This window comes from Poromitra crassiceps, assembly GCF_964638095.1.
Source record: "Poromitra crassiceps genome assembly, chromosome: 17".
NCBI classification, from domain to species: Eukaryota; Metazoa; Chordata; class Actinopteri; order Beryciformes; family Melamphaidae; genus Poromitra; species Poromitra crassiceps.
This window is the reverse complement of record NC_139635.1, coordinates 658,662-802,840: the sequence shown is the minus strand read 5'-3', so window position 1 is coordinate 802,840 and position 144,179 is coordinate 658,662. Positions and strand designations below refer to the sequence as shown.

Genomic DNA, 144,179 nt, shown 5'->3' with positions numbered 1-144,179 from the left:
CAGGGCTAGAAGAAAAGCCCTTATCAGGGCTAAGAAGAAACACTGCGGCAACAAGAAGCAGAAAAACTCGGTAGAGTAGCTGCGTTCATATATGCGTTTACACCCTGTGACCCAGAGCAAGTGGGCCAGGTGAGACGCCATTTTGTGCTTCAAGATAGAAGTAGCTAGCAGCCAGGGAGGCCCAACTTGGCAAAAAATCTGCACAGTTAAACTCAACTCGAGAGCTGTAAAAAACAAATAGCCAGCGTCTACATTCAAGACGCCTGACTGTCTGAAAAAAAGTAGCAGTCATTTCCGCAGCATCAAATCGCCTGGGCAGGCATGTCTAAGAAAAGGGGCAGATCTGTCGCACGCCTGGGGTCTAGGGTAGCTACACACCCGCCCAGGGTGCACCATAGAAGCCCTACTATACGCCCAGAGCCAAATCCACTGCAACAGAGGCCTCCCAACAGCCAGGCTTCAAATATGGAGCCTTGGCAACAACAACTCAGTGCCTACAAGGCATTAGAATATAGGGACGAGTCCCTGTCAGGACAGGAATCAGAACAAAACCTGACATTGAGAGGTAGAGCACCAACGGCACCTAGGCTGGAGGCTGCGTGTGACGGCAGTGGCTGTTTCTCAGCTATCTGCACTAATTGTAGGCCACCATACACAGGTGATATAGTCAAGGATGACCCCCAGTCGCACAATCCAGACTGGGGGGACGAGACCTATTACCCGTGGCAGCCACCACAGCAAGACACTGTGGTTCCAGCCGATGACACTCAAAGACACCTTAGTGTGGAGGAGGGCAACTACAAAGGCCCTTGGGACTGGCAAAACACAGATCCCTGTCATCCCCCCACAGACCAGCACCAGGCGCCCGAGCGGCAAGATAGGCCTGGGAGCGTAGGCAACAGTGGGGATAACATAGAGGAGGGGTCCGACCCTGAGCATGGGAATAGAGCTAAGGTCATGCTAAGTATTATTAAGGCCTCTCACCATTTAGCCTATGTAACCCAGGACACTCCTCCACCAGGGATTAGCAAAATCACTAGAACACTCATTGGCGCAGTCCGACCATTTGGTCCCACCCCAGAGTTGGACCAGATCTTAGAGGGACATGCGAGACAATGGGAAATGGCCACTTTAAGGAGCCTGCGGAGTCACTATTTGACTAGGATGCAGACTGAAATTAACACCATGCCTCATATGACAGATTCAGAGTGGCATGGGCCTTTTGAAACAGCAACGAAATGGGCAAACAAATCTATGGCCTCGCTGCAGTCACATACTGTCAAGACAGCAGAGGCCATGATAGAGGCAAAGGTCAAAGGTGCAACAGCTTTAGTGTCATCTGTGGGTTACGCTATGCCCCCACAACAAGCAGCAGTAGTACGTAAGCCTGCAGCAGCATTAATGCTTAATGTCAGGGATGGTACTCCAGGAGACATCCAGACTGACTATGACACACCCTCGTCTGAATATGACAGCTCTGCAACACATAGTCAGAGACTGGGAGTAGGACCAGGGCCCTCGGCCTCGCTCGTACACAGAGCAGAGGTCAAACACACCTGCTCGGTCAGGTGGCGCACGGCCCCAAGCAACAACCAAAAGCCCACCAGGCATGCCTCCACAAATAATAAACACAGGGATTGGGTTTTGACCACTAATACACAGTGGTTACTCCTAGGGGATTCTAACCTTAAAAATATCCATAGGTTTAGATGCCCCCAACTGCAGATAGACAGTTATCCTGGTGCCCACTTTGGCCATGTTCCAGCACTTATGACCCACACAACTGTCTGTGCAGAGGTCACAAAGGTCATCCTGGCTATGGGGATCAATTGCCATGCCTGGATAGACAGATCCACCCTGCACAGACAGATGATTGAAGCGGTCACAGCTCTACAAGAGCGCTTCCCCCTGGCAAGAATATGGGTCCCGTTGGTAAACTATTCACAGCATCTGCCATACCAATCGGCTGAGATGCTGGAATACTTGAACCACATCATAAGAGAGAGACTGAGAGCCATACCCCTGTTGCCATCTCAGCAATTTATGACACAGGAGGATAACATTCATTGGACAAAAGATACAGCTCACAGAATGTTAGAGCATTGGCTGAGGCACATCCAATAAGAAGGATATACATCCACTTATCAAAAGGACATACATCCACAAAAAGCCAATGTTCTCATTCTATCTCTACCTCTCTGGCACAACACACACAATCAGTGTGTTGGAGTCACTCACAGGCCTCTAATTGAGAAACAGCCCAACACTAGGCAGAAGTAAAACTTGTTTCTTAGAGGGCATGACTTTTTGGTATACACCACAGTCACAAGCCGCAGTATGCGTGATCTATCAATGGTATTAGGGGGAGCCATTTTTCACTTCATCTCAGTAACAAGTAGCCGTCCTAAGGGATATGTATAGGGAGCAGGGACCTGGTGATGGGACGCTCAGGGCAGTGTTGTCGTGAGTGTGCAGAGTAGTCTGGCAACAGGCTACACGCGGCCGAAGCGTTTAGTTTCGGTTGCAAAACCCCTCCCCCAAACCTAACCCCTGCCAGGTCCTAACATTGTGCCGAGTGGCCAGGCCCCTGCTTCCTATCTCCCAGGGCCCATCCTTAAATACCTCTGAGTGAAGATTTGCAGTGGATGTAACTATAAAACCAACCTGGTGTACAAAAAGTTAGAAAACTACTTAAAAACATAAAAGACCCTCACTTATAGGTCATAACAAGACCTTTGATGCCAACTAACTGCATAGCACAGTCATGTCTGGCAAAGGTCACAGTATGACCTTGCTGTGGAGGCCATAACCAGGACCCCACAACTTGATGCCTATTTAATAACTGCATTACATTGGACATGTCTGGCATGCAGAATATAAGCCCTGCCTGGTTCCCACTTACACACCTAAAAGCCATGTTAGGCCTTTTCTCAACCACTAGATGGAACTCTAACCTCTTCTACGACCTAAGTTATTTTGCCCCCTTAAATTATACTCTATTTAATACCCTGTTACAAGGCCTAACACCTAGTTTAAAAGCCCAGAAATGTAACTAGGATGAATCACTACTCTTGTTTACTATGCTTGTTGTAAAGCACATAGTGTAAACAGAGCAGCCACAGCAGTGCTTAAGCCTAATCGAGCACTTTGAAGGCCATACCTAAGCCTAATTTAGCACTGTTTATGCATGTCAGACAGGTGCCTGAACCTAACCTAGCACCCTGTATTGACATAACCATTGCCTATCCCTTAACCCACAACCTAACCATGCCCATTAGTGCCTAAATTTAACCAAACCACCTTAGTGCTAAATTTAATCAAGGACCATTCAGTTAACTAACCCCATCCTACTACAAATACACACCCTAACCCCTCCAACTCACGTTTAAATTCGATCTTGGCCCTAAACTTAATAAAGTTTATCCCTAAAGAAAAGTGTCACCCTGGCCTAACCCTAATTAATTGGAACCCTGAACATAGAACATAGATCAATTAGACTGGAGGAGATTAAATTGTAATAGCATGCCTCAATTTGAAGGCCCAAATTAGGTGTCAATGTGTTGACCCTGCGATTACAGGATATACGAGGAGTCCCCTTCAAGTAGTATTGGGGGCTTCATAGCTGCAGTGATGGAACACATCTGAGCTTTTATTATAAAGACTCTTTGAACCCCTGTAGTGGTTTGATGTGCCCGGCCTGATGTTGTGTAAGTGTACCTGAGTGCTTGTGGGGACACACTTACGGATTCTGTGATTCAAAGGTGTTCAAACATTGATTCAAGGAAGCAGTACATGCTGAGGGCTAATAAATGCCAGGATGTGGAATATTGGGAAATGTGATTTTGATTGTTCACCTGATGCAGGGGGACTGAGCCACACAGTGGATTTGTCCCATGGCACAGGCCCACAGTCAAACACACAGGGATATGCAAGGACTTGTATATTTGGGAGAGGCGGTATGGCAGGCGACCGACCTTGCAAAATGACACCCCAAAATGGAAACGGCCACAAAAGGCCGAAGGAATGGAATTTTCAAACCATTCCTTTTTGTTTCTTATTTACTTTTATTTAAAGTAATTTAATTTCTATTCAGAAATTTTTATAAGAGGTTAATAGTATGAGAAAGTGCTTTGCACAGGTGTGAGAGTAAAATACTTTCTCTAGAGTGGGAGCGTAGCCACGCCCCTCCAGCCAGTGAAGCTGCTCGCTCTGCGATGAGCTCATTGTGCTGGAGAAATTCAATCAGACCGCATCGCTGCCAAAGCTCTTTTTTCACTCAAGCTTCATTGAAGACTTACTGAATCACATTTTTTGATCACAGTCAACTTGATAACACCTGATGAGATCTAGGATGATCGAAACGCGTCGTGTTGCAAATTAAGTTGACGATTTCTACGACCTAAGTTTATTACTACGCGTTCAAGAAAGACACGCGGACCAAGACAAAGAGCATAGCAGAAGAAAAGCCCTTGTCAGGGCTAGAAGAAAAGCCCTTATCAGGGCTAAGAAGAAACACTGCGGCAACAAGAAGCAGAAAAACTCGGTAGAGTAGCTGCGTTCATATATGCGTTTACACCCTGTGACCCAGAGCAAGTGGGCCAGGTGAGACGCCATTTTGTGCTTCAAGATAGAAGTAGCTAGCAGCCAGGGAGGCCCAACTCGGCAAAAAATCTGCACAGTTAAACTCAACTCGAGAGCTGTAAAAAACAAATAGCCAGCGTCTACATTCAAGACGCCTGACTGTCTGAAAAAAAGTAGCAGTCATTTCCGCAGCATCAAATCGCCTGGGCAGGCATGTCTAAGAAAAGGGGCAGATCTGTCGCACGCCTGGGGTCTAGGGTAGCTACACACCCGCCCAGGGTGCACCATAGAAGCCCTAATATACGCCCAGAGCCAAATCCACTGCAACAGAGGCCTCCCAACAGCCAGGCTTCAAATATGGAGCCTTGGCAACAACAACTCAGTGCCTACAAGGCATTAGAATATAGGGACGAGTCCCTGTCAGGACAGGAATCAGAACAAAACCTGACATTGAGAGGTAGAGCACCAACGGCACCTAGGCTGGAGGCTGCGTGTGACGGCAGTGGCTGTTTCTCAGCTATCTGCACTAATTGTAGGCCACCATACACAGGTGATATAGTCAAGGATGACCCCCAGTCACACAATCCAGACTGGGGGGACGAGACCTATTACCCGTGGCAGCCACCACAGCAAGACACTGTGGTTCCAGCCGATGACACTCAAAGACACCTTAGTGTGGAGGAGGGCAACTACAAAGGCCCTTGGGACTGGCAAAACACAGATCCCTGTCATCCCCCCACAGACCAGCACCAGGCGCCCGAGCGGCAAGATAGGCCTGGGAGCGTAGGCAACAGTGGGGATAACATAGAGGAGGGGTCCGACCCTGAGCATGGGAATAGAGCTAAGGTCATGCTAAGTATTATTAAGGCCTCTCACCATTTAGCCTATGTAACCCAGGACACTCCTCCACCAGGGATTAGCAAAATCACTAGAACACTCATTGGCGCAGTCCGACCATTTGGTCCCACCCCAGAGTTGGACCAGATCTTAGAGGGACATGCGAGACAATGGGAAATGGCCACTTTAAGGAGCCTGCGGAGTCACTATTTGACTAGGATGCAGACTGAAATTAACACCATGCCTCATATGACAGATTCAGAGTGGCATGGGCCTTTTAAAACAGCAACGAAATGGGCAAACAAATCTATGGCCTCGCTGCAGTCACATACTGTCAAGACAGCAGAGGCCATGATAGAGGCAAAGGTCAAAGGTGCAACAGCTTTAGTGTCATCTGTGGGTTACGCTATGCCCCCACAACAAGCAGCAGTAGTACGTAAGCCTGCAGCAGCATTAATGCTTAATGTCAGGGATGGTACTCCAGGAGACATCCAGACTGACTATGACACACCCTCGTCTGAATATGACAGCTCTGCAACACATAGTCAGAGACTGGGAGTAGGACCAGGGCCCTCGGCCTCGCTCGTACACAGAGCAGAGGTCAAACACACCTGCTCGGTCAGGTGGCGCACGGCCCCAAGCAACAACCAAAAGCCCACCAGGCATGCCTCCACACCTAATAAACACAGGGATTGGGTTTTGACCACTAATACACAGTGGTTACTCCTAGGGGATTCTAACCTTAAAAATATCCATAGGTTTAGATGCCCCCAACTGCAGATAGACAGTTATCCTGGTGCCCACTTTGGCCATGTTCCAGCACTTATGACCCACACAACTGTCTGTGCAGAGGTCACAAAGGTCATCCTGGCTATGGGGATCAATTGCCATGCCTGGATAGACAGATCCACCCTGCACAGACAGATGATTGAAGCGGTCACAGCTCTACAAGAGCGCTTCCCCCTGGCAAGAATATGGGTCCCGTTGGTAAACTATTCACAGCATCTGCCATACCAATCGGCTGAGATGCTGGAATACTTGAACCACATCATAAGAGAGAGACTGAGAGCCATACCCCTGTTGCCATCTCAGCAATTTATGACACAGGAGGATAACATTCATTGGACAAAAGATACAGCTCACAGAATGTTAGAGCATTGGCTGAGGCACATCCAATAAGAAGGATATACATCCACTTATCAAAAGGACATACATCCACAAAAAGCCAATGTTCTCATTCTATCTCTACCTCTCTGGCACAACACACACAATCAGTGTGTTGGAGTCACTCACAGGCCTCTAATTGAGAAACAGCCCAACACTAGGCAGAAGTAAAACTTGTTTCTTAGAGGGCATGACTTTTTGGTATACACCACAGTCACAAGCCGCAGTATGCGTGATCTATCAATGGTATTAGGGGGAGCCATTTTTCACTTCATCTCAGTAACAAGTAGCCGTCCTAAGGGATATGTATAGGGAGCAGGGACCTGGTGATGGGACGCTCAGGGCAGTGTTGTCGTGAGTGTGCAGAGTAGTCTGGCAACAGGCTACACGCGGCCGAAGCGTTTAGTTTCGGTTGCAAAACCCCTCCCCCAAACCTAACCCTAACCCTAACCCTAACCCTAACCCTAACCCTAACCATACACATTTCTTCTCTATTCAATAATGGGAATATCAGAGTCAGATCCACACTTAAGGGGTCAAATGAGAGATATAAATCCTACTCACCCCCTGGGCTTAAACCAAATTAAACTAAATATTTTCCATCCCATGAAACTTCCAAACCCTTAAAGTCCAACATAACCTAATTGTAGGACTCCAGGACAAGTACCAATTAAGGTTTTGGAGTAGGATGAATGAATTGAAAAACATCTAATAGCCTAATATGAGAAAAGGGGAAAAGTGTGAATATAGCAGTGATGGAATTGTCACTATGGCTTATCACACAGAGATACCCATATTGGATCATAAAAATATGAAAATATCAAAATCATATTCACAACAAAGTGTTAAATGGGATACTAGATCCACCGACTCCCTTACTCTAAACCAAATCCCTTCAAAAATCCCAGGAGAGTTTCAAGGCCTCTAAGTATATGGTTACCCAATTTAGAGGTTTAAAATGATGGACACTGGTTGAGATTTTTTGAAATAAGATGAATAAAATCTGAGAAATAAATAATATAATAGCCTAATGAAGGCAAAGAGGGAAAGAGAGGGGACATGCTTATGCAACAGTGAAGGAGGACTGCTATGGCAAACTGTCGCACTTGGACACCCATAGTGTATCACCATATAGGAGAGAACACAAGAAGGTAAAAAATAATTATTTACCATAAAACAACAAAGCTTGATATACCAAAAAGGTATAACTATAAAATGAGTCATGAAAGGATACAAACACAATTAAAAACGAATAGTTTTACTATACAAGTACAGAAAAGTCCTTAAAGAGAGTTAATGAACACTTTAACATGGGACTAAAAATAAAAAAATTACACAAGAATACCAATGGAAGTACATTAACAAATGGAGGACAAAAAGTAAATTCAACAGTCACAAGGAAACAACTTAATAAGAATAAAAACACTAAAAGTGAGTATACCAGAGTGACTGTGCTGGAAATAGACCACGCCTACAGTTGTAAGGGGAGCTGCTCGTCTGGCTTCCCTGTCATTCTCTCCCAGACCTTCGAGGAGAGCGCATCTCTGTCTTACATTGCTCAAGCAGAATTACATCGCTCAAGCAGAATTTTCATTGCTTAAGAAAGAGATTGATACATCTTGTCAACAATTCTTAGCCTGAAGAAGACTTAGTCAAGAGTCGAAACGTCGCGATAAGAACAGTTGACATTGTTTAATTTAGTGAAGGCTTGTTTTAGCGCACTGTTTAGAAATTGAATTTAGTGAAGGCTTGTTTTAGCGCACTACTTAGAAATTGACAGAATGAATAGAAACATGGACAATGAGGGTTGGACACGTGTGTCTTACAGTAAGGGCCGAAATACATCAGGCCGTGGACCCCGTGTTACCAACCAATTCATGGAAGAATATGACCAGGAAGAGGACACTCGTCCCACCTATGCTTCAGTGACCAAAAAAGGCATAGCTAGGGGCAAAGCATATTCACAACGCCAATATTATGAGCAGGACCATGAGTCAGAATTTTTTGAAACACCGGGGCACATTGTGTCACGGTTTAAACCACAACAGAAAGAACGGCAGACAGGCTGGGTTCAGCATGCCGGACGAGAGGTGCATAGCACACCACGCCGTACTGGGGATATGCCCAGGCCTGTACCACGTCCTGGCTTTGTGCAGAAGCGTCCGGGAGGCCGCGCACAGGGTATACTATACCAGGGCAACCGCAATGATGGGTCCATAAATAAGCGTAAAGCAACATACAATGATGGTGATGGTGCACCCACACGTGGGCGAAAAATGCTGCGCTTTGAAAGTGATGGTGCACCCACACATGGGCGTGGGGCATCGCGCTTTGGCGATAATGGCAGGCCCAAACAGGGACCACGTTCTAAATCAAGGGAACGTGCGAATGGACGCACAGAGAGTGCACCATACCTGAATGATGGACAACAGTCCCATCAACGCTTTATGAAGAAAGAGCGACAGCCATACCAACCCAATTACAATAATGGAAACAAAGGATGGCGTGAGCACTTTGGTGCCCAAAGACAAAAACAATTTCAGCCATACCAACCAAACAATAATAATGAAAATAAAAAAGGATGGCGGGGGTACTTTGGACCTCAAAAACAAAGTCGCTACAAAAAAGAGGACCCAAAGGCATGGGATACTGGCAAATGGTGGCGCCCAAAGGACGAACCTAGACAAGTATATCAAGGTCCCAGGAGACATGAGGAACGTGTACATTTTGACATGCAGGATGAAGCAACAGAGGAGAGTCCAGAATTCACAATCAGAGTGAAAGCATTGAATAAAATTATCAGAATGACACATCACCACAATAATGTCTCAGAGGACAGACCCCCACCAGGAATTGCCAAATTGACTGATACACTAATCAAATCGATTAGACCAGCCAATCCTAGTGACAAGGTCATGGAGATCATTCAGGGCAATGCAAAAAATTGGGAGTGTACAACCCTAATGCTCTTACGTCAACACTACGTAGAGGAGCTACAAAAAGAACTAGATGCATTGCCTGAAATGACAATAGAAGAATTGGAAGAACCTTTTGAGGTGGCAGTCAAATGGGCTTCACGAGGCACACACCGCCTACAATTTGAGACAATAGAACAGGCAGAAGCACTTGTCATAGCCCAAATTGAAGATGAGGAAGAGAAAGTACTGGAGGAGGAGAATGAGGAAGATGAGGAGGAAGATGTATTGGAGGGACTTCAGAGCCCAATCATACCACTAACATTAGTGAGTAGACCAATAGGAAAACCACAACGACCCAAGCAAAACACAAGGACCCACCAAGTGAGTGTCCATACAGAGTTGCATAATAAAGAGGTCAAGGAACTTATTCCTCCCAAACGCTCATCTACTCTAACTGAATTGATAACAGAACAGAACATAGAAAGTGAGCAGGATCCTGAGGGTAGCCCACACACCACACGGGTGCTGAGATGGGAGCCAACAGAGAAGGAAATTATCCCTGACACCCCTCCAAATGAAAATGAAAAAGATTTGGAGAATGAAGAAGCATCACCATCTCTAGAAAAAGAGGATGAGGAAGATGAAGAGCGGTTACCCAGTGCCCAAACTACAGCTGATCTGATATCCATACATTCAGATGTAGAAGCCCTAGAACAAGAGGAACATGCTAAGACACTGGGCTCAAAACTTAAGATGCTTCGTATGACAGGACGGCTCAGAAGACCACAGGGGTCAAAGGTCAATACAATGGAGGCCCAAAATAGAAGACTTGTACAACAATCCTTCACACAGGAACAGACAGTCGGCCCACATAAGCCTACCAATCATATGCACACAAGTAGGAAACTCAAAGACTGGACCCTTACGGTGACTAAAAAGTGGATCATATTGGGGGACTCCAATTTGGGGAGAATCCTCTCATATGACTGTTCTGACCTACAGGTCGAAAGTTATCCAGGAGCTACGTTTGCACATGTAAATAACCTTGTTCAGAATGCCATACTTCAAGCTGAACCAGAGAAGGTTATATTATCATTTGGCATCAACAACAGGTCTCAAAAAGTCCACAGGACCCTACTAAGACAAGTGACACAAGCTGTTACAGCAACCAAAACGTACTTCCCTAGTGCTATGATCTGGATCCCCTTAATAAATTATTCAAGAAACCTACCAGATGCAGAGCAGATAGCTCTAAATGACTTGAATGATATTATCAGGGAGAACTTCAGATTAATACCTCCACTCCCGTTGGCCTATTTCCTAACTGAGTCTGACGACATACATTGGACCACTAACACAGCAAAATCCATGCTAGATCACTGGTCACAACAGATAAACTAGTAGACCCCAAAAGCCTACGTCCACAGGAGGGGTCTAAGAATGTAATAAATCTATCCAAGCACTTTAAACCCACTGCTGCTCAATTAGCTGTACTCAATAAAGGCCTAACTTTCATCCCTACCCATGGATCCAACAAAGACATAAAGGAACACACCAGGTGGGATTTACAACAATACCACAGAAAAATCAAATTGGCCATATATTTCCAGGATGAGGGAGACACAGAGATCCCCTTGTTCACACCCAAATCTGATTGGTCTCCAAAATTAGACCAACTACCTCGGGAAGTGAACAAGCTCATCACACTGGATGAAAAGTACTTCAATTATAGATTTGGAGTTAAAGTACCAGTGTCTAATCTGAGCAAACAAGAAGTACAAGCTATAAAACAATTAAGAAGCAACAAAGATATTATTATCAAACCAGCAGATAAGGGCAGTGCCATTGTCATCCTAGATAGAGATCAATATCTATGGAAAGGACTCAGACAACTGGAGGATACAAAATATTATACCAAGTTGGATAAACCCATTTACCCACAAACAATAAATTCAGTACAAGCCATCACAAACAAATTAGTTGAAAAAAAGTTCATAAACAAAAAACAACAGGCTTATCTGAATGGTACAGGGAATCCGAGAGCAAGAATATTTGATATGCTACCCAAAATCCACAAAGAACCCATAAAATGGAGCAAACCATATGAAATTCCTCCAGGAAGGCCGATCGTTTCAGATTGCAGTAGTGAAACTTACTACACAGCTGAATATATAGATCACTTTCTAAATCCTCTATCCAATAAACACCCTAGCTACATCAAGGACACATACCACTTTGTCAATACAGTGAAACAACTGCACATTCCCACAGGAGCTATGCTATTCACATTGGATGTGGACAGTCTATACAATAACATTGACACCAGCGAAGGCATTCAAGCCGTTAAAGAAATATTCAGGAAATATCCGGATAAAAGGAGACCGGAAAAAGAACTTCTTCAGCTCCTGGATATTAACCTTAGGAAAAATGATTTTGAATTTGATGAAAAATTCTATTTACAGGTGAAAGGCACAGCTATGGGAAAGAAGTTTGCCCCTGCCTATGCAGACATCTTTATGGCAGACTGGGAGACCTCAGCTCTGACCTTCTGCAAAAAAACACCATTGTATTACTTCAGATACCTTGATGATATATGGGGTGTATGGTCACACTCAGAGACAGAATTCAAAGACTTCATGAATACTTTGAACAACCACAATTCCTCTATAACACTGAAATCAACCACCAGCTATACATCAGTGGATTTCTTGGACACAACCACATTTGTGGGAGAGGATTTTGACAAGACAAACAAATTGGAAGTAAAAGTATTCTTTAAAGAAACAGATACCCACGCCCTTCTATATAAGAGTAGCCACCATCCGAGGCATACATATGCAGGTTTGTTGAAATCTCAACTCTTGAGATTCCATAGAATATGTAGTCTCAAGACAGACTTTTGGAAGGCCACAGCAATACTCTTCTTGGCACTAAGGAAAAGAGGATACAACCGTTCCTTTGTGAGGAAATCTCTAAAGAAATTTCTAGAGATTAAACCCATAAGCACAGACACCATACTGCCATTTGTGACGACATACTCATTAGCCACAGTCAGACTGGTTAAAAGAGTAAAAGATAACTTTGAAACAGTATTCAAATCAACTAACCTCTTACAAAACCATACAGTTATAGCAGCATATAGGAAAAACAAGAATCTGCAAGATCGCCTAATTAAAGCCAAACTCAAACCTTTAAAGGCCCCTACACAGAAAGGTCAAAGGTTATGCTATAAAAACATGGCTTGGATTTGGTGTAAAACCAATAACCAAGTATACAAAACTATGGTTGGAGGATGTGCAAAGACCAAAAATTGTATTTACCTCATTACATGTAAAACATGTAGTAAACAATATGTGGGAGAAACAGGAAATACTCTGCTCCAACGGTTTGCACAACACAGACATAATGTACTGCACAACAAAGAGAGTCAAACACCTTTGGTGAGTCACTTCATACAACATGGATGGCCTGCAGTACAAGTTACAGTTATCCAATACAATTCCAAATGGACTCCCTACCAGAGAAAAAGACTAGAAAAGATCTGGATTAGGTTATTGGATACTATGTACCCCAAAGGCCTCAATAGAGGATGTAATATTCCATAAAAACCTTAACAGAGGGTGGGGTCCTGGTCTCTCAGGTGGTAGCCGATGGCCCACGCACAAGTGTCCTGGTTTGAACCAGGATGCACAACTTTCCCCCGCACCTAACCGGCTCGTGCCTCGAGCCACCTGGGAGATCAGATCCTCATCTTCGACCTGTCTGGAATATAAAAACAAAACAGTTTAATAAGGGGCATATGATAGAGGCGGAATGCAATGCCTTGAAACACAGGAGATCAGCACAGGAAAAACAGACGATTAACAAGGAATATATTCCATATTACAAAGCCAAGGAGTCTATATAAAAGAGGATTAAATCCTGAAAACCTCTAAATTTAACTCTACTACATGACTTCATTAAGACACCATTTGTATTCAGAGCTAGGATGGAGGAAAAGGAGAAAGGTACCCATGTAAACAAGGGAAAAGTGATTTCAGTCACAAACATGACAATTCACCTATACCTAACCTTAAAGATTCATACCCTAGCATAGGGGAACCACACAATACCTGAACCTAACCAATGGTGTCTTATATTTATGATTAATCTCTCCTATTCACAACCTAAGAAAGTCACTACAGTACCTAAACCTAATTAGCACTACTTTCTTTCATAATCCCAACCCACCTCTTATCCACAACCTAACCCCTCCACTTCACGTTTGACTTAAACCTGACCTAAACTTAAAAGGATTGAAGTATACAAATACTTCCTCCTCTGACCTAAACCTAAAGATCCAGACCTTGGATGGGTCAGTATTAATATTGATGGAGGACAGAACAGATGTGGATCCACCTTAACTCAAAGGACATATATTATAAGAGTGGGATGTCCCATTTTAAGCACTCATCTCAATTATAAAGGGGATGAGTGCATTAGCCATCCTGTTACTCGGCTTAAAACCAGTTTAGAAAGCCCAGAGAGATAACAGTGGTAGTCACTGATCCTGTTACTGTGCTCAAAACTTAATTTATGAAGCCCAGAGAGTAACAAGGACAGCCACTACAAGGCGTAAACCTAACCAAGGTAATGAAGTTACTGATTGTGTAAAAACCAAATTCAGTATTCTTCAGAGTATTCATCTCAATCATAAATGGGACAAGGGCACTAGCCATCCTGTTACTTGGCTTAAAACCAATTTTGAAAGCCCAGATATGTAACAGTGGTAGTCACTGATCTTGTTACTGTGCTTAAAACCTAGTTGGAAGGCCAAGAGAGTAACAATGACAGACACTACGGTTACATGCTGCCACTCCGACGTGCTGCCACTCCGACGTTCTGCCACTCCGAAATATCGGCACTCAGAAAGGGGGTCTATATTCCCCGTTTTTCACTAACCTCTCCCAGCCCCCACGCCAAACCTAACCTCCCCCCATGCCTAAACCTAACCTCCCCCAGACCCTAACCCAAAACCTAACCTCTCCCACCCCCACGCCTAAACCTAAGGTCGGCATTGCGGCTTCTAAGGTGAACGACCGCCAGTCCGAATAATGGAAGTTAACGTTCGGAGTGGCAGCATGTCGGAAAGGCAGAGGAACCCCAGACACTACAAGGCTTAGACCTAATCAAGGTAATGAAGTTACTAAGTCACTGATCCTATTGCTGTGCTTAAAACCAGTTTGTAAGGCCAATAATGTATATGGGACAGTCACTATAGTAAATATTAAGGGTTGAATGTGTTAGGGACAAACACATTTCTTCTCTATTCAATAATGGGAATATCAGAGTCAGATCCACACTTAAGGGGTCAAATGACAGATATAAATCCTACTCACCCCCTGGGCTTAAACCAAATTAAACTAAATATTTTCCATCCCATGAAACTTCCAAACCCTTAAAGTCCAACATAACCTAATTGTAGGACTCCAGGACAAGTACCAATTAAGGTTTTGGAGTAGGATGAATGAATTGAAAAACATCTAATAGCCTAATATGAGAAAAGGGGAAAAGTGTGAATATAGCAGTGATGGAATTGTCACTATGGCTTATCACACAGAGATACCCATATTGGATCATAAAAATATCAAAATATCAAAATCATATTCACAACAAAGTGTTAAATGGGATACTAGCTCCACCGACTCCCTTACTCTAAACCAAATCCCTTCAAAAATCCCAGGAGAGTTTCAAGGCCTCTAAGTATATGGTTACCCAATTTAGAGGTTTAAAATGATGGACACTGGTTGAGATTTTTTGAAATAAGATGAATAAAATCTGAGAAATAAATAATATAATAGCCTAATGAAGGCAAAGAGGGAAAGAGAGGGGACATGCTTATGCAACAGTGAAGGAGGACTGCTATGGCAAACTGTCGCACTTGGACACCCATAGTGTATCACCATATAGGAGAGAACACAAGAAGGTAAAAAATAATTATTTACCATAAAACAACAAAGCTTGATATACCAAAAAGGTATAACTATAAAATGAGTCATGAAAGGATACAAACACAATTAAAAACGAATAGTTTTACTATACAAGTACAGAAAAGTCCTTAAAGAGAGTTAATGAACACTTTAACATGGGACTAAAAATAAAAAAATTACACAAGAATACCAATGGAAGTACATTAACAAATGGAGGACAAAAAGTAAATTCAACAGTCACAAGGAAACAACTTAATAAGAATAAAAACACTAAAAGTGAGTATACCAGAGTGACTGTGCTGGAAATAGACCACGCCTACAGTTGTAAGGGGAGCTGCTCGTCTGGCTTCCCTGTCATTCTCTCCCAGACCTTCGAGGAGAGCGCATCTCTGTCTTACATTGCTCACGCAGAATTACATCGCTCAAGCAGAATTTTCATTGCTTAAGAAAGAGATTGATACATCTTGTCAACAATTCTTAGCCTGAAGAAGACTTAGTCAAGAGTCGAAACGTCGCGATAAGAACAGTTGACATTGTTTAATTTAGTGAAGGCTTGTTTTAGCGCACTGTTTAGAAATTGAATTTAGTGAAGGCTTGTTTTAGCGCACTACTTAGAAATTGACAGAATGAATAGAAACATGGACAATGAGGGTTGGACACGTGTGTCTTACAGTAAGGGCCGAAATACATCAGGCCGTGGACCCCGTGTTACCAACCAATTCATGGAAGAATATGACCAGGAAGAGGACACTCGTCCCACCTATGCTTCAGTGACCAAAAAAGGCATAGCTAGGGGCAAAGCATATTCACAACGCCAATATTATGAGCAGGACCATGAGTCAGAATTTTTTGAAACACCGGGGCACATTGTGTCACGGTTTAAACCACAACAGAAAGAACGGCAGACAGGCTGGGTTCAGCATGCCGGACGAGAGGTGCATAGCACACCACGCCGTACTGGGGATATGCCCAGGCCTGTACCACGTCCTGGCTTTGTGCAGAAGCGTCCGGGAGGCCGCGCACAGGGTATACTATACCACGGCAACCGCAATGATGGGTCCATAAATAAGCGTAAAGCAACATACAATGATGGTGATGGTGCACCCACACGTGGGCGAAAAATGCTGCGCTTTGAAAGTGATGGTGCACCCACACATGGGCGTGGGGCATCGCGCTTTGGCGATAATGGCAGGCCCAAACAGGGACCACGTTCTAAATCAAGGGAACGTGCGAATGGACGCACAGAGAGTGCACCATACCTGAATGATGGACAACAGTCCCATCAACGCTTTATGAAGAAAGAGCGACAGCCATACCAACCCAATTACAATAATGGAAACAAAGGATGGCGTGAGCACTTTGGTGCCCAAAGACAAAAACAATTTCAGCCATACCAACCAAACAATAATAATGAAAATAAAAAAGGATGGCGGGGGTACTTTGGACCTCAAAAACAAAGTCGCTACAAAAAAGAGGACCCACAGGCATGGGATACTGGCAAATGGTGGCCCCCAAAGGACAAACCTAGACAAGTATATCAAGGTCCCAGGAGACATGAGGAACGTGTACATTTTGACATGCAGGATGAAGCAACAGAGGAGAGTCCAGAATTCACAATCAGAGTGAAAGCATTGAATAAAATTATCAGAATGACACATCACCACAATAATGTCTCAGAGGACAGACCCCCACCAGGAATTGCCAAATTGACTGATACACTAATCAAATCGATTAGACCAGCCAATCCTAGTGACAAGGTCATGGAGATCATTCAGGGCAATGCAAAAAATTGGGAGTGTACAACCCTAATGCTCTTACGTCAACACTACGTAGAGGAGCTACAAAAAGAACTAGATGCATTGCCTGAAATGACAATAGAAGAATTGGAAGAACCTTTTGAGGTGGCAGTCAAATGGGCTTCACGAGGCACACACCGCCTACAATTTGAGACAATAGAACAGGCAGAAGCACTCGTCATAGCCCAAATTGAAGATGAGGAAGAGAAAGTACTGGAGGAGGAGAATGAGGAAGATGAGGATGAAGATGTATTGGAGGGACTTCAGAGCCCAATCATACCACTAACATTAGTGAGTAGACCAATAGGAAAACCACAACGACCCAAGCAAAACACAAGGACCCACCAAGTGAGTGTCCATACAGAGTTGCATAATAAAGAGGTCAAGGAACTTATTCCTCCCAAACGCTCATCTACTCTAACTGAATTGATAACAGAACAGAACATAGAAAGTGAGCAGGATCCTGAGGGTAGCCCACACACCACACGGGTGCTGAGATGGGAGCCAACAGAGAAGGAAATTATCCCTGACACCCCTCCAAATGAAAATGAAAAAGATTTGGAGAATGAAGAAGCATCACCATCTCTAGAAAAAGAGGATGAGGAAGATGAAGAGCGGTTACCCAGTGCCCAAACTACAGCTGATCTGATATCCATACATTCAGATGTAGAAGCCCTAGAACAAGAGGAACATGCTAAGACACTGGGCTCAAAACTTAAGATGCTTCGTATGACAGGACGGCTCAGAAGACCACAGGGGTCAAAGGTCAATACAATGGAGGCCCAAAATAGAAGACTTGTACAACAATCCTTCACACAGGAACAGACAGTCGGCCCACATAAGCCTACCAATCATATGCACACAAGTAGGAAACTCAAAGACTGGACCCTTACGGTGACTAAAAAGTGGATCATATTGGGGGACTCCAATTTGGGGAGAATCCTCTCATATGACTGTTCTGACCTACAGGTCGAAAGTTATCCAGGAGCTACGTTTGCACATGTAAATAACCTTGTTCAGAATGCCATACTTCAAGCTGAACCAGAGAAGGTTATATTATCATTTGGCATCAACAACAGGTCTCAAAAAGTCCACAGGACCCTACTAAGACAAGTGACACAAGCTGTTACAGCAACCAAAACGTACTTCCCTAGTGCTATGATCTGGATCCCCTTAATAAATTATTCAAGAAACCTACCAGATGCAGAGCAGATAGCTCTAAATGACTTGAATGATATTATCAGGGAGAACTTCAGATTAATACCTCCACTCCCGTTGGCCTATTTCCTAACTGAGTCTGACGACATACATTGGACCACTAACACAGCAAAATCCATGCTAGATCACTGGTCACAACAGATAAACTAGTAGACCCCAAAAGCCTACGTCCACAGGAGGGGTCTAAGAATGTAATAAATCTATCCAAGCACTTTAAACCCACTGCTGCTCAATTAGCTGTACTCAATAAAGGCCTAACTTTCATCCCTACCCATGGATCCAACAAAGACATAAAGGAACACACCAGGTGGGATTTACAACAATACCACAGAAAAATCAAATTGGCCATATATTTCCAGGATGAGGGAGACACAGAGATCCCCTTGTTCACACCCAAATCTGATTGGTCTCCAAAATTAGACCAACTACCTCGGGAAGTGAACAAGCTCATCACACTGGATGAAAAGTACTTCAATTATAGATTTGGAGTTAAAGTACCAGTGTCTAATCTGAGCAAACAAGAAGTACAAGCTATAAAACAATTAAGAAGCAACAAAGATATTATTATCAAACCAGCAGATAAGGGCAGTGCCATTGTCATCCTAGATAGAGATCAATATCTATGGGAAGGACTCAGACAACTGGAGGATACAAAATATTATACCAAGTTGGATAAACCCATTTACCCACAAACAATAAATTCAGTACAAGCCATCACAAACAAATTAGTTGAAAAAAAGTTCATAAACAAAAAACAACAGGCTTATCTGAATGGTACAGGGAATCCGAGAGCAAGAATATTTTATATGCTACCCAAAATCCACAAAGAACCCATAAAATGGAGCAAACCATATGAAATTCCTCCAGGAAGGCCGATCGTTTCAGATTGCAGTAGTGAAACTTACTACACAGCTGAATATATAGATCACTTTCTAAATCCTCTATCCAATAAACACCCTACATCAAGGACACATACCACTTTGTCAATACAGTGAAACAACTGCACATTCCCACAGGAGCTATGCTATTCACATTGGATGTGGACAGTCTATACACTAACATTGACACCAGCGAAGGCATTCAAGCCGTTAAAGAAATATTCAGGAAATATCCGGATAAAAGGAGACCGGAAAAAGAACTTCTTCAGCTCCTGGATATTAACCTTAGGAAAAATGATTTTGAATTTGATGAAAAATTCTATTTACAGGTGAAAGGCACAGCTATGGGAAAGAAGTTTGCCCCTGCCTATGCAGACATCTTTATGGCAGACTGGGAGACCTCAGCTCTGACCTTCTGCAAAAAAACACCATTGTATTACTTCAGATACCTTGATGATATATGGGGTGTATGGCCACACTCAGAGACAGAATTCAAAGACTTCATGAATACTTTGAACAACCACAATTCCTCTATAACACTGAAATCAACCACCAGCTATACATCAGTGGATTTCTTGGACACAACCACATTTGTGGGAGAGGATTTTGACAAGACAAACAAATTGGAAGTAAAAGTATTCTTTAAAGAAACAGATACCCACGCCCTTCTATATAAGAGTAGCCACCATCCGAGGCATACATATGCAGGTTTGTTGAAATCTCAACTCTTGAGATTCCATAGAATATGTAGTCTCAAGACAGACTTTTGGAAGGCCACAGCAATACTCTTCTTGGCACTAAGGAAAAGAGGATACAACCGTTCCTTTGTGAGGAAATCTCTAAAGAAATTTCTAGAGATTAAACCCATAAGCACAGACACCATACTGCCATTTGTGACGACATACTCATTAGCCACAGTCAGACTGGTTAAAAGAGTAAAAGATAACTTTGAAACAGTATTCAAATCAACTAACCTCTTACAAAACCATACAGTTATAGCAGCATATAGGAAAAACAAGAATCTGCAAGATCGCCTAATTAAAGCCAAACTCAAACCTTTAAAGGCCCCTACACAGAAAGGTCAAAGGTTATGCTATAAAAACATGGCTTGGATTTGGTGTAAAACCAATAACCAAGTATACAAAACTATGGTTGGAGGATGTGCAAAGACCAAAAATTGTATTTACCTCATTACATGTAAAACATGTAGTAAACAATATGTGGGAGAAACAGGAAATACTCTGCTCCAACGGTTTGCACAACACAGACATAATGTACTGCACAACAAAGAGAGTCAAACACCTTTGGTGAGTCACTTCATACAACATGGATGGCCTGCAGTACAAGTTACAGTTATCCAATACAATTCCAAATGGACTCCCTACCAGAGAAAAAGACTAGAAAAGATCTGGATTAGGTTATTGGATACTATGTACCCCAAAGGCCTCAATAGAGGATGTAATATTCCATAAAAACCTTAACAGAGGGTGGGGTCCTGGTCTCTCAGGTGGTAGCCGATGGCCCACGCACAAGTGTCCTGGTTTGAACCAGGATGCACACCTTTCCCCCGCACCTAACCCTAACCCTAACCCTAACCCTAACCCTAACCCTAACTCTAACCCTAACCCTAACCCTAACCCTAACCCTAACCCTAACCCTAACCCTTTGCTGTGAAGCTTTTGTACAGAGGCATGTTTTTGTTTTTACGTCTTCATATTATACTTGCAGTTATCTAGGCAATGTTAAATTCTATTAGTGAACAAATAGGTAACATGTAACATCACGTTAGCATTATATTCACCAAATCTTCCTTCAAACGGCCCAAATTTTTGTTTGAAGCCACCTTCTCAGAAGGAGGAATGACTGATGAGTCTCGCGTTGAGAGGCTATGATGGCTCAGATCTGTGTGAGCACCACAACTTTCCTCTGCAGGAAGTACAGACAGGTAGGCGGGAGCATTTGCAAATTGTGGGAGTCAACACATCTAGACTAGGAGTGGGATCTAAATGATCTGTCTCTGGCTTCACAATCCCCCTCATATTTCACGATTCCTGGGGAAATTACATCTCAGTGCCAGGCAGGCCCGCCCCCTAGCCAGGCCAGCCAATCACAACCAAAACACATGACACGTGCCAATATCCCCAGTTTGTTCACACAAATTGGCACCCATGATTGACAGTGAAACTAACCAATGACTGCTCATGACTAACCAATGACGGATCTGCACCGTAACACTATCTCACTATTCATTAAGTTGAGATTTAGTCGGGGTTCTGAATATGTGGAATCTCATGAAATGTTGACAGGTTTTATTCAGACAGGAAGTCACTCGTCAAGTCTGGAGCTGAGTCACTAATTGGTCAGTTTCCACAAAAGCAGCAGAATGTATCTCCCAACCTGATTTCTTCACATTACATTCAGACTGAAAACCAGTCTGATGAATATCATCACAGCTGCTTTGTCTGTTCTGCTGTCAGACTCAGAACCAGAGGCCCAGGCAGAACCTGCAGTGGAAGCAGAAGCACAGCCCGGGTCACCTGGGGAGACTGAGCTGGGCCCCGAGGCCGAGGGTGAGAACTCACACAAAGGCCCAATCCCAAACCAGCCTCTCTCCCCTCCTCGCCCCATCCACCCCCCCTCCGCTCACATGGAGGCTTCACCATATTAAGGCTCATCCCAAACCAATTAGCCGGAGTGCAAGTGGACTATTAAACGAGGGTTCCCATGGGTTCTTGAAATCCTTGAAAGCTTGTGAATTTGAGAAAAATTATAGGCCGTTTTCACAGCAGCCATTTTGTGTCTAAAAGACAGGAAGTAACACAGGTGCACCAAAACATTAATTAGGGTTTCCAACTTCCAGTCCATTTAGGGGTTCCAGTGCTGGTGCCCTAATTAATGAGTTGGTTGCACTTGTGTTTACCCTGCCCTTTAGACACAAAATGGCGGTTGTGAAAAAGGCCCATAGAGGCCTTGAAAGTAAAAAAAAAAATAGACATAAATCGACATGGGTCATTGAAAGTGCTTGGATTTATATATTTAAAAATGAACATGTCCCCAAAGGAAAAAATCTCTAATGAGATCAAGTTTCCAGTCTGTTCATCTCACTTCAATCATTTTTATTGCAGTAAAATGGGATTGTCAAGCAGACAGACTGACCAACACTGTCATAAAAACCTGTCATAAATGTTGCATGATGCACTTTACATTTTGTATAATAAAATATCGCGATACTTGGCATTCAATACGATACGATATATTGCCCACAAAATATCACGATACTATGCTGTATCGATTCCCCCCCACCCCTAATATTTAGGCCTGTTTTTTTTTTTTACAAATTCTGCCAAAATGGCAATCCATGTTCAGTTGCTGCTTCCAATTGTTCCAGTAGAGTTGCGAGGCCATCAATTAATTTTAATGTCTACCCTTCCCCTGCATCCAAGGACACGTCTTCATCCTCTACATTACATATTCTATACATTCCCCTTATCCAGGGACACCTCCACAGCTGAGTGTGTCACTTGAGTTGGAGTGACCCAGAGTGCTTCGCGCCCCCGAAGAAAGCCGAGCAGCGAGTCGGGGCGGGGGATGGTGGCTCGCTTGCTCTCATGGAGCGTTGGCTGCCGGCACCGCTGCACTGTTAATTATCTTAAGTCCCCCCCCCCCCCCCCACTCTCTCATTTTGCAGGGACAAATTGTCCCCTTGTCCCCCCATTTTCAGCGCCTATGTATAGATGGGGAGATAACAGGTGAGAGTGAAAGGGCTAACTTCTACTCATTGAAATCCTAGTGAAATCACACAATTGACTCATTTTGCTCGGGACTCCCCTGCGACCCCTCGTCATGCTGACATTCCAGTATACAGGACCAGCTGCAGCCGGCAAGGCTCCAAGTTGAGGTGGACGCAGAAGTATATTTCAGCCTTTAAGTGAATATCTAGTAAAATGTCCCCTCTGGTGGCCAGCATTGAAAAAACAGTTGTTTTTAGCACATTGGTCTAGTGGCCACACATTCACTTATTATGATATATTGATTGCCAGTAAGTCATTGTTATTGGTCATACTTATTATAAGATATTATGAAATGTTGAGATTTATTACATTGCCATACATTTAGAGGACATTTTTTACTGCTTGGTTTTGACTCATTTGACCTTAATGTTACATTACAAACTCCTTTACATTTCTGTACTTGGTTAATATTAAATGTTGTGTGTGTGTGCATGTGCGCACACGCGTGTGTGTGTGTGTGTGTGTGTGTATGTATGTGTGCATGTGTGCGTGTGCGTGTGTGTGCGTGTGTGATCGCGCGGCGCCCGCTTCGGCGTCCTGTGTCTTAACCACTAGGCTATGGATTTTGTTAGAAAGAGTGCGGATTTGGTGATATATAGAATCCTTAACATTGAGAACTTACCATTTTGACGTGACGGTCCCTACTGGAACTTGCAGTGCTAGGCTGCCTTGCTAATTCTGTTTCATGATTCCAACCAGCGATGAGATAGCGGAACGCATTTGAACTTGGGGGGGCCGGGGGGCGTGTCACACACACACACACACACACACACGTCTGTGAACCACCATCATTGATTATTATTATTATCATCATATAAAGATTTTGGTCGTTTGAAGCCAGATTCATATAGGAATATCTCATTTTAAATTAACATTAGGATTAGACGGTTGTGATGTCAGTATTCAGTCTTAACAATCATATATTTGCTCCTTTTCTCACTCACTCCTATGTCACCACCTGCTCTCCCTGCAGGGTTTGAGATTAAACTTTTTTTTTTATCACCAGCCAATATGGCTGCTAGATTTTAAAGTTACGAGCCAATTAATTTCAAGTAGCCAAAATGTTTTTCTTGAAATAAACCAGAATATGAATGCGACTGGGTTTTACAGCAGGGCTATTCAACTAAATTGTTCAGGGGGCCACATTGTCAGAAACCTAAGGGACCGGGGGCCGGACCGTTCCCCGAGCCAGTACACTTGACACAATGCGGCACCACATTTTCGCAGCCGCGCTGGAACTATTATTAAGTAGGGGGTGCTGTAAGGAATGGAATCTCGGCAGCGTCAAAGAATTTTGTTTTTTTTGGGACTTTTATCCATATTTAGAAGAATATTTAATTTTAAATTAACATTAGGATTATACTGTTGTGATGTCATTATTCAGTATCTTCTCCTTTTCTATTATTAGTATTAGTATTAGTATTAAATACTGAGTATCTCATGAAAAACTATTAATATTGCATCTTTTGTGTTTAGCTCCGTCTCACAGCAGGCCCGGCTCCAGAACCAAATTACAGAGGGGGCCTGCCCCTAGCTTGGGGGGGCCAAGCTACGCAAGAGGGGTCCGGGGGGATTCTCCCCCGGAAGAAGATTTTGTACATTTTAACACGTTGAGTGCCATAGCCGAGATATCTCGTCTTACATAATCCAACGGTTAAGTGCCATAGACGAGCTATCTCGTCTTACATAAACATTTTTTTTTTTGACGGTGGGACATCAATCAACTCCTTTTACGTCTTCTATATCACTATTGGGAGGAAGAGAATGTGTATAATCTATTTTACCGACCACTAAGTGGCGACAGTTCTCTCCCAAGACAGAGAGAAGCCACAGCCAGCCACAGCCAGAGCAGCCAGCCAGCGCGCTGGAGAAAGCCACAGTGTAATTTTCAAGGAAGCAGCTCGGCGAAAACTCCCTCGATCCCACACACACACACACACACACACACACACACACACACACACACACACACACGCGCGCGCGCGCGCGCGCACACACACACACTCGAGCACCCCCGCGCATAAATAAGACCAGAATCGCAAAAGCTTACTCAAACCTCAAGAAACTGTTTTACAGACCAGACGGCCGCGGAGAATCCTTCCCCCGCAGCACAGACGGAGGGAGGAGCCCGGAGACACACACACACTCTCTCCCTCTCTCTCCCCCTCCCCCCAGTCCCTAGAGAGAGAGAGAGAGAGGAGAGAGAGAGAGAGAGAGAGAGAGAGCACACACAGAGCGGGAGACAGACACGCCGCAGGGGCAAAGAATGGACAGAGATCCCCTCCCCCCAGAGCCGCGGAGCAACGCGCGAACACACACACACACACACACACACACACACACACACACACACACACACACACACAATACAGTATACAGTCTCGCCCAAGGGCACCCACAATCACAGGCAGGTGACTGTTCTGCTGTTTGATTGAATTTCACAAAACTGCGATTATCTCAGCTTGCTGTCTCATACGCTAAAACCATGCTGTACTCAACGGCTAATATCTACATAACTACTAACTCTGCAAACTAACTCTTTTAGACAGAGAAAGCACACATTCTATTAGTTATTTTTAGATGATTGGTGTTCACGAAGTCTTAACAGAAAAGAATCCTCGGCTGTTGTAAAATTAGCCAGAATCCTCAAAAAAAAAACTGGCACAACTTACCTACAGGATTGAAAAAATGGCTGGCACTCAATGTGTTAAAGTAAAATTCGTCAACCTGGTGCATTTGAGAGCAAAATGAAGAGGCTAAATCTATGAAGAACTACACACATCTCTAATGTGTTGTGACTTTACAAATAATTAGGCCTAAACAATATGAAATGTATTTACACATTGTGCACAAATTGCATTCATTGTGACAAATTTACAATAGTTAATATCCAGCCAGAATCATTGCAAATGGATGTTCAAAGTAAGTTAGCAATAGCATTCAGTTAATCAATGCCTAATGACAGCCAGATTCCATTTTAAACTTTAAAACAGAAAAACTGAAAAACGTTTTTAGCACCAAAAAAAAAATTGAATGGGGGGGCCAGTTTAGGGAATGGGGGGGCCCGGCCCGGTCAGGCCCCCCTCCAACGCCGGGCCTGTCTCACAGCATTGTAACATTGTAGTGCAGCAAGAAAGGAAAACTACTGTAAACATTTGAACCATATTTCTTGCTTAGAACCTATAGCTAGCAACATCGCCATCTCCTGAAAAACATTAATATTGCACCTTTCTTGTGGCTACATCACAGCATCTACTGAAAAACATTTATAGTGGATCTGACTTGTTAAGTTCACTTAAGATTCACATCACATCTGAAAAACAACCAGTCGAGTGTAATAAGTAAATGAGGTTTAATTGTTAATTGTAAAATCTAAAAAAATCTAAAAAATAAAAAAAAATGGGGGGGGGGGGGAACTGAAATGTACCCGGGCCCGGGCCCGGGCCCGTGTGGCCCGGGCGGTTCCGCGATCCTGTATATTTATATAATTTACGATAATGTAACCAACGTGACTTGACCATTTATTTAGCAGACATCACCATACAGCAACATCCAAGACCCAGAACATTGCATTCAGTTAATACGGTAAGAGTAATGGGACAATACACCACAGGATTCACAAAGTTTGTGATAAATACAATAAGAGACACTTGCTATGGGCACTTATATGACATAAACGTGTTTTCATATTAAAAAAAGAAAAGGGCGTTCAATAAAAGTCGTCATTGCACGTGGACTATCTGATCACACAACAGGTAGTGTACCTGGCTCCAATCCTATAATCAAAAACACAAAGGGAGGGGGAAGAGACACTAGGAGGCAGAGGAAGTTGAGGGCCTGACACACTGTATTAGTCATGTAAACAAACGATCAGAGTAAAAAGAAATAGAACCATTCATATAGAGTGCACTATACATAACAGCCACATGTGACAAGACTGTACAGTGACTGAGCTGGACAACAGGTGTTTTGATACTTTTATCTGGCTATACTAGGATGAGAAAAAATTAACATTTTGTAATTTCATCCAGAGGAATTATTTAAAGAGATTAAAATGCTTATTACAGAATTTGATTTGATGACTAATTCAGAGCCACCTTTAATAATAACCACTCATTGTTTATTTAAACTTGAGGATCTCCTCCTTGGAAGCAAATGCAATTTCTGTTAATTGAATTTCGTTTTTTAATGCTATCAGATCAATTAGTAAAGTGGAGATGCCTATATAGTCAAAGTGCCTGTGTGCATTCATTCTCCAACATCACATTATCTTCCAATCCTTTACTAGAAAATCGAGGGTCTCATTACCATCGATAGCACACAAAAGGGGCCTGAAAGTCGCGCATATGCCACTTCGCCATGCATAAGTTGTGATCTAAAAAAACTTTAATGGGAGAATGTGGGTGGCGTGCGCACCTGTGCGTTAACTTTGATCCGTGCACATTTTGGAGACAGTGGGAAACGGCGACTGGGAGGGCAATAGGCTAAAATAAAGCAAACAATAACTTTACATTCAGTTCATTTCCAGGCCGACTCCAGATCAAGTTAGCCTACCTCTCTAATAATAGCTATAGTTTTGTCGGGAGAACGTCTAAAATAGCGTCTTCGTTGCTTTCGTTCCCATCAGCTGTCCAAAAAGCATCTACAAACATGTAATTAGCTGACGTGGTGTGAATTAGTCTTAACATAGCCTACATTACCGTCTTTTAGGCAGAGACCCAGTTTGTCACAATTAAATCCGACAGATTCAAAAGTCGGAGTGTTAATAGGCTATTTGACTGGATGCCGGCTGATGCATTATGACGCACGCGGCGCACATAAACCTTGGAGATACGGTGCGAAAAGCAGCCGTCCTCCTCTTCCCCGCAGTCACACATTGTCTGATCCCGTGTCAGAAAACAAAAAATAATGTCTGTGTGTCTTTTATTCATATCAAATGCAATGTTGAGTGTGTGGTTCATTCACTCTTTGCAAAAACAAAAGCACATTTACCTGCATGGGTCAGGTCAGATGCAGCTCTCATCTTCCTCTGTGCCATGTGCTGTTTTTCTGGCAGTGTCACTAAATACGGTTTCCTTGTTATCAAAGTGTAACGTTCATCAAGAGGCAAACAATAATAATAAACGTGTAGCCTACATTTTCATATAGAATAGCCTGTTATATTCAGGTATCATACGTTTTCATAAGTTTCTTCTCCAAAGAAAATTACAGGGGGCGCTTAAGGGGGGGGGGCTAGGCAAATTATTGGGGGAGCTCAAGCGCCCCCTAGCGCCCCCTTGCTGCTGTACCTACTCTCAACCAGTACAGGGGCCCCCCAGGGGTGCATGAGCCCATCCTTTCTGTTCACCTTATATACAAATGACTGTTAGCTCTCGACCCAATCAGTCTGTAGTTACATTCTCAGACCATACGGTCATTCTTAGTCTGCTAACCAGCGACTCCGACATTAGCAGCCATTCTGCTGGAGTAAATACATTTGTAGACTGGTGTGGTGAGCACCACCTGAGCATCAATGTGAGGAAAACTGAAGAAATGGTGTTTGACTCTAGATCAATAGGAGACCACAGTCCTATTTGTATCAATGGCCAGAACATCAAACAGGTCTCCTCTTATAAATATCTACAGTAGGGGTCTACTTCGATAATTCAAGATTCAAGATTCAAGATTCAAGATTTTTATTGTCACTCCATGGTACAAGTATCACGTGTGAAATTCTTGTGCTGTGGACTCCGTTTACAACATAGTGCAAATAGTACAAATATAACAAATATAACAGGGCATATGGGTGCAAAAACAACAAGAGACACAACAAGCATAAGGCAGTATAGTGATAAGACAAGTCAGAGACAGTGGCATATTCACTGCACATAGGTGCACGTGTCGGGTGCATACTTTAGACGTGCTTAAACATTTTAAATTCTGCGTATTTGACATACAGGTGCAAATAACATATTCCTTATTAAACATACAATTAAACTCGGCATTTTAAATTCGGCGTATTTGACATACAGGTGCAGATAGCATATTCCTTATTAAACATACAATTAAACGTTAGACATACGTAGTGGTAGCAGCTACAGTACGGTACAGTGAGGCTACTACACTATTTGTGTATGTTAAGGAGTCTTGTGGCCTGCGGGAAGAAACTGTTCCTCAAGCGATTTGTGCGTGCTTTCGGAACCCTGTATCTTCTCCCTGAGGGTAGCAGGGAGAACAGGCTGTTGTGGGGATGGTTTGTGTCTTTGATGATCTTCAGGGACCTCCTGAGGCACCGCTGTTTATACAGTTCATGCAGATCTGGCAACTCACATTCTGTTACGTGCTGTGCCGCGCGTCTCACTCTCCGTAGCGCCCTGCGGTCCATGGTGGTACAGTTCCCGTACCAGGTGGTGAAGCCGCCAGTCAGCAGGCTTTCAATGGTGCCTCTGTAGAAGTCCCTGAGGATTTCTTTCCTTAGCCCAAATTTCTTCAGGCGCTTGAGTCCGTGTATTCGCTGTTGGGCCTTTTTGACGACAGTGGCGGTGTGGCCGGCCCATGTCAGGTCCTGGTGGATATTGACTCCCAGGTACTTGAAGCTGTCCACCCTTTCCACCACTGTGCCGTTGATGGTGATTGGGGGGTGTGCGCCCCCCCCCCCTCCTGTAGTCTACAATGATCTCCTTGGTCTTGGAGATGTTCAGAGAGAGGTGGTTGTCCTGGCACCATTGTTCCAGGGCGGGGGGGAGAGGTGGCGGGGAGAGGAGGGCAGTGGGGGGGGGGGAGAGGAGGGGTGGTGGGGGGGCAGAGGGGTGGAGGGGGGGAGTGGTGGTGGTGGGGGGAGAGAGGTGGCAGGGGGGGAGGAGAGGAGGTGGCAGGGGGGGGAGAAGAGGAGGGGAGGGGTGGTGTGGGGAGAGAGGTGGCAGGGGGGGGAGGAGAGGAGGTGGCAGGGGGGGAGGAGAGTAGGGGGGGAGGGTTGGGAGGAGAGGAGGAGAGGGGTGGGAGAGGAGGAGAGGGGTGGGAGAGGAGGGGGGGAGGAGGGGAGGCGCTCTGGCAGAGGGGTCGAACCTGGCGTAGAACGCGTTGAGTTCGTCTGGCAGGGTGGGTGACTCGTTGTTGTTTTGCTGTTTTGCCCCTTTGAAGTCAGTGGCAGCGTGGAGTCCTCTCCACAGGTGTTTGGGGTTGTTTGAGTCCAGTTTTGCTTCCAGCTGCCTGCCATATTCTCTCCGTGCTCTTTTTAAAGTGCTTCGGAGGGCATATCTTGTCTGTTTGTATTCCTCTGGTGTTCCGGAGTTGAAGGCGGTGGTCCTGGCGTGGAGGGCTGCCCGGACGTCACTATTGATCCAGGGCTTCTGGTTTGGCATTATTTTGATTATTTTTTGGGGGATTATGTCCTCTGTGCATTTTTGAATGAAGCCTGTTACTGTGTCTGCATACTCGTCCACGTCTCCTGCAGCCTTGAACTCTTCCCATGCTGTTTGGTCGAAGCAGTCTCTCAGAATGTCCTCTGATTGGTCTGACCAGCAGTGGGTGGTTCGGAAGGCCGGGGGGTGTCGCTTGAGCTGTTGTTGATACTTGGGAACGAGCAGGATGGAGGCGTGGTCCGATCTGCCCAAGGGGGGGCGGATGGTCGCCTTGTAGCAGTGTTTGATGTTCGTGTAACACTGGTCTAGTGTGCGTTCTCCCCTTGTGTGGAAGTTGATGTGCTGATGGAGTGAAGGCATGCGCTTCCTCAGGTTGACTCTGTTGAAGTCGCCTGCCAGGATCATTGCTGTTTCCGGTTGTTTCAGCTCCTGTGCGCTGATCGCGCGGTGGAGTTCTTTGGCTGCGTTTATCGCGCTGGCCTGCGGGGGAATATATACTGCAGCAAGAGTGACTGACGTGAATTCATGGGGACTATAATGCGGTACACATTGGAGCATAATGTATTCCAGGTCCGCTGTGCAGTGCGTTTCGATGTTAGTGGTATTCGTGCACCAGTTATTGTTTACCATCAGACAGACGCCGCCGCCTCTCGCTTTCCCGGAGCGCTCTTGGTCTCTATCCGCTCTGTGTATACTGAAGCCTGGGATAGCGATGGCCTGATCCGTAGTGTCAGCTGAAAGCCAGGTCTCAGTCAAACATATAACGTTGCATCTCGCTATGTCCTTTTGAAACTGTGCCCGTGCTCTCAGTTCACATAACTTATTTTCCAGTGATTGAACATTAGCCAGCAGAATGCTGGGCAGAGGTGGCTTATGCGCTCTCCTTCTCTGTCGTGCAAGAAGACCCCCTCTATTTCCTCTCTTTTGCCGTTTAAGTTCAGGGTGTTCAGAGAGGTCGGGAGCCGTCCAGTTTTGTTTGGCGTGTTTTTGCGCATTTCTGATGTCTAGCAGCGCTCCCCTGTTGTACCTACGTACGGTGGTACTGCTGGTGCCGTCGTTGTTGTTGAAGCTGCTGTTGTCGCTGTTGTCGTTGTCCTCCATTGCTGGTGGTCCCTTTGGACCACCAGCTGGTGGATTACCGCCCGGCGGTAATCCACGCTGTAATCCAAGCTGTTGTTGTTTTCCCTTTGCTAAAAAAGTGCACTTACGCTACTATGTACACTGTATAAGACCCTGATATATACACTAGATATTTACAAAGCGAATAGAAGTAACGAAATTATAAACAAAACGAAATTACTCTAAAAAAAGACCTATTTCTCTACGAAGTTCACGGAGCTCCACAGCCGGTCGCCTCTCTCTCTAGGTGCCCCTCCTTCAAGTTAATCTGCTTAACTGCAGACGCATGTGTCAAACATCTGCTCAAGGATTCATCAGTGCCTTCATTTTCTGCTGCGTCTGAGAGTCTTTGGAGTTGGTAGAAATATTATGATGATCTTTTATAGAGGGGCCATTGAGTCGGTACTGCGCTATGGGCTAACTAGTTGGTTCAGGAACCTAACGGTTAAATCAAAAACCCAAATATTTAACTTGGTCAAGACAGCAGGGAAGGTAATGGGGCAGCCCCCACCCCCTGCCCCCCAGGACTTATATGTCTAGTCTACTATTCGGCAGGCCAACAACATCTTAGATGACCCCTCGCATGTGCTGAATTCCCAATTTGAGCTTCTAAACTCAGGAAGGAGGTACAGGGTCCCTCTCTGTTTCAGCTTCTAAACTCAGGAAGGAGGTACAGGGTCCCTCTCTGTTTGAGCTTCTACACTCAGGAAGGAGGTACAGTGTCCCTCTCTGTTTCAGCTTCTAAACTCAGGAAGGAGGTACAGGGTCCCTCTCTGAAGGAGGTACAGGGTCCCTCTCTGTTTGAGCTTCTAAACTCAGGAAGGAGGTACAGGGTCCCTCTCTGTTTCAGCTTCTAAACTCAGGAAGGAGGTACAGGGTCCCTCTCTGTTTCAGCTTCTAAACTCAGGAAGGAGGTACAGGGTCCCTCTCTGTTTGAGCTTCTAAACTCAGGAAGGAGGTACAGGGTCCCTCTCTGTTTCAGCTTCTAAACTCAGGAAGGAGGTACAGGGTCCCTCTCTGTTTCAGCTTCTAAACTCAGGAAGGAGGTACAGGGTCCCTCTCTGAAGGAGGTACAGTACAGGGTCCCTCTCTGTTTGAGCTTCTAAACTCAGGAAGGAGGTACAGGGTCCCTCTCCGTTTGAGCTTCTAAACTCAGGAAGGAGGTACAGGGTCCCTCTCTGTTTCAGCTTCTAAACTCAGGAAGGAGGTACAGGGTCCCTCTCTGTTTGAGCTTGAATGAATGAATGAGTGAATGAGTATTTATTTGTCCATTAGGAAAATTGTTTTGTACATCATGGTCATTGGCAAAAAGGACATCAAAAACAACAGACAAGACAACAGCACAAGACAACAACACAATTTATTGGCAACATCAACACATCACAAGATTGGGCTAGGGGAGGGGTTGGATGGGTGGTGCTGGGGGGGGATATCAGAGTCCGTTTACTAGTCCAATGGATCTGGGGACCAATGTGCACACATCGCCGCAGACCAGCGCCGGAAGTCGTAAACTCAGTCGTAAACAGTCCCTCTCTGTAAACACAATCTCTATAAAAAACTTGTTTATCCCTCAATCGAACAAGCTCATTAATGAGAAGCTAGGGGAGGGCAGACGGACACGTAGGACCTGAGAGCTCCTTGAATAGCGTGATATGGGCATAGCCTACGAGATACACATTCATGTATCTATAATGTGTGTGTGTGTGTGTGTGTGTGTGTGTGTGTGTGTGTGTGTAAGAGGAGGAGAGGGGCAGAGAGAGCGGCGGCGACTGTCTTTAATCAGAGCCTCCGCAGTGTGCATGTTAAGTCTGCATCACACGCAGCACAGAGAGAGAGAGAGAGATGGGTCATCATTATGGTGATATTAACTTCAGACCTCGGACAGGCTCAGGCTCACTTAACCCCTCGTGCCGGGGTAGGGCCTGGCCTGAATGCCACAGACCTGGGTCGGGCTGGGGCCAAAATGTCAGGCCTGTGCAGCTCTCTACACTGTTTAATATTGATTTGCTTGCTGTCCTTTGAAGAACATAGGCTCAATACCATAACTGACCCCTGCGGATTGTCTCAATTAATTTCCCAACCAACAAGAATTTCTGTGAATAACATCGGTGTTAAAACTTCTAAATGTATTGATCACATTCTCACAAACACTCCTGATTTGTGCTTTTCACCCGTTTCAGTCCCAGCTGGCTTCAGTGACCATAATGTAGTTGCTGTCACCAGGAGAACAAAGCTACCAAGCCTGTCCCAAAATTGTAGTCTCAAGATAATTTAAGAAATGTTATGAGGATGATTTTCTTGACGATGTTAAGAATATTAAATGAGCGGATGTATGCGCCATTGATGATCCTGAGATCTCTTTGAATTTATTTATGAAGTATTTCATGAAAATTGTGAACATTCATGCACCATTAAGGAAATTCACTGCTAAAGCAAAATGTGCACCTTGGATAGAGATCTCATTGAAGAACTTGATGGCTCAAAGAGATGAGGCCAACAAGTTTGCTGCTCTTTCTGGTTCTCTTGTTGATAGAAAACATTGTAACACTTTATAATAACGTTCAGTCGTAAGTCATTTATAAGCCTTTATAATGATGAACTAACCATTTACAAAACATTGTCGATGATTAATCAATCTTATGTTAACATACAAATGTGTTGTAACTAGTTATCTATAAACCTTTAGGAAATTAAGTGTTCCTCACCTGTTGTAAATGACGTGTAAATAATTTACAATTCATTGACAAGGCTTTCTGCATCCCGTAATCTAAAGTGTACACCATTCATGACACATAAATGTGTCAAGCTGGGAATATGCTTGAGGTTTGGCCCGGCCACACGGAATGAGAGACACGGAATCCTGATGAGAAAACGTGTGGAGCTTTTATACTTTGTGCAGGTTTCTGTGAGCGGAACTGAGCGGGAGTCTTGAAAACTCCACTTTGTCTGCCCGGTCGCGTCCGTAGTTACAAAATTCGGGGTGTGCACGGCCAGGCGAAAACGGTCCGCACAGGAGCCTTGTGGATTTGACGTCTTTTTTTGACTTTTCTGCACGGACACTCGCGGTCCTCGCTGATGTGGGAAGCATAATTCCAGCTTTAAGGGGGTAGCTCTGTTTGTCAAAATTTAAGCCAATGCGGAAGTGTCCTCTTTGCCTGCAGGGGGCGCACCCATTTTTGTGGACTTCTGTTTTGAAGCCTCAAGTATGGCCTCGGTAAACACTTTCCTAATGTGTTTATGGTCTCAATCACTAGTATAGTTTCAGACTATGTTGTAGTTGCAGACTATAGTTTGGGGTGTGATTGACAGGTCGCTTGTCCACTGATCACACAGCTCACCGATCACAGACCAATAGCAGGCCGTGCTCTGTGGGAAACCCGTGGTGGCCTTGTGTCGAGATCCAAGATGGCAATGGCCAAAATGCCATATGTGAGGCGTCAAAAAACAGAAGTCCACAGACCAATGGGTCGCCCCCTGCAGGTCATTCGAAATAATGCAGGTTTAAGTGCACTTCCACATTGGCTTCAATTTTGACAGAGCTACCCCCTTGTATGTAACACATTGATGTGTGATGAATGGTTTACACTTTAGATTAGGGGATGCAGAAAGCCTTGTCAATTAATTGTAATTCATAAGAGGTATGGAACACTTCATTTACTAAAGGTTTATACGACTTGCAAGACATTTTGTGATATGTTAAAATAGCATTTATTAATCATCTACAAATGTATATTCATGTTTTGTAAGTGATTAGTTCATTAACTAAAGTCTTATAAATGACTTACGACTGAACGTTATTATAAAGTGTTACCCCTATCATGCAAGCTGCTGCTATATAGCTGTAGATGCAGTTAGCAGGTGTAATTTGGTCGAAATAAAATAGTTTGTACTCAAACTGCTTACTGGTCTGTGGATTATCTTGACTGAGTAATCGGGTCATGATCTCTGGAAAGAGACATTGCTGTTGAGGTGTTCAAATGTTTCTTGCACCATTTTTTGGCAATTTGAGCACCACCACCGCCAAGTGCCAACCAGTTCCATTGGACTTGAGGATTTTTGGGTGGCGTATCCTTTAAGTCTCTGTTATAGAATATACATTTCCATCCAAAAGGTAAACAGCAAACCACACAAAAATCATTTGTAATCGAAAAGATGGAGCCAGAACTCAGAAGTCATCTTAAATGATAAATGACTCCATCCATTCAACTGCATCATCTAATAACTGGACAGCGCACTGTACTGTCTCTTAATTTGTGTTTGCATATAAATGTATTATGAATGAGTATTCTGGTGTGGGTGTTTACTGATTTATTATGTGAAATACGGTCAGGTGTTATGCATTGTTGTTAAGTACGATGCTGAACGATGTCGTCTTTTTTGTAGATTCAAATTGCGCATTTTACATTGCTGTAATTCACAGCAATGCCTGGAGAATGCACTTTCCAAGCTCCTGGAGGGTTTTTAGGCAATTATCCTTCACATTCACTTGCTAATTATATATTGTATCCCTTTCTTTTAGATTGTTACAGCATAATGTGTAAGTAAAATAACTAAATGAAGCAGTCTGAGCCCAGGCAGTGGCCTCTGTGACTCACCTTCCCCCTCGACCGCCTCACAGGCCAGATGGTTACACTGCAGGAAGTCTGGCTCTGTGCTCTGACAAACAGCTTTCCTTTCTGCCATGTTTCTGTTTCAGCTCAGTCTGCTTGTGCTTCTGCTGGTGCAGTGAGGTCCTCCTCAGCGGCAGCGGCTGAATGAAGGCTGTGGTGCTCACACGCTCCTGCGGGTTCAAAGGTCAGCGGCTGCTCAGTCAGTGACTCAGTGACAGCGGCCTGTTTGTTTGGTTCAAGTGGGCGGAAGCATTGACTTTCTGCTCAGGTCACACAAGTTCAAGTTTAATTTCATTTCAAATTGTATTAAGATTATAGATTAAGCCCTTGATATATATTATCTCATTTTCGAGGGCGTACCAAGATATATCACAATCAATATACAACAGAGGAGTGTCAAAATAAATCAAAAAAGATGGACATACAATAATTAATACAGATCGACACACAATAATCAAGATGACAACGTAAGGCAAAACAAAAGAAAACAAGACTTAGTCGAAACCTATATGGCCAGGCCTTGACAAATATTGTTTCCAAACTGTCCATTCCTACTGCATAAAGTGATCCGGTGACGTGACGGGTCTGTTTGTATGCCTGTATTCTGCAGACATAGCCCCCCGCCCCCCCCCCCCCCCCCCGAAAAAAAAAAAAACAATAAAAAAACGTAACAGCATCTTAATAACCTTTTCTTTTTTCAGTGAAGGGAGTGTCAGTCACAATCCATATCAGTGTGGAGTGAGACAGAGAAGAAGTGTAGCAAACTACATAACTCTGATATTGTAAACTAATTCAGTAATGATGAAAAGTATGAGCTACATTAATTTAGTAGAACAGTTTAAATTTAAAACAGGCTTTTCCTGTCGAGAAAGCCACAGCAGATCCAACAGTGGGCTGGTGCCGCTACCTGTGGGCCAGAATACAGTGATAGAACTATACTGAAATACTGAAATAATGTACTGTGTTGTACGTACTGTATTTATGTGATGTAATGTGATGTTTTACTGATGCCTGCAGGGAATCTGCAGCAGAAGCTTCATGCCCAGAACAAACTGGTTGTAGAGAGGGAGGGGTTGGAGCTCAGAGCTGAGGCCAGAGAGAAGCACTGCCTTCCTACACACGTTTTTGGTCTTCTGAGAAGGATCTACGAAGGATGTAGCAACTGCTCTCTGTTTACTTTCTTAGATTTATTAGCTACCTCAATTCATTTCTCATATCCTCTTGGATGAACTGTTCTTACATTTAATTGGCATTAAGTTTTAAACATTAATAATTAATAATACTTTCAGTGTTTGAAAACACACCTACACATGTAAAACAAACAATGTTTGAAAAGATTGTCAATAGCTTCAGGCCTCATATCAACAGGTCAGTAAATCACTTTCGGAGGGAAATTCCACTGACCTAACATGCTTTAAAGGCAAATCTTCTTTTTATGATTAGAACTTTTTATTATTTTCGTTAGACAAGCAAAACAGACATCCATCACAGGTAACAGCTTCCTGTTAACACTAGACAACAAAATAAAATAAAAAGACAGCAAGACACAACAAATAACAAAACACAACATATTGGTGATGTACAGAAAAGTAAAAGATCAAAAATACAGCCTGACCGTCATAAATTGGCAATTTATGTTCATCTGAGCTAGAGATGCCACTATTTTTCAATATATGCGTGATAATGCCCCCATTTCAAATTATATTCGTCCACCTTATTAAGCAGCCTGTATGATAGTTGTTCAAGGGCAGCCAGCTGCCCAAGAGAAATGTGCCATAAAGACGGTGCAGGAGCCGAAGAGGACTTCCACTCCTTAACCAATAATCTTCGTCCTAACATTAAAGCCGTCTGGATCCAATTAGCGAGTGGTGGAGTCAAATCACTCAATGTTGCGGGATCACCCAAAATAAATAGACTGGGGGTAAACGGAATATCGAGGCCAACAAAAAGACCATGAATGGCTAACCAAAACTCCTGGACTTTTGGACATTCCCAAAGCATGTGCACCAGAGTGCCCCCTTCTTCTTTACACCTCCAACACTCCGAGCTGTCCACCAGACCCACCCTATGCAGCCTGGATGGTGTCCAGTAGATTCTGTTTATAATTTTGAATTGGATCAATCTCGTTCTCAATTCCCTTGACATTTTCTTTCCATTTTCGAGAATTCTTCCCCATTCAACCTCTGTAAATGATACCTTTAAATCAGTTTCCCAAGTCAGTTTAAGGGACATTGTGCTTGAATCTGAGACAGCCAAGATCATAGAATAGTAAGCAGAGGCTTCATGACCCAGCCCAAAAATTTTCAGAAACATCTCAAGTGTGTTGCTAAATTACATTATTACATTATTACATTATTATTAATTGCTAGGTGGAGCAGTTGAGGGGGATAAAGGCAAATCTTCTTAAAGTGTAACTAACCCCCAAAACACTTTTTTTCAGCTTTTAACCAATATATATGACTTTGGGGGTGATGTGTGAAGAATGCTGGTCAAAATTTCCACATTTGACAGCAAACTGTTGCCATTCTGCCATTTGTATAATTTTTCAGCAGCATACCTGGCATAAGCGCCCTCTATGGGTGGAACACTGCTTTTTTTTTGCCCTCAAATGAATGGGAGATTTGGTACAACCTGACGTCACGTTGTCCCCAAAGACTATGGGATTTCAAGATAGTTACTCCACTACTCCCCCTGTACCCTTTCGGCTCCTCACAACTCCAAGCCTATTCCCATGATGTCACAAGCATTTTCCTACCAATATGGTGCTACAATACACACAGCTCATTGGATGTTTGTATCACTTGACCTGTTAACACTAGAACCGCCACTGTGGTCAGTGGGACCGTTTTGATATTTTCAATGCATGTTACTATTTCAATAAAAGATATGACCCTGCCTGTCCATGACTTTTCCTAAATATGTGTTTTTTACTATCTATCTACGTTTTAAAGTTGTGTCATGAAAGGCAAGAGAGTAATAATCATTTAATCCTTGGAGCACCATCCTGGTCACAGAGACCAGTACAGTTTGTGAATGGAGAGTGTAGCCTATAGCGCAGCCAGTGCACTTGTCGCGGCATGTCAGAGCAGCAGCATCATGTCTCTCTCTCTCCCACTTTCCCCGTGCAGATCCCTCTCTCTCTCTCTCTCTCTCACTCACTCTGCTGCTTGTACGGACTGATCCGATCTCTCTCTCTCTCTCTCTCTCTCCCCCTCTGCCTGCAGCGCACAGAACCTTTCCCCTCTCTCTCGTCCTTTCTCTGTCGTTGCAAGTAATCAAGCGTCTGACATTATTTGGTCTCTCAGATGCAAATCTGATGTAGCCTAGATATGATTTTGTCCAGAATTCCATATATATTAGGTTGAGAGACAACAGAGAATGCCTAACAGCCTAAAATGTATTTTCCTGCTTCACTTTCGACGGGGAGGACTGGGAGAAGGCATGGTGAAGTGACACTCACCTCGCTCCGCTCCTGCAGCCTCACTGACGCTGTGCCCCTGTCTGTGAAAAGCATCCTGTCCAGTCCCACCTTCACAAACAGATGGGGGATTCCCGCAATCCTGTACCCAATCTCAGACACTGATTTAGCAGAAAAATCGCACACCAGCTATTTCTGTCTGTGTTTGTTTGTTGTTGCTCCGTGAGGGTTACAGAGCGCCCCATGCAGGAGGCTGTTTCGCCAGCCGGGGTCTGGGAGGAGGGAGGGGGCGAATGCAGCCTGCAGCTCTGCGCTGAGAGGAAAACTTGCACAACTTTTACCAAGAATCACGAAAAGCCCCCAAACGAAAATAAAAAATGGATTTCATGGCACGGCATATGCAAGTTGGACGAGGGACAGTGGCGCTTCTTGAACCAGGCACAAGAGGCAGTCGCCTGGGGCCTCGCAGACCAGAGCATTTCAGGGTTGGACATGGTTGTTTGTCTGTTGCACTCTAGGGGAGAGCAGAGCAAGGAACTAACCATTCTACACTAAAATGGATATTAGTGTGAGGGGTATATATACCACTCTGATAACATGTGTGTATCACTTAGGGTGTCGAGTCATAGTCCAAAAAAAATATTTGTCTTTATTGAATGTTCCAAAACTGCATGTTTAACTAAGAATAGGCTAATGCTTATTTCCACTTACCACTTATTTAATGTGGTTACTTTACTTTGTGGTCAAAAGTTTGGAAGGAACAATGCATGCTGGGAGATATGCAAATGTGTTTGTCCAATGGGTCCAATAGACTACTTGCACAACTCCACTACTTCCTGAAATGAGTAGGGCAGTTTGGTTTCCTGTGGAGTTGACGGAGGAGGAGCAGCGAGCAGCTGCAACCTTAATTGAAGCAGCACCAGGTGAGCGTTAAATAAGAACGCAGTTCTATTTGCAAGCTGTTTATTGCATAACAGAAGCAATAATCAGACACGCTGTTGACAGGACTCAAACAGGAACTGAATCATGTAGTGTAACAGCTAAACAGTCCGTGGTGCAACTGTACCCGGGTACAATATTCCCTATCTCCCCCCGAGTCTTTATCAGGATAAGGGTAAAGGCTGTTAATAAAAAAACAGAACAGTGGAAAACAATACCAGTGCCATAAATAACTAAACATCAACACCGACGAATCCCCAGAAAAAGTAATCCACAGGAAACAGTCCACAGAAAAATTAATCCACCGAAAAATAGTCCACAGGAAAAGTAATCCACAGGAAACAGTCCACAGAAAAATTAATCCACAGAAAAAGGAAGGCGTGAAGCGTGGAGTGTGGAGCGTGGAGTGTGGAGTGTGCACAGGGCTAACCCATAGCATAATCCTCGTGCCAGGCAGGCACGCTGGCCGCCCTGGTGGAACGCCGCACCGGCAGGGGAGAGGCCACCGGGGCCCCGGGGATGGCGGGCCCGGCAGGGGGGTGGTCAACGGGGCGGTGGGCCTGACAGGCGATGACGCCGGCGGCGTAGCGGGAGCGGGCAGAGGCCCATGCCGGGGAGGGCTCGTCGACGCCAGCGTCTGGGGCGGGAGGTCAAGGTCCAGTGGCTGCGTCATCACGGCAGGTGCCGGCATGGTGACGCGCAGTGCCAGGTCGTCACAGATCGACCGGGGCAGCGGCTGGTCGTTGCGAACTGGGCTGAACTTGCGCAGGAACCTTCTGTTCTGGAGCGTGACTCTGCCCGAGCCGTCGACCTTGACCACGTACTGGTCGTGTTGGCGCACCTCCACGACACTACCAGTTCTGTCCCATTTCTTGGGGTGGTGCCCCGTCTGGTTCTGAACGCGGACCAAATCCCCCACCACGAGCGGCGGGAGGCGCCGAGTGTGCTCCGCCCAGACTTCAGCTGTGCGGATGTGGCGCTTACGGAGGGCATCCTCCCTCGCCGTCAGCGTCTCACGCCAAGTCTCGTGTGGCCTGTACTTCCCGGGGACGATCGGGACGAAGTCGCGTATCGGGTGCCCAAAGACGCACATCGCCGGGGATATCTTCGTGTCAGGGTCGGGCGTGTTACGGTACTGCAGTACCGCCCTCTGTACAGCATCAGTTTCCAGCTCACCCTTCGGGCCAGTGTTGTCGGCAATGAGCTGCTTCATCGTCTTCACCCCAATCTCCGCGCGGCAGTTGCTGTGAGGGAATGCCACCGATGAGAGGCGGTGGTGCACCCCCCATCTGCGCAGGAAAGATCTTGTCTCGGTGGAGGTGAACTCCGGCCCCCCGTCCGTACGTCGCGAAGGCATGATGCAGGTGATCCACGAGGCTAGTGGCGCCTCCTGTCGTCTTCGAGATGATCGGCCAGTTCGAGTATCAGTCCACCGTCACGAGGTAGTGGACACCTCTGTGCATGAAAAAGTCAGAGCACACCGCCTGGAAGGGATAAACGGCCGGGATGGGGGGGGGGGGGTCGGCGGTGCACCGGGCTGAGAGGGCGCCATCCGGTGGCAGTGCTCGCAGTTATTCCGAGCGGCGGAGATGTCGGCTGACATGCCGGGCCAGAACACAGAGGACTCAGCACGAGCGGTCATCATCGAAACGCCCTGGTGGGCGGCGTGTAGGGCGCCCAACACCTCGCCGCGGAGCGAGGGCGGAATGACGATCCTGTCCTTGTAGAGGACCACTCCGTCCGTCGATGTGATGTACTCGCGGTACTGGTGAAAGTCACGAATGGCCCCTGGCATCCCCATCCTAGAGTCGGGGAAGCCGTCCGCCGCCATCTCCTCCAGTGTGCGCATATCGTCGTCGCTGCTGGTGGCATCCCTGACGCGATCCCAGGTCACAGACCGCAACGACTCGAGGACCGCAGCGCACCAGGCCAGGTCATCCTCTTCGACGTCGTCGTCAACCTCAGGGTCACCCTGCCGGATGAGGGCTAGGATATCGGCGTGTGTGCTGGGCGGGAGGTGAGTCACCGCAGTGGCCTTGTCATCGGGGAGGTCCATGAGTGACGGCCGTGTGGTGCCTACTGGCCTGCGTGACATGGCATCCGCGGCCTTGTTTCTCATGCCCGTGATGTGCACGATGCGGAAACGGTAGCGCAGGGTCTTCTCCTTGAGGTTCCTGAGGCGGGGGTTGGGGATGTCGTCGAGTGCTCTGTCCGCCAGGAGTTTCAGCAGCGGCTTGTAGTCAACTGCGACGATTAGGTCTTCACAGCCCAACACGAAATAGCGCGCCTTGTCCAAGGCGTCTGCGATGGCGAGGGCCTCGCCCTCCACGGGTGCATATCTGGATTCCGCCGCATGTGTGAACCTGCTGCCGACCAGGGTCACCTTCCATCCATCGGTGCAGCAGAAGGGCTTTACAGGCGTGCATCGGGCGTGCTTCTGGAACAGCCAGAAACCAATGCCCTCTTTCGACCAGTCCGCGGCGAGGCATGTTGGCTTGGACTTATCGAAGATGCGAACGCCGCGCTTGATCTCCTGGACGATCACACTCTTCGACTCGCAGAAGATGTCCTCCAGCTCCATGGACCACTCGAAGCGTGCCCCGCTCCTCAGGAGCCCCCGGAATGGTTGCATTCGTTCGGCCATGCTGAAAGTGTAGGCGACTTGGTTGACGAGCCCGAACCACAACCTGACGTCGGTCACGTTGCGCGGCTGCGGGAAGCTGTGAATCGCCTCCAGGAAGCGGCTGCACGGTTGCACGTCGGTCATGGTGATCGTGAAGCCCGCGAAGTCCACCGTGGACGCGCTGAAGACGAATTTCTCCGGGTTGAGGATGATCCCGTTCCGGCCGCAGATGTCCAGCCATTGGGCCGCCTGGAAGTAGCTCTCCTCGATCGTGTCAGACCACAGCAGAGTGTCGTCCACGCACTTGGTCTTGTTGCAGACACGCCGTGTATCCTTGCGGGGCCGCGAGATACCGGTAGCGCCCCCATGGGGTGATGAAGGTTGTCTTGTGGCGGTCGTCCTCGTGCAGTGGGACGCTGTGGTAACCGTTCCATGCGTCGAACACAGTCTTGCGTTTCCCGTGGGGTACGCGCCTCGCCTGGTGGAACGGGGACTGCGTGTGGTGGGTCTCACGGGATGCATGTTTGTTCAGGGCTTGAAAGTCGATGGGGCGCCGTGGCTTGCCGTTCTTCTTCACGCAGATCACCATGCGGTGGCACCACGTCACCGGCGTGCCGATGGGTACCTCCTCCAAAACGCCAAGGCCGACGTCCTGGTCGAGGCCCGCCTTCACTTCATCTTGCCAGTGCACGGCCACGGGGATGGGGGTGTGATAGGCGACGGGTGTCGCATCCTCGTTGAGCATGAGGTGGAGCGGCGGGCCAGTAATTTTCGGCAGGAGCTGGTGAGGGCACGTGTTCAATGTGCTCTGAGCGTACATCTCGAGCAAGTGCTTCCATAGCGCCTCCACGTTGGCCTCAGTCGCCGGCATGGGAAGTGTGGTTGGCATGGCCGCGGCCTCCGCGCGCTGTGGGCAGTCGCATGACTCTGAGGTCGCCAGGTTCACCTCCCCGAGTGTAGGGAATTTGCTCGAGATCACGCCCAGGTCCACGCAGGCTGTGCGGGAGAGGAATATGCGGTCTGAGGCGTCTGTCACGTACGCGATTTGGCGTGTCTCCAATCTCTGGGCGTTGTCGCTGATGCCGGTGAACCTGACCACCGCGGCCCCGAGGATCCGGATCCCCTTGTTGTTTGCGGCCCTCATGGTCATGGATACTGGTTTGAGGTCCTCTGTACGCAGGCCCATCTGTTGGGCGACCTTGACACCGATCAGGCAGCTCTGGCACCCTGTGTCGGCCATGGCGGGCAGAGTCACTGCGCGGGTGCACTTCAGGAGGTCGAAACCCAGCGCCTCGTAGTCCTCGCGCACATTGATGAGTGTGAGGTTGATGTACGGCTGAGGGCTGGATGCGCGTTTCATCCATTTGTCGCACATGTCATCGTACAGGTGGTGAGCGAGGGGGAGTGTGCATAGTTCGTTGCCTGCGCTGGACACGGTGAGTGTGCATAGCTCGACGGAGGCCGTCGCCTGTTCATCACGCGCCTCATCAGCGTCCGCGGACAGGGGCTTGACCGGCCGCCCGCCCAGGCAGACCCTGTCGAGATGATTTTGACGGCCACACTTATGACATCTCTTACCGTATCCGGGCCATTCGGAGCGTCTGGTGTGCCACTGGGGAGCCTTACCGTGGCCTGCCTCGCCGCAGTAGATGCATATCTCACCGGGCTTGGTCTTCGGTCTTTCCGGTCTGGCTCCTCCTCTGATGTGGACGTCCTGCTGTCTTCCCCGTCGGTATGAACTGCTGATTGCGCCTGTGCTCTGTGGATTGAGCAGGCGTGACGCTGAGCGCTTGCCGGACTCTTTGGCCTCAATGTACTCTATCATGTACTCTTCAGTGGTCCTGATTATTTTCTCCGAGCAGGTCGAGCTGTATCTCCTGGTCTGCAATCCTGCGCGCAATCACATCCCGTAGTATCTCCTCAGTGAAGTCATTGATTTGGTCACATCCCGTTCTGGTACATTCCATACTGTATTTGCAAATACCTGCCTGTCCCTTGATGCGGGCATGGAATGATCGGATGGGCTCCTCGTGTCCTTGGCACATGTTGGCCAGAGCCACATGAGGCACCATGGTGTTTTCCGCGCGGACAGCGAGCGCTTTCATGGCAGCGAGGATGTTCTTTTCATCACTGTCTATCAGGCTCTTGCCCGCCGCGCAGGTGAGGTCCTTCCTCAAATCTTCCTCGCAGCACTGGGTAGCCACGCTGTGTCCGGTGAGCTTGGTGTCTACCTTATACTCGCTCCAGCGGGTCACGAAGTACGACCAGGCTTCGGCAGTCCCGGCCAGTCCTATGGAAGGGCGCCTGAGTTTTTCCGACGCTCCCCGGGCTGCTTTGTGCGTGGTAGCATGCGCGATGAGCATGGCTGCTGTTATTGCAGCCTCCTTGTGTGCGGCCACATACCCCTCGACGGGACATTCCACACGTATGCTCGTCATTGAAGAAGAGGAGAGGCTGTCTGATTATAAATAAGAACGCAGTTCTATTTGCAAGCTGTTTATTGCATAGCAGAAGCAGTAATCAGACACGCTGTTGACAGGACTCAAACAGGAACTGAATCATGTAGTGTAACAGCTAAACAGTCCGTGGTGCAACTGTATTAATATTAATATTCCCTAAGCGTGATCTAGCTAACAACGCTAGCACTAGCAGCCATTAGCAGCCATGTAGCATGGCTGCTCTCCCTGTGATCTACTGCACTGCTGCCTGACTGTGAAGCTGTAACCTGCTCTCCCTGTGATCTACTGTACTGCTGCCTGGCTGTGAAGCTGTAACCTGCTCTCCCTGTGATCTACTACTTCTGCCTGGCTGTGAAGCTGTAACCTGCTCTCCCTCTGATCTACTGCACTGCTGCCTGGCTGTGAGGCTGTAACCTGCTCAGATCTCCTACTGCCTGTGAGGATGTGACCTGCTCTCCCTGTGCCTGTGATCTACTGTACTGCTGCCTGGCTGTGTTAACAGCTAAATTCCAGCACACACAGTAAGTTAAGTATACAGTTGTACACTAATCTTTCCACCTTATAGACGAGACAAGGGTTTACATTGCAAATGTTTCTAGTTATTCAATGAGATATTTTTCAGTGGAAGTCATCTCTCTCCTCCTTAAGTTATTTACTTGTCCCCTTCTCTTCTTCTCTCTCTTCCAATGTCTCTCTCCAGGTTGTTCCAACATCTCAACATCATCATGATGACCTGACTGCCTGTGGCTGTGATGTGGTGATCATCTGAGTGTGTGGTGTGATCTGTGAGCATTTGATATTAATTAAAGGCTATATACTTATTTTACTACTATTGCCACATTGTCTTCTTCTAACTGACTGGTTATTCTGGTGACTATTCTGGTCAAGTTCTTCAGGTAGAACAGTAAGAGTTCTTATTTATGTGTCCTCTAGTTCTGGGGCTTTAACTGAAAAGAGCTGCCCCCAAATAGTTTTTGTTCACGAGCTTTAAGCAACAAACAAAAATAGGGGGGGGGGGGGGCGTTACACATTGATCTTCACCTGGAGCCTCCAGATGCCTAGAACCGCGACTGGGAATGACGTGGAGAAATCTCGCATTGTGTTACCACAGAGCGGGGGGTTTGTCCTATTGTGCGGTGTGCTGCGGTAACGAGCCTCGCGTCACTATGCTCTGCGATAGATACACATACATGCAGAAAAATAATTAAATTTCTAGTTCGCCACTGAATTACCAAATTGATATAACTTTCAACCATTTTGAGCAACGCTGTTTCCATACAGGCCACCAGCATTGGCTAGTTGTTGATATTTATAAAGATATTGCAGCTCTCATATAAATTATTTTCGAGGCGGTGGGCAAACTGTAATGGCGTCGATTTCCGAAAAAAATTCCTGAGCTGAGCACAGCCAAAGAGTATAGTATAGACAAGAGTATGTGTCATTTCTTGGTTTTTCCCATAGGTTTTTCAAATCACTGTTTTGATACATATCTGGGGGGTTAGTCCCCCTTTAAAGACTTAATGTTGATAGACAACTGTTTATGTTACCACGTTTCAACATCCACCTCAGTGCAGTTCAGTTCTCATTGCTGTTTGAGGTCAAGTTCAGCTCTTTGGAAAGGCAAGGGTCCTGCTCAGAGAAGACGGTGATCATAATTAAACTGGCTTCTTCTCCTTTCCTTTGCACCATGTCGATCAATTCTTGTGCTTTGTCTCGTCTGGGTTTTGTTCTGGCCAACTCCATTTCTTCATGATTTAATACCCTCTGCCACAGAAGTTCATCCAGCATGTTGTCTAGAACAGGTCCAGTCACTCGCTTGATAAACTCTGGTCGAGCTGAGCGTAGCCTCTCTACTGATATCCTATCGAGGGAGTTGCTCCGTATGAAAAACAGCCTCTCACTTGAAGGGAGACTTCGACTGCTTGAAGGGAGACTTTGACTGCTTTGAACCTGGGACCTTACAGCAGCTGACGAAGGATAAACTCGCCTTTCCCATACACACTGGGAATTCGTACTGTCTTTTAGAAACAGCGCAATCTTTTTAATGATTTGCTCTAAAATCACTTGATAAGTGGGGAGGTAGTAGTCGTATTCCCTGGTGAAATCCGCCTTAAGTGGCTGTATTACTATTGAGTCATCTTCAGGAGATGTGGACAGTGTGTACTCCTGCTCTGGGTGTAGTTTACAGTATGAGGGCATCTCTATGAACCTCTCATCTGGATTTCGTTCCATCCTTTTTTTCTGCACGTCATCGAGCACAGTGTTTCCAGGTAGCATCAAAACATTAAGGAAGGATGTCGCTTCAGGTTCAACTGGAGGCTGGTAAAATAGCAAAACCACCGCCCGGATCGGGTCAGGAGGTGAGTTTTCATCCTTGGCACTACCTAGAGGAGAAAATCCGGTGGGGATTATAATAACATGAGTTTCTGTTATTTTATGGGGACGGATGAACTCTGTGACCCCGCCTGTCACATGGGCGACTGACAAGAAGTCACATGCGCCTGTAGAGCGGATCTCACAGTGTGGGAGATAAAGTTGACTGACACACTGCTCGGGGCATTTTATGTCAAACAGCGGTCCTGCAGGCTTCTTGTTATGCTGGGCTAGCGTCTGGTTCCATGGGATAATCCTATACTCTACAACCCCTTCTCGCTCCATGTTAAAAACTAGACCTGTCACACTGCACTGGTACAGGCCTGGTGAGGTGCACTGGAAGCTGTAGGTTTCCTCATTTTCATCAGGCAGAAACCTCTCATAGCCATCTTGTAACGGGATATCAGATAAGCTACACCGCCGTGTATATTTCTTGTTCTTTATGACGGGATATTGGCTCAGTGAGGGCATGCTGGGATATTCATCCTTGGTGGGGCCATCGTACCTGAAGGATGAGCAATAGGAAAATAATGAAAAGGATTAAGTAAGATGACTCTGCAAGAAAGAGTCTCTAACATAGTCAGCCAAGTAAAGCTATTCATTTCTTTACCAGTAGGTGACTCTGCACGAAACATCTACTCTGGATCAAAGAGTCTCTTGTAGCACATAATTGAGAGAATCACCTGTGACTTCACCGTGGCTAAACAACAGGATACTGGATGGATACATGTTCAACTGCAGTGAACTACTGAATTCTCTCACCCCTTCTTAGAACTTTAGTTTTGAAAATCATTGTCTCTACCGCCAGAAAAATCAATCTGAGATGGAACCAAGAATATAGTTATAGCTGTCGTTTTGGATGTATAGTTATATGTGAACACAGATATTCTATTTACGTATAACCAGTGTTGGGCAGTCAGTGTAAACCATCCAAAATTCTAAATGTTCTCCTTTTCCTTTGTTATTGTCTACTAGGGCTGCACGATATTGGAAAAAACTGACATTGCGATATTCCCCGCCCCTGCGATATATATTGCGATATGAAAAAATACAGATTTTCACCAGATTACCAGAATAGCTCTATTTTAAAGAAAATAATACTTCTAGAATGATTGGGATGATTTTGTAGAGGAGTCCATCTGATTTTGGAGGGGAAATTAGGTATTTTAATGTTTCTCAACCACTGGGCTGTCGCCTATACTGTAGGCCTCAGAGCGTCATCTATCAGGGTGCATACACATTTTGACCAATGGATTTCCATGACTTAGGCTACATACATGAAAAAGTGAGTGAGTTATGACATTCTACTTTAAAATGTCACTAGCCTACACTTCACTTAGTGTAATGCAGCCTTTAAAACCAGGGAAAGACAACATGTATGCTGTATCACCATATATCCAACATCTAAGACCATATAGTCTCATATCACAATATTGATATACAATTGATATATTGCCCACCCCTAATATTGAGTGCCAGAATCTACCTCCCAATGATGCTATTTGCAGAAAAATATTAGATTTCATTGATTATAATCACTGCTTTCAACTTCTTTCGTTCTTCTAACGTTTCAATAAATCAACAATGAAACACCCCTGCCACTTTACACACTTGGTCTGACCCCCCGGAAACCCCCTCCAGAAACGACCAAGTGGTACACTCCGCATCTGCGGAGTTCCGGTTTTTGAGCGCAAGGCTGGCAGTACAGAGAGACGAGGATTCACATGCAGCCGACCGGTGACAAACAATTCATTCGTGAAAAGTAATAAATATACATTAATTGCCCAGATATGTCTCTTCTCTTTTCATTTTCACTTACATGTTTTGTGTAAATAAGTCGCTATGTATGATTAACTCTACCGTAACGTTACTGCTATCATGTGATGCAACATCAGAGACTTGAAGGGGAGAGACAGCCACAGTGATAACACGGACAACTTCTCAGTAATCACTTTAGCCTTCGTGTCATAAGTTGCGGTCTTGCTTTTTGGTGTTTCAAGAGTAAATATCTCCACTCCACGGACATGTTGAGTTACAGCAGCCAGCCTGCTGTATGCGAGTGCGCTGCAAACTGTGGACAAGTCCGCCTCCGCAATCACATCGTTTACAGACGGGCTACTGTCAGCAACGCAACATAAGCAACATAAGCAAAAGATAATTCAATTTAGGTCTCTGTGCATGTTTGTTGTGTTGAAGCTAAGCACTACAAGATACAAGATACAAGATACAAGATACTTTTATTGCCACACAACCAGGTTGGTGGTATTTAGTTTCAGTACAGTTTACTGTGAAGCTCTGCGAGAGACAGGACATACAAGAATACATTTAACATTTAACCCCTCTTCCCAACAATAAATACATAAGTACAGCACACAAACAAGTCAAACAGTCCAACAGGTGTTTAGAGGGTGTGAGGCCTAAGGGGGGAGAGGAAGTGGGGGACCGATAGAGTTCAGGGTTCGTATGGCTGTTGGGAAAAAGCTGTCCTTGAAGCGGGTGGTTTTGGAGTGGATGGACCTGTAGCGTCTGCCTGAAGGTAGAGGCTGAAACAGATGGTGTGCTGGGTGGGAGGGGTCCTTGGCAATTTTGCCTGCACGGGTGACGGTACGGGAGGTGAAGATGGAGTCCAGGGAGGGGAGGTCACAACCGATGATTTTGGAGGCCTTTTTGATGATGCGTTGAAGTTTGTTTATGAGGGATTTGTCGGCTGTGCCGAACCAGACTGTGATGGATGAGGTGAGGATGCTCTGGATTATTGCAGTATAGAAGCGGACCAGCAGGTGGCGTTTGACCCTGTACTTCCTCAGTTGTCTGAGGAAGTACAGTCGCTGTTGAGCCTTTTTCGTGATGGAGGTGATGTTGGTGTCCCATTTTAGGTTATTGTTTATGTGTGTGCCGAGAAATTTAAATGAGTCAGTTGGGGTTATGGGTTGGTCAGAGATTATTAGTGGGAGTTTGAGTGTCTTTTTTGCAGTCCTGAAGTCAATTGTTATTTCTGTGGTTTTGGAGGTGTTGAGCAGGAGGTTGTTGTTTGAGCACCACTCCACTGCCCTGTCCACCTCACGCCGGTAAGAAGATTCATCGTTGTCAGAGATGAGACCTAGGATGGTGGTGTCGTCTGCGTATTTGAACAGCATGACTGAACTGACCAGGGAAGTGAGTAGGTTTGTGTAGAGGGAGAAGAACCAGGAGGATAGGACACAACCTTGAGGGGCGCCAATGCTGAGGGATAGGGAGCGGGATGAGTGGTTGTTTACTTTGACTGTTTGGGTTCTGTTGCTTAGGAAGTCATGGATCCAATAGTTTATGGCTGGGTTGATGTTCATGTCCTGTAATTTGGAGAATAGTTTGTTGGGGGAGATGGTGTTGAAGGCTGAACTGAAGTCAATGAACAAGATGCGTGCATATGTGTTAGGGGTTTCTAAGTGCAGGAGTGTGTGATGGAGTGCCAAACTGATGGCATCCTCTACTGACCTGTTGGCACGGTAGGCAAATTGATAAGGGTCCAATTGGGATGATGTGGTGGATTTGAGGTAGTCCAGGACCAGGTGCTCGAATGCCTTCATGGCTACTGATGTGAGGGCTATGGGCCTGTAGTCATTGAGGCAGGTTATTTTGGTGGATTTGGGGACTGGGATAATAGTGGACTGCTTAAAGCACTGTGGGACTGAGCATTGAGTTAGGGATGAGTTGTATATGTCAGTGAATACGGGGGCGAGCTGGTCAGCACAGTAGTTGAGCACTGCGGGGGATAGATGGTCGGGTCCTGCTGCTTTCCTTTTATTGCTTTTTTTGAAGATGGCCCTCACTTTGTCCTCCTGGATGATGAAGGGGGGAGAGAGGAGGGGGGGCTGAGGAGGGGGGCAGGGGGAAGTGTCGGGTTCAAACCTTGCATAGAATTTATTTAGTTTATCGGGGAGGTCGGGGTCCTCATCTGTAGCTGGGGGGGCCCGTGTTTTGTAATTTGTTATCTGTTGGAGGTTTTTCCAGACTGCTCTAGAGTCGTTGTGTTTGAATTGTTCTTCCAGTTTTATTGAGTGATTTGATTTGGCCTTCCTGATAGCAGACCGTAGTTCATATTTTGCAGATTTGTATGTTTCCTTATCGCCACTGAGAAATGCTGAGTTCTTCTTCTTGCGTAGTGCTGCTAAATCCTTGTTAAACCATGGTTTACTGTTGCCGAATGACCTAATGGTTTTAGTGGGGATGCACATCTCCACGCAGAACCGGATGTATGACGTCACTGTTGTTGTGTACTCGTTGAGGGAGCTACACGTGGATTTGAAAGTGAGTGAGTGAGTACAGTAGCGTGGCGTCTCTCTCCTTTGAGAGAGCCTGCATTTCACTCAGTAGGCTACCCCTAAAGTGAGAGTTTATCAAGCAACATGACGAGTTAATTTGCTTTTGACATCGCACGTCCTGCGATGTGACTATCGCGCATGCGCACATTGCGATGACGATGTGTAAACGATATATCGTGCAGCCCTATTGTCTACAGTGGTTATTTGCATAAAAACACTCAATTTGATTGAGAAATGATTATATCTTTATATGTGCTTTGATAAAAAGAAAGAAAGGATGTAACTCAATTTGTAACTTGTGACTGGTATAATATTACTGAAATCCTATCGGTAATAAGTTATATTACTGAGTTACTGCAAAAAGTAATATATTTAGGGATCGGTACATTGTTAGGATTTTATCGATTCACCATTGTGAATATGGTCCTATAGTATATGGTAAGAGAAAACTGAGAAAATGGATGTAGTTCACGCTAAGGGGGAATCCTACTACAACAACCAGAATGCATTGCGCTGGCCAGACTCTAAAATTTCAGTTTCACACATAATACACAGTCAATGGTTTCACTTCAGGGACAGAGCAGCAAACCAGCATACTATCTCTACTGAGGGCTATTTTCATTTATAGCATGGTCTGGCTGAGCTGTTTAATCAAACAGCACAGCTAATGTTGTTCAACTCGCTACGTCAGCTTCACCGGCTCATATCCAAGGTTCGTCCTATACTGGAACAGCAAACGTTTCCATTGGATGAGAAGCTGACAGGATGGTAACGCTTGTTCCAGGTATTAGTCAGTTACCCAAGTGTTGCTAGGTAAACAGAGTCATTTGGTGGTTATTTGCCTCCAAGTCGTGAATTAAAATCGTATACTGAACATTTTCATCATCTAGTGTGGATAAATCACAGCTGTTTTCAAAGGATTATAAAACAAACGGCAACTTACCCTGTGCTGACTGTGACCAGCTGGCTGGATATCTTTAGCTGCAAACTAACGCTAACGTTACGGGTAGGTTAAAGTTAACAACACTGTTGCTGTTTGTTGTTGTTCTGTATTCAGAGTTGACAAAGTCGACATAATATTCTTTCAGAAAACAAGTCAGGTTCACCAAAGCACAGCAAAGTTTGCTGCAGCGCAATGCAGATAGTTTTCTGTCTCTCTTGAGTAAAACACTAGTCCGGTGCTAGGTTTCTTCCAAATATACTACTGATATTTTAAAGTATTTAGTAGAATTATATTTTAGGGTCTGCTGTTTCCTGTCGCAAGCATACTGTAGCATGGGACAGGAGTGTAAACATCAGTGGGGAACCGTCAGGGCCCATAGGCCCTCTGTGAGGGCCTAACATGTTCTTAAAAAATAAAATTTAAAAAGTAATTTTATTATATTAATTCATAAATTGACAATCATCATCTAAACAAACATGTTTCTGAGTAAATAAGCACTTAAACTGCCTGTTCAGTTTGATTTGGACTGTGAAGGGTTAACTGAATGAAGCCCTTTGTGTGACCATATTAGAATTTTGCACCTCTGTGTTGTTGGGAAGAATAGCAGCGCAGTGCAGCTCTCTGCCGTGGCCTCTACTACATTCACAGAGGGTTGATGTAATGCATTCACCGTGAGGATATTTCTCGAGTGACAGTAAAATTGACCAATCATATCATCCCTGTGAATGGATTGGCATGCTCAGAATTGATTATATGACAGATTCCGCCCTCTGTGTGGTCAAGCCCATGTCAGACATGACAGAAGACACTGCCGGCCGGCGCAGAATTCAATTCCCCCGCCACAACTAGGCACGCGCCCGCAGTCTGTTTATTTTTCGGGGGGAAGTCACTCAGCGTCATGGCAGCCGCCGCAAGCAATGCAGAGCCAGAGGAGGACATCATATCAGCTTTATTACTGACACCATTTGCCAGATTAACTTTGAATGAAAAGTTGGAGTTAGTTGGGAAGGCCCACACCAGCTCTTGATGTAGTTCAGCAAACGAAAAAATACGAGAGGCATTTTAACACCAGCAATTATGCACGGTACTCCTGGATGACTGGATCAAGGGAAAAACGGAAGCTTTTTTGCTGGGACTGTCTGCTTTTCGACGCGGAGAGCAGCTCTTGGGCTAAAGACAGCTTTTGTGACTTGGGAAGTTGATCCAAGTCTGCCCATCGTCATGAAAACACGTCAAGTCATCTGAATGCTACTATTCGCCTTAAAACATTTGGAAGTACCAGGATAGAACTGCAGTTAGATGAGAAACAACGCCGAGAAGTCAATGCTCATAATGAGAAGGTGAGGAAAAACAGGGACATTTTGAAACATCTCATTAACTGTGTCATATTCTTGGCCAAGCAAGAGTTGGAATTCCGTGGTCACAATGAAGGAGAAGACTCGGCGAACAGGGGGAATTACCTGGAGGTGCTTGATTTAGTGGGAGAGCATGACCCCGTACTGAGCAGCACCCACCTTGCCACAGCAATGGTGTTTATTGGGACGTCATCAAAGATACAAAATGACCTGATCAGCGCTGTTGCCAGTGTCATAACAGACAGCATGAAAGGAAGAGGTGAGGAAAACACCTTGTGTGGCTATAATGCTGGATGAAACAACAGACATTAGCAACCTGGCTCAGATGTCATATGTGCTCCGCTACGTCACTGAAGATGGGGTGAAGGAGCGTTTTTTCCAGTATGAAGATGTGACCGAGGTCAAAAGAGGAGAGGCCATAGCTACACGCCTGCTGGATTTCTTGCGGGGTTTGGGCTGTGTTGGCAAAGTGGTCGCACAGTGCTATGATAGAGCGGCCGTGGGTTATACCCTGCCTTTTCGAAACCCCCCCACTCCGAAGATCGACCTCCAGTCTTCGTAATGGAGGGGTTTCCCATTTTTTTTAAAGGCACCGCTATTCCGGGGGACCGCCTTCCATTCCGAAACACCACCGTTCCGACACCCCCCCACTCAGAAAACCCCCCATTCCGAAACCCCCCCACTCCGAAATTGAAATGTACTTAACCCCCCCACTTCGAAATTGATTTTCAAGTCCATATTTCTCAGAGTTTCCTGCATTCCTGCAGCTTGAAATAAACGTTTCAACTCATTGATTTTTTTTATTATATGTCACTGTCTTCATATAATTTTGCTATAGCAGTAAACACGAGCCATGCTGCATTCAGATAGATACAGGAATGTGAATGTTGGATAGCCTACATCCTAAAATCAGCTGTGGATCACAGACATGTTTGCACTCTGTGTTGTTCAGATTCGCGCGAGCCGCTGCTCAGGGACTGGGCACAGCTGTCCCGCTTGCTTTCTCCCCCACTCCGCAAAGAAATAGGCTACAGTACACCTTCCCAGCAAACATTGTCTTGACCGTGACGTCACCAGACGATATAATTGTGGTTTGGCATCTACCCAGAAAGTCTGACGTTCTCTCCACGTTCCTCCAAAGTAACGTTTAGACTGTCACTTCAAAACAAAAAATATTGAACTCATATTGCTTTGAAAACACCACATGTAGGTGTCTTTTGTGTTTTTGTTGAATAAAATGACATTTGATTGACAATTTACCTGTTGTGTGATCAGATAGTCACAGTGTGACATGCACTCCACGTGCAATGACGACTTTTATTGAACGCCCTTTTCTTTTTTTAATATGAAAACACGTTTATGTCATATAAGTGCCCATAGCAAGTGTCTCTATTGTATTTATCACAAACTTCCTGAATCCTGTGGTGTTGTCCCAATTCTCTTGCCGTAACTGAACGCAGTGTTGTGGGTATTGGGTGTGCTGTATGCTGTCTGCTAAAATGGTCAAGTCAGGTTGGTTACATTATGGTAAATGATATAAATACCTGTCTCATCGCTGGTTGGAATTATGAAACAGAATTAGCGAGGCAGCTAGCCTAGCAATGCAAATTCCAGTAGGGACCGTAACGTCAAAATGCTAACCCAGCAAACATTTTCACGTAGCCTATACCGACCGTGTGCTGTACGTCAAACCACTACATCTAGTCAGGGTCTAATTATATATCCGGAATGGAAATCGTAGCGACGTAATTCCTCTACTTCCCCACAACGTGTCCAGATTCAACGATGTATTGAAAGAAGAAAACCTGACCTCATGGGGGATTCGATCCTGCGGCGCCCGCTTCACAGTCCTGTGTCTTAACCATAGACTGTACATATAAATCTGGACTACATGAGCGTGACGTCACCCATTGGGTTTTGATGGAATGAAATGAGGCTTGAATCCCCGCTTCCTGCTCATCGTTGATTGGTTGAATGGATTAATTCTACACGGAAGTACGGGGAGAGAGGGCTGTTAAAACACTAGTAGAAGAAGAAGAAGAAGGAGGAGGGGGCGGCTGCCCCTAGCGGCTGCCGGGGGAGTTTCCGAATTTGTCTCACAGGCTTGAACGACTGCCATCTTGTTCGCTTCTGGTTGCTAGCTTGCTCGCTGGCTGGCTGGTTGCAGTGGTGAAATGGTCCAGGACAACAAATATAATAACTTTTAGTCCGAAGGTATGGGCGAGTAGGAGTCCAGCCAGCCGACCACCGTCTTGTCCGGGGCCTGGCCAAGAGACCATGGTGTGGTGTGAGCCTGGTGCATTGTGCCTGGTGTGAGCATCCAGCCTGCTAGCTGCTGCTAACCCTCCACAAGGTAAACTGTTATTATACTTATTATATCTCTGGGCAAACTCTAAACTTGATAACTGAGGTGGATTTGATCGCGCAGTTGATGCTCTGCTATGTTGGACTGTTTGAGTAATGCTCATGTTTGTAAGCTAACGCTAGCTCGATTAGCATCGTATGCTAACGTGTGAGCAAGGGGATGAGCACCGTTGCTATAGCCTACTTTAACTGAAATTTGGTGGCGTTATGTTATAGTAATTAATATAACACGGTGTCGTTTGTTTCTTCAAGGGATGGCCTCCGGAGTACCATGGTGGAGCAGGAACAGCACAACACAACAGAGGCACATTGTCCCCTGGTCAAATTATTTGTGAAAATTAATGCTACGTTTTGATTACCATGTGCATATTACTGTGAGAATATTGCTGGTCATCAGTTGTTCAACCTAAGATATTGCAATAACATAAGCCAAATGCTGACAGATTTGAGACTTTTGATGGATTTACTTTGAACCATTTGGTATGTATCTGCCACTGTGCTTTTGTCAATAAACATTGCCAACAAAGAACCTTGTGTGTAGGCTATATACTAAAGTAAATCATGTACCCGAATGTACCGCAAATATCATAGAACGAGCCCATTATAGTTGTCTGGTCAGAGCAGGCAGGTTGTTAATAAGATGTGATATAAAGATATTTGATGTCGAGTGAACCAGCTTGGACCAGATGACCAGGAAGAAGAATGAAGATGGAGAACCAACCGACTGCTTCAAATCAACAAATCATTTATATTTATTGAAATATGGTTATCTGTAACAATTCGACATACACAAAGGCTACACCATCCAACATATTTTGATATAATTCAAACTTAAAGAATGGTTAATTTTCCACCATGGTAGGCTGCACTGCTGTGAAAGCGTTACCTATATTTGTATCAAGTGTTGCTTGGTAGATTATCTATATATGCATAATTTACCAGAAGACATATTCGTGCAAGACCTTAGGCTATGTTGAGTTCTATCGATCTGATAAAGTATGTTTTAAAATAAGGATGACAAATTGCTGAGCTTGGTGGATGCCTCAAGACAAGTGTGTATAATTTTTAAATGTCCAATACCATACAGAAAAGCAAATTGAACAAACGACCAACAGCATTCAAGTCTGCAAAAACTTGTGATGTTATGTCACGTTAACATATAACCTTATGACGCTTTGTATAACATGGGCAAACCATTAACGTTAGGCTACGTTAGATAACGTTAAATGGTCCGCCATGTTATGAGCGTCACGTTACATGTATGCCATCTATACAGTTACGTGTCTACTAACACTATTAAAATATCATAAAGTAACGCTATTTTCTGATAATTTGCTAAAGTATGACTTGCTATCTGGTAGCATCGTTTGCTAGGTTTACTTATTCGTGTACTTTCCGCAGACTAGATGCCTTGCGGCACATTGCTGCCTCTAACGGGCGGAAGTATTACTGTTCCACATTATCCGAAGTATATTGCCTATTTTCCTCGAAATGGGGCTATAATTAAAAAAACTGAGGCCTTGAGAGCATGAAAAATACTTTAAATTGTTTTTTCAGACCATAAACTCATTTGTAGTGTTAATTAAGACATAGACCGAGAGATAAGTTGCCTCGTTTCCCATAGAGTTGAATGGATGTTCCCGCGGGAGTGCTACACAGGCTGCGCCCCCCACTGGCCATTTGAGAGTATGCAACTTCCGCATCGGCCTCAAAAAGAGAGGGTCTGTGATGGGGACTGGTCTTAACCATTACGCTATGGATCTTGTTATAAATAATGCGGATTTAGTCATATATAGAGATCCTTAATATTGACAACTTAGCATTTTGACGTTACGGTCCCTACTGGAATTTGCATTGCTAGGCTTCTGTTTCATAATTCCAACCAGCGATGAGACAGGTATTTAGCCTATATAATTTATCATAATGTAACCAACGTGACTTGACCATTTTAGCAGACAGCATACAGCACACCCAATACCCACAACACTGCGTTCAGTTACGGCAAGAGAAATGGGACAACACCACAGGATTCAGGAAGTTTGTGATAAAAACAATAGAGACACTTGCTATGGGCACTTATATGACATAAACGTGTTTTCATATTAACACATTCACTGCCAGCCGTTTTTTTTTTACTGTAGGTAGCTTCTGCCAGAGGTTTTTTTTGAGGATTCTGGCTCATTTTACAAGAGCCGAGGATTATTTTCTGCTTGGACTTTGTGAACACAAAGTTCACAAAAGTACTAATAGAATGTGTGCTTTCTCTGTCTAAAAGAGTTAGTTTGTAGAGTTAGTAGTTATGTAGATATTAGCCGTTGAGTACAGCATGGTTTCAGCGTCTGAGACTGAAAGCTGAGATAATGGCAGTTTTGTGAAATTCAATCAAACAGGCAGAACAGTCACTTTAACCATTTATTTTTGGCATCAGTGAGAGATCAGACATCTAAACAATATAGTTCTGAACGCCCTCTCCTTCAAACTCCTCCCTCCGTGGGCGTGTCTGGTGGCTTTCAGCAGCGTTTGTCACAAGCGAGTTTCTACTGCCTGTCTGAGCAGTGAGCAGCCTCCCTCCCTGGCGGCCCCCTCGTTGGCGAGTGTGGATGGGGCTCACTCGTTTCTTGGGTTTGAGAGCTTTGATGAAGCTTTGTGCGATTCTAGGCTTTATGCTGCGTGTTTCAAAGTGTGTTTTCCACCCAGTCTATTTTTGGAACCCCCCACCGTTGTGCGCCCGTGTGCACCAGCGTGAAAGCGTTTTCGCCTACAGTATGAGAATGAGGCTCGTTCGTTTCTGGGTTTTCGGTTGAGCTCAGCTGGAATGAAGCTGCATGCGATTCTGCGCTTTCTGCTGGTGTTTCAAAGTGTGTTTCACCCATAATCTATTATGCAAATTTGCAATCCCCCACCGCCAGCTCCCAGCGCGATAATGCGCGAAAGCGAAAGCGTTTTCGCCAATCCATTTTACAGTATGAGAATGGTTTCCTCGCGCGTTCCCCTGCAGTTTTGGCTCGGCTTTTTCTAGTCTGGAGAGCACTGTTGCCACTTAGTGGGTCGGTGGAATGGGTTGTACACGTTCGGTGGCTCCAATATTTTTATAGGAGACGTGGGGGGCGTTGATCCACGTCCCACCGTCCAATTTTTTTTTTTTTTTTTTTTGACGACTCAACTCGTCATTGGCAGTCAACCGTTGGATTTTTTTTGACGACTCAACTCGTCATTGGCAGTGAACGTGTTAAAAAAAGAAAAGGGCGTTCAATAAAAGTCGTCATTGCCGTGGAGTGCATGTCACACTGTGACTATCTGATCACACAACAGGTAAATTGTCAATCAAATGTCATTTTATTCAACAAAAACACAAAAGACACCTACATGTGGTGTTTTCAAAGCAATATGAGTTCAATATTTTTTGTTTTGAAGTGACAGTCTAAACGTTACTTTGGAGGAACGTGGAGAGAACGTCAGACTTTCTGGGTAGATGCCAAACCACAATTATATCGTCTGGTGACGTCGCGGTCAAGACGATGTTTGCTGGGAAGTTGTCAATGTTAAGGATCTCTATATATGACCAAATCCGCATTGTTTGAAACAAGATCCGTAGCGTAATGGTTAAGACACAGGACTGCAAAGCGGGTGCCGCTAGATCGAATCCCCCATGAGGTCATCTTTTTTTTCTTTCGATGTAGCAAAAATCGTTGAATCTGGACACGTTGTGGGGAAGTAGAGGAATTACGTCGCTACGATTTCCATTCCGGATATATAATTAGACCCTGACTAGATGTAGTGGTTTGACATACAGCACACGGTCGTTATACGTGAAAATGTTTGCTGGGTTGACAACGCACACTCTAGTTAAGCGCGTATCGGGCCCGGAGCAGTGTTTTTATTTTTATTTTTTGGCACACAGACTTTCCACTCTGCTGGTCTAAATGGGGACACCTCGGCATTCCGAAATGTCGGCACTCCGAAATACCGGCATTCCGACAAAATTGAGATCTGTCTCGCCATTGCGAAAGAACCCTCCCCCAGACCCTAACCCTAAACCTAACCTCTCCCACCCCCCACGCCTAAGCCTAACCTCCCCCAGAACCTAACCTCTCGGCGAAACATTTTTTGGAGATAAAAAGGGCCGCCTCTCCGAAAGCATAGAAGTCAATGATCGGAATGCCGACACTTCGGAATGGCGAGCTGACCCCGGTCCAAATACCAGGTGTGGTCTTGCGCATTTCTGGCTTGCAGTTTTCTGCAGGTGCACAGAGATATCTCTACAATCACTAAACATTGTTAATTTATGTTGTCTTGCCATACAGTTTGTTAAGTTTGTCAAATGCGTAATCCGAGAGCGCAAGGATCTGTTCCACAGCAGCATATTCAACTGATTATTTATATCTCCTGACACGCCGACAGGATCTAATCATAAATGATGTTTTCTACACATCTAAAGGTGAGCTGTTACACACGCCCACATTCATACCGTGAAAAGTGTTTGAAAAAAATTAATTGTAACTTTGAGTCAAATGCTCACAGTTGAATAAGGTTCATTGAGTCATATATTAGCAAGATGAGGACGTTCTTATTTGTGAATGCCAGTCAGGTTGAACTGATTTTGTTTAATGAAAATCTGATAAAATTTAGCTTCCCCATTCCCTATGGTCTAGCGCTGCCTATGCATATTTTCAATAAAAAACATATTCCCCGGGTCCTATGTTCCCCGTTTTTGTGGGACCGGGGAACATAGAACCCTTTCTATGAAAAAGGGTCCTATGTTCCCCGCTTTTCCCAAATAGGGTCCTATATTCCCCGCTATGTTCCTTGGTCCGATGTTTCTCCCGAAATGCCAAAGACAGCCTACCTCATATGATCGCGTGATTCAATCAATGCATATGGGCGCAGACAACACTCTCCGTAACATTTGGAAAGGGCCTGCCGACTAGCTAATTTTTTTTCCCACCATCATTTCTGAGTTCTGTCTCGGGGATTACCAGGCCTTTTTATGCCTCCGCCGGCGAAGCCAGGCCGAAGGCATTATGGATCCGGGTTGTCCGTCCGTACGTATGGCCGGCCGGCCGTCCGTACGGATGTCCGTCCGTACGGATGTTTGTTAACGCCATATCTGAGGAACGCCTTGACGGAATTTCATCAGATTCGCCTTAAACATTCACTTAGGCTCAAGGATGATCTGATTAGATTTTGGTGGTCAAAGGTCAAAGGTCAAGGTCACTGTGACCTCTCGAACGCCATTTTCAAGCTTGTTAACGCGATATCTGAGGAACGCCTGGACGGAATTTCATCAGATTCGCCTTAAACATTCACTTAGGCTCAAGGATGATCTGATTAGATTTTGGTGGTCAAAGGTCAAAGGTCAAGGTCACTGTGACCTCTCGAACGCCATTTTCAAGCTTGTTAACGCAATATCTGAGGAACGCCTGGACGGAATTTCATCAGATTCGCCTTAAACATTCACTTAGGCTCAAGGATGATCTGATTAGATTTTGGTGGTCAAAGGTCAAAGGTCAAGGTCACTGTGACCTCTCGAACGCCATTTTCAAGCTTGTTAACGCGATATCTGAGGAACGCCTGGACGGAATTTCATCAGATTCGCCTTAAACATTCACTTAGGCTCAAGGATGATCTGATTAGATTTTGGTGGTCAAAGGTCAAAGGTCAAGGTCACTGTGACCTCTCAAACGCCATTTTCAAGCTTGTTAACGCGATATCTGAGGAACGCCTGGACGGAATTTCATCAGATTCGCCTTAAACATTCACTTAGGCTCAAGGATGATCTGATTGGATTTTGGTGGTCAAAGGTCAAAGGTCAAGGTCACTGTGACCTCTCGAACGCCATTTTCAAGCTTAACGCGATATCTGAGGAACGCCTGGACGGAATTTCATCAGATTCGCCTTAAACATTCACTTAGGCTCAAGGATGATCCGATTAGATTTTGGTGGTCAAAGGTCAAAGGTCAAGGTCACTGTGACCTCTCGAACACCATTTTCAAGCTTGTTAACGCGATATCTGAGGAACGCCTGGACGGAATTTCATCAGATTCACCTTAAACATTCACTTAGGCTCAAGGATGATCTGATTAGATTTTGGTGGTCAAAGGTCAAAGGTCAAGGTCACTGTGACCTCTCAAACGCCATTTTCAAGCTTGTTAACGCGATATCTGAGGAACGCCTGGACGGAATTTCATCAGATTCGCCTTAAACATTCACTTAGGCTCAAGGATGAACTGATTCCATTTTGGTTATCAAAGGTCAAAGGTCAAGGTCACAGTGACCTAACAAATGCCATTTTCAAGCTCGGTAACGCCATATCTCAGTACCACATTGACTAAATTTCTTCACATTTGGCTCAAATATCCAATTCTGCACAGAAACGCCTTGATGCAATTTCTTTCAATTTGGCTCCAACATCCACTTGGACTCAAGAATGAACTAATGGTGGAGGCATAAGTCCGCGTTGCGGTCGTTCTAGTTTAAATATTATGTGAGTGTTGTCTGCGCCTTCATCCCTATTACGACATGCCTCTATGGGGCAGAGCACATGAGCGGGCCTTTAAACCCAATAAAGCTTGACATTGTATGCTTTAACATAGCCTACATGCCCGCAACAGCGGGGCTTACAAGCATTAACACATGTAAGAGGAGAAAAATACTATTTCTTAGAATAATTAGAATTTAGTGTTTTTTTTGTTTTTATTGCTTTATTGTTTTTAGTCCTCCTCTTCTCTACTTTTAAATTGCCATGATATCCTGTATTGTGTTGCATTTTATTTAGTATTACTGCCCTTTACCTGTGTTTACACTTGCCCCTCGTCTGTGAAGCACTTTGGTTTCAGCTGCTGCTGCATGTAAATTGTGCTATATAAATAAAGTTGACTTGACTAGTACATAGCCTATACGCTAGTTGACACACAATCCAAAGCGTTTGATTGTATTTTTCAGCACCATGGATAGCGGAAACTCAAAAATGATGGTGGGAAAAAAAATGACCTAGTCGGCAGGCCCTTTCCAAATGTTACGGAGAGTGTTGTCTTTTGATTGAATCACGCGATCATATGAGGTAGGCTGTTTTTGGCATTTCGGGAGACACATCGGACCAGGGAACATAGCGGGGAACATAGGACCCTATTTGGGAAAAGCGGGGAACATAGGACCCTTTTTCATAGAAAGCGTTCTGTTCCCTGGTCCCACAAAAACGGGGAACATAGGACCCGGGGAACATAGGACCCGGGGAACATAGTGATGACCCCGCATAATCAAGGCCCAAAATCTAATTGAAACTAATTTAAAATGAACAAAACCATGCTTGCTGGCTCACGTGGAGCTACCTGCCGACTCAAATCCAAGTGTCTCTCCAACTTGCAATGCACGAAAAAGCAGTGAAAACCCATGCGTAATATGAACATACATAACAAAGTGCTGACCCATCAAATAGGTAAGCTAATGTTAACAGTGTTGGGAACGTTACTTTAAAAAAGTAATTAGTTATAGTTACTCACTACTTGTTCCAAAAAGTAACTGAGTTAGTAACTGAATTACTCTATAATAAAAGTAACTAGTTACCAGGGAAAGTAACTATTTGCGTTATCTCCACCTTGAAAATGCCAAATTTTCATGGATTGCTGCAAACCTGAGGGTACCCTCACGGGCCCCTCGGGCCGACCAAAACGGGCCGAGGCCGGGCTTGTTTTTTATTTATTTTTAATTAATAGGTCCGGGGTCGGGCCGTTTCAATAATTCAATTAAATAATGTTGTATTAGCGTACTCGCTTGATTTTACACAGCGGAGCACAGTCAGACAAAGAGGAGGAGTGCACAGACACTCCCCCAGCCACACAGTCACACACAGACCCTCACAGAGAGAGAGAGAGTCAAATAGAGAGACAGACAGAGAGAGGCTGCACAGGACGGCCGCGCGGCGGCGCAGCACGCGGAACAGAGAAGGAGAGAGATGTGTCATTATATCGTAATATTGGCTTCGGGCCTCGCAACGGGCTGGACCGGGCACGGGTCTGCATGTCACGGGCCGGGGAGGGCTCGGGCCGAAATTTCAGGCCCGCGCAGCTCTCTACTCCGGACTCGCCATTTCTGCTGCTTCCTCGAATCTGTTTGGTGTGTGTGTGTGTGTGTGTGTGTGTGTGTGTCGCCCGTGTCCTGACTCCTGGCTCGTGTGTAACACTGGCTCCGATTGGCTACCATGAAACACATGACTCTGCCTTAGCCAATCATAATCGTTTATCTCGTTATGTTAACCCACCCGGTCTCCTCACTTGACAACACTAGTGTAGGCTATGGGTAGTTTACTCAATCATTTCATAGTAACGCACCGCATTTAGCGTTCAGTAACGATAACGGCGTTGTAACGACGGAAACAGTAATTAGTTAGTTACTGAAAAAATAACGGCGTTACCTAACGCCGTTCTTTTAAACGACGTTTTTCCAAACACTGCTAATGTAGACATGGCTGTCTGACCCGTGCCCCCTGAAACGATGGAGGATTCAACCTTTTCAAATATGATTTTTAAATAGGCTATAGGCCTACTGATAATCATATAGCCTACTGTAAATATGGCTGGCAGCTATAAATAAAAAAGGTAGGCTAGTTTTTGTGTGTGCCTTATTTAGCCTATTTTATTTTTAAAGGGGCCATATTATGCATTTCTTAATTTTGTATCATATATATGTTGTTACAATCTTGGATGGTCATATTAAATATGGGCTAAGCTTCAAATAAATATGTGAAAGTGTTTTAATGTTACCCCCATGAACCCCCCCTCCCGCTCATGAACTCTCGTAGACGAGATGACATGGATTTATGCTGATTTTGTGCGAGAACCATAGTTTTGGTGACGTCAGGCAGGACTTGTTACCCTGGCAACAAAGCGTTGCCGGCGGCCGGGGCGCAGCGCGCGCACGCCCTAGCCCCCACCCTTCCCCTCTCTTCCCTGTTCTGTGTTTCAGTAACCTAACCCCGCGTCACCACTCAGCAGGCTCTCTCCAGCCTGGCTGTCTGGGACTAACACAACAGTAGTCTTATGGAATAACGGATTCCAGACCGCAAAAACAAGGAGACGACATGGAAGTGAGCCAGGATGTAGGACTGAAGTGGTAAGTTCTGAAAATATGTGTCTCATTCCAGCATCGGTCCAATGTGCTGCTAGGAAGCGCTAACGTTACTTACCGGCTGGGTAACGTTAGCACTTGTTATTATTATGTTAGCCTAGCAGCACAGCTGCCTTATAACATATGAACAACCAATGAATGATGAAAGGCACACATTTTCAGAACTTGTAACGTTAGTCCAACTTGCTGACTTCTCCAAGTCCTCATTTTGGTTTGGTCCGTGTAGTCTTTGCTAGGAGAGGCACACTTATAGTCACAAGCATTTGGGAAGTTAGCTAACTAGCTACATTAGCTAGTGTGAAGCTCCCCGTGCAGCGTGTAACGTTATGGCGGCCGCGGTAATAGAATCCCTGCTCGGCCAGCCACAGAAGGAAATGTCCGGGTGCAGCCCGGGCCTAGCGGAGCTGTAGATAGCTAGGGGGATGTTGATATATCAATTGATAGCTTGCTTTATGTCCAAGTCACGTTTTTCATCGATGGTCAAATTCGTTTTGACAATCCGTTGCTCGTTGATATAATTGTTTTACAACTACCAAATGTATAGCCATAGCAGAGATCCCCTGTCTGTTTCTGTTATGCATGACTATCTATCTATCTATCTATCTATCTATCTATCTATCTATCTATCTATCTATCTATCTATCTATCTATCTTATCTAGATAGATATAGATAGATAGATAGATAGATAGATAGATAGATAGATAGATAGATAGATAGATAGATAGATAGTCAGACAGACAGACAGACAGACAGACAGTCTCGCTTCTACAGCGCTATAGCTCTCTGGGCAGAAGTTTGCAAACACAAAAACTCCTCGCGCTGCCCACCTGGAGTATTTCCCGGAGGGTGGGGGTTCAGGGACAGGACCTAAAACAGAGCGTTTCAGACAGAGGGTGAACTGGAGGGGGCAGTGAGAGCCAGTACAAGATAAACTGAGTTTTTTCAACTATGACTGATGCAATAAGTTACTCAAGTGGAGGCCAACAATAAAATAATAATACATTATATTAGCAAAATATGGGCCCTTTAAGAGAAATACAGTAGCCATCGTTAACGAGATGTCCATTATTTCAAAATGCCGTGATGTCTGCATCAAATAGCCTGACATTGCAGAAACAACACACAACTTGATTTAAAAATGAAAACTTGTTTGTTCCGATTTTATTACAAATATTCCGACACTTTATCTTAACAGCTGTTGACATATTAACAGTATATTCATCTGGGAAAGGTTTGTCGGCAGTGGTCATACTCAACTCAACAAGCCATGCGCTTGGCCTGCAGTGAGCATTGTCGCGTTTTGATCTGCTGGTTATAAGCGTGGTTGACACAGCCGAATTTAAGGCAGCCGCAATCCGGAAATTAGGCTATAGGAAACAAAATAAATTGATTAAGAATTGAGGAGCAGAGAGTTATATTCATATTACACAGGCTAGGATTGTGTGCATTGCAAGTTGGAGAGACACTTGGATATGGAGTCGGCAGGCAGCTCCACACTAGCCTGACTCCGCCAGACGGGGGCAGCATTGTTCCACAAATTCACAATCCCACCTCTGTCTGGACCTGGCGTCAAGATAGGAGTTTAAATCGGCCGCCACCCAGGCGAACCAATCAGCGTGAGCTACGGGCGGGCTTTAGGCGAGACCGGGTGTGACGCCACCGAGAGGCGCCTGTGCGTTTGTAGTTCTTTCACTATTCAACATGGCGGCGGCTACCGAGGCTAGCTCCAGTGAGCTAGTCAAACATTCTATTCAAAACAATAAGCTAACATAAACGTTAAACAATTGATCTTACAGTGAGTACGAACCCGTAACTGTATTGCTGTAATGTTATCAACTATGAACGTTAGTAAACAAGACATTGTTGCAGAATTTGGGGAGAAAGCCTTCAGACCGTTGCTAGGCTGGGAGAACTTATTAGCAGCTAGCTAGTGAATGGCTAGCCGTTAGCCATTCACGCAAGTCACACAAACACAAAGCCCTTCTCACCACTGCCCAGTAAACATGCAATCTGTTAAACAATCATTTTTGTTCCAAATAGAAATAAATCATAACGTTAATCAAAATGCCACTGAAATATTAGCTAATCAACACAGAACTGCAAAGATCAGTGTGATGTATTGTCCCTTTACTGCTAGCTAGTGTATTCTGCTATGATTGGAATGTTGGCTGCTGTTTAATAAACCACGTTAACTCACGTTGGTGTCCGAGTGACATATTATGTTATACAGGCAAGATTAAAGATCTCAGGATATAACAATCAGTTTATCTGATATTTTCCCCCGTATGACGCTTGCATAAATTATACTGTGAAGTGTAAATATAGCTCTCACAACAGCTCTCACAAGCACATCCGGCTTCGACATGGGTGGTCGCATTTTACGAAGCTCCCGGCCAAACCAACGCAACAGAATAACAACAAGGTTTTTTGCGCATTTTCTACTTTCCCTCCTGTGGATTATGGACTTGTACGTGAACTCACCACTCAAACAACTCCAGACAGAAGTGGAAAGTAGCGAAAACGCAAAAAAACAGTCCCATTGTGACTTCTATTTGTTAACGGGCTCGGAGAGGAAACATCCAGCCTTTGGAACCGCGGCGATTCACGCAGCTCTCACGGCGAATCCGGACCGCAAGAAATTACCCCCGACAGGCAAGTTTGATAGAAAATCAATGATTCTATTATATTTGCTCCTGTCGGGAGCAGTGTTAATTTTGGCAGCTATTTTAGATTTAGTCTTAGTCTTAGTCTTTTGGACGAAAATGCTTTTTCGTTTAGTCACATTTTAGTCATTTCTATCCTTGATAGTTTTAGTCTAGTTTCAGTCGACGAAAACTCAAAAGGATTTAGTCTAGTTTTAGTCGACGAAAACTCATTGCATTTTAGTCAAGTTTTAGTCATTAGTTTTAGTCAAAAAATGTATGTCTTTAAAATAATTAAATTATGTCAATACAGGTATTGGAAATTGTAATCAAGGTTCACAGGCTGCAATTCATAGTTAACTCTCTTAACACCTTTACTTGTTTCCTTACCAGTTTGATAGCTCTAGCAGAGACTCTACAATCGATGAAGATGGAATGCTGCCTTGCTGTAGGCTACTGATGATCTACTAAGATTGTCCAAAATAAACATGCTGGCTAACATGAACTGCTAACGTTACATACAGCAGCCACATATGCTGTTCTAGACACACTGGGGGACAGCAACAGGTCTGAATGGCTAAATTTCCCCCCATATGTTTCACTCAAACGTGGGACAATATTATGACTTCACTTGCTGTGACCAAAAGCCCTGCAGTTTTACTCATGACAAGCTTGTTAACTAACGTTAGCGCAAGCAAGCCAACGAACAGCCCATTCATTTGCAACAGGGTGTAGCTTACCGTAGCGTGCCTCTTTTAAGTTTGTTGTATATCCACATAACACATCGCGTATCTCCGCCTGTCGTCGTCACTACGGTGCACTGTTTTCCTTTCCGCTGGATTATAGGTAAAGTATAAATCAGTTCTATTTCTCAACAACCAAACTCTTCCTGTGTTGACCATGTTGGTTGAGGCTGGCCACCATGTAAACTCTGCTTGTAAACACGGAAGCACGTTGTGCCTGGTGGGTGTGGTAACAGCAAAGAGTATATAGAAACCAAGAGGAACACGCTGTCAACCAAACAAGGACAGGACGCATTTGCTGCAATTGCTGCTGAAATGTCATGCATTTTGAAAGTCCGACAGCCCACCCACTACGTTTTCGTCACGTCTCGTCTCGTCAACGAAAACAACAATACGTCTCGTCATATTTTCGTCAAGAAGAGCTATTTTTAGCTAGTCAACGTCTCGTCCTTCGTCATGAAAAAAAGGGGCGTTGACGAAATAATTTCGTCATCGTCATCGTTGACGAAATTAACACTGGTCGGGAGACATACACCAGAACCCGGGTCCAGTCACGACACGACAGTTAGGACTGTTGACCCAGGAAGCGGCGGCTAGCATAGCTAGCAACACAGGACAACTGCTGCCAACACAGACAGCGGCGGCTAACGACACGATCAACGGCAACATTCCTCCACTATCACCTCTACAAAAGAACCCACGAGAGGCCACAGCGAGAAGGAATGAACCGGAGTTCACAATCGTGGCGCCCAGCACGTCGCGGGACTTAAACAGCGAGGCATCGCCCGATGGCAGGCGAGCTAGCCGGCGAGCTAACGTGGCTAACAACAATGGGCATAGGACCCAGGAAGCTAACGTGGCTACAAACAATGGACATAGGACCCCATCCCCCCCTCCCCACCTACCGCCACCCGGTCAACCAAACACCACAGAACGGATCACAGACAATCAACACCTAGAACTCGACGACATAAACCAGATAACGAACGCTAATGGACTACACATATTCCACCTAAACACAAACAGCCTGAGACCTAAACTGGCTGAAATCAGACAATTGTTTATGAACGGTAAGGCAAACATATTGTGCTTCACATAAACTAAACTAGATGCATCTGTACAGGATCCAGAGATAGAAATCGAAAACTATTCAATAGTCAGGAGGGATAGGAATCAGTATGGAGGTGGTGTCTGTGTGTATATTCATAAAGATACCAAATTCATCAACCGTACTGACCTTAAACATGATGAAATTGAAACTGTTTGGATTGAAATCTTGTTCGAAAGGGCTAAATCCGTACTAGTAGGCACAATCTATAGACCGCCAGAACAGAGTGGCTTCTATGACACACTTGATGGGTGTTTAGCTGGGGTGGAGGGTGTAGAAAAGATTCTTATTGGGGACTGGTACACGGATATGCTACGTAAAGTAACACCCGTCTTCAAGGCCTTCAGTAGGTTTTGTGATCTGCACGGTTTCGGCCAGCTAATCACCCAACCAACAAGAGTATGTGAGTCAACTCAAACTACCATTGACCTCATTCTGACCTCTGACAAGTCCATGATCTCCAACAAAGGGGTGATAGCATGCAGGCTAAGTGATCATTATATGATTTTCTGTACCCGCAAAAAGCCAAAACAAAAGGCCGGCTGTCACAAAACAGTCTCATCTAGGGACCTCAAAACCTACTCTAGAGAGGCCTTTAACCAAGAACTGGAGAGCATGGGCTGGTCAGATGAGCTCAGTGGTACTCTAGTTGAAGAAACATGGCTTGGATTCAAAACCAAATTCACAACAATACTCAACAACATGGCACCCCTAAGAACCACCAGGGTTAAAAATCGCGCTGAGCCATGGATGCACACTGAAATACTGACCGCTATGAAAACCAGAGACAAAAAATGCTCGGAACTTCATAAAAGTCAGACAAAGCTTACCAAAAGCCCAAACAGTGAACTCCAAGCCCACGTGGTTGAGCTAAAAATTCAAAGAAACAGACTAAGAAATGACGTAAACACCATGATCAAAACCGCAAAAAAAAAATCATCAATGACAAAACTGAGGAAAACAAAAACAAACCCCGAGAACTTTGGAAATTACTCAACAACCAACTAGGCTGCAGCAAAAAACTAAAAACCAGATTTACAAACATAAACATAAAGACAGAAAACACTCTCATCACAGACAAACTGGATGTGGCCAAATACCTAAACATATTCTTCACAAACATAGCCACAACACTGGTTAATAAACTACCCTCCCACTCAGGGCATTTTGGGGTAGAACACATAGTAGCATACTACAAAAACCTAGGGGTCCACAAAGACGACGTCAAACTTAAAATGGTATCAACAGATGAGGTACTCAAAAAACTGAGCGCCCTCCAACCTAACAAGGCCACTGGCCATGACAACATCCCCTCCAAATTCCTCAGAGACTCAGCAGCCGCCATCACCCCAGTCATCACACACATAATAAACCTCTCCATAAAACAGGGACACGTCCCCAAGGACTTCAAAATTGCGAGAGTGACCCCCCTGCACAAAAAGGGCAGCAAATTAGACCCAGGCAACTACCGCCCTGTTTCTATTCTTACCTCCATCTCGAAAGTCATGGAAAAAATAGTATACGAACAGGTCGAAAAGTACCTGCGGAAAAAAATTGAATCTACGAATTCCAATCCGGCTTCAGAACATCCCACTCCACTGACACATGCCTTCTCTATTTGAACGACCACATCAAACAAGAGGTGGACGTGGGCAAATACTGCGGCATGGTCATGCTGGACCTACAAAAGGCCTTCGACACTGTCAATCACTCCATTCTGATTGACAAGCTAAAAGCAATAGGTTTTGATAGTCTATCAGTGAGCTGGATGCAATCCTACCTGGAGGGGAGAGAACAGATGGTGGAGGTAAACGGTACTCTATCCCCCCCCCCTCACAGTGAGCTGTGGTGTTCCACAAGGAAGCATACTGTTCCTAATTTATGCAAATGACATGACGTCAGCTTGTGACTGCAACTTGTTCTTGTTCGCGGACGACTCAGCCCTGCTGGTCTCTGACAAGAACAAGTTACAGGTTGAAAAAACCCTCAGCTCAGAACTCGGCAAAATCTGCACCTGGCTCGCTGATAACAAACTATCATTACACCTGGGTAAAACAGAGTCCATTCTCTTCGGATCAAATAACAAACTCAGCAAGACCGACGGCTTCTCAGTTACAGTGGGTGACAATATTGTCACAAGGAAAGATGAAATTACATACCTGGGTTCCATCCTAGAGGCAAATCTTTCCTGTGACAAAATGGCATCCAATGTAATCAAAAAAGTCAACCAACGAACTAGATTCTTGTACCGGATCTCCTCTCTCTTAAACAAGAATACCCTGAAGACTCTGGCAGGAGCACTCATTCAAGGGTACTACGACTATGCTTGCACCTCATGGTACCAAAGCACATCAAAGGCGCTAAAAACAAGATTACAAACATCACAAAAAAACTGGTCAGACTACTACTTGACCTTACTCCTAGAACCCACCTCACCCCTGCCCACTTTGACTACCTAGGATGGCTTAGAGTAGACGACAGAGTACAGCAACTTGCAATGGGCCTGGTCTACAAGATACACTACACCACACAGGTACCCATGTACATCGAAATACTTCCTAAAGGTCAGTGAGTACCACGTCTACAACACCAGAGGGAGTTCCACAAACCATGTGCAACCCAGATTCGGCACAAACAAGGGACTAAACACATTTCGCAATTATGCCACAACAATGTGGAACGCCCTACCCACAGCCGTAAAAAGATGTGCATCCCTACCCACATTCAAAACCGCTCTTAAAGAGCACCTACGGGAGGCTGCAATTCGAAACTGGCCACCGTAAATGTCCAAACCTAACCCCCCCCCCCCACCCTCTCCTAATAGACAGTCTCCTCCCCACCGTATGTATTATATTTTCTCCCCACCATATGTATATTTTTTCTCCCGCCCACCCACCCCCCCCTAATGTACAGTCTCCTCCCCATCATATGTATATATTCTCTGTTAGGATCTATGGCCTAGCCAGTGACTCATAGGAATAGACTATGTGACAACCAGGAAAGACTAGTGACTACTGGAGAGTCAGTTGACAGCCGGAACAGGGACGGCACCCGGGTAGCAGTATGGGTTAGCTCCCCAGCCTGCGTCTTCCGTGAGGAAGAAGCCCAACAACCCACGAGAGGCCTTTTAGGAGGGCCATTCAAGCCGCAAGTGGAGACTGCAGTGCCACCAAGTACTGGTACTGCATGGTGTCCACTAAGATACCATCACCTCGGAATGAGATGTTTGGAGCGGGGGAGTCTGGTGCAGCGCACAGGTCGTAGACCTGGTGAGACGAGGGAGGAACCCGGCCGGGTGGCAACCCACAGAGCCCGGTCCCTCTACGTACCAGAGCCCTCCCCCTCCCCCGGTCCCAGCAGAGTAGTTCCGGAGCAGCGGATTGAGTGGCCCTGACCACGTGACCACCTTCGACCCTCCCTATAGGGCTGACCGTGGGTAGCTACTGGGACGTAAGTTGGGGCTTGGCCAGCCCCGGCTGGGTCACCTGGGCGAGGGTGTATGATGTTGCGAGACCCGAAACATCCTATGACCCCAGGGTACATCACTGAGGATACGTCCCAGTTATGCATCCATGCAATGTTTTTTTTTCTTTATGGGTAACAGTACTGTATATTTGCATATCGTATATGTCACAAATGTAACAGTACTATATACCTGTATGTCATGTAGGTCATGCTGTATGTCATGTATGTATCCAGGGAGAACTGAAAGCGAGCATTAGAGTAGCTAAAGAGTGCTATAGGGCAAAGCTGGAGGCAAAGCTTCAGCAGAACAATATGAGAGAGGTGTGGAGAGGTGTGAGAGCCATCACGGGCTTTAACAAAGCAGGGGGCGGGGGGGTGGAGGGGGGGGTTGATCGGGCCAATGAATTGAATCTTTTTTTCAATAGATTTGATGCAGCTGGCCCGGGTGCCCCCTCCCCCGACTCTCCTGACTCTCCTGACCGCTCCATTCCAACAGCAGCCCCCGCCATACGGCTCTCCCCCCCCCCCCCCCCCCCGCCCTCTCTCTGGCTCCGGCTGATGGCCCACCTGATGGCCCACCTTCCCCCCCCCTCATACCCCGTCACCCAGAGACGAGGTCACATCCCCCCCCTCCTCCCCCCCCCCCCCCCCCCGAAGGGCTTCAGAGCTGAGGATGCCACTCCCCCCCCACCCACGCTGACCATCACAGCGGACCAGGTGAAGAATCAGCTGATGTGACTACACACGAGAAAAGCAGCTGGCCCGGATGGCGTCAGCCCCATGGTGCTCAAAGCCTGTGCCCCCCAGCTGTGTGATGTGCTACAGCTGATCTTCAACAAGAGCCTGAGTCTCCAAAAGGTCCCCGTGATGTGGAAAACGTCCTGTATCGTTCCTGTACCGAAAAAGCCAAGACCCAGCGGCTCCAATGACTACAGGGCGGTAGCTTTGACGTCCCACATCATGAAGACCCTGGAGAAACTCGTCCTGCAGCAGCTCAGGCCTATGGTCAAACCATCCCTTGACCCCCTCCAGTTCGCCTACCAGCCCCGACTGGGAGTGGAGGACGCGGTCATCTACCTGACCAACCGCCCCTACGCTCACCTGGACAACCCAGCCAGCACTGTGAGAGTCATGTTCTTTGACTTCTCCAGTGCGTTCAACACCATCAGGCCGGCTCTACTGGGTGAGAAGCTGACGGCGATGCGAGTGGATGCCCCCCTGGTGGCCTGGATTGTGGATTACCTGTCTGGCAGACCACAGTATGTGCGCATACAGAACTGTGTGTCAGACAGTGTGGTCAGCAATACGGGAGCTCCACAGGGGACGGTCTTCTCTCCCTTCTTCTTCACCATCTACACCACGGACTTCACCTACCTGACTGAGTCTTGCCACCTTCAGAAGTTCTCTGACGACTCTGCGATAGTGGGATGTATCAAAGATGGTGACGAAGATGAGTACCGGGATGTGGTGGCCAACTTTGTCACATGGTGTGAGGAGAACCACCTGCAGCTCAACGTGTCAAAGACAAAGGAGCTGGTGGTGGACCTGAGGAGGGTCAAGGCTCCGGTGACCCCTGTTTCAATCCACGGGGTCAGTGTTGACATAGTGGAGGATTACAAGTACCTTGGAGTGTACATTGACAACAAACTGGACTGGGCTAAGAACTCTGATGCACTCTACAAGAAGGGGCAAAGCCGTCTCTACTTTCTGAGAAGACTGAGGTCCTTCAACGTCTGCCGGACCATGCTGAGGATGTTCTATGAGTCGGTAGTGGCTAGTGCCTTCCTCTATGCTATTGTGTGCTGGGGCAGTAGGCTGAAGGCGGCGGATGCCAACAGACTTAACAAACTGATCCGTAAGGCCAGGGACATTGTGGGGCTGGACCTGGGCTCTCTGACTGCGGTGTCAGAGAAGAGAACGTTATCCAGGCTACGCTCCATCATGAGCAATGACTCGCACCCACTCCATGGCGTGCTGGTCAAACACAGGAGTACATTCAGTGAGAGACTGATTCCACCTAGATGCAGCACGGAGAGGCACAAGAAATCATTCCTGCCTGTGGCCATTGGCCTATTTAATGCCTCTCTTAAAAGAGCACCTCGGAGACGCTCAGTCTCCCTGAGATTGAGCCAGCCGATAGGCTAACTGGAAAAGTGTCTGGCTGAGCCACGTGTAACGTATAGGGCAAGCCGAATAATAATACATGTTCAGTGTGCAATAATTTAGATAGGCTAACTGGAAAAGTGCCTGGCTGAGCCACGTGTAACGTATGGGGCAAGCCGAATAATATAAATATAAGTTCAGTGTGCAATAAAGACAATTTGACACGTAAGGTATACTCACTCTACGTATTTGCTTACTTAAACGTACTCCACTACTTTGCTCCTATCGCAGTAATACTGGTTAACGTTTATACTGTTTATACTGTTTACTCCATGCTATGTTGTGTTGTTTCTTCTATTCTGCTTATTTTACTATTGCACTACTACTGTGTATTTATTTTAGGATATGTGTGTTTTGTGAACGAGCAACTGTGATTTGTCCCAATTTCCCCCCGGGGATTATTAAAGTCTTTCTGATTCTGATTCTGATTGATTAGGGCCCTATGCCATAAATGTCATGATGTCATGTATGTTGTGTATGTCATAAATGTCACTATGAATTGAAAATGGGGGACCCTGATGTAAACAAGACAAACGTCTTTCTCTGGTCTGCATCCCCTTGACAATTGTGTGTATTGAGCCGTACTGTATTGTACCCAATCTGCAATCTGTCAAATAAAGTTTTCATTCATTCATTCATTCATTTATGTCTGATATTTTGGAGCGGTTACTCGAGAAATTGGTTTATCGATAGAACATAGCTTAAGATTTTGCACTTGTACTTTAGATAGGGGGTAAACAAACGGCATGGGAGCCAATACTAGGAATAAATCAACAAGGAACCATTCTTAAAGTTTGAGATTATATCCAAATACATGCTGCATGGTGTAACCTAAGGGTGTTTTTCCTCTTCTCTGTTGACGTCCTCTGGGCTCCAGGCAGCTCCCTTTCGCAGATTCATCTGACAACATCTTTATGAATTTACATCATCTTATCATTTTACCCAATCGTGCCTCAAGACCAGCAGATTATGTAACAACAACACCACACGGCCGTCTTTTCTCCGTTTAGTTTATTATCACATAAGTAAGCAAATAACATTATCCAGTCATGCGTAAACATCTACCATTCCACTGACAGATATGCTAAAATTCACCAGTCCAGTTAATGCTAAATAGTAGCGTTAAATCATTATATTGTATCAAAGCATTTGGTTGTTATTGCCATGATCATAAAGGCTAGAGAGCGTTGCGTCTCCATGACGTTAGCCGTCCAGGCCAGTCCAGGGTGCGTGCCACTCGGTGTCATATCGTGTCATCAGTTCCCTGAAGAAACGAACAACGATATGTGTTAGTAATGAATCGCTGTTAACGTTAACATTAATCATCAAACATCAGACGTAGCACCCCAACCTCCAAATGTTGCTAACGTTAGCGTAACATCAGTTAATCCAATCAGTTACATTTAACGTGCAAAACGGCCTACCTGCACTTCATCCTCAGTCAGACATCTGCAGTAATTCTTCTTTCTTTTGGCAAATTGAATAGTCAATGGTTGCACCCAATATTCACCTTACAAAAACAACAAAAAATCTGCGACCTCCATGCTAACTATTTAGCAATTGTAGTCCTAGCCGTTCGTATTTGCCAGGCACTGCTACGTCATGAAGGGAAGTCGATCTGATTGGTTGGCGTTGGCAAGCCCAGACGGTGACAGACAGACGGTCCATCCAATCACCTGCCTAGTAGCTTGAAAAAAGTGACCGCCCTCTTCAGCAATGTAGCTTGGCCGAACCCAGATGGATGTCGTTTGTGAAACAGATATGTGAAGCAAACTCATCGATCTGGCAGCGTCAGGTTAGCTCCACACAGGTGCGCAGCAAGATGAAAGCCACGACGCTGAAGTTGGCATCCGATTCGCAGCTCCCGATTGGAATTTTCCAGTCCACCTTAAAAAGTGGAATAACGCCTCTAGATGGCGTGGTTCGACCATTTTCAAGCGAGTTCATGAACTGGAAAACATAGGTAGCCGAAATAGGAGGGATATGTTTTGAGAATACATTATAGAATGAATCCTGCATTTTGTTCATTTTTAATGTTGCATGCAATTCTTATTGACCTCAAAAAGGTTCTCCTATTGGTGTAAACAGCTGGAAAAAAGAGTTGATTTCACAGCTTTTGCCCATCTAGACTGCATAAAACCACGTCCAACTCACAGACCATTACACTTATTCTTGTCAAATCTGGCCTAGATTATAAAGGGGACATTAGACTCTCATTGTGGCACAGTGTCTGATTTGTGAAACATATCGCTGATTTGTGAAAATGCTATGATTGCAGTTTTCAGCTGATTTGGATCATCTAGACCACACAAAACCACGTCCAACTCACAGACCATTACACGTATTCTTTTCAAACCTGGCCTAGATTATAAAGGGGACATTAGACTCTCATTATGGCACAGTGTCTGATTTGTGAAACATATTTCTGATTTGTGAAAGTGCTATAATTGCAGTTTTCAACTGATTTTGCCTATCTAGACCGCATCAAACCAGGTCCAGCTAAAAAGACCATCACTCTAATTATTTTCAAACCTGGCCTATATTACAAAGGGGACATTATACTCTCATTCTGGCACAGTGGCTGATTTGTGAAACATATTTCTGATTTGTGAAAGTGCTATAATTGCAGTTTTCAACTGATTTTGAGCATCTAGACCGCATCAAACCAGGTCCAGCTCAAAGACCATCACTCTAATTCTTTTCAAACCTGGCCTAGATTAGAAAGGGGAGATTAGACTCTTATTCTGGCACAGTGGCTGATTTGTGAAACATATTTCTGATTTGTGAAAGTGCTATAATTGCAGTTTTCCGCTGATTTTGAGCATCTAGACCGCATCAAACCAGGTCCAGCTCAAAGATCATCACTCTAATTATTTTCAAACCTGGCCTAGATTACAAAGGGGACATTAGACTCTCATTCTGGCACAGTGTCTGATTTGTGAAACATATTTCTGCCCGTCACCAGCACAATTTTGATATAGGCCTCTATTGAATGGCTAGAATTCGTCATATAGACCTATAGCTCACTTTGCAACATGGGAATAATATTTGCTTTTATGGAAGAAACATTTAAGTAACCATAGCCTACGAAAGCACTTGGTGTTTGAGACCACATGTGATCATAGCCTACTTACCATTCCTTAAGTGGCAAATCAACTCCTCTCCTTAATAACGGCAATAAGAATAATTTATGCTGTATGCACGGGCGGCGGATGGGCGTTTGGACACACCTGAATCCAAATGTCTTCATATTGCACAGCGCACTGCGTTTGCATTTGGTTGTACAAGATCATCTGTGAATGATCAATCTCAAGATTATGGCCATTTAAATTAAATACACGTGGCATTGCATCAATATAGTTGCAACACTTCAGAAACTCAGGATATAGCCTACCACTGACTGAGTCGGTTAAATAAGAACGCAGTTCTGTTTGCAAGCTGATTATTGCATAACAGAAGCAATAATCAGACACGCTGTTGACAGGACTCAAACAGGAACTGAATCATGTAGTGTAACAGCTAAACAGTCCGTGGTGCAACTGTACCCGGGCACAATATTCCCTATCTCCCCCCGAGTCCTTATTAGGATAAGGGTAAAGGGCTGTTAATAAAAAACAGAACAGTGCAAAACAATAACTGCGGTCAACTGAGCCGACGTTCGCGAAACCACAGTCAAGCCAGCCGACACTTGGTTTTTGATGCGTGTCTATTCGTGCCGTAACGGTACTGCTGCTTCACGGGTGTTCGGAGCGGGCTAAAAAGTCGAGTGTCACAATTCAGCGATCCTTTCTCACATTTACTTTACCACACTAGATCGACATTACAACAAACAGTGTATTGAATGACTGTTGAATATGTCACAAAAGTCCTACCTTATTGAACGATCGTAGCAGGAGTTTTGCTTGGTACTATCATGTTGATGCTCTCAACAAGATGGGGAAAAAACGGCATTTCCGGGATTGGTTTTTCAAAATAAAAGCATGATTCGACTCCAGTTTAGACCACACAGATTTGGTGTTTGTTCCGACTTTCTAAGTACTGTACAATCGCATAACTCCATAATCCCACACCATGACTGACATGGTTGTGTACACTACACCCCTGGGTATACACTCTCATGAAATTAGCCATTTTCACTGTGCCATTTTGGAGAAATAGTCAAAATCTCAATACTGAACTTGAAAAATGTGTTTTTTTCGACTTCTAAGTACTGTACAATCGCATAACTCCATAATCCCACACCATGACTCACATGGTTGTGTACACTACACCCCTGGGTATACACTCTCATGAAATTAGCCATTTTCACTGTGCCATTTTGGAGAAATAGTCAAAATCTCAATACTGAACTTGAAAAATGTGTTTTTTTCGACTTCTAAGTACTGTACAATCGCATAACTCCATAATCCCACACCATGACTCACATGGTTGTGTACACTACACCCCTGGGTATACACTCTCATGAAATTAGCCATTTTCACTGTGCCATTTTGGAGAAATAGTCAAAATCTCAATACTGAACTTGAAAAATGTGTTTTTTTCAACTTCTAAGTACTGTACAATCGCATAACTCCATAATCCCACACCATGACTGACATGGATGTGTACACCACACCCCTGGGTATACACTCTCATGAAATTAGCCATTTTCACTGTGCCATTTTGGAGAAATACAGTCAAAATCTCAATACTGAACTTGAAAAATGTGTTTTTTTTACTTTCTAAGTACTGTACAATCGCATAACTCCATAATCCCACACCATGACTGACATGGTTGTGTACACTACACCCCTGGGAGTAGTTATATAGGGTGGGTACTATAAAGATTAACGTGAATAACTCATTTTTTTAGGTGGGCGTGTTTTGGGCACCTACGTCATCAAAGGGGCGTGGCTTCTTTTTGTGAAAAGTCAATTTTTCAATAGTTCCTCAAAAAGGGCACTTCTCCATTTTAACCTGTTTTTAAACCAATATGTGAAAAGTCCATTTTTCAGTAGTTCCTCAAAAAGGGCACTTCTCCATTTTAACCTGTGTTTAAAGCTATTTTGAACAAAAAGGCTTTAATTCGCTACTCTCAAAAAAGGGGCAATTCTGCATTTTCCCCTCATAGCAGCAGCTCCCAGCAGTAGCGTTTTTTTTTTTTTTTTCCGCAATTTAATTATCACCCCCTATTAGTCTAGTAGGAACGGGGGGTCCCCGCGCACCCGAAAGATATATTTTTCTAACATAGATTTTTGTACTCCTCAAGGTGTCTAATAAACAAATTTTGTTGTTACCCCGTTGAAATAGTGTCCCATGGGTCCGTTTGGCGGCCATCTTTGCGGGCATATTGCGATGTCTGATGAAAATGGATAAGGGTCATAACTTTTGAACTAGACGTCATACAGAGACAAATGACACCACTTTTCTGTATGATTTCTGCACGAGGTATTGATTGAGAGGGTTGTTTTAATGATTTTAACAGATTTGGTATAGTAAAACTCAAAAACATTCGAAAAAAAGTGTCTAATTTACTCTCAAAATCTTGCAAAAAAAATATATCTACATATTAGTCCATGGGCCAGAAGGGTTGGGAATAATGCTCATATTGATTTTTGGCAAGGTATACATCTCTAGAGTTAGAAAATATGTGAGAGCATTGCACCAATGTGTGTTATCACTCGATTTATAACACCATGCAAAACATAATAGTTGCAGGACTTTTAGGGACATTTGAGGCTAAGTTCATGCAAATCAAGTCTAAAAGCACCAGATTTTGCCCAGAATTAGCCCAGGGCATGCTCTAACAATTGAGCCAGAGTGCCCGAGCCGGTGACCCTCGGGGTCACCATGGTGGCCAGATACAATATGACCACTGTCCGAAAAAGATTTTGGCTATAACTTTTGAAAGAGATGAGCTAGAAATACAGCCACATGTACTCTCCTGGTTCTCCTCCTATCTTTCTGATTCAAGATTCAAGATTCAAGTTTATTATTTGTCCCCGAAGGGCAATTTGTGTGCAGCAGACATAAAAAGCATAGCGAATACATGAAAAAACAAAACATGAACAAATTAAAACAAACATGGAGCATGGCAGCAGTTTTCCAGCAGAAAAAGGATCAAGTAAACACAGGATAAAAGTAAAATAAAAACAAAATAAAAACACACCTCAGGGGATCTGTACGATGTACTTAAAAGTAGTAAAGACACGTACAATGTACTTAAAAGTAGTAAAAGACACGTACATGAACTTAAAAGTAATAAGAGTCCAGGACTATTTGAGCTCACATAAATAGGTAGGTAAAAAATAAATAAAGATATATCTCGAATATAAAATATATAAAGAATATTTATAGCAGCAATACCTACCTAAGAAGAGAGACAAGGAGAGAGAGTGCATCATCTCCTCCGCCCAGCAGCGTTTAAGCTGCACGAGAGACAGAGAAAAGAGAGCGAGACACAGAGAGAGAGAGAGAGAGTGCACTATCTCCTCCTCTCAGCAGCATTTAAAGCTGTGATGGAAACAGGAACGAAAGACAGTTTATATCTGTTTCTCGTAGCCCTTGGAACCTTTAGCCGAAGGCCCGAAGGGAGCAGCACATACTCTGGACAGAGAGGATGAGTATCGTCCATGCGAATGGACATGGCCTTTTTAAGCACCTGTTTGTTAAAAATGTGGTCCAGGCTACTAAAATTTACTCCGGCTATTTTTGATGCCGCTCTCACGATCCTCCCGAGAGAGTTCCTCCCTTGAATACCAAGGTTTCCATACCAACAGATAATAGAGAATGAGATTACAGACTCGATATAGGCACAATAAAATAGTTTCATCAGAGTCCTGTCAACCTGGAATCTAGCAAGCTTCCTTAGGCAAAAGAGACGTTGTTGACCTTTTTTGCACAGCATTTCACAGTTTAGATCGAACTTCAACTTGCTGTCAAAAATAGTGCCAAGATATTTATAATTGGTCACCAAGTCTACTGGTTGCCCATGGACAACACTGTTCTGGGGAACTGGGGAGGATCGTCTAAAATCAACACAGATCTCTTTAGTCTTTGAGACGTTAAGTTGGAGGAAGGCTTCTTCACACCACGACAGAAAATCATTTAAAACCTGGCCATGACCGACCTCATCCCCATCAAGCAGGCTGACAATAATAGAATCATCAGCGTACTTGATGATGAATCTGTCGGCATGACGGCTAAAACAGTCATTTGTATACAGAATATACAAGAAGGCAGACAAAACACACCCTTGTGGTGAGCCGGTCGAGGATGTTAAGAAGCTGGACAGAGTTCCGTTTACTCTCACTTGTTGTGATCTATTTGTGAGGAAGTCCAAGATCCATCCAACAAGACCTGCGTCTAAGCAAAAAAGGCGTACAAGTTTCTCAACCAAAATGTGAGGCTGGATCGTGTTGAACGCTGAAGAAAAATCCACAAAAAGCAGCCTGGCGTGGTTCCCACTGCCTTCTAAGTGCTTACAGACAAGGTTGAGTAGGGTAGCTGTGGCGTCTTGTACACCTCTCTGTGCTCTATTCTGATCGCTCCTACCGGGTTTCTTGGAGAGGCTCCCTTTCTACTGCTTGCACCCTTTCCACTGGTGTTCCTCAGGGTTCTGTTCTAGGTCCTTTCCTGTTCCTCCTCTACATGGGTTCACTTGGTCACGTCATTTCATCTCACGGTTTTTCCTATCACTCCTATGCCGACGACACACAGCTTTACCTTTCCTTCCCCCCCTCTGATACTTCAATTGGGTCACGGATCTCTGCCTGCCTGAAAGACGTTGGTGTCTGGATGGCGGATCACCACCTCAAACTCAACCCTGGAAAAACCGAGATCATCTTCCTCCCTGGCAAAGAATCCCCCCTGACTGACCTCTCCATATCCATTGACAACCACACCGTAACTCCATCTCAAACAGCTAAAAACCTGGGAGTGATCCTTGACCACCAACTCACCTTCTCTGCCTACATTGCCGCAACAGCACGCTCCTGCCGGTTCTCCCTCTTCAATATTCGTAAGATACGCCCATTTCTCACCAGAGAAGCAACACAAATTCTGGTTCAGTCACTGGTATTGTCACGCATTGACTACTGCAACGTCCTTTTGGCAGGCCTCCCCGCCTCTGAAATACTTCCTCTTCAGCTCATTCAGAACGCAGCAGCCCGTCTGGTTTACAATTTACCTAGATTTTCCCATGTCACCCCCCTTTTCCAAGAGCTTCACTGGCTTCCCATCCTAGCACGCATCAAATTCAAAACTCTGGCACTAGCTTTCAAGGCCGTTCACCAAACAGCCCCCTCGTACTTACAGTCTATGGTCACTTTTCAAACCTCTCACCGCCCGCTCCGCCCCTCCACTAGTGCAGGACGTCTTGCCCCTCCCCTGCTACGTGGGCTCAGAAGCCGCTCTCGGTCGAGACTTTTCTCCTACCTGGCCCCAAAATGGTGGAATGAACTTCCCCCGGACATCAGGACTGCTGCATCACTCCCCATTTTCCGCAGAAAACTTAAAACTCATCTCTTCAGACTTTATATTGACTCTTCCTGAATTCCCTCCCTTCTCTCTGCCTGCTTTCCATGTGTTTTTAATTGAATTTTCTGTTTCTTAAATGATTGCTCCTTTAATTGTTCTCACCTTTAATCTCCCCTTTTATATTGGCTTCTCATATTTTTACTACTGTCTTTCTATTTTATCTATTCATGTTATTGTGTGCTGTATATGATCATGATGTAAGTCGCTTTGGATAAAGGCGTCTGCTAAATACCAATAAAGTAAAGTAAATAAAGTAAAAAAGAAATGGGATAGCAGCCATATTGGTAGCCTATTTACTATGCAAAGTAGAGTGCTATAGATAGATTCAATCATAAATCTGAGTATTACAATGTGTTTCTAAAACTCAAAAACCATAAAATGGACACCGAGTTTACTAAAAGCATCAACAGTTATGGTAAAACTCAGATTCAGGTAGCCGCCATCTTGGAAATATGCAGATTAGGGGTCCACACACATCTTCATTAGTAAAGATAAGCATTCCAACACCTTTCTAATGGTCAAAAAACATAAGATAGACACCAAGTCTGTATTTCTAGCTCATCTCTTTCAAAAGTTATAGCCAAAATCTTTTTCGGACAGTGGTCATATTGGATTTGGCCACCATGGTGACCCCGGGGGTCACTCTGGCTCAATTGTTAGAGCATGCCCTGGGCTAATTCTGGGCAAAATCTGGTGCTTTTAGACTTGATTTGCATGAACTTAGCCTCAAATGTCCCTAAGTCCCGCAACTATTATGTTTTGCATGGTGTTATAAATAGAGTGATAACACACATTTAGCTACGATTGGTGCAATGCTCTCACATATTGTCTAACTCTAGAGATGTATACCTTGCCAAAAATCAATATGAGCATTATTCCCAACCCTTCTGGCCCATGGACTAATATGTAGATAGATTTCTTTTGCAAGATTTTGAGAGTAAATTAGACACTTTTTTCAAATGTTTTTGAATTTTACTATACCAAACCTGTTAAAATCATTAAAACAACCCTCTCAATCAATTCCTCATGCAGAAATCATACAGAAAAGTGGTGTCATTTGTCTCTGTATGACGTCTAGTTCAAAAGTTATGCCCCTTATCCATTTTCATCAGACATCGCAATATGCCCGCAAAGATGGCCGCCAAACGGACCCATGGGACACTATTTCAACGGGGTAACAACAAAATTTGTTTATTAGACACCTTGAGGAGTACAAAAATCTATGTTAGAAAAATATATCTTTCGGGTGCGCGGGGACCCCCCGTTCCTACTAGAATATATCAGCAGAGCGTTGCAACATGATGTTTTTTGAACACGGGCAAAAGTTTTAAACATAGACAAATGTAATTAGGCCATTTAACAACTATTTGTTAAATGGATCACGGTATACCACATCACGCATAGGAGTCACGACTGAGCCCCATCCACTCATCAATGACGCAACTACAGGAAGCCCCCCTCGCCAGTAGGCTAGTCAGCTGACGACGATACAATTTTTGATCTCGGCCAAAATGCATTTTGGCCCATTTTAGGAACTGAAACTAATATTTGTTAACAGCGGCGACCATTTTCACTGTCTACAGATTCCTCTGCTTGCTCATGTATTTCTCTGACTCACCCATAGAGACCCCGGCTTCCCCTGCCAGCCCATCCCATCCCATCCCCCACGTTTTATTTGTCTATTACCATGGCCGGTGTTCTGTCGATTTCACAATCACCTCCGTTTATAATAAACTTGTTTGTTTTTGACCGTCAGGCGGGCGTTCCCGGCAACACGTAACACCCCTTGAAAGCTACGAATAGCGGCGAGATCAGGTGGGCGTTCCCGGCAACACGTAACACCCCTTGAAAGCTACGAATAGCGGCGAGATCAGGTGGGCGTTCCCGGCAGCACGTAACGCCCCTTGAAAGCTATGATTAGCTGCGAGTGAACACACAGTTTTTTCCTCCCATGCCCCCTTATATCCTTTGCGTGCCTGTCAAGGACACAGACCTAATATTTTTTATTTTATTTTTTTTGTCCACCATTCAAATATTCCATAATTGCATGTTGTGCATGCAAATATTCCATAATTGCATGTTGTGCAGGCTATCTTATACTAATGTATTGCTGTTAGGCATAGCAAAGCATTCTGGGTATTCCCAAGGCTATTCTGTAGATTCCCTACGCGCAACACGCACACAACACACACACACACACACACACACACACACAGACATATTCACAGCCAGCCACAAACACACGCACCCACAAATTCACAGGTAACCATGACACACTGAAACATTCCAGTTTCACCATCTCAGATTCTTCCCCATGTTTTTCCCACTCCGGATCCAATTGTGACATCACCATGATAATTTTGATATTGTCTGATTGGCGGAATTAATTAAATATGATCAATACAGATTGAGGTGGAGTGAATAGCTACAGACTGTTTTTTCAATTGAAAACGATTGAATACAGACTATGGTGTATGACTATGCCGTTTACCCGTCTCTCAACCAGACCAGAGTTTCCCAGCATGCACTAGTGTGTTTCAACACTGTGTTTTTGGAGATTACTTATGTGCTACGTTAGTTATGTTATATGGCAGTAAAATGCCACTGAATGACCAAATTGATTTATCTAGATTTTTTATTTAACACCAGCGTTAGTTTGTTGTTTATGCGTATGCAATAACGGATGCGTTATTATATTTACTGGCTATGGTTATTTCGAACCCCACATAGGTTACGCCAACCTATGTGCCCTATCAGAGTTTGTTACGTTGCACTAGTCTTCCTCCCCGTGACGAGTTGGATACAATAAACAAAACAACATGATAGCATCAGCTGCATCACTATACGTGTGAGCGTAAGTATTAATGGTTTGCAACTTGTTTGTGTTGTACAGCATTTGGTTCAAACATATGGCGACATTGAATCAGTGTTAGCTTAGCGCTAGCTAGCTAGCATACACTACGATCTGTGAATAGAATTGGCCTGGTCTTGGTCGATATGACCAAAAATTGATATAACGTTACAGTAGCATGGACCCCTCTCGTTATGACAACCCAGACCCCGGATATCCGTGACCTACGGGTATTATTTCAAAATATGGAATATGGAACGTGAACAAACATCTTAGTTTTATGTATCTGTTGTGTGATTGGACCCATTGTTTTTATTTTTTGTATTTTTATATGATTATTTTAATAGTTACTAACTATTAATAGTAACTAACTAGTCCTCCACACATAATTGGTTAATTTACTGTGAGACTTTATGTTTTGTAGACAAGCACCAAGTATATATATATATATATATAATAATAATAATAATGGTATATAATAATAATAATAATCTTTGTAATACAATTGTTATAAAATTAAAATGTATATCACACTTATAATATGTTTGTTGTATGTATTACAACTTAATTCAACTTTGTTAACACACATCAAACACAACAACTCTTTCCCACTACACTTTCCAAACATTAACACACATCAAACACAACAACTCTTTCCCACTACACTTTCCAAACGTTAACACACATCAAACACAACAACTCTTTCCCACTACACTCTTCAAACATTAACACACGTCAAACACAACAACTCTTTCTTACTACACTTTCCAAACATTAAATCACATCAAACACAACAACTCTTTCTCACTACACTTTCCAAATGTTAACACACATCAAACACAACAACTCTTTCTCACTACACTTTCCAAATGTTAACACACATCAAACACGCAACAACTCTTTCTCACTACACTTTCCAAACATTAACACACATCAAACACAGCAACTCTTTCCCACTACACTTTCCAAACATTAACAAACATCAAACACAGCAACTCTTTCCCACTACACTTTCCAAACATTAACACACATCAAACACAACAACTCTTTCCCACTACACTTTCCAAATGTTAACACACATCAAACACAACAACTCTTTCCCACTACACTTTCCAAACATTAACACACATCAAACACTAACACACATCAAACACAACAACTCTTTCCCACTACACTTTCCAAACATTAACACACATCAAACACAACAACTCTTTCTTACTACACTTTCCAAACATTAACACACATCAAACACAACAACTCTTTCTCACTACACTTTCCAAACATTAACACACGTCAAACACAACAACTCTTTCCCACTACACTTTACAAACATTAACACACATCAAACACAGCAACTCTTTCCCACTACACTTTCCAAACATTAACACACATCAAACACAACAACTCTTTCCCACTACACTTTCCAAACATTAGGCGTTTCTAAGATGTGGGGTCAATATCAATCTAGAATCTAGATTGATTTGATTCATTAATTTGGCGTTCTCTCATGCAAAATATCCAACATCCAATATCCAGAAGTAGTGATTACTACACAGAAGTAACTTTAGTTCCACCATTTGCTATTTGCTTCAAACATAATTTGGATCAGTTGTAACTTTGACCATTTCTAACAATTTCTAGACAGTGAATTTACACAAGCACTTGAGTGAAATTCATGTGAATTCAATGTGAACATGCATGAGCTGTGATTGAATGAACGCAGATTGTCAGATTTGTATACCAAACCCTTATCCTGGTGCCTGCAAGGGTCGTCTGTACCACTAATGTCAGCCACTATGTGTTACAATATTGGGCTGGTTTCATAGACCTGGCCCAAAAGTACATACATACATGTTAGTTAGTCATAATAGTCAAACATGGTTTTTCATGTTCTGACTTGCTGAAATGTATGCTGCATATATCCATATATGCCTCTACCGTATGGGTTAGTCATAATAGTCAAACATGGTTTTTCATGTTCTGACTTGCTGAAATGTGTGCTGCATATATACATGTTAGTTACACACAGAGTTGGGGTCCGTTACTCAAAAAAGTAATATATTACACATTACACATTACTTTCAAAAAAGTAATGCCTTACTTTAGTTGATTACTCCCTGGAGAAAGTAATTCGTTACACTACTTGTTACATTACTTTTGCGTTACTCCGTAACATCGCCTGAGATGCATTGTCACGTAATTTGCCAGTTAACAATACAACATTAATCCTTACATATATGCCCATATATTAGCACAAATCTCTATTGTAATAAGGTAGGTTGCAAAACTTTTCCTGTCTGATGGTGGCTGTCCGTTCCCTGCCATCTGTATTTTGCTCAATATGTTTCTGAAAAATGGCGATTTCATTCTACTGTTGAAACTGGCAACATTTCCTCTACTATGTAGGAGGAGGCAACACGCCTGTCCATCTCTGATTTTGATGTTACCTGGTGAAAAGAAAGCTTTTGCTGCTTGCTTCCGCACAACAAAAACTTGTTGTAGAAGACGGTGCTTTTTGGCGCTTTTTGGCAGATTGCTGGCAGACTATTACGGAACATACGCACTGTGCCCACTTCCCTAGAACACGTTGTATTTACAAGGGGTATTTACAGACCCCATCCCTGTATGTCGGTTTCTCTTATGGTTTACGTTTACATTTAATTTAATTTAATTTTGTCCAATATTCAGATATTCCAGAATTGCATGTTGTGTTAAAATACATATTATTTATATCTAACACTCTTTAGCCTGATTTAATTGTAAAACAGAGTGTAAAAAATTATGCAAAGCCTTCTGGGAAATTTAACCCGTGGCAGAGGAAAGTGGGCGGAGTTCCCAGCATGCCCTGGGTAGCTACTGTGTTTTTGTGTCAATTGTTTGTTTGTCAATGTGTTTTGGAGGTTAAAATGATTTATTGTTCTATATGCATGATGTTAGTTATCTGATAAGCTATGTGTCGACTAATAGTGCTGTTCTGCATGCTAATACAAAGTTGAAATATTGGCACCATGATTGATTCTGCTGTGCAGTTAAATGACCCATCTGATGGGACACAGGATCTGCTGTTAAAACAGAGATCTTTTCTCTCTATACTTATCTTGCTAGTATGTTACAGTTGTAACGCGTTACCCCCAACTCTGGTTACACATAATAGTCAAACAGGGGTTTTCATGTTCTGATGTGCTGAAATGTTTTACACGTCACGTAAAACAGTTTTTAAAACAGTTAATTAGCCTACACAATGTGTAATTTCAGGTTATTGTAAGTTATTGCATAGTTGCAATCTTTCATACTTGCATACTTACAAGTGGGTTGTTTTTAATGGCATGTGATTTGCGGTTCTAATTACCCAATGTGTAATTTCAGGTGATTGTAAGTGTGTCATACATACCTACAAGCCTTCATATCAGTTGGCTGTGTCAATGATTTTCTGTACCTCTTGGTGCCAAGCCCATCATTGTCTTTATCGGGCTTAGAAGCAATGTCTAAACAGTAAACAGTTTATGACAAGTGGTGGCAGCATGCTATGCTACTACACAAGACGTGTTATGGTACATAAATAATATGTAGCGTGTAATAATCTGTAGAACTCTGTCAGAGTTCTACTCTATCATTATTTTTACATTTGACTTTGAGAACTATGATGAACTGTTAGTCAGTACTCTGTACTGATGTACAAAAGTAACAAGATTGAGGTTGTGAAATCTTCAACCGGAATAAAAAAAACTGGATATAATATAACTGAATCAGTTAGGCCAAACTATTATCAGTCAGGTCGGTAATGGCCGGGGGAAATTATATGAGTATTGTCCATTGTGTGTATGATACAACTTTGTTTATCATTCTGCCCCTCACACTATACAGTCTGTATTTAACTCAACACACTCTACCTGCCCCTGACCTCAGACGGGCTCTTCTGTCAACGGGCCTGAGGCAAGGTGTGGTGATCACAAGCATTGTCATAAATATTGTGGTAAATGAAATTGGTAAATTGGTTACGCAAATCAAGTAATGCTTTTGCAATGTAGATTTAGCTATATATTAACTATTAACTATACATATTAAAGTATAGATGATTGTTTTGCCCAGCTTATCAAAACAAATGTACAGCATGTTAAAGTATAGATGATTGTTTTGCCCCCCTTATCAAAACAAATGTACAGCATGTTAAAGTTTTAAATAAAGTCAAGTCAAGTCAAATCCAACAGGTCTTAATGTCAATTAATTTAGCTTTAACGTTTTCTTTGAAACACACACACACACCCACACATTGACCCCTCTCATATATACGTAACTGCCTATAACTGTACATATATTCCTTTCACACACACTTTTCAAAATAGACACTCTTTCATATTGTGATTCATAGTGATTCTTGTTTGTTTTATGTGATCCCGGTTTTTAAGCAAACCGGATCCAGTTTCCTTGTATGTGTACATCCTGTACAAGGCACATCCTGTACAAGGTACATACTACATTGGACTCAATGATTCACAGATGTATCAAACAAATGTATGTTTTACTGATACAAATGACCAAATTACCACAAATTCAACATGTAATGCCATTTTCTCAATAATTTTGGTCAAACCATTTGGTGTGATCCAGATCAGTCCTTGTAACGAGGACCTTGTTATCACTGGTGTATAGCCAGACTTGGCACATCTGGGGTGTCTTAGGTCAGTCCTTGTAATGAGTACGTTGTTATCACTGGCGTATACCCAGACTTGGCACATTGGATGTGCCCAAGATCAGACATTGTAATGAGGACCTTGTTATCACTGGCGTATAGCCAGACTTGGCACATTTGGGGTGTCTCAGGTCAGTCCTTGTAATGACTTGATCAAAAATATTACAGACAATATATATAGCTAAGTGACTAATTCACTAATACAATTGTAACATCTTGTATAATATATTCAAAGTATTGTTAATTGTTAATTATTATTCAAAACCTGAAAATACTGTAAATACTGTAAATAAACTAAACTAAACCTAAAACATGCTAAGTTGTACTGTGTGTTAATTCAATGTGTTTTGAAACACACACCCACACATAAAATCTCAAGTGAGATTTTTGAGAAAGAAAAAAGAGAAAAGAAAAATTCACCCTGTGCGCTCGGTGTTACAAAGTGCGGACTTTTGAACCCTAGGGGCTTCCGTCGAGCCGACTCGAACATGACGAGCGTGACGTAACTGTGACGTTGCTTGCTGCCAACCAAAACAGTTGCTCAGGGGAGGAGATGCCGTATTTGATAGGTACACAATGAAGCGAAAGCAAACGACTCAAACGACACTCATTCAGTGTTTTCGTAGGCCTCCTTGCCCTGCTACTGCAGCTGTAGCTGTAGATGGCAATACAGAAAGGAATCCTGAGGACTGTGATGAGGCAGCTGCTATCGCAACGTTACCTGATGATATCGGCATAATTCAAACCATCCCAAGAAGATGTTTGAAGAAGGCAGACATCCTGGCCAAAATAGATCAAATACAACAAACCTACGGCGAGAAATACACCATGGACATAACCGCACACATTTTACGCATGATCGGGAGGGGTGATTTAGCCGAACGTTTAACAGGACCCAATTTTTAAAAAGCCACGCCCTCCATCTTACTTTTTGTTCACATTTGTTCTCTAACAAATTCCGGTCAGCGCCATTTTTTGATGATCTCCACCCATATCCCTACGCCACGCCCTCCCCTAGACCTAGCTCCTCCTCCTCCTCATCACAACATAAGGATAAAAGAGACGGGTTCAAAAGAGACTCATACCATTTTACACAATAAAAAAGACAGATATCATCATGGAGACCCCGTCGCCATCACCATTGTCCTTCATTACAACTCACAGCCACTCTGATTCGGCGGAAGAAGAAGAGTTGCACCGTCTGATGTACGGATGGTCCCCGTCGTCGTCACCAATGTTCTTCATTACCCCACCTACCTCGACTCCTTCCTCACATCCTTCCTCACCGAAAGACCTTCCTTCTCCTCTGATCTCACCCCTGACTCTGGATCAACCAGATGGACTGCTCAGTTTTACTTTTCTAAACATTATAAAAGCCTGCAGCAGCACTCTACTCGGTGAAGTGATATTGCGGATGCAGAAGGCGGAGTGTAACGGATGCCTTAGTAACCCCCCTTGTCGGTACCCGGCTAAGAATGACTATGTCTCCATCGAATTCAAAGAATTGTTGAAAGAATTGTGGAACGAACACTTTCTTCCAGGTGTCATACGTGTTTTGGAATCTCAAGGCATCGATGTTACCCCTTCAAGAGTGCTGGATGCCTCGGAAGCTTTTCTGCATTAACTGAGGGAAATATAAATACAAATTCAACATATGTAACTTGTATAATGTGCCAATAAAAATAAAATTGATTCTCATCATAATCTGTTTTTTTTCCATAATAATAATAATATTGTACAAATGTCTGTTGTAATGAAATAATGAATAACATTATTACACAATATAATCCTAATGTTAATTTAAAATTAAATATTCCTCTAAATATCTAGATATTGCTCCTCTAATATATAAGTTGCAGACTCTCATTGTTCACCATTGTACATACACAGCCTCCATTTACCCTTGGGAACTGGTCACGGGTTAGGGTTGGGGTTTGAGTCAGGGTTTGAGTCAGGGTCAGGGTCAGGGCTTTCCAGAGGTTTGGGGTATCGACGGCAAAACAACGCAGAAAAAGAGTTATTTATTTTTATTATCTTTATTGTTTATTTGAACAGGGACCGTATACAATAAAAATATATTACATGTAAAAATATTACCACCCCAGGTGCAAACCTACGTCACCAAATAGCCTAAAAAAAAAAAAAAAAAAAAAAAAAAAAAATTACTGTTTTTCCACTGTTTCCACTGTTTTTCCACTGTTTTTCCACTGTTTCCACTGTTTTTCCACTGTTTTTCCACTGTTTCCACTGTTTTTCCACTGTTCCACTGTTTTCCACTGTATACTCAGTGTATATATATATAAATAAATATGTTTGGTAGATCACTTTGACTTGGTCATTTTAAAAGTAGCTCCCAAGCTGAAAAAGTGTGGGCACCCCTGGCCTACATCATGGGCATAATCGTACAGTTACGCTGAGCTTCTCCTCCTTGCTCATCGGTCGCTGTCGCCACAGAGCCTGCGTCAGCCTGCGTCAGCTCTTTTCTTTTTCTTTTCTTTTTTCCGCTCGTAATAGAATTGGTAGTGCCGGTCCTGGGAAAAGTCGACAGAACACCCCAACTCCCAAAGGGATATTGAACAGTCTCCTCGCTCCTCCCTCAGATAACACCCGGTATGGTTCACTTGGTCGGTGAACCGGCCATCCCGATTCAATGCCTCTCGAAGCTTTTCTCCCTTTAGCGCATACACTTGCAGAGTCAGCTTTTCCCGCTGGGACATCTTCCTCAGCACCTTGCTGTTTAGCATATGGCGCCCCTTGTCTTTCCACGTTACATTCACAAAGAATGTGACGTAACTATCCAACGGCTCGTCGGGGTACAGCAGCTTGTCAGAATGCTTTGGTATGTCATCGAACTTAATCAGCTTGATGGTGAGCGTTTCGTCAACATTGACTACACCACAAGGAGCATGTGGTGCTAGCATGCTTCATCCTCTCTGGTAATCAGAGGATACAACCCAGAGGGATTGGCGCCGACTCTCAGCTGCTGTATCGATTTCTCGATGGTACAGGGTTTTCCGCACGAATGTCCCCACCTAATGACGCTATTCTGCTTCCTAACGTAGAAGCTATGCATGTGTCTACATACGTTACATCCGTGTCCTTCCACGCATGCCATGCTTAGTAACGTGCAGAAATCGTATAGGGGCATGGCTACTTATACACAGTCAAACTCCTCCCCATCAGCCAAAGGGCCTCTTCTGTCAACGGGCCCCTCCCCATTTCGAGTAAAATTGACGACAAACATCGGATAATAAGAACAGTAAGAATAAGAACACCGCAAGGCATCAGGTAGCAAGTAATAGTTGAGCAAATTATCATATGTTATCTTATGTTAGTAGACACACGTCACTATATATATACCATACATCTAACGTCCATAACATGGTGGACCATTTAACGTATTCAGATTTAACTCTGTATTCAGACCATTGGATTCAGCCCAGAAACCGGTGTACGTTATAGCGTTATAAATATAGTCACATTATAAACAACTACCCAGCGCTGGGGTTAAATCAAAAATCAAGTTAAATCAATTTGATCATTCAGTGTCGTTTTACTGTAATGCAAAGTAAGTAGCGTTAGCCGCTACATTAGCCAAAGTACCGGTAGTATCTGACTACCCATAATGCATTACGGCGATAAGGGAGACAGGGCAAATTCGGAAACTCCCCCGGCAGCCGCTAGGGGGAGCATTTCATTCAATTTAATTCATTCAACCCATCAAACGAAATGAAACAATATCCGGAAGTGAGCTTCATTTTGCTGTGTCAAAGTCAATGAGCTCCTTTGGTCCATTAATATATACGTCAATGGTCTCCACCAAGCATGGTTAGGGTTTAGGATTTAGGTTTTAGGGTTTAGGTTTTAGGGTTTAGGGTTTAGGGTGGGACAGGAATTTTCAGAGGTTTGATTGTGGGACAGTGTGGGTAAATGCAATTACAATTACACAAACTGCTCGAGAAGAGTTGTTTCCCAAGCAAAGTGTACTTTTAAAGTTAAAGTTTTATAGAGACCAGCACAAAATAGCTTGTTTATAATAATAATACACTTTTATTTGTATAGCACCTTTCATACATAAAATGCAGCTCAAAGCGCTTTACACATGAAGAATAAACAAAGGTAAATCAGTGAAAATCAGTAAAACAGTGAAATTTATGTGATGTAAAGTTATGTGACCTCTCTTCTTGGTTTTAGTTAAACTAATTGAACTAATTGAACTAATTGTAGCCTGTCAGTATTACTACTATTACAGTAGTCAGGGTGTTATTAAGAGTTTGATAAGTTGCTTTGATAAGTACTTAGTTTAAAGTAGGCTACCACGTGCTATTTGGATAGCCAATTCAGTACCACTTTTCACCTCTATGTGTCAGGCATAATCACATAGCTAGGAGGGGGTTTATATACTTTAAACTTTTTTTATTTTTTCTTTTTTCTTTCTCAAAAATCTCACTTGAGATTTTATGTGTGGGTGTGTGTTTCAAAACACATTGAATTAACACACAGTACAACTTAGCATGTTTTAGGTTTAGTTTAGTTTATTTACAGTATTTACAGTATTTTCAGGTTTTGAATAATAATTAACAATTAACAATACTTTGAATATATTATACAAGATGTTACAATTGTATTAGTGAATTAGTCACTTAGCTATATATATTGTCTGTAATATTTTTGATCAAGTCATTACAAGGACTGACCTGAGACACCCCAAATGTGCCAAGTCTGGCTATACGCCAGTGATAACAAGGTCCTCATTACAATGTCTGATCTTGGGCACATCCAATGTGCCAAGTCTGGGTATACGCCAGTGATAACAAGGTCCTCATTACAAGGACTGACCTAAGACACCCCAGATGTGCCAAGTCTGGCTATACACCAGTGATAACAAGGTCCTCGTTACAAGGACTGATCTGGATCACACCAAATGGTTTGACCAAAATTATTGAGAAAATGGCATTACATGTTGAATTTGTGGTAATTTGGTCATTTGTATCAGTAAAACATACATTTGTTTGATACATCTGTGAATCATTGAGTCCAATGTAGTATGTACCTTGTACAGGATGTGCCTTGTACAGGATGTACACATACAAGGAAACTGGATCCAGTTTGCTTAAAAACCGGGATCACATAAAACAAACAAGAATCACTATGAATCACAATATGAAAGAGTGTCTATTTTGAAAAGTGTGTGTGAAAGGAATATATGTACAGTTATAGGCAGTTACGTATATATGAGAGGGGTCAATGTGTGGGTGTGTGTGTGTGTTTCAAAAAAAACGTTAAAGCTAAATTAATTGACATTAAGACCTGTTGGATTTGACTTGACTTGACTTTATTTAAAACTTTAACATGCTGTACATTTGTTTTGATAAGGGGGGCAAAACAATCATCTATACTTTAACATGCTGTACATTTGTTTTGATAAGCTGGGCAAAACAATCATCTATACTTTAATATGTATAGTTATTAGTTAATATATAGCTAAATCTACATTGCAAAAGCATTACTTGCTTTGCGTAACCAATTTACCAATTTCATTTACCACAATATTTATGACAATGCTTGTGATCACCACACCTTGCCTCAGGCCCGTTGACAGAAGAGCCCCTCTGAGGTCAGGGGCAGGTAGAGTGTGTTGAGTTAAATACAGACTGTATAGTGTGAGGGGCAGAATGATAAACAAAGTTGTATCATACACACAATGGACAATACTCATATAATTTCCCCCGGCCATTACCGACCTGACTGATAATAGTTTGGCCTAACTGATTCAGTTATATTATATCCAGTTTTTTTTATTCCGGTTGAAGATTTCACAACCTCAATCTTGTTACTTTTGTACATCAGTACAGAGTACTGACTAACAGTTCATCATAGTTCTCAAAGTCAAATGTAAAAATAATGATAGAGTAGAACTCTGACAGAGTTCTACAGATTATTACACGCTACATATTATTTATGTACCATAACACGTCTTGTGTAGTAGCATAGCATGCTGCCACCACTTGTCATAAACTGTTTACTGTTTAGACATTGCTTCTAAGCCCGACAAAGACAATGATGACGCACCAAGAGGTACAGAAAATCATTGACACAGCCAACTGATATGAAGGCTTGTAGGTATGTATGACACACTTACAATCACCTGAAATTACACATTGGGTAATTAGAACCGCAAATCACATGCCATTAAAAACAACCCACTTGTAAGTATGCAAGTATGAAAGATTGCAACTATGCAATTACTTACAATAACCTGAAATTACACATTGTGTAGGCTAATTAACTGTTTTAAAAACTGTTTTACGTGACGTGTAAAACATTTCAGCACATCAGAACATGAAAACCCCTGTTTGACTATTATGTGTAACCAGAGTTGGGGGTAACGCGTTACAAAGTAACGCGTTACTGTAATCACATTACTTTTGTCGGTAACGAGTAGTGTAAGGCACTACTGTACCTAAGTGCAGTAATCACATTACAGTTACTAATCAAACGCTTACCTCGTTACATGCATACTAGCAAGATAAGTATAGAGAGAAAAGATCTCTGTTTTAACAGCAGATCCTGTGTCCCATCAGATGGGTCATTTAACTGCACAGCAGAATCAATCATGGTGCCAATATTTCAACTTTGTATTAGCATGCAGAACAGCACTATTAGTCGACACATAGCTTATCAGATAACTAACATCATGCATATAGAACAATAAATCATTTTAACCTCCAAAACACATTGACAATCAAACAATTGACACAAAAACACAGTAGCTACCCAGGGCATGCTGGGAACTCCGCCCACTTTCCTCTGCCACGGGTTAAATTTCCCAGAAGGCTTTGCATAATTTTTTACACTCTGTTTTACAATTAAATCAGGCTAAAGAGTGTTAGATATTATGTATTTTAACACAACATGCAATTCTGGAATATCTGAATATTGGACAAAATTAAATTAAATTAAATGTAAACGTAAACCATAAGAGAAACCGACATACAGGGATGGGGTCTGTAAATACCCCTTGTAAATACAACATGTTCTAGGGAAGTGGGCGCAGTGCGTATGTTCCGTAATAGTCTGCCAGCAATCTGCCAAAAAGCGCCAAAAAGCGCCAAAAAGCGCCGTCTTCTACAACAAGTTTTTGTTGCGCGGAAGCAAGCAGCAAAAGCTTTCTTTTCACCAGGTAACATCAAAATCAGAGATGGACAGGCGTGTTGCCTCCTCCTACATAGTAGAGGAAATGTTGCCAGTTTCAACAGTAGAATGAAATCGCCATTTTTCAGAAACATATTGAGCAAAATACAGATGGCAGGGAACGGACAGCCACCATCAGACAGGAAAAGTTTTGCAACCTACCTTATTACAATAGAGATTTGTGCTAATATATGGGCATATATGTAAGGATTAATGTTGTATTGTTAACTGGCAAATTACGTGACAATGCATCTCAGGCGATGTTACGGAGTAACGCAAAAGTAATGTAACAAGTAGTGTAACGAATTACTTTCTCCAGGGAGTAATCAAGTAAAGTAAGGCATTACTTTTTTTGAAAGTAATGTGTAATGTGTAATATATTACTTTTTTGAGTAACGGACCCCAACTCTGTGTGTAACTAACATGTATATATGCAGCACACATTTCAGCAAGTCAGAACATGAAAAACCATGTTTGACTATTATGACTAACCCATACGGTAGAGGCATATATGGATATATGCAGCATACATTTCAGCAAGTCAGAACATGAAAAACCATGTTTGACTATTATGACTAACTAACATGTATGTATGTACTTTTGGGCCAGGTCTATGAAACCAGCCCAATATTGTAACACATAGTGGCTGACATTAGTGGTACAGACGACCCTTGCAGGCACCAGGATAATAAAGGGTTTGGTATACAAATCTGACAATCTGCGTTCATTCAATCACAGCTCATGCATGTTCACATTGAATTCACATGAATTTCACTCAAGTGCTTGTGTAAATTCACTGTCTAGAAATTGTTAGAAATGGTCAAAGTTACAACTGATCCAAATTATGTTTGAAGCAAATAGCAAATGGTGGAACTAAAGTTACTTCTGTGTAGTAATCACTACTTCTGGATATTGGATGTTGGATATTTTGCATGAGAGAACGCCAAATTAATGAATCAAATCAATCTAGATTCTAGATTGATATTGACCCCACATCTTAGAAACGCCTAATGTTTGGAAAGTGTAGTGGGAAAGAGTTGTTGTGTTTGATGTGTGTTAATGTTTGGAAAGTGTAGTGGGAAAGAGTTGCTGTGTTTGATGTGTGTTAATGTTTGGAAAGTGTAGTGGGAAAGAGTTGTTGTGTTTGACGTGTGTTAATGTTTGGAAAGTGTAGTGAGAAAGAGTTGTTGTGTTTGATGTGTGTTAATGTTTGGAAAGTGTAGTAAGAAAGAGTTGTTGTGTTTGATGTGTGTTAATGTTTGGAAAGTGTAGTGGGAAAGAGTTGTTGTGTTTGATGTGTGTTAGTGTTTGATGTGTGTTAATGTTTGGAAAGTGTAGTGGGAAAGAGTTGTTGTGTTTGATGTGTGTTAACGTTTGGAAAGTGTAGTGGGAAAGAGTTGTTGTGTTTGATGTGTGTTAATGTTTGGAAAGTGTAGTGGGAAAGAGTTGTTGTGTTTGATGTGTGTTAGTGTTTGATGTGTGTTAATGTTTGGAAAGTGTAGTGGGAAAGAGTTGTTGTGTTTGATGTGTGTTAACGTTTGGAAAGTGTAGTGGGAAAGAGTTGTTGTGTTTGATGTGTGTTAATGTTTGGAAAGTGTAGTGGTAAAGAGTTGCTGTGTTTGATGTGTGTTAATGTTTGGAAAGTGTAGTGGGAAAGAGTTGCTGTGTTTGATGTGTGTTAATGTTTGGAAAGTGTAGTGAGAAAGAGTTGTTGCGTGTTTGATGTGTGTTAACATTTGGAAAGTGTAGTGAGAAAGAGTTGTTGTGTTTGATGTGTGTTAACATTTGGAAAGTGTAGTGAGAAAGAGTTGTTGTGTTTGATGTGTGTTAATGTTTGGAAAGTGTAGTAAGAAAGAGTTGTTGTGTTTGAGTGTGTTAATGTTTGGAGAGTGTAGTGGGAAAGAGTTGTTGTGTTTGATGTGTGTTAACGTTTGGAAAGTGTAGTGGGAAAGAGTTGTTGTGTTTGATGTGTGTTAATGTTTGGAAAGTGTAGTAAGAAAGAGTTGTTGTGTTTGATGTGTGTTAATGTTTGGAAAGTGTAGTGGGAAAGAGTTGTTGTGTTTGATGTGTGTTAGTGTTTGATGTGTGTTAATGTTTGGAAAGTGTAGTGGGAAAGAGTTGTTGTGTTTGATGTGTGTTAACGTTTGGAAAGTGTAGTGGGAAAGAGTTGTTGTGTTTGATGTGTGTTAATGTTTGGAAAGTGTAGTGGGAAAGAGTTGTTGTGTTTGATGTGTGTTAGTGTTTGATGTGTGTTAATGTTTGGAAAGTGTAGTGGGAAAGAGTTGTTGTGTTTGATGTGTGTTAACGTTTGGAAAGTGTAGTGGGAAAGAGTTGTTGTGTTTGATGTGTGTTAATGTTTGGAAAGTGTAGTGGGAAAGAGTTGCTGTGTTTGATGTGTGTTAATGTTTGGAAAGTGTAGTGGGAAAGAGTTGCTGTGTTTGATGTGTGTTAATGTTTGGAAAGTGTAGTGAGAAAGAGTTGTTGCGTGTTTGATGTGTGTTAACATTTGGAAAGTGTAGTGAGAAAGAGTTGTTGTGTTTGATGTGTGTTAACATTTGGAAAGTGTAGTGAGAAAGAGTTGTTGTGTTTGATGTGTGTTAATGTTTGGAAAGTGTAGTAAGAAAGAGTTGTTGTGTTTGACGTGTGTTAATGTTTGGAGAGTGTAGTGGGAAAGAGTTGTTGTGTTTGATGTGTGTTAACGTTTGGAAAGTGTAGTGGGAAAGAGTTGTTGTGTTTGATGTGTGTTAATGTTTGGAAAGTGTAGTGGGAAAGAGTTGTTGTGTTTGATGTGTGTTAACAAAGTTGAATTAAGTTGTAATACATACAACAAACATATTATAAGTGTGATATACATTTAAATTTTATAACAATTGTATTACAAAGATTATTATTATTATTATATACCATTATTATTATTATTATTATATATATATATATATATATATATATACTTGGTGCTTGTCTACAAAACATAAAGTCTCACAGTAAATTAACCAATTCTGTGTGGAGGACTAGTTAGTTACTATTAATAGTTAGTAACTATTAAAATAATCATATAAAAATACGAAAAATAAAAACAATGGGTCCAATCACACAACAGATACATAAAACTAAGATGTTTGTTCACGTTCCATATTCCATATTTTGAAATAATACCCGTAGGTCACGGATATCCGGGGTCTGGGTTGTCATAACGAGAGGGGTCCATGCTACTGTAACGTTATATCAATTTTTGGTCATATCGACCAAGACCAGGCCAATTCTATTCACAGATCGTAGTGTATGCTAACTAGCTAGCGCTAAGCTAACACTGATTCAATGTCGCCATATGTTTGAACCAAATGCTGTACAACACAAACAAGTTGCAAACCATTAATACTTACGCTCACACGTATAGTGATGCAGCTGATGATATCATGTTGTTTTGTTTATTGTATCCAACTCGTCACGGGGAGGAAGACTAGTGCAACGTAACAAACTCTGATAGGGCACATAGGTTGGCGTAACCTATGTGGGGTTCGAAATAACCATAGCCAGTAAATATAATAATGCATCCGTTATTGCATACGCATAAACAACAAACTAACGCTGGTGTTAAATAAAAAATCAAGATAAATCAATTTGGTCATTCAGTTGCATTTTACTGCCATATAACATAACTAACGTAGCACATAAGTAATCTCCAAAAACACAGTGTTGAAACACACTAGTGCATGCTGGGAAACTCTGGTCTGGTTGAGAGACGGGTAAACGGCATAGTCATACACCATAGTCTGTATTCAATCGTTTTCAATTGAAAAAACAGTCTGTAGCTATTCACTCCACCTCAATCTGTATTGATCATATTTAATTAATTCCGCCAATCAGACAATATCAAAATTATCATGGTGATGTCACAATTGGATCCGGAGTGGGAAAAACATTAGGAAGAATCTGAGATGGTGAAACTGGAATGTTTCAGTGTGTCATGGTTACCTGTGAATTTGTGGGTGCGTGTGTTTGTGGCTGGCTGTGAATATGTCTGTGTGTGTGTGTGTGTGTGTGTGTGTGTGTGTGTGTTGTGTGCGTGTTGCGCGTAGGGAATCTACAGAATAGCCTTGGGAATACCCAGAATGCTTTGCTATGCCTAACAGCAATACATTAGTATAAGATAGCCTGCACAACATGCAATTATGGAATATTTGCATGCACAACATGCAATTATGGAATATTTGAATGGTGGACAAAAAAAATAAAATAAAAAATATTAGGTCTGTGTCCTTGACAGGCACGCAAAGGATATAAGGGGGCATGGGAGGAAAAAACTGTGTGTTCACTCGCAGCTAATCATAGCTTTCAAGGGGCGTTACGTGCTGCCGGGAACGCCCCCTGATCTCGCCGCTATTCGTAGCTTTCAAGGGGTGTTACATGTTGCCGGGAACGCCCACCTGATCTCGCCGCTATTCGTAGCTTTCAAGGGGTGTTACGTGTTGCCGGGAACGCCCGCCTGACGGTCAAAAACAAACAAGTTTATTATAAACGGAGGTGATTGTGAAATCGACAGAACACCGGCCATGGTAATAGACAAATAAAACGTGGGGGATGGGATGGGATGGGCTGGCAGGGGAAGCCGGGGTCTCTATGGGTGAGTCAGAGAAATACATGAGCAAGCAGAGGAATCTGTAGACAGTGAAAATGGTCGCCGCTGTTAACAAATATTAGTTTCAGTTCCTAAAATGGGCCAAAATGCATTTTGGCCGAGATCAAAAATTGTATCGTCGTCAGCTGACTAGCCTACTGGCTTATAAAGGCGAGGGGGGCTTCCTGTAGTTGCGTCATTGATGAGTGGATGGGGCTCAGTCGTGACTCCTATGCGTGATGTGGTATACCGTGATCCATTTAACAAATAGTTGTTAAATGGCCTAATTACATTTGTCTATGGTTAAAACTTTTGCCCGTGTTAAAAAAACATCATGTTGCAACGCTCTGCTGATAGGGGGTGATAATTAAATTGCGGAAAAAAAAAAAAAAACGCTACTGCTGGGAGCTGCTGCTATGAGGGGAAAATGCAGAATTGCCCCTTTTTTGAGAGTAGCGAATTAAAGCCTTTTTGTTCAAAATGGCTTTAAACACAGGTTAAAATGGAGAAGTGCCCTTTTTGAGGAACTACTGAAAAATGGACTTTTCACATATTGGTTTAAAAACAGGTTAAAATGGAGAAGTGCCCTTTTTGAGGAACTATTGAAAAATGGACTTTTCACAAAAAGAAGCCACGCCCCTTTGATGACGTAGGTGCCCAAAACACGCCCACCTAAAAAAATGAGTTCTTCAAGCAATTCATTATAGTACCTACCCTATACAACTACTCCTGGGTATACACTCCCATGAAATTAGCCATTTTCACTGTGCCATTTTGGAGAAATAGTCAAAATCTCAATACTGAACTTGAAAAATTTGTTTTTTTCGACTTCTAAGTACTGTACAATCGCATAACTCCATAATCCCACACCATGACTCACATGGTTGTGTACACTACACCCCTGGGTATACACTCTCATGAAATTACCCATTTTCACTGTGCCATTTTGGAGAAATAGTCAAAATCTCAATACTGAACTTGAAATATAAGGAAAGAAAAATAAAAAAACACCCTAAGAAATGAAAGGTAACTAAAGACAATCACAACGTTGCAAGTGCAATTAAATTAATTATATACAATACGTACATGAGTGATGGAGTGTTCTGACTATATATGAATGTGTGTTTATTTACATGAAATTTACAGTCTGAGCAAAATAGGCATTAAATAGGCATCAGTTTCGATGAATGTACAGTCTGAGTTAAATATGAGTTTACATTGAATCTACATTAACTTTAGAAGCCGAGTTCAATATTAATGGGCAGTGAAGTAACATGAATTTACAGTCCCGGTTAATTATCAGTTTACATTGAATTTTCCATGAAATGATGAGAATAATTTGAAAAATAATAATAATAATAAACTGTGACAAAGCACAAATAAACCAAAAAAATGGCAATAAAATAAAGTGCAGGATAAGACCAACAATAATTACTATAACAAAGTGTAAATATAGCAGCAAGCGGCAATACCAGGGTTTCAAGTCTGCTGACGTCACAATAATGTCACAATGTCTATGACATCATCAGTGATGTCACAATCAGAATCAGAATCAGAATCAGAATCAGATATCATTTATTCACCATTATGTTATGTAACATATAGGAACTTGTTTTGGCATTAAGGTGCATTAATCTTTTTTCACATAAGAGCACAGTAACGCCACAGCAGCCATGGGCGGCGCCGTCTTGCATTGAACAGAGCATCTAAATGAAATGGATGAGATACACTCAATTCACATTATTACTAGTTTGAAAAGTAATAAGGCACACTTCAATATTATACAATACATATACATTTGTTGTAGATGTACAGGATTACTGGCAGGGGGGGGGGGGGGGTTGCCGAGTGTGCAGGGGGAGTTGCTGGAGGCGGGTGGGGTTTAGGGGAGGGGGCGGGAGGGTGGGGGGGTTTGGGGGAGTGCGTGCGTGACCGTGTGTAGGCCTGTGAGTCCTTAGGGTCCATGGGTGTTTGTGTGTGTGTGTAGTCTGAGCCTTCTTCGGCATCAGACCAGAGTTCAGGCGTCAGATGTCGGGGCGGGGCGGGGTGACGTTGGAGACGCAGATTGCACTCAGGGCTTTAGGAAAGTTTTGCTGCTAGTGTGTCCTTGACAGCTTAGCAGGTGGCCAGATTAAATCCGTTTGTTTTGGTTTTCGCCGGTGGGTGAAGGATCAACAACATTCCTCACACGAGTTAGTCCTGATCCTCGGTTTTAGACACTTCGACGCAGCGGCAGTGATATCTCCAAGAAGTAATCAATTTTTACGATTCAGATCAGAAATCGCAATAGTCCAAGTACTCACTGCCCCGCCTGCATCTCGTTTATCGTGACGTGCAGCCTAGGGTCAAAATGACTGCTGTCTTCCCGTATCCCGCGGCGGTCCCGTCTGGGCAGAGGGGGGGTTCCCTGGACCCCACAATAATTTTGTCGAATTCGTTGAGAGACCAGCCATATAATCCATATTTGTAGTTTCGAAGAGACAAATGCAAGATTCCATGTAGCAGAAGAGAGGGATGAGGGGGAGAGGGAAAGGGAGTAGGAGAGGGAGGACTGGAGAGAGAAGAAATGCGGTCGCCTCCGTTGAGCAGCAAAGTGAAGCCCGAGTTAACCAAAAACCCCCAAATGGTCGAGTAACATCACCGATGAAAACCCCAAATGGTCAAGTGACATCACTGATGATGTCACAATGCCTATAACATCATCAGTGCCAATGACATCATTAGTGTAATGAGATCAAAATGATGATCAATAATGATGTCACAATGTATGACATCATCAGGATTTACCTGATGACATCACATACGAGCAATTTATATGGGCGGCACTTAGCGGCAGTGCCCTTGGAAAATAGTTTCCAACAATACAACTTATCATTTTCAGCGTGTAGCAATGAGCTAGCGTGTAGGTTTCTGCCGTTAGCTTGCTAGCTAGTTGCCATTGTGATTGACATGGTCGGAGCCAATGACAGACTTTGTAATAAGCCGGGAGCGGACATCCGCCTGCCACCGAAACAATCGCTCCAATGGGAGAGCAGTTGTAGAGCAGGGGAGGGCTTATCCCAGTTGCCTGTTTCTGCGGCACCAGACTCCTCGGACGGAAGGGAAAGGAGGCTGGCCAGCGAGATTACCAGTTCAGTGACATCACTTTACATCCTTTTTTTTTACACTAGATGAATTAGCCATGGTCAACTACTGACCTCCACGTGCACATGAGCGAAATCACACAGAGAAGGGGCTGCACTGCTTAAAAAGTGAGAATTAAAAAAATGCAGATAAGAAAAGATATGCACATCAACACGGAAAAAAAAAAAAAAAAAAAATCTAGGGCATCTAGTGAGCACCAATATCTGTCATTGGACCAGATTTCAGGTGTCTGATGTACCAACGCACAGGAATTTGCATCGTGGCGGAAGAGGAACAAAGAAAGTAAATAAAGTCAAAATAATAGGGGTTCTGCACCTGCGGTGCTTGAAGCCCTAAGTATGAAGGAGCACTTAGAGTTCAATGAGGGGAGGGTTCATTTGCATACACAACAATTCCAGATGAATGCATCATCCGTTGCCCATTGGCACTCTTCTTCATCCATCTCCAGGCACTCAGTATGGTACCAACGAGGACAGCTGTCACACTGGATCTGTAAATGCATAAGTAGAGACGTCTGAGAGGTTTGCAGCAGACAAGTGGAGCGACTGTGGGGGTGAACGCCCCAGGACCAACGCTCAATAGGACCCACCCGGCTGAGCTACGTCTTCATTAGCCTAATTCAAATCTGTGAATCCAACAACTTGTGTGAAACCTCCCTAGTTATTGTTTAATAATGATCTCCGCCAGGCGAGAATCCCCTGGAGGAGATGTATTTGGCCGTGTGTGTGCTTGTGTGCGTCTGTGTGTTCTCCTCTCCTAATGCGATCTGAGTAAAGCCTAGACGGAATTTCATCAAATTTGCCTCAAACTGATGGACTCACTGATTAACAACTGATTTTAGTGTTCAAAGGTCAAACTTAAAAGGTCACTGACTGTGACCTCATAAACGCCATTCCCAAGTTCGTTAATGCGATATGTCAAAAATGGCTAGATGGAATTACTTCCAATTTGGTTAAAACGTCGACTTGGATGCAAGGATGAAATGGTTACATTTTGGTGATCGAAGGTCAAGGGTCAATGTCACTGTGATCTCTTGAACGCCATTTTCAAGCTCGTTTCCCCGAAATCTCAGGAATGTCTTGATGGAATTTCTTCGAATTTGCCTCAAACGTCCACTTGCACTCAAGGGATGACCTGATTACATTTTGGTGGTCAAGGGTTAGGGGTCAATGTGACCTCTCGAACACCATTTCCAAGCTTGGTAACCCCATCTCTCACCTTGACCAAATTTCTTCATATTTGGCCCAAACATCAAAGTCTAAAAAGACATGCATTTCAACTGCTCACTGGCTGGCGCAGGTATATATTCGCGGGGCAGTCTTTCTAGTTTTAATTTCTAAACGAAATCCATTCAGCTTTTTTCTCACCGACTTCACAAGTCAACGGCGAGTGGCTTCAGTTTTTCCCCTGCCCAGGGCAGTTTCTGGCCCTTTTAGCAGCCCTATGCTACATCTTACAGTGGGGCGCCCAAACCACTGTCATCATAATATCCCTGAATGAACATGAATGACGATGCATAGTTCATCATCTATAAACCTTCTAATTAATCAATTACACACAATATTAACAATAACTATGAACAAATTATTTGATTTTCGTGACAGCACAATTGACCATCCCACATGCGATTATCAGACACATCAACAATCAATAACTTAACAAAACGTTCTGGTGTGTTATCCAACCCCAAATCTATATATTCATGTATAATAGAATATATATATATATATATATATATATATATATATATATATATATATATATATATATATATATATATATATATATATATACTGTATACACACACACACACACAAGGGTAGAACAATACCATACCCAGTCGGTCATCGGAGGCCCTGTCCCAGGTGGTCTTGTGTTGCAACAGAGGACGCATTGGCTCTCTATGGGAAACACTAATGTACAGAAGCAGACGTTACATCTTGAAAAGTACAATAACAAAATCAAAATATAGGCGCAAGCGGCGATTGACGGGTGACCTGGGGTGAGACATAATAAACACCAAATAGTGCACATTTATTCAGAGTTGGTATGCGCACAAGTAAACAATGTTTGGTTGAGATCCGGTGACCTGATTGTACAGTACTTAGAAGTCGAAAAAAACACATTTTTCAAGTTCAGTATTGAGATTTTGACTATTTCTCCAAAATGGCACAGTGAAAATGGCTAATTTCATGAGAGTGTATACCCAGGGGTGTAGTGTACACAACCATGTCAGTCATGGTGTGGGATTATGGAGTTATGCGATTGTACAGTACTTAGAAGTCGAAAAAAACACATTTTTCAAGTTCAGTATTGAGATTTTGACTATTTCTCCAAAATGGCACAGTGAAAATGGCTAATTTCATGAGAGTGTATACCCAGGGGTGTGGTGTACACAACCATGTCAGTCATGGTGTGGGATTATGGAGTTATGCGATTGTACAGTACTTAGAAAGTAAAAAAAACACATTTTTCAAGTTCAGTATTGAGATTTTGACTGTATTTCTCCAAAATGGCACAGTGAAAATGGCTAATTTCATGAGAGTGTATCCCCAGGGGTGTGGTGTACACAACCATGTCAGTCATGGTGTGGGATTATGGAGTTATGCGATTGTACAGTACTTAGAAGTCGAAAAAAACTCATTTTTCAAGTTCAGTATTGAGATTTTGACTATTTCTCCAAAATGGCACAGTGAAAATGGCTAATTTCATGAGAGTGTATACCCAGGGGTGTAGTGTACACAACCATGTCAGTCATGGTGTGGGATTATGGAGTTATGCGATTGTACAGTACTTAGAAAGTAAAAAAAACACATTTTTCAAGTTCAGTATTGAGATTTTGACTATTTCTCCAAAATGGCACAGTGAAAATGGCTAATTTCATTTGAGTGTATACCCAGGGGTGTAGTGTACACAACCATGTCAGTCATGGTGTGGGATTATGGAGTTATGCGATTGTACAGTACTTAGAAAGTAAAAAAAACACATTTTTCAAATTCAGTATTGAGATTTTGACTGTATTTCTCCAAAATGGCACAGTGAAAATGGCTAATTTCATGAGAGTGTATACCCAGGGGTGTAGTGTACACAACCATGTCAGTCATGGTGTGGGATTATGGAGTTAAGCGATTGTACAGTACTTAGAAGTCGAAAAAAACACATTTTTCAAGTTCAGTATTGAGATTTTGACTATTTCTCCAAAATGGCACAGTGAAAATGGCTAATTTCATGAGAGTGTATACCCAGGGGTGTAGTGTACACAACCATGTCAGTCATGGTGTGGGATTATGGAGTTATGCGATTGTACAGTACTTAGAAAGTAAAAAAAAACACATTTTTCAAGTTCAGTATTGAGATTTTGACTATTTCTCCAAAATGGCACAGTGAAAATGGCTAATTTCATGAGAGTGTATACCCAGGGGTGTAGTGTACACAACCATGTCAGTCATGGTGTGGGATTATGGAGTTATGCGATTGTACAGTACTTAGAAAGTAAAAAAAACACATTTTTCAAGTTCAGTATTGAGATTTTGACTATTTCTCCAAAATGGCACAGTGAAAATGGCTAATTTCATGAGAGTGTATACCCAGGGGTGTAGTGTACACAACCATGTCAGTCATGGTGTGGGATTATGGAGTTATGCGATTGTACAGTACTTAGAAAGTAAAAAAAACAAATTTTTCAAATTCAGTATTGAGATTTTGACTATTTCTCCAAAATGGCACAGTGAAAATGGCTAATTTCATGAGAGTGTATACCCAGGGGTGTAGTGTACACAACCATGTCAGTCATGGTGTGGGATTATGGAGTTATGCGATTGTACAGTACTTAGAAGTCGAAAAAAACAAATTTTTCAAGTTCAGTATTGATATTTTGACTATTTCTCCAAAATGGCACAGTGAAAATGGCTAATTTCATGGGAGTGTATACCCAGGGGTGTAGTGTACACAACCATGTCAGTCATGGTGTGGGATTATGGAGTTATGCGATTGTACAGTACTTAGAAAGTAAAAAAAACACATTTTTCAAGTTCAGTATTGAGATTTTGACTGTATTTCTCCAAAATGACACAGTGAAAATGGCTAATTTCATGAGAGTGTATACCCAGGGGTGTGGTGTACACATCCATGTCAGTCATGGTGTGGGATTATGGAGTTATGCGATTGTACAGTACTTAGAAGTTGAAAAAAACACATTTTTCAAGTTCAGTATTGAGATTTTGACTATTTCTCCAAAATGGCACAGTGAAAATGGCTAATTTCATGAGAGTGTATACCCAGGGGTGTAGTGTACACATCCATGTCAGTCATGGTGTGGGATTATGGAGTTATGCGATTGTACAGTACTTAGAAGTTGAAAAAAACACATTTTTCAAGTTCAGTATTGAGATTTTGACTATTTCTCCAAAATGGCACAGTGAAAATGGCTAATTTCATGAGAGTGTATACCCAGGGGTGTAGTGTACACAACCATGTCAGTCATGGTGTGGGATTATGGAGTTATGCGATTGTACAGTACTTAGAAAGTAAAAAAAACACATTTTTCAAATTCAGTATTGAGATTTTGACTGTATTTCTCCAAAATGGCACAGTGAAAATGGCTAATTTCATGAGAGTGTATACCCAGGGGTGTAGTGTACACAACCATGTCAGTCATGGTGTGGGATTATGGAGTTAAGCGATTGTACAGTACTTAGAAGTCGAAAAAAACACATTTTTCAAGTTCAGTATTGAGATTTTGACTATTTCTCCAAAATGGCACAGTGAAAATGGCTAATTTCATGAGAGTGTATACCCAGGGGTGTAGTGTACACAACCATGTCAGTCATGGTGTGGGATTATGGAGTTATGCGATTGTACAGTACTTAGAAAGTAAAAAAAAACACATTTTTCAAGTTCAGTATTGAGATTTTGACTATTTCTCCAAAATGGCACAGTGAAAATGGCTAATTTCATGAGAGTGTATACCCAGGGGTGTAGTGTACACAACCATGTCAGTCATGGTGTGGGATTATGGAGTTATGCGATTGTACAGTACTTAGAAAGTAAAAAAAACACATTTTTCAAGTTCAGTATTGAGATTTTGACTATTTCTCCAAAATGGCACAGTGAAAATGGCTAATTTCATGAGAGTGTATACCCAGGGGTGTAGTGTACACAACCATGTCAGTCATGGTGTGGGATTATGGAGTTATGCGATTGTACAGTACTTAGAAAGTAAAAAAAAACACATTTTTCAAATTCAGTATTGAGATTTTGACTATTTCTCCAAAATGGCACAGTGAAAATGGCTAATTTCATGAGAGTGTATACCCAGGGGTGTAGTGTACACAACCATGTCAGTCATGGTGTGGGATTATGGAGTTATGCGATTGTACAGTACTTAGAAAGTAAAAAAAACACATTTTTCAAATTCAGTATTGAGATTTTGACTATTTCTCCAAAATGGCACAGTGAAAATGGCTAATTTCATGAGAGTGTATACCCAGGGGTGTAGTGTACACAACCATGTCAGTCATGGTGTGGGATTATGGAGTTATGCGATTGTACAGTACTTAGAAGTCGAAAAAAACAAATTTTTCAAGTCCAGTATTGATATTTTGACTATTTCTCCAAAATGGCACAGTGAAAATGGCTAATTTCATGGGAGTGTATACCCAGGGGTGTAGTGTACACAACCATGTCAGTCATGGTGTGGGATTATGGAGTTATGCGATTGTACAGTACTTAGAAAGTAAAAAAAACACATTTTTCAAGTTCAGTATTGAGATTTTGACTGTATTTCTCCAAAATGACACAGTGAAAATGGCTAATTTCATGAGAGTGTATACCCAGGGGTGTGGTGTACACATCCATGTCAGTCATGGTGTGGGATTATGGAGTTATGCGATTGTACAGTACTTAGAAGTTGAAAAAAACACATTTTTCAAGTTCAGTATTGAGATTTTGACTATTTCTCCAAAATGGCACAGTGAAAATGGCTAATTTCATGAGAGTGTATACCCAGGGGTGTAGTGTACACATCCATGTCAGTCATGGTGTGGGATTATGGAGTTATGCGATTGTACAGTACTTAGAAGTTGAAAAAAACACATTTTTCAAGTTCAGTATTGAGATTTTGACTATTTCTCCAAAATGGCACAGTGAAAATGGCTAATTTCATGAGTGTATCAACCATGTGAGTCATGGTGTGGGATTATGGAGTTATGCGATTGTACAGTACTTAGAAGTCGAAAAAAACACATTTTTCAAGTTCAGTATTGAGATTTTGACTGTATTTCTCCAAAATGGCACAGTGAAAATGGCTAATTTCATGAGAGTGTATACCCAGGGGTGTGGTGTACACAACCATGTCAGTCATGGTGTGGGATTATGGAGTTATGCGATTGTACAGTACTTAGAAAGTAAAAAAAACACATTTTTCAAATTCAGTATTGAGATTTTGACTATTTCTCCAAAATGGCACAGTGAAAATGGCTAATTTCATGAGAGTGTATACCCAGGGGTGTAGTGTACACAACCATGTCAGTCATGGTGTGGGATTATGGAGTTATGTGATTGTACAGTACTTAGAAGTCGAAAAAAACACATTTTTCAAGTTCAGTATTGAGATTTTGACTATTTCTCCAAAATGGCACAGTGAAAATGGCTAATTTCATGAGAGTGTATACCCAGGGGTGTAGTGTACACAACCATGTGAGTCATGGTGTGGGATTATGGAGTTATGCGATTGTACAGTACTTAGAAAGTAAAAAAAACACATTTTTCAAGTTCAGTATTGAGATTTTGACTGTATTTCTCCAAAATGGCACAGTGAAAATGGCTAATTTCATGAGAGTGTATACCCAGGGGTGTAGTGTACACAACCATGTCAGTCATGGTGTGGGATTATGGAGTTATGCGATTGTACAGTACTTAGAAAGTAAAAAAAACACATTTTTCAAGTTCAGTATTGAGATTTTGACTATTTCTCCAAAATGGCACAGTGAAAATGGCTAATTTCATGAGAGTGTATACCCAGGGGTGTAGTGTACACAACCATGTCAGTCATGGTGTGGGATTATGGAGTTATGCGATTGTACAGTACTTAGAAAGTAAAAAAAAACACATTTTTCAAATTCAGTATTGAGATTTTGACTATTTCTCCAAAATGGCACAGTGAAAATGGCTAATTTCATGAGAGTGTATACCCAGGGGTGTAGTGTACACAACCATGTCAGTCATGGTGTGGGATTATGGAGTTATGCGATTGTACAGTACTTAGAAAGTAAAAAAAACACATTTTTCAAATTCAGTATTGAGATTTTGACTATTTCTCCAAAATGGCACAGTGAAAATGGCTAATTTCATGAGAGTGTATACCCAGGGGTGTAGTGTACACAACCATGTCAGTCATGGTGTGGGATTATGGAGTTATGCGATTGTACAGTACTTAGAAGTCGAAAAAAACAAATTTTTCAAGTCCAGTATTGATATTTTGACTATTTCTCCAAAATGGCACAGTGAAAATGGCTAATTTCATGGGAGTGTATACCCAGGGGTGTAGTGTACACAACCATGTCAGTCATGGTGTGGGATTATGGAGTTATGCGATTGTACAGTACTTAGAAAGTAAAAAAAACACATTTTTCAAGTTCAGTATTGAGATTTTGACTGTATTTCTCCAAAATGACACAGTGAAAATGGCTAATTTCATGAGAGTGTATACCCAGGGGTGTGGTGTACACATCCATGTCAGTCATGGTGTGGGATTATGGAGTTATGCGATTGTACAGTACTTAGAAGTTGAAAAAAACACATTTTTCAAGTTCAGTATTGAGATTTTGACTATTTCTCCAAAATGGCACAGTGAAAATGGCTAATTTCATGAGAGTGTATACCCAGGGGTGTAGTGTACACATCCATGTCAGTCATGGTGTGGGATTATGGAGTTATGCGATTGTACAGTACTTAGAAGTTGAAAAAAACACATTTTTCAAGTTCAGTATTGAGATTTTGACTATTTCTCCAAAATGGCACAGTGAAAATGGCTAATTTCATGAGAGTGTATACCCAGGGGTGTAGTGTACACAACCATGTCAGTCATGGTGTGGGATTATGGAGTTATGCGATTGTACAGTACTTAGAAAGTAAAAAAAACACATTTTTCAAATTCAGTATTGAGATTTTGACTGTATTTCTCCAAAATGGCACAGTGAAAATGGCTAATTTCATGAGAGTGTATACCCAGGGGTGTAGTGTACACAACCATGTCAGTCATGGTGTGGGATTATGGAGTTAAGCGATTGTACAGTACTTAGAAGTCGAAAAAAACACATTTTTCAAGTTCAGTATTGAGATTTTGACTATTTCTCCAAAATGGCACAGTGAAAATGGCTAATTTCATGAGAGTGTATACCCAGGGGTGTAGTGTACACAACCATGTCAGTCATGGTGTGGGATTATGGAGTTATGCGATTGTACAGTACTTAGAAAGTAAAAAAAAACACATTTTTCAAGTTCAGTATTGAGATTTTGACTATTTCTCCAAAATGGCACAGTGAAAATGGCTAATTTCATGAGAGTGTATACCCAGGGGTGTAGTGTACACAACCATGTCAGTCATGGTGTGGGATTATGGAGTTATGCGATTGTACAGTACTTAGAAAGTAAAAAAAACACATTTTTCAAGTTCAGTATTGAGATTTTGACTATTTCTCCAAAATGGCACAGTGAAAATGGCTAATTTCATGAGAGTGTATACCCAGGGGTGTAGTGTACACAACCATGTCAGTCATGGTGTGGGATTATGGAGTTATGCGATTGTACAGTACTTAGAAAGTAAAAAAAAACACATTTTTCAAATTCAGTATTGAGATTTTGACTATTTCTCCAAAATGGCACAGTGAAAATGGCTAATTTCATGAGAGTGTATACCCAGGGGTGTAGTGTACACAACCATGTCAGTCATGGTGTGGGATTATGGAGTTATGCGATTGTACAGTACTTAGAAAGTAAAAAAAACACATTTTTCAAATTCAGTATTGAGATTTTGACTATTTCTCCAAAATGGCACAGTGAAAATGGCTAATTTCATGAGAGTGTATACCCAGGGGTGTAGTGTACACAACCATGTCAGTCATGGTGTGGGATTATGGAGTTATGCGATTGTACAGTACTTAGAAGTCGAAAAAAACAAATTTTTCAAGTCCAGTATTGATATTTTGACTATTTCTCCAAAATGGCACAGTGAAAATGGCTAATTTCATGGGAGTGTATACCCAGGGGTGTAGTGTACACAACCATGTCAGTCATGGTGTGGGATTATGGAGTTATGCGATTGTACAGTACTTAGAAAGTAAAAAAAACACATTTTTCAAGTTCAGTATTGAGATTTTGACTGTATTTCTCCAAAATGACACAGTGAAAATGGCTAATTTCATGAGAGTGTATACCCAGGGGTGTGGTGTACACATCCATGTCAGTCATGGTGTGGGATTATGGAGTTATGCGATTGTACAGTACTTAGAAGTTGAAAAAAACACATTTTTCAAGTTCAGTATTGAGATTTTGACTATTTCTCCAAAATGGCACAGTGAAAATGGCTAATTTCATGAGAGTGTATACCCAGGGGTGTAGTGTACACATCCATGTCAGTCATGGTGTGGGATTATGGAGTTATGCGATTGTACAGTACTTAGAAGTTGAAAAAAACACATTTTTCAAGTTCAGTATTGAGATTTTGACTATTTCTCCAAAATGGCACAGTGAAAATGGCTAATTTCATGAGTGTATCAACCATGTGAGTCATGGTGTGGGATTATGGAGTTATGCGATTGTACAGTACTTAGAAGTCGAAAAAAACACATTTTTCAAGTTCAGTATTGAGATTTTGACTGTATTTCTCCAAAATGGCACAGTGAAAATGGCTAATTTCATGAGAGTGTATACCCAGGGGTGTGGTGTACACAACCATGTCAGTCATGGTGTGGGATTATGGAGTTATGCGATTGTACAGTACTTAGAAAGTAAAAAAAACACATTTTTCAAATTCAGTATTGAGATTTTGACTATTTCTCCAAAATGGCACAGTGAAAATGGCTAATTTCATGAGAGTGTATACCCAGGGGTGTAGTGTACACAACCATGTCAGTCATGGTGTGGGATTATGGAGTTATGTGATTGTACAGTACTTAGAAGTCGAAAAAAACACATTTTTCAAGTTCAGTATTGAGATTTTGACTATTTCTCCAAAATGGCACAGTGAAAATGGCTAATTTCATGAGAGTGTATACCCAGGGGTGTAGTGTACACAACCATGTGAGTCATGGTGTGGGATTATGGAGTTATGCGATTGTACAGTACTTAGAAAGTAAAAAAAACACATTTTTCAAGTTCAGTATTGAGATTTTGACTGTATTTCTCCAAAATGGCACAGTGAAAATGGCTAATTTCATGAGAGTGTATACCCAGGGGTGTAGTGTACACAACCATGTCAGTCATGGTGTGGGATTATGGAGTTATGCGATTGTACAGTACTTAGAAAGTAAAAAAAACACATTTTTCAAGTTCAGTATTGAGATTTTGACTATTTCTCCAAAATGGCACAGTGAAAATGGCTAATTTCATGAGAGTGTATACCCAGGGGTGTAGTGTACACAACCATGTCAGTCATGGTGTGGGATTATGGAGTTATGCGATTGTACAGTACTTAGAAAGTAAAAAAAAACACATTTTTCAAATTCAGTATTGAGATTTTGACTATTTCTCCAAAATGGCACAGTGAAAATGGCTAATTTCATGAGAGTGTATACCCAGGGGTGTAGTGTACACAACCATGTCAGTCATGGTGTGGGATTATGGAGTTATGCGATTGTACAGTACTTAGAAAGTAAAAAAAACACATTTTTCAAATTCAGTATTGAGATTTTGACTATTTCTCCAAAATGGCACAGTGAAAATGGCTAATTTCATGAGAGTGTATACCCAGGGGTGTAGTGTACACAACCATGTCAGTCATGGTGTGGGATTATGGAGTTATGCGATTGTACAGTACTTAGAAGTCGAAAAAAACAAATTTTTCAAGTCCAGTATTGATATTTTGACTATTTCTCCAAAATGGCACAGTGAAAATGGCTAATTTCATGGGAGTGTATACCCAGGGGTGTAGTGTACACAACCATGTCAGTCATGGTGTGGGATTATGGAGTTATGCGATTGTACAGTACTTAGAAAGTAAAAAAAACACATTTTTCAAGTTCAGTATTGAGATTTTGACTGTATTTCTCCAAAATGACACAGTGAAAATGGCTAATTTCATGAGAGTGTATACCCAGGGGTGTGGTGTACACATCCATGTCAGTCATGGTGTGGGATTATGGAGTTATGCGATTGTACAGTACTTAGAAGTTGAAAAAAACACATTTTTCAAGTTCAGTATTGAGATTTTGACTATTTCTCCAAAATGGCACAGTGAAAATGGCTAATTTCATGAGAGTGTATACCCAGGGGTGTAGTGTACACATCCATGTCAGTCATGGTGTGGGATTATGGAGTTATGCGATTGTACAGTACTTAGAAGTTGAAAAAAACACATTTTTCAAGTTCAGTATTGAGATTTTGACTATTTCTCCAAAATGGCACAGTGAAAATGGCTAATTTCATGAGTGTATCAACCATGTGAGTCATGGTGTGGGATTATGGAGTTATGCGATTGTACAGTACTTAGAAGTCGAAAAAAACACATTTTTCAAGTTCAGTATTGAGATTTTGACTGTATTTCTCCAAAATGGCACAGTGAAAATGGCTAATTTCATGAGAGTGTATACCCAGGGGTGTGGTGTACACAACCATGTCAGTCATGGTGTGGGATTATGGAGTTATGCGATTGTACAGTACTTAGAAAGTAAAAAAAACACATTTTTCAAATTCAGTATTGAGATTTTGACTATTTCTCCAAAATGGCACAGTGAAAATGGCTAATTTCATGAGAGTGTATACCCAGGGGTGTAGTGTACACAACCATGTCAGTCATGGTGTGGGATTATGGAGTTATGTGATTGTACAGTACTTAGAAGTCGAAAAAAACACATTTTTCAAGTTCAGTATTGAGATTTTGACTATTTCTCCAAAATGGCACAGTGAAAATGGCTAATTTCATGAGAGTGTATACCCAGGGGTGTAGTGTACACAACCATGTGAGTCATGGTGTGGGATTATGGAGTTATGCGATTGTACAGTACTTAGAAAGTAAAAAAAACACATTTTTCAAGTTCAGTATTGAGATTTTGACTGTATTTCTCCAAAATGGCACAGTGAAAATGGCTAATTTCATGAGAGTGTATACCCAGGGGTGTGGTGTACACAACCATGTCAGTCATGGTGTGGGATTATGGAGTTATGCGATTGTACAGTACTTAGAAGTCGAAAAAAACACATTTTTCAAGTTCAGTATTGAGATTTTGACTATTTCTCCAAAATGGCACAGTGAAAATGGCTAGTTTCATGAGAGTGTATACCCAGGGGTGTAGTGTACACAACCATGTCAGTCATGGTGTGGGATTATGGAGTTATGCGATTGTACAGTACTTAAAAAGTCGGAACAAACACCAAATCTGTGTGGTCTAGACTGGAGTCGAATCATGGTTTTATTTTGAAAAACCAGTCCCGGAAATGCCGGTTTTTCCCCATCTTGTTGAGAGCATCAACATGATAGTACCAAGCGAAACTCCTGCTACGATCGTTCAATAAGGTAGGACTTTTGTGACATATTCAACAGTCATTCAATACACTGTTTGTTGTAATGTCGATCTAGTGTGGTAAAGTCAATGTGAGAAAGGATCGCTGAATTGTGACACTCGACTTTTTAGCCCGCTCCGAACACCCGTGAAGCAGCAGTACCGTTACGGCACGAATAGACACGCATCAAAAACCAAGTGTCGGCTGGCTTGACTGTGGTTTCGCGAACGTCGGCTCAGTTGACCGCAGTAAAACAATACCAGTGCCATAAATAACTAAACATCAACACAGACGAATCCCCTTGAAACAGAAAAAGTAATCCACAGGAAACAGTCCACAGAAAAATTAATCCACAGAAAAAGGAAGGCGTGAAGCATGGAGTGTGAAGTGTGGAGTGTGGAGCGTGGAGTGTGGAGTGTGCACAGGGCTAACCCATAGCATAATCTTCGTGCCAGGCAGGCACGCTGGCCGCCCTGGTGGAACGCCGCACCGGCAGGGGAGAGGCCACCGGGGCCCCGGGGATGGCGGGCGCGGCGGGCACCGGCAGGGGGGTGGTCAACGGGGCGGTGGGCCCGACAGGCGATGACGCCGGCGGCGTAGCGGGAGCGGGCAGAGGTCCATGCCGGGGAGGGCTCGTCGACGCCAGCGTCGGGGGCGGGAGGTCAAGGTCCAGTGGCTGCGTCATCACGGCAGGTGCCGGCATGGTGACGCGCAGTGCCAGGTCGTCACAGATTGACCGGGGCAGCGGCTGGTCGTTGCGAACCGGGCTGAACTTGCGCAGAAAACTCCTGTTCCGGAGCGTGACTCTGCCCGAGCCGTGGACCTTGACCACGTACTGGTCGTGTTGGCGCACCTCCACGACACTACCAGTTCTGTCCCATTTATTGGGGTGGTGCCCCGTCTGGTTCTGAACGCGGACCAAATCCCCCACCACGAGCGGCGGGAGGCGCCGAGTGTGCTCCGCCCAGACTTCAGCTGTGCGGATGTGTCGCTTACGGAGGGCCTCCTCCCTCGCCATCAGCGTCTCACGCCAAGTCTCGTGTGGCCTGTACTTCCCGGGGACGATCGGGACGAAGTCGCGTATCGGGTGCCCAAAGACGCACATCGCCGGGGATATCTTCGTGTCAGGGTCGGGCGTGTTACGGTACTGCAGTACCGCCCTCTGTACAGCATAAGTTTCCAGCTCACCCTTCGGGCCAGTGTTGTCGGCAATGAGCTGCTTCATCGTCTTCACCCCAATCTCTGCGCGGCAGTTGCTGTGAGGGAAGGCCACCGATGAGAGGCGGTGGTGCACGCCCCATCTGCGCAGGAAAGATCTTGTCTCGGTGGAGGTGAACTCCAGCCCCCCGTCCGACGTGAGCTCCTCAGGCGTCCCGTACGTCGCGAAGGCACGACGCAGGTGATCCAGGAGGCTAGTGGCGCCTCCTGTCGTCCTCGAGATGATCGGCCAGTTCGAGTATCGGTCCACCGTCACGAGGTAGTGGACACCTCTGTGCATGAAAAAGTCCGAGCACACCGCCTGGAAGGGATAAACGGCCGGGATGGGGGGGTCGGTGGCGCACCGGGCTGAGAGGGCGCCATCCGGTGACAGTGCTCGCATTTATTCCGAGCGGCGGAGATGTCGGCTGACATGCCGGGCCAGAACACAGAGGACTCAGCACGAGCGGCCATCATCGAAACGCCCTGGTGGGCGGCGTGTAGGGCGCCCAACACCTCACCGCGGAGCGAGGGCGGAATGACGACCCTGTCCTTGTAGAAGACCACTCCGTCCGTCGATGTGATGTACTCACTGGTGAAAGTCACGAATGGCCCCTGGCATCCCCATCCTCGAGTCGGGGAAGCCGTCCGCCGCCATCTCCTCCAGTGTGCGCATATCGTCGTCGCTGCTGGTGGCGTCCCTGACGTGATCCCAGGTCACGGACCGCAACGACTCGAGGCCCGCAGTGCACCAGGCCAGGTCATCCTCCTCGACGTCGTTGTCAACCTCAGGGTCACCCTGCCGGATGAGGGCTAGGATATCGGCGTGTGTGCTGGGCGGGAGGTGAGTCACCGCAGCGGCCTTGTCATCGGGGAGGTCCATGAGTGACGGCCATGTGGTGCCTACTGGCATGCGTGACATGGCATCCGCGGCCTTGTTCCTCATGCCCGGGATGTGCACGATGCGGAAACGGTAGCGCAGGGTCTTCTCCTTGAGGTTCCTGAGGCGGGGGTTGGGGATGTCGTCGAGTGCTCTGTCCGCCAGGAGTTTCAGCAGCGGCTTGTGGTCAACCGCGACGATCAGGTCTTCACAGCCCAACACGAAATAGCACGCCTTGTCCAAGGCGTCTGCGATGGCGAGGGCCTCGCCCTCCACGGGTGCGTATCTGGATTCCGCCGCATGTGTGAACCTGCTGCCGACCAGGGTCACCTTCCATCCATCGGTGCAGCAGAAGGGCTTTACAGGCGTGCATCGGGCGTGCTTCTGGAACAGCCAGAAACCAATGCCCTCTTTCGACCAGTCCGCGGCGAGGCATGTTGGCTTGGACTTATCGAAGATGCGAACGCCGCCCTCGATCTCCTGGACGATCACACTCTTCGACTCGCAGAAGATGTCCTCCAGCTCCGTGGACCACTCGAAGCGTGCCCCGCTCCTCAGGAGCCCCCGGAATGGTTGCATTCGTTCGGCCATGCTGAAAGCGTAGGCGACTTGGTTGACCAGCCCGAACCACGACCTGACGTCGGTCACGTTGCGCGGCCGCGGGAAGCTGTGAATCGCCTCCAGGAAGTGGCTGCACGGTTGCACGTCGGTCATGGTGATCGTGAAGCCCGCGAAGTCCACCGTGGACGCGCTAAAGACGAATTTCTCCGGGTTGAGGATGATCCCGTTCCGGCCGCAGATGTCCAGCCATTGGGCCCCCTGGAAGTAGCTCTCCTCGATCGTGTCAGACCACAGCAGAGTGTCGTCCACGCACTTGGTCTTGTTGCAGACGCCTGCGACGACACCGTCATACCGCCGTGAGTAGCCGTCCCCCGACGCCGTGTATCCTTGCGGGGCCGCGAGGTACCGGTAGCGCCCCCATGGGGTGATGAAGGTCGTCTTGTGGCGGTCGTCCTCGTGCAGTGGGACGCTGTGGTAATCGTTCCATGCGTCGAACACGGTCTTGCGTTTCCCGTGGGGTACGTGCCTCGCCTGGTGGAACAGGGACTGCGTGTGGTGGGTCTCACGGGACGCATGTTTGTTCAGGGCTTGAAAGTCGACGGTGCGCCGTGGCTTACCGTTCTTCTTCGCGCAGATCACCATGCGGTGGCACCACATCACCGGCGTGCCGATGGGTACCTCCTCCAAAACGCCAAGGCGGACGTCCTGGTCGAGGCCCGCCTTCACTTCATCTTGCCAGTGCACGGCCACGGGGATGGGGGTGTGTTAGGCGACGGGTGTCGCATCCTCGTTGAGCATGAGGCGGAGCGGCGGGCCAGTCATTTTCGGCAGGAGCTGGTGAGGGCACGTGTTGAATGTGCTCTGAGCGTACATCTCGAGCAAGTGCTTCCGTAGCGCCTCCACGTTGGCCTTGGTCGCCCGCATGGGAAGTGTGGGTGGCATGGCCAGGGGCTCCGCGCGCCGTGGGCAGTCGCATGACTCTGAGGTCGCCAGGTTCACCTCCCCGAGCGTAGGGAATTTGCTCGAGATCACGCCCAGGTCCACGCAGGCTGCGCGGGAGAGGAATATGCGGTCTGAGGCGTCCGTCACGTACGCGATTTGGCGTGTCTCCAATCTCCGGGCGTTGTCGCTAATGCCGGTTAACCTGACCACCGCGGCCCCGAGGATCCGGATGCCCTTGTTGTTTGCAGCCCTCATGGTCATGGATACGGGTATGAGGTCCTCTGTACGCAGGCCCATCTGTTGGGCGACCTTGACACCGATCAGGCAGCTCTGGCACCCTGTGTCGGCCATGGCGGGCAGAGTCACTGCGCGGGTGCGCTTCAGGAGGTCGAAACCCAGCGCCTCGTAAGTCAAGTCAAGTTTATTTGTATAGCACATTTCATACACAGAGGCAATTCAAAGTGCTTCACATAAAATGGTTGACAGGAAAATAAAAGAATAGAAGAAGAGAATAACATGGACATTTAAAAGCATCACCACAACAAAACTTAAAAAAAAGGTATAAAAAGGTATAAAAAGTGCATTAAGCAACAGGCGCAGCATTTGCAAAAAGAGCTAAAAACTTATAGAGGAATAGACTATATAAGAAACATGACTAGACACACATATGATAGTGATTGAGAAATAGCTGTCAGCAGTTAAAAGCGACGGTAAACATAAAAGTCTTTAGTCTATTTTTTTAATTAAGTAAAGTTGGGGCAGATCTGAGGTTTTCAGGCAATTTGTTCCAGCTAGCAGAAGCATAGTGGGTAAATGCGGCCTTCCCATGATTTGATTTGATCCTAGGGACAGTTAATAAGCTGGACCCTGCTGACCTAAGAGTTCTAGACGGTTCGTAGCGTGGGAGCAATTCAGCTATGTATTTAGGGCCTAGGCCATTAAGTGATTTATAGACTAATAACAGTATTTTAAAATCTATTCTATGACACACTGGCAACCAGTGTAAGGACTTAAGAACTGGAGTGATATGATCAGCTTTCTTAGTCTTCGAATCGTTAGAACTCTAGCAGCAGCATTCTGAATGAGCTGAAGTTGCCTAAGTTCTTTTTTGGAGAGACCAGAGAAAAGGCTATTGCAGTAGTCTAACCTACTGTAGATGAAGGCGTGAAATAGTTTTTCTAGATCCTGTCTGGACATGTAGCCCCTAATTCTTGCTATATTTTTAAGATGATAAAAAGCTGATTTTCTGATTGACTTAATGTGGGAGTTAAAGTTGAGATCGGAATCAATAATAACGCCAAGATTTTTGACTTGATCCTTAGGCTTCAGGGATCGAGACTCAAGGCATGCATTGATTTTAAGCCTTTGTTCTTTGGGACCAAAGACGATCACCTCTGTTTTGTCTTTGTTTAGCTGTAGGACATTCTGGCACATCCAGTTATTTATTTGATCAATGCACTGGCACAATGATTCTATGGGAGCATAGTCAGCTGAGGAAAGAGTTATATACAACTGAGTGTCATCTGCGTAGTTATGATAGGCTACTTTGTTTTTTTGCATAATTAGGCCTAGAGGGAGCATATAAAGGTTGAAGAGAACGGGCCCCATAATGGATCCTTGAGGCACCCCACAAGTCGTCCTAGTTAGGTCAGATGTGTAATTGCCAATGGAGACGAAGTACTTCCTGTCTTGAAGATAGGACCTGAACCACTGGAGGACTGTACCCGAAAGCCCGACCCAGTTTTCCAGTCTGTCCAATAAAATTGAGTGGTCAACAGTGTCAAATGCAGCGCTAAGATCCAGTAGCACTAGAATCAAATTTTTGCCTGAGTCTGTGTTCATTCTAATGTCATTTATGACTTTAGTAAGCGCGGTTTCTGTGCTGTGATGGGGGCGAAAACCTGATTGGAGTTTATCTAGGAGATCATTTGAGGTTAGGAATCTATTGAGTTGTAGGTAAACAACCTTTTCAATTATTTGGGCTATAAAGGGGAGATTAGATATTGGTCTGTAGTTACTGATTACCGATGCATCAAGGCTACGCTTTTTTAGTAGGGGTTTAATAACTGCAGTTTTCAGGGACTCAGGAAAAGTGCCGGTCAAAAGGGAGCTATTAACTATTTGCAATAGGTCCGACAACAGACAGTTATGAACGCTTTTAAAAAAGCTTGTTGGAAGGGTATCGAGACAGCACGAAGATGATTTAAGGCCTTGCACAGTTTCCTAGATGTCGTGGTCGATAACGCTGAACTGGGACAAATTTATCGGACTAGGGATCTGCGGGTAGGATGATGTCACAGCATTTCTTGGTGTGGAGCCACTAATAGCCTGCCTGATATTAATAATTTTGTCCGTAAAAAAGGCAGCAAACTCATTACATTTGACAGTAGATAGAAACTCAGGTGCTACACAGAGAGGCGGGTTAGTCAGTCTATCAACTGTGGCAAATAGAGTGCGTGCATTGTTCACATTTTTGTTAATGATATCGGAAAAGAAGGATTGTCTCGACCTTTTCAGTTCGAGGTTGTAGGAGTGAAGGCTTTCTTTGTAAATATCATAGTGAATATGAAGATTAGTTTTCCGCCATTTACGCTCAGCTTTCCTGCAATCTTTCTTTTTGCATCTAACGGATGCAGAATTTCGCCAGGGTGCTTTAATCTTGCCAGACAGCATTTTTAACCTAACAGGCGCCACGCTATCAATAGCATTCAGAATTGTTGAATTGAAGTTATCGAGAATGTCATTGACAGAAGCTGATGTGGGAGGAGATAAAGAAAATGTCTCCATAAACCGCGCGCTGGTGCCTGCATTAATGTCTCGTCTTTTAACGGTTTGTGACCTATTAATGATCTCAGGGGAGATTTCCATTTCAAAAAAGATGCAAAGATGGTTAGACAACGCAACATCAATAGTCAACACAGAAGAGGACTTAAAACCCCTAGTAATAACTAAATCCAGGGTATGGCCTCGGTTGTGAGTAGGCCCTGAAACATGTTGAGACAGATCAAAAGTGTCAAGTAAGATATTCAGTTCTTTGGCAAAATTATCATTAGGGTTATCAATATGAATATTGAAATCCCCAGCAATAGATATACAGTCATGTTCCATGAAAATTAAGGAGAGTAGATCAGCAAATTCAACGAGAAAGCTGCCTGAGTATTTTGGTGGTCTATAGATATTCAGCAGTAGAACAGTAGTTGAGCATTTCAGAATAGCAGCAAGGTATTCGAACGATGAGAAGTCTCCAACATTACATTGAAACATATCAGAAAAGACAATCGCTCCCCCCCCCCCCCCCTCTCTTATCAGCTCTGAGAGTGTCAATGAAGCTATAATTAGGCGGTGCTGATTCGGACAGAACAGCCACTCTGTTATTCATATCGAGCCAGGTTTCGGTGAGGAACATTAAATCCAGATTATGGCTGGTAATCAGATCACTGATGAGGAGAGATTTATTTGACAGCGATCTAACATTAAGGAGTGCGGCTTTAATATTTTTAGAGCCTGGAACTTGTATCATTTTCTTTACAAGGGGAATGGAGATTAAGTCTGATTTAGAGACAGATCGTGTTGAGGGGAAAGTATTATGTCTGTATGAAATCAAGACAGGAATTGAATGGAAGTCAGTATTTACACCGTAGACAGTTTCATTGCTAGACTGCTGTGGGACCTTGTTCCTATCGGAACAGGCCGGGGTGGTGGGGGGGCTGGTCGACGCTTGTGGACTTGGACCACAGAGGGGGGGGGCAGATTGGGGGGGGTCTTGGGCAGGCGGGGGTGGGGCGTGTCGATGCTTGGGGGACTGCACTTGGGGGAGGGGCAGAGAGCGTGGTGGAGAGAGGGTGGGTGGTGGGGGCGGGGAGCAGGTAGGTTGAGGGGGATGTAAGGGAGGGGACTGTGGGGGGGGGCAGGTTCGGGGTCGGCAGTGAGAGGGTGGGTGGGGGGGGCGGGGAACAGGTAGGAGGCGGTAAGGGAGGGGGTTGAGGGGGGGCCAGGTTTGGGGTAGGGAGTGGTGGGTCGGGGGTGGGTCGGGGGGGCGTGGGGCATGGCAGTTTGGGAGGGGGCGGAAGGGGATATGAGGGAGGGGACTGTGGAGGGGGCAGGTTTGGGGTCGGGAGGGTAGAACGAGGGGGCTTAGGGAAAGTCAGAGGGCTGACATTCCCTCTGGATGGACAGGGGGACTGGGGGATCATTGACAGTCCAGCACTTATTAATTCGTTCAACCTGCTAGAATGGAATGGGGGAGGGGGGTGGGGAGAGCAGAGAGGTGGAGGAAGGGGCATTATCGTCCATCGTGTCATCCTGGGAGGAAGGCGTCTCCGATGGCTGTTGAAGGTGGTGGGGGATGGGTGTAGAGGCCCCGAAGACGGGGGGGGATGGGTTGAGGCAGAGATGGGTGTTGCGTCTAGTCGGTTGGCCTCGAGTTGTGGCAGCTGTTGTTGAAGAGACGTGTCGTCTGGAAGCTGTATGGCATCTCGGGTTGGAGATGGTGGAAGTGGGTGGGGGCACTTTTCTGGCCCTGGGATCTGGTGTTGATGGTTGATGTTGTAGGCAAGGTTGGCAGAAAACAGCCTTGTGCCATCTCTGTTGAGTTGACCATTATGACTATAGAGATGGCTGCGATCCCAGAAGAGATTGAAGTTGTCAATAAACTTCACATTATACCGAGGGCAGACAGTTGAAAGCCACGTGCTTAAGCCCAGGGATCTGGTGAACTTATTGATTTTGTATCCATTCGGGGGCAGGGGGCCACTGATAAATGCCTCAATATCCAGTGAGGCTAGGAGCTTCAGTAGATCCAGGAAGTCACGTTTTAATGTTTCTGATTGCTGTTTCAGAATGTCATTGGCTCCTATATGTAGAGTAATCTTGTTTAGGGAGCTGTGAGTAGACAGGATTTCAGGAATTTTCTCTGTTATGTCACAGATCATCTCATCAGGGAAACAGAGTGTAGCGGTATTGTTTTTGATCCCAATGAGTTTGACATCCGAGTCTCCAATGAGCAAGGATGTTATAGGACGCTGTGGCCTGCTAGCTCTTGATAGCCTCTGAGGCTGTGGCCTGCTAGCTCTTGATAGCCTCCTAGCTTTGGGCCTACCTAGGTTGTCGGAAAGCCAATGGGCCGGTCCAATATCCATATCGGCATTCGATACAGGCCCACCCAATAGTGGTTGAAATCTGTTTACCAGCTGTAGAGACATCAGTGGTTGAGGAGCAAAACTCTTGGCATCTCTCTTTCCACCTCTCACAGCAGTCCATGGCTGTTCAGTGCTAGCAACAGGGGCTATACTAGCTAATGCAGGCCAGCCCGTGGCTGAGCTAATTTCCGGGCGATAAGAGACAGTCTCTGAGGCTCCAGGGATCACTAATCTTTTCAGCTTCGCTCCCTGGACATTCCAGCGGACAGTATCAGTTTGTTTCCCCGAGATAGCACAGGCAGCTTGGGAGGCAATGTTTTCGGGAACATGCGTGGGAGGTTTACCCAAGGATGGGAGGGCTAGCAGACTGTTAGCATTCGTAGTATCTGTTGGAGGTACATTACCCGATGAGGGAGCAGCTAACACTGAGTTAGCATTCAGCGTCGTAGCTTCTGTGAATCCATTGGAAAGAGAGCTCAAGTTAATTTGGCTCTGAGGCTGTGTAGAAATAATCCCAGTGTCTTTCAAACAAAAGATGGTAGTTTCCAGTAATGCAATTTTTTGAAGGTGGCCAGTACATCCTTTACAGGGCGACATGCCCTTATAGGTCAGTAAAATCCAGAAATTGTCGTAGATCCACACCAGACAGGCTGATAGATAGAGGCCACAGGCAGGCAGATAGATAGCAAGCAAGCAGGCAAGCGATAGTAGTCCTCGCGCACATTGGTGAGTGTGAGGTTGATGTACGGCTGAGGGCTGGACGTGCGTTTCATCCATTTGTCGCACATGTCATCGTACAGGTGGTGAGCGAGGGGGAGTGTGCGTAGTTTGTTGCCCGCGCTGGACACGGTTAGTGTGCATAGCTCAACGAAGGCTGTGGCCTGTTCATCACGCGCCTCATCAGCGTCCGCGGACGGGGGCTTGACCGGCCGGCCACCCAGGCAGACCCTGTCGAGATGATTTTGACGGCCACACTTATGACATCTCTTACCGTATCCGGGGCATTCAACGCGTCTGGTGTGCCACTGGGGAGCCTTACCGTGGCCTGCCTCGCCGCAGTAGATGCATATCTCACCGGGCTTGGTCTTCGGTCTTTCCGGTCTGGCTCCTCCTCTGATGCGGACGTCCTGCTGTCTTCCCCGTCAGTATGAACTGCTGATTGCGCCTGTGCTCTGTGGATCGAGCAGGCAGCTTGCCGGACTCTTTGGCCTCAATGTACTCTATCATGTCCTTCAGTGGCATGTCCTGATTCTTTTCTCCGAGCAGGTCGAGCTGTATCTCCTGGTCTGCGATCCTGCGCGCAATCACATCCCGTAGTATCTCCTCAGTGAAGTCATTGATTTGGTCACATCCCGTTCTGGTACATTCCATACTGTATTTGCAAATGCCTGCCTGTCCCTTGATGCGGACATGGAATGATCGGATGGGCTCCTCGTGTCCTTGGCACATGTTGGCCAGAGCCACACGAGCCACCATGGTGTTTTCCGCACGGACAGCGAGCGCTTTCATGGCAGCGAGGATGTTCTTTTCATCACTGTCTATCAGGCTCTTGCCCGCCGTGCGGGTGAGGTCCTTCCTCAAATCTTCCTCGCAGCACTCTAATAATTGGGTAGCCACGCTGTGTCCGGTGAGCTTGGTGCCTACCTTATACTCGCTCCAGCGAGTCACGAAGTACGACCAGGCTTCGGCAGTCCCGGCCAGTCCTATGGAAGGGCGCCTGAGTTTTTCCGACGCTCCCCAGGCTGCTTTGTGCGTGGTAGCATGCGCGATGAGCATGGCTGCTGTTATTGCAGCCTCCTTGTGTGCGGCCACATACGTGCATCCCTCGACGGGACATTCCACACGTATGCTCGTCATTGAGGAAGAGGAGAGGCTGTCTGATTATAAATAAGAATGCAGTTCTATTTGCAAGCTGTTTATTGCATAACAGAAGCAATAATCAGACACGCTGTTGACAGGACTCAAACAGGAACTGAATCATGTAGTGTAACAGCTAAACAGTCTGTGGTGCAACTGTACCCGGGCACAATATTCCCTATCGGTGCTCTCCTAACTTGTTTTGATGGAGTAGATTTTTCAGTTTTTTTGCAGCCTGGAGGTGGGGGTGGCTTCCCTGGGTGTCTGGGGCCGGCAGAGGGGCTCTTAGCCTGGGTATAGTGGCAGCCTGCTGGTGGGGGTGGCTGGCCTGGGTGTATAGGCCCAGCCATAGACTTTTAGCCTCTCTGGTCTTAAGACATGTTAACTTGTGCCCCTGGGAATCCAAATAGACCAGCGAGTATACAGTATTTCAACTTTATTCACAAAATTTCTACTTTAATCTCAACATTTCGACTATTCTTGAAAAAAAAAAAACTTGATCCTCTGATTTATTTTTTATTCTGCCTGGTGCTTAAATTTCGACTTTATTCACGAATATTTATTAAAATTATTTCTCGAAATGGAAACTATTTTTTTCCCATCCTGTCATTGAAAAAAAAAACTCTTTAATTTTTATTTTTCATCATTCATGGCCCTAAAACTCTGTCGTAGTCACAATCAATTTCATGTAGTTTTTATTCAATCAGAAATACATATTATCTAATAAAATAGTCACAATGAAAAAAAAAAAAAAAATTATCTAAATAAAGGCTATTTCTCACCAATGTCTGTGATCCACAGCTGATTTTAGGATGTATCCAACGTTCACATTCCTGTATCTATCTGAATGCAGCAGGCTTGTGTTTGCTGCTATAGCGAAATTATATGAAGACAGTGACATATAATAAAAAAACAATGAGTTGAAACGTTTATTTCAAGCTGCAAGAATCCAGGAAACTCGGAGAAATATGGACTTGAAAATCAATTTCGGAGTGGGGGGGTTAAATCAATTTCAATTTCGGAGTGGGTGGGTTTCGGAATGGCGGTGTTTCTGAGTGGGGGTGTGTCGGAATGGTGGTGTTTCGAAATGGAAGGCGGTCCCCGCGGCCGTGATGGCATCTGGTCTCAACGGGGTGCAAGCCAAAGTGAAGGAAAGCATTCCACAGGCCCTCTTCGTCCACTGCTATGCCCACACTCTAAATCTTGTCTTGCCTCCAAGATAAAAGAATGCAAGGTGTTCTTTTCTCACCTTTCCGGCATGGCTGCCTTTTTCAGCCGCTCAGCAAAGCGCACCAAGCTGCTGGATGATATTTGCCAGCGTAGGCTTCCACGAGTAGCTCCTACTCGCTGGTGCTTCAATTCTCGTTTGGTGTGCACAGTGGCAGAGCAGACACAGGAACTGAAAGAGGTGGGAATACTACTGTAATAATAATTGTATTATTATTATTTTAATTGTTGTTGTTATGAATAATAATAATAATAATAATAATAATAATAATAATAATAATAATGACAATAATAATGAAACTTCAATTAATAGCCCCGGATTTTATTTGCTTCGGTTATAGGCTGTTTAGGAACTGCATCTATTGGGTGTCACTGCTGCTGTGCTCCACTCCAAGCCTGTGCAGACCTACAGTAAACATTGATTGTCTAATAAAAGTTTTAATTCGTTTAAGGAGTGAATCGGGTGAGTCACGCAGCACGCCCCCCCATGCCCCCCCCTCGTGCATTTGATTGCTGAAGTGCAAGTGGTCAAATTGGCTACATTTCACAAAAGATCAGCCTGTGAAGCAAAATGCCTGATAAGTGACATGGTGATTTCTTGTGAGGGGGAAACACATTGTCATTGATCAAACATATCAGCGTTGCCCATCAGATCAAACCAAAATGGAGTAGCCTACCTCTGACTGTCTTCATCAAGTGAGAACATGTCAACTCTGCCTGCTGCTGCGTGTCAATAGACTGCTTTGAACCTGGGGCCTTACAGCAGCTGACTAAGGATAAACTCGGACTATAGGGATGGAGCCATTGACTGTATAATAATAATCTGGACAATGTGACCGTGACGTCACCCATTGGGTTTTGATGGAACAAAATGAGGCTTGAATCCCCGCTTCCTGCTCATCGTTGATTGGTTGAATGGATTAATTCTACACGGAAGTACGGGGAGAGAGGGCTGTTAAAATACTAGTAGAAGAAGAAGCAGAAGGAGGGGGCGGCTGCCCCTAGCGGCTGCCGGGGGAGTTTCCGAATTTGTCTCACAGGCTTGAACTGACTGCCATCTTGTTGTTCGCTTCTGTTTGCTAGCTTGCTCGCTGGCTGGCTGGTTGCAGTGGTGAAATGGTCCAGGACAACAAATATAATAACTTTTAGTCCGAAGGTATGGGCGAGTAGGAGTCCAGCCAGCCAACCACCGTCTTGTCCGGGGCCTGGCCAAGAGACCATGGTGTGGTGTGATCCTGGTGCATTGTGCCTGGTGTAAGCCTCCAGCCTGCTAGGTGCTGCTAACCCTCCACAAGGTAAACTGCTATTATACTTATCTCTGGGCAAACTCTAAACTTTATAACTGAGGTGGATTTGATCGTGCACTTGGTGCTCTATATGGGCCCTATTCTCCCACAGGCCTTCGGCGCTAAAACGGGCCTTAAACGCAAAAAAACGTGCCTTGCGCCTGTTTCGGGAAGATATCAATATGGCTTTACGCTGCCAAATGCGCTTTAGGCCGAATGGGCGTGGCGCAGTCCCAGAATGGGCCAGAGTGGGCGTGTCGGCCTTAAATCTCGGCGTACTGCTATCTTCCCACCTGGCGTAAATTTAGCGCTTTGCGCTTTTGAAAACCAGGCCTATTCAGTTTCCCAGTTGCGCGGAGCGCTCCCCTCTGGCTCTCTCCCTCCCCTCTGGCTCTCTCCTCTGTCACCCTTCTCTGTGTCACTCTCTCCCTCTCTCCTCAGTCTGACAGGCACAATACGACTGTCTCTCTCTGACTCCCTCGCTCAGACAGACACAACACACGTCCTATAGGAAATAGCAGTTGTAAGTTCACTGCCTGTGAATGTCCCAGCATGCAATTGGGTACTCCATTTCGCTACTAAATAGTAACCAAATGAGGCTAAATAGATATAAAAGGTTGATCTAAAATAATGTGTAATGGTAACACAGCCTGCAATTGTAGAACATTTCAATATTGGACCAAATAAAACATTGAAATTAAAACACCACCCTAAGTGAAACATATATGTCCTCCTGGGCCTATATATATTCCTTAGTCGATTTAACGTGATTTAGATAAGTGTTAGCGGAACGCGCTTCGGAACGCGCTTCTACTGTCATGTGCTATACTGTGATATCCGCTCCAATAACTTGGCCCTACTTCACATTTAGTTTTACAATAAAAACACATTTATGCAATGACTTTACATAATGTAGGGTATATTTATGTGCATCATTCTACCTGCAGCAGGGGAGATTAAACGATATCGTTCTGGACAAATTTTCACCAATATAAAATTAATCTCATCATATAGGGATAGGCTATATTTTTCTAGCTGATGCCTTTAGAACATTCTTTTCACTTTGATCTTGCTATACTGCCCTACAAATCATGACCGCAGTAACTACGCCAACACTGAAACTGAGAAAAATGGCTTTAAAGTTTTTTGACTGTCCAGCCAAATTAGATATAGGTTGAAAAGTGGCAATGCGCTTATTAAATATGTATATGTTAAAGTATTTTTTGGGGGCAAAACAATTATCAATTACTTGACCTATGACCCCAGAAATGCAGATACGGCACTCTGTCTGTGTATTACCTTAAACAGATGTGTAGGTAGTACAAGGGAAAAGCGCAGTAACTACAATCTAATGTGCTTCTCCTGTCTTGTTTTTCATGAGACAATTGTAATCGGTTTTGATTTCGATACCACATCATATCTGTATTTAATTGATTTATTGTTTACATGTTTAAAACATTTAAATGGATGAGTAACAGATACATTCAGGGAATCCTGAAGTCAGTTGATGTAATCTTCACCACTGGTGTTGCTTTTTGGTCATCATTCTGACACAATTAATTAATGAGCACAGTTGTTTTATTATCTTAATTTAGAACAGGTTTTCTTTACAAATCAGATTAGCTTTTCAGATTGATAATTCATACAAGAACATATACAGTATATTACATAGCATATTACAATTATTTTGAATAAAATTAATTACAGACTGTGTCTGAATGCTGATAATTTATGCAGCAATGAAAAAGATTGTCCTGATGAGCTAGGTAGTGATACCAAACAATTATCACTATCTACAGCCAGATTAACACTTCCCAGTGGAGTGGACGATCTCTTATGGATTATTAGCTAGGAATACAGCATTTACAATTTTAAAGACACTGAAGACTCATTCATTAACAATTTGGACAGCTGTCAGTGCGCTCTCATATTGGGAATTGACTGGATTAACTAAACAGATTGTGCCATTATGAGTGATTGATATGTTGGGCTTTGTTATGGAAAGAGCGGGAAAATTGCAGTAACTACAAAATCCAACCAAAAACCAGTCTGAACCGCAGTAACTACACCTCAAAGTGTAGTTACTGCGTTTATCTCTGTTTAAGTCCAGCTGAAGCTCTGTGAAAGCAAATCAAAGTGCAGTAAGTGTAGTTACTGCAGTTTTGTCTGGTTTTTGGTTGGATTTCGTAGTTACTGCAACTTTTATACTCTGTTTTCTCAAATATAGAGCAAGACTGAACTTAGAAAATTTGTCACATGATAAAACAGATATCTAAAAGTTCAATTTCAATAATAACTAAATTTTGACCAAAATTGTAGTTACTGCGGTTTTGATTTGGAGGGCAGTATAGTGTAGCGTATTTACATGCTTGCAGTATTTAAACTGCAGTTAGATTGGTTTGAGAAGCATAATAATATGGAATAATAGCCTATATGGAGACAGACAGACTGGATGAAGGGAGGGGGGGGGCAGAGCGCTTGGCTTCTGTCTGGTTTTGCTGGACCACTGGAATTGGAGCTTAAAAGGCAAGCGTGCGATTCGTTTATTGCACTTATCCAATGAGCATGACGGTGCATAATTTTACGCTTAAAAGGCGTGGTTGTAATGCTTTAGGCTGCGTCTAGCGCCAAGACCAATATATCAAGTGCGCTGGTCCACACCCACTGCGCCAGGCGCTCGGCGTAGAAACTAGGCCGATGCAACGATAGGGGCCCATGTCTATGTTGGACTGTTTGAGTTATGCTCATGTTTGTAAGCTAACGCTAGCTCGATTAGCATCGTGTGCTAACGTTTGAGCAAGGTGGTGAGCACCGTTGCTATAGCCTATTTTAACGGACATTTGGTGGTGTTATGTTATAGTAATTAATATAACATGGTGTCGTTTGTTTCTTCAAGGGATGGCCGCCGGAGTACCATGGTGGAGCAGGAACAGCACAACACAACAGAGGCACATTGTCCCCTGGTCAAATTATTTGTGAAAATGAATGCTACGTTTTGATTCCCATGTGCATATTACTATGAGAATATTGCTGGTCATCAGTTGTTCAACCTAAGATATTGCAATAACATAAGCCAAATGCTGCTGACAGATTTGAGACTTTTGATAGATTTACTTTGAACCATTTGGTATGTATCTGCCACTGTGCTTTTGTCAATAAACATTGCCAACAATTAACCTTGTTGTGTAGGCTATGTACTAAAGTAAATCATGTACCCGAATGTACCGCAAATATCATAGAACGAGCCCATTATAGTTGTCTGGTCAGAGCAGGCAGGTTGTTAATAAGATGTGATATAAAGATATTTGATGTCAAGTGAACCAGCTTGGACAAAATGACCAGGAAGAAGAATGAAGATGGAGAACCAACCGACTGCTTCAAATCAACGAATGATTTATATTTATTGAAATATGGTTATCTGTAACAATTCGACATAAACAAAGGCTACACCATGCAACATATATTTTGATATAATTCAAACTTAAAGAATGGTTAATTTTCCACCATGGTAGGCTGGACTGCTGTGAAATGGTTACCTATATTTGTATCAAGTGTTGCTTGGTAGATTATCTATATATGCCTAATTTACCAGTAGACATATTCGTGCAAGACCTTAGGCTATGTTGAGTTCTATCGATCTGATAAAGTATGTTTTAAAATAAGGATGACAAATTGCTGAGCTTGGCGGATGCCTCAAGACAAGTGTGTATCATTTTTAAATGTCCAATACCATACAGAAAAGCAAATTGAACAAACGACCAACAGCATTCAAGTCTGCAAAAACTTGTGATGTTATGTCACGTTAACATATAACCTTATGACGCTTACTGTATAACATGGACAGACCATTTAACGTTAGGCTACTTTACATACCGTTAGATAACGTTAAATGGTCCGCCATGTTATGAGCGTCACGTTACATGTATGCCATCTATACAGTTACGTGTGTCTACTAACATTATTAAAATATCATAAAGTAGCGCTATTTTCTGATAATTTGCTAAAGTATGACTTGCTATCTGCTAGCCTTGTTTTGCTAAGTTTTCTTATTCGCGTACTTTCCGCAGACTAGATGCCTTTGCGGCACATTGCTGCCTCTAACGGGCGGAAGTATTACTGTTTCCCAATATCCGAAGTATATTGCCTATTTTCCTCGAAATGGGGCTATAATTAAAAAAACTGGGGCCTTGAGAGCATGAAAAATACTTGAAATTGTTTTTTCAGACCATAAACTCATTTGTAAAGTGTTTATTTAAGACAGAGACCGAGAGAGAAGTTGGCTCGTTTCACATAGAGTTGAATGGACGTTCCCGGGATGATGCTACACAAGCTGCGCCCCCCACTGGCCATTTGAGAGTATGGCAACTTCCGCATCGGCCTCAAAAAGAGACTGGCTGTATTGCCGACTGGATGGAGCTCAAAACCCGGAAATCAAAAAGGTCCGAGCTTATCGATACTAGCAGCCGCTGGTCCTCTCCCCCCCCCTCTCTTTCTCTGTCTCCAGACCGCTCTCAAGCTCTGCGAACTCATCGAACAGAGCTTCGGGCAGCTGAGAGAAAATGGAGAAAATCACACCACCCTGAAGACCTCTCTTCCTACACAGCAAAATCCCTAGTGTTAAAAGTGCTGTGTCAAAATTGTTAGACACTTTGGGAGTTATTTTAACAACAGTGGAGTAAAATACCCCCTAGTGTTGGAGTACATTTACCTAGTTAGCTTTTAATTACACTGGGAAGCCCTGCCCACCTTCTGCTACTCTCCACATTGCAGGACCGCCATTTTCTTCCACGCAAAAGCACAGAAAGACAGAAAGACCTCGGTAAGTTCATTCCCTAAACACATTATTTGGCATTTTAACAGAAGCAGCATGTTAGAATAACTTAATGTTGTTGCTCACCATACTTCAGTTGGTTTTGTATCTTAAAATTCCGAATTTCAACGGGCTAACTAACTAGTATGAGTTGTGCAGCTTAAATGTGCGCGGGCAGCAAGCTAACGCTAGTGTTAGCTAATTAGCGTCAGCTAACCTTAACACTAACATCAAACTGGACAATATCAGCAAGAGGTAACCTAATGTAAATGTTGTTGGCTGAGTTATTGTATTATTTATGTAACGTCCACTGAGTCCAGTAATGTTATAGGGTGCAAAATGGACCTTTTTTGTCCACCCCGGCCTAGCATTAGGCTACCTGGCTGACTAGCGCTAGCAGCAGTAGTATTTTACTTTGAAAATTGCTGAGTCGTATTCTACATGTTTCCTCAACGTTATGAGTCAGCAATCACATTATTTCAAGGATTAAAATGATTTTGCATCCAAGGCAGCCTGCCTATCATTATTTTCGTGTCTATATTGTAGCCTAGTGGGGTGACGTAGGGATACACCACTAGTGTGGTCACTGACGTAGCGGGTGGGCTGATCCAGCCGGAGAAGAGTCTGTGATTAGGTGAATAAGAAGCACCTGTTGGCGTTCCGCGGCTGCTGGGCGCTTGTTGTTTGCCTCGACGGAGGACTGGAGTCTCGTATGCACTGCTGGGGTAATCTATACATTCAGGCCAGCGAGGCTGCGACAGGCTGTGTGATATTGCTGCTTTATATTCACCGTCATGACGCTGATGTAACGTTACTGATGTGATAAACTATCAGATTCGTCGGGGAGTCCACTTAAATTGGTGCCTTACTTTGAAAATTGCTCGGGGCAAATCTGACTGTGTCTGTAGTTAACTCCATGTAGCTTGACACTGATCAACGCTAACGTTAGCAGGCTGGTCACAATCAGAGCCAGAACGAGTGGTGTTCAGTCATCCACGATGCTTTGAGACGTAAACACGCAGCTCCCAAGAGGACGTTACACTATTTTAGCTTCTGAATCGTGCTGTGAAAAGTCTGATGGAATCACAAGCATTGTCAACGCAGGTAGAGAAACATGATGTGGCACCTTCAGCAAGATTGCATGGTTAAACATGAAGTAGAATTCAACCTTACTGGTCATTTCTGCAAAATAGCTGATACTTTGTCAGCTGTTTGGTGGCTTTAAACAACCTTATTCTCTAATAAAATGAACATAAGTCACCTAAAAGTTGACCAGGGCTGTAATGTTGAAATGTATGAGCTTGTTATATTGCAAATTAATGCAGTTTTTAACATGAGGAATGTTGTGCTGATCACATTCCTCTCTGCAGGGAGCATGTTGCTTAAAGTGAAACTTGGCGATGAGGTTTTTGGCTGCATGCATTACTTAAAATGCAGTAATTTTATTTCTCTTATAGTGTTTGTTTGAGCCTTTTATGGTAATTCCAGTTTCATTGAATATTAGTTAGTAGACTAATGTGGACTCATTAGATATATCAATGACCTTTCTGTTTACACAAGCTTTTGTGCCTGTTTTCAGCATTTGCAAAGTTTGGTGTCCCAGCTGTAACAGAGGGTGTCAAAGTTTTCCACACTTCGGGGACTGAGTTGGATGATGAATATCAACTGGGGTGCTAAACATCAAATATGAAACAGGTTTGTTTCTTTTGCAGTTATTTGTCATGTGAAGCTTCTGTTCATTAGATAAGGGGTGGGTTTATGAAGGAACTGTACATAATGTTTTTTTCTCCAATCATGGTTAGCTGTCTCCACGGTATAATCTGTCTCCAGGGTAGCCTCTCCTGAGCGTCCCAGCGATCACCCCTTGATTCGTTGGACTCCCGGATAGTCAACCTTTCAGAGAGCCCTTCCAGAAAACGCCAGAGGCTGGATACAGAAGCCAAGCAAGTAAGTTGACAAACATGCTTGTTTTGTACGGACGGACCCCAGTAAAAATTGCACCATTGTTTTAGCAGCAATATCTCTTTCCAGAAATCATGACCCGGATACTCATGAAACTGCTCACAATGAGGACTGTGGATTATCTTGGGGTCATGATTTCTGGAAAGACACACAAGAGGTTTTGTTTATTTTTTGGTGCTTTGAACACCACAAGCCGAGTACCATCCAGTTCTTGTATTGGAGAGAAGGCAGACATCTCTACGGCCAATATCTCCCAAACTCATACATCTAACACAAAACAATGCATAAATAGCACTACAGATTTCATGAAAAATATGTATTTTGGATTTAAGGGTGAGCTGTCTCTTTAATGAAGTGTCTGTGTTGTCCTTTCACCCTCCAAGGAGCATTTCTATGATGGCGAGAGTGGCGCTGGGTACCTTGCTTGGAGGATTAAAACGATTCAGAGATGCAGGACTAAAGACAGACAAACAGCATTTGGAGGTAACACTGTAATAATAGTAGAAACATGTATGGAACGAAACGGTGACGAGATAATTTACTGAGTTTCTTCTAAAAAGTTGGTCTAATCCAAGTAACTGAAAATAGGGATGCACCGATCAATCAGCACGTGACCGGAAATGGCCGATTTTCAGCTAATCGGCCTCGACCGGTGACCGGCGCCGGTCAGTCCACATACTGTGCGCCGTTCGGCTTTCCCCTTTTTTTGTTTGGTTAATTACCTGCAGCTGCACGATGCACGCATTCACGTGACGTGTGCGCACCCCAAGCAGCCAAAAGGAAACACACGCCAGCATGTCCTCCTCATTGTGGAAATTTTAGTTTGTCACACACGGAGGGGCAGGGTACGTTGCAGAGTCCCGCTCAGCTGGAGTCCACTCCAGTCTGAGCGGCTCGCTTCACCTCACTGGCCCCTCTTCCCTGACCAGCTGCAGTCCACGTCACTGCTGCCTGCTGCAGATCAGCTGCTGCTGCTATCTGTCAGTCACATTGTAACGTGGATACAGGAGAGGACTATTTTTTCGTATTGCTAATAGAACAACGAACATAATAATAAAAGGCATCGGACCAGTGTGCAAGGTTTTCTGTGTGCGATGATTTTTTTTTCGGATGGCGGATAAAAAAAATAAATGGTTAAAGTGACTGTTCTGCCTGTTCTATCGAATTTCACAAAAATGCAATTATCTGAGCTTTCCTTTTCAGACGCTGAAACCATGCTGTATTCAACTGCTAATGCCTACATAACTACTAACTCTACAAACTAACTCTTTTAGACAGAGAAAGCACACATTCTATTAGTTCTTTTGAGATATTTTGTGTTCACAAACTCCTAGCAGAAAATAATCCTCGGCTCTTGAAAGATGAGCCAGAATCCTCAAAAAACTTCTTGGCAGAAGCTACCTACAGTAAAAAAAAAACTGTTGGCAGTGAATGTGTTAAAGCTGGATTGAGATATTGTATAAAAAAATAGTGGAAGACCTTCTTGTGATGATATAGAACTGCTACATCTTCTGTATTTTGTAAAAATGCTGCTGACATTGCACATGCACTGAATTTTGTTGAAGGGCCACAGAAATTAATTCAAGTGTTTCAAACTTGTGTTGTTACAGGTTGGGACAGTGACCTCATCAGTTTTACTGCTGTTACACCTGATGATTCCACCCACTGCCCAGGGTCAGAAGAGACCAGGAAAGGTGTCGGCATCCCAAGCAGAGAAACATCTTGTGCTCTTCAAGAAGGTTTGTACTTTTCCCTAATTTATGATAGCCTGGTAAAAAAAAAACATCCTGATCACGTGACCTCAAATTCTGTTTCGCTTACGTATCAGTCTGGACTTCCAGCCACTCAGTGATTTCAGTGGGAGGGAGTACTTGCCTTGACAGACAACTCCTTCAGCCAATCAGCGTTACCAAATCAAGTCGAACGGCGAAAATGTATTTTCCACTGAGAAACTCCCCTGGTGCACACTCTTGTTGGTTAATTGTTATTGAGTCCATTTCAGCCTTAACTACACTTATGGCTGTGTTTACCCTTACTATTGTTAATGCTCATTGCTTCCAGAAACCATACTGTTTGGCCAGCAGAGACCCTGAGTTGCATTGGAATTTTAGGAAATCTCTGTGTATCCTATATGTGACTATACCTAGAGCGAAACAAGATGTGAGATCACGTGGACATTATGTTAGGATGGTTCTTATAGGAAAGGAGAACTTAAACGAAAGACAATGCTGATTTATTTTGCACATGGTCTCACACATCTGAAAAACGTAAACCATTTTGCAGGCTTTCATTTACTTTTACAGTTATTTAGTTGATTTGAGGTCAAAGTTGATGCCAGTGATTTCATTCATGCACAAATGACAACACAAGCAGCAACTTTAACTCAAATCAACTCAATAACTGTCCAAGAAAATGAATGGCTGCTAAACTGTTTACAGTTTTCAGGTATGTGTGAGATCAGGTTCAAAATAAATCAGCATTTTGTTTTTTTCCATTTAATGTCTGGGCTCTGCGCTAATACAACACGTTCTCACTCCGACCACGTAGCATATTGACGCTTTGTCCCGTCCCTTATGCGCCACTTGTTACTAACATGGTACCCTTGAGCGACCCATGAAACGACTTGGGCTTTCCGACTAAACTCAATGCAAACCCATAGAAGTCAACTTTGACGCTTATGGCAACTGCTCCCCCATCAGCCTAACTGCTCGCCCATTAGTCAACTGCTCACCATTAGCGTCTGGGGGGAGGTTAGGTTTAGGCGTGGGAGGTGGGAGAGGTTAGGTTTAGGGTCTGGGGGAGGTTAGGTTTAGGCATGGGGTGGGAGAGGTTAGGGTTAGGGTCTGGGAGAGGTTAGCTCCTCCAGACCCTAATGGGCGAGCAGTTGACTAATGGTGGAGCAGTTAGGCTAATAGGGGAGCAGTTGCCATAAGCGTCAAAGATGACTTCCATGGGTTTGCATTGAGTTTAGTCGGAAAGCCCAAGTCGTTTCATGTGTCGCTCAAGGGTACCATGTTAGTAACAAGCGACGCACAAGGGACAGGACAAAGCGTCAATATGCGACGCGCTCAGAGTGAGAACGGGTTGGCTAATAACATGCAAACTTAATGAAGATGCAAAGGAATATGCAATCGGCTCACCACAACATGCATCCCAGACAAATCGCCATACATGTCTCTCTCTCTGACCGCAGCTGCACTGTAGACAGTCCGTCCCCGTCGTGGTGGGACCCAGAAAGCTGGCTACGCTCTGCTGCCTCCCAGGCTAAAGCGTGAGCTTCTGTTACAGCTTTCAACCTGGGAGCCAGTCAGGCCAGTCCACAGCCCTGGCCAAGGAGCAGTGACAGCAAGGTCTGCTGGTTAAGGGGCGCGCTGTCCCTGGTGAGAGACGGCACTCCACGGCATAACACTGATATTACAACCATGTAATTCTAATCGTCTGTTTGTGTTGTTTGTCTTCTCAGACCGGAACAAACATCCAAGAGCATCTTGATGCCATCACTAGTGCTCAACCCTATCTCCTGGCTGTTGGACCTCAGAAGAATGCAATCCGCCAGTTCTTCATCATCCTTGACAAGAATGACACACCTTACAGGTCAACCTCTTCCCTTGCTGCTGTGGATGAACTGTTTGAGGCACATTTTGTCTTTGGCACAACAGACAACACCATGCTCCACAACATGTTCACATTCATCCAGACCACAGTGTACAATGTTGATGTTTGCGAAGTCAAGCAGAGTTCCCGTGTTGCTGAAGTCCGGGCAAGGCTGCTTAGGAATGAAGTGTTCTGTTTGTCATGCTGAGTTAACTAGTTCAAATGCGCTTGTTAGGCATTTCCGGTTAGTTCATGGTTATTTGGATGGAAGAAATCTTTGCCTTCAATGTGTTCAGACTGGATGCGGCCGTGTGACTGTTTGGTACTTTTTCTGGTTTTAGGAAACATTTAAACACCAAACATACAGACTGTTGACCAACAGATTGACACTGATGTTAATTTAAGCAGTGTAGACCTAGATGATCTAGGAGAGGTGGTGACTGCTAATGTAGATGAGACAGCCATAACATCTGGACTGTTGTCAAAGACGAATATTCATTTGTGTGCTCTATTCCATGCACAGGACATAGAGTGTTATGGTTTAATTTGATACTTAAGGCCACTTGTTAATGATTTGAAAGTACTCGCTCAAGAGCGGGACTTCAAATTCCCATGTTTAAACACATGATTTGTGCTACTATTATTCAGGTCACTGTGGAAAATATAGGTTTGCATGGTCTGTTTGGCTTTGTGGAGTCATTTGGGGCTCGATGTTGCTGTCGTTTCTGTCTCCTTGAGAAGCATTGTTTGAAG

At 43.7% G+C, this 144,179-nt stretch overlaps 1 protein-coding gene across 2 annotated transcripts; it reads left to right on the top strand.

Annotated features, from left to right (window-relative positions):
• Nucleotides 1-139,448: 139,448 nt before the first annotated feature.
• Nucleotides 139,449-143,742, top strand: LOC310792056 (uncharacterized protein). 2 transcript variants are annotated; one of them, XM_083653752.1, is made up of 5 exons: nt 139,449-139,565; nt 139,673-139,817; nt 140,216-140,315; nt 141,443-141,571; nt 143,296-143,742. In XM_083653752.1, exons 3-5 carry the CDS (start codon nt 140,226-140,228, stop codon nt 143,632-143,634), a joined length of 558 nt encoding a protein of 185 aa, XP_083509878.1. In that variant the 5' UTR covers nt 139,449-139,565; nt 139,673-139,817; nt 140,216-140,225; the 3' UTR covers nt 143,635-143,742. The 2 variants fall into 2 exon arrangements, with proteins under 2 accessions (XP_083509878.1, XP_083509879.1); XM_083653753.1 differs by having other exon boundaries at nt 139,460-139,565; nt 139,701-139,817.
• The last annotated feature ends 437 nt before the right edge of the window (nt 143,743-144,179 follow it).

Bases quoted from the DNA above. Each gene is read 5' to 3' on its own strand.
- LOC310792056 (XM_083653752.1), top strand. From the start codon at position 140,226: ATGATGGCGAGAGTGGCGCTGGGTACCTTGCTTGGAGGATTAAAACGA. The intron at 140,316-141,442 runs GTAACACTGTAA...GTGTTGTTACAG, and splicing joins CAGACAAACAGCATTTGGAG to GTTGGGACAGTGACCTCATC. The intron at 141,572-143,295 runs GTTTGTACTTTT...TTGTCTTCTCAG, and splicing joins ATCTTGTGCTCTTCAAGAAG to ACCGGAACAAACATCCAAGA.